Genomic DNA, 144,179 nt, shown 5'->3' on the forward strand with positions numbered 1-144,179 from the left:
ACACCATTCTCCCGCCTTCTCCCCATAACCCCTGACACTTAAGCCCCTGTCCCACTTACGTGTCCTTGGCACGCTAATTACGCGATCTCGTGGTCACGTTGAGGCACGTCGGTCACGTGAAGTTCGAGCGCGATTTCATGCGTCCGCACAGCCGTCTGGAGCGCGTGACGTCATTTGAAGAGGGACACAAAATGCAGGAATAACTCAGCGGGACCGGCAGCATTTCTGGAGAGAAAGAATGGGTGATGTTTCGTGTCGAGACTCTTCTTCAGCCTGAAAGAAGGGTCTTGACCCGAAACATCATCCATTCCTTCTCTCCAGAGATGCTGCCGGTCCCGCTGAGTTACTCCAGCATTTTGTGTCTATCCTTCAATTTTCTTGGCCCCGCTCTGGGAGTAGGAGTGGGGGCGGATCCGGACCACAACGGCCGTGAGCCCCAGGCTGAGTTCGGCGATCATTTCCCTGCTTCTGCTGCTGTTGAAGGTGAGACGTTGCGTCGCGCCAGGGTCTTGGGCCTGTCCCACATTGGCCGTCAGTTCCGCGACAGGCCGCTGGCACGCGAAGATTTTGTTCGCTACAAATATTTCGGAGCGCCGCGCAATATCGCGCACAACTACATACCCCTCCGCGCTTCTCAGTGGGACCGGCCCAGCGCGGCCACACGATGCCCGTGCGCCTCAACGCGACCACGAGGTAGCGTAATTTGCGTGCCAAGGACACGTAAGTGGGACAGGGCCTTTACAAATCAGGAATCTATTAATCGCCACCTTAGAAACATCCATTGACAGCCATTGACATGGCCTCCACAACTGTCTGTGGCAATGAAATCCTCAAATTCATCACCCTGTGATCAATGGAATTCCGCCTGATCTCCTTCTACAGTTTTGTCCTTTTATTCTGTGGCTGTGGTCTTTGGTCCTAGACTCTGTCACTAGTGGAAACATCCTCTCCACATTCACTCTACCCAGGCCTTTCACTATTCAAGGCTTTGGTGTCTTGACTAACGTTGACTTAATTCAACTGATCAGCATACCTTGGTAAATCTTTTGGCCTATTCCTATCCCATCACCCACCCAATCCTTGACCACCTCCACCACTGTCCAGTTCATTTACATAACCATGGTCTAATTGTGTTCCTGGCCTTGTCACCACCACTCTCCTCTGCACTGCCCGTCCTATCTGTGAGAATTGGTTGAATGGCCCCTTAAATAGCGCATCTGTACAGGGCACTGTAAGAAGCCAGTTCCTCGAGATAGCTCATTCTGTATTGACAAAACAAGTGGTGCTGCAAACATATCTAGACTTAATACCCAAACTGTGTCTGTTTAATGCATGTTTTTTTTTTCTGAGCTGAGTCTTCTGAGCCTATTTCAGTGCACATATCAGAGTGAAATGGAGCAAGGAACTTAAATCCTTCCGATCCCTTCTCTATCATCTCCTTAGCACCATAGGTATACCAGCATGGGAAAGTAGGACATACATCATGTAACTTCTCACCTCATTCACTTAGGATACTGCACCAACAATCTTTGAAACCAAGCTCCAAATTAATGATGTGAATAATATAGTTAGTTTCTAAGAGAAAATTTGCCTAAATAAATATCGATATCGCAGTGTGAATCACCGTAAAATAACTCATTAAATTAATGTTTGGAAACTTAAAAAAACGATGAATTTCTTTGATTAGACTGCACATATGCAGCCAGAATTACATAGTTGTCATTTTGTGACATTCAGAAAATTTAAATTGCAATTACAATTTTAATTTGTTGTATGTTGCTTGGCAAAAAAAAAGTATTTTGCTTATATTAGACATTTTAAGGATCTCATAGTTAGCGTGCTAAAAGTGATATTAAAAAGGCAAAAACAGCACTAATTGTGTTATCATGAAATCCTGGTTTTGCAGATAAGCATTATTTCTTCAGTGAATCCTAAGAGATTGCCACTGAAAATTGTAATTGGAATGAGTTTAGAATTGGAAGCACAAGATAACCATTATCATGTATTAGTTCCCCGTGATGAATTAATAACATTGGAAGCTCATTACTGCTCAACTGTCTGAACAAGTGATAAACATTTACAATAAGCAAAAAGCACAATAGCAAACAAGGTTTGTTTTTAATGTTTATTAAACTCTCCGATAACATATATTTTGTTGCTAAAGGTTTCTGCAACCAAAGTTATCACAGAGATAATAAATACAGGCAAATGACAGCCAGTATCATTACTAAACCTAAGAGATAATGGTATACAGATGCTCCTTATCATTAGGAAAGAAGGAACAACATTGGTTTGAAGTACTGCAAATGAATCAGTCATTAAATAGGATCCATATAGTGAGCAGCCAAAGATTATCAGAAACAACATTTTCAAATAAATGATATAAAGATTCTGGTACATATTTTGCAGCGATACATTTTAAAAGGCTGTAATAGATGACTTTGACTATACCAAAGCATCAGTGTCACACAACCAAAGATAAATAACATTGCCTACCTTCCTTCCCACATTTGTACTGTCAAATAATGATTTATATAACAACAATTAATTTCAGCTGAGATATCTTAAAATAGTTATTTGACACATATATTGTTTAAATCCCTACAGTCACCGCATGTAACCTATATCTAAACCTACATGAATAATACATTGAAATTGCTACAAAATATGCATATGTAGGAATGCATAATGAAATTCACCAGGGTAGAAAGAGATTTGCATGCTTATTTTTCTAACCACTTGCCAAAGATTTCACATGCTGCTGGCATGCTTAAGCAGATTAAAATCTAAGTAAATACAATAAGGTTCAATCTATTAGTTCTTAGAATGATAAAGATATATAATAATATTTTTTCATGAAAATTGCACTCTGCTGTCATCTGTTGATCATCGCAAGCAATACTCTGACAATATATCTCTATTGGGTAGTTATCACAAACTGGTGCACAGTGCCCCCTTGTGCAATCCGGTAGCAATTTAGTTTAGTTTAGTTTAGAGATACAGTGCGGAAACAGGCCCTTCAGCTCAACCGGGTCCGCGTTGACCAACGATCCCGGCACATTAACATTATCCCTACACATTATCCTACACACACACACTAGGGACAATGTTTTTTTACATTTATCTTGCCAATGTACCTACATACCTGTACGTCTTTGGAGTGTGGGAGGAAACCAAAGATCTCGGAGAAAACCCACGCAGGTCACGGGGAGAACATACAAACTCCGTACAGACAGCACCCGTAGTCAGGATTGAACCTGGGTCTCCGGCGCTGCAAACACTGTAAGGCAGCAACTCTACCATTGCCCCACCGTGCCGCCCACACAATTGAGCCCCAAAATTATTGGGTTTAGTTTTATTATTATCACGTGTATATAGACACACTGAAAAGCTTTTTTTTTGTTTGCTATCCAGTCAAATCGGATAATAATATACATAAATATAATCAAACCAAACTCAAATACAATAGTGAGAGCAAAGGGAAAAATATCAAGTACAGAATATAGTAGGGTCTGAAAGATGGGTTCTGACCCGAAACATCACCTATTCCTTTTCTCCAGAAATGCTGCCTGACCCGCTGAGTTACGCCAGCACTTTGCGTCTATCTTCATTATAAACCACCATCTGCAGTTCCTTCCTGCACAATCCCTATCACTTCTGAGGGACAAACATGCACATACAGAAATGTCAAACTTTCTGTATTATAGTTTCATAAGCTAGGGCACTATCAATATTGTATTCTTGTATTGTATTCAAATTTATTGTCATTGTCTCAATTAGAGACAACGAAATGAATTTCCCTTTACAGTCAGTATCATAAAAATAAATAAATAATAAATAATAAAACATATTAAAAATAAAATAGAATTAAAAAAATTTAAAAAAAAAAAAAAAAAAGCACAAACACAGAAAGTCCACGACACAACATAACACAATGGCACCAAGGTGAGGAAGGCACCATAGTCCAGCCAGCCTCCCCTCCGATCTTCCCAGATGTTCACCCGTGGTCGGGGCCTTCCAAGCACCCGCATTCGCCACCCCGCCACACCTCTCCCTCATTGTGGACATTGAACTTTGTCTTTGGAACTGGTGCACTGCAATGCTGAGAACTATATTCTGCACTCTCTATTTTCCACTTTCTCTGAAAGGCAAACACTGCTTTCAATCCAACTGTGCTCCAACATGAGAATGCACTCTGACACATTTTTGGGCAGCACCGTCGCATAGCTGGTGGAGCTGAGTTCATCGGGTGCTAAACCTGCACCAGGTTAGACACAGACATTTCCAACTATTCATTCAATTAATTCTATTATCTTAAATTAAATATTTTTAACTCCTATACATCCAAATCATTTCATTGTTTGCGTATTCCTAAGTGTTTTAATTCTTAACTTTTTCAGATTATTTTCATTAATATCGACAGAACCTTTTTCCCAGGAAAAGTCAAAGGCTAAGGCATAACATTAATTTAGTTTAGTTTAGTTTAGTTTTCTACTATTGTCGTGTTCTGAGGAACAGAGAAAAGCTTTTGTTGCATGCGATCCTGTGAAAAAAATAACTATACATGAATATAATCAAGCCTTCCACAGTGCACAGATAACACAACATTTAGTGCAAAGGTGAGATGGGCAAGGGTTAAAGGAGATGTGCAGGGCAAGCTTTTACGCCAAGAATGTTTTGTGCCTAGAATGCGCTGCCAGGGGTGGTGGTGGAGGCTGAAACGATAGTGGCATTTAAGAAGCTTTTAAATAGGCACATGGATTTGTTGGGAATGCAGGAGTATGGATCATGTATAGACAGGTGAGATTAGTTTAGGGTACACAAAATTGCTGGGGAAACTCAGCGGGTGCAGCAGCATCTATGGAGCGAAGGAAATAGGCGACGTTTCGGGCCGAAACCCTTCTTCAGACTAATGAGATTAGTTTATCTTGACATTATGTTTAGCACAATGTGCCTGCTCCTGTGCAATACTCTTCTCTGTTTTTTCTATGTTTAATATGGTAAACTTTTATTAATGTTGGAATCTTCTCCCATGATTTGACCTCTGTTAAAGCCGCAGCATGTTTTGCTGGCCGTGGAAGAGCCTGCTATTTATGGTGGGAAGGATGTGCCTTGGGAATGTCTTGCCTCTCAGGAGCTGGCTCTGTGAGCTTGCTCCAGAGGAGTGAGAAGCATCGAAGACTTGCCATTCAATGGAGGTTATGGCCTGTTGACCACACACCATGCACAATCTTTATGATATAACTATCAGCAGTTGGCCATGTCCAGGGGCATGTGGGCTGAGAATGCATTCGCCTATCTCAAAATATTCTACACTAAGTTGGCAAATCACAATGATTTCATGTTACATAATAAAACAGCTTGAAATATTGCTCCTGGCATTTGGTATGTTTTACACACCAGTAAATGCAGAACACTCAGCACATTGAATGTAAAAATGGCAATTGTGTTTTAACACTTGTTTGGAGAGTTAAATCAGATCTTGGCTCTCTGATTTAAAACCCCGCCTTACCTCTCTGAGCTGCTCCACCTATATGCTCCTGCCCGGTGCCTCAGGTCAGCTGATCAGCTGCTCCTTGAGGTACCAAGGTCTAAGCGGAAGCTCAGAGGGGATAGAGCCTTTTCTGTTGCTGCTCCGGCACTCTGGAACACCTTGCCGTTGCACATCAGACAGGCCCCCTCACTGTCCATCTTCAAATCCTCCCTAAAAACATATTTTTATTCTTTGGCTTTCGACACTGGCTGAGGCATTGCTCCTGTTTTTAGTGCTTTTAATGTCTTTTAATTTTTAGTGTGTTTTTTATAGTCCTTCGTTTTACGGTTTTTAATGGTTTTTAATTGTTTGTAATAGCTTTTTGTTCATGATTTCTCATGTACAGCACTTTGTGGCAACTGTAGTTGTTTAAAGTGCTTTATAAATAAAGTTATTATTATTATTATTATTAAAACACGATGAGGCATCTTGAGGAGCTGGCTTATTACAATGACCTGTACAGATTGGCTATGCTATTTCAAGGGCCATTCAACCACTTCTCACTGTGAAGTGCATTGGGTTGCATAGGAGATCAGAAGTTGCCTGGGCCCAGTGAAGGAGCTTCCCAGCTATAATGAAGGCCTTTGGTGAGGTGCCAAGCCACTTCTCTGGTGGAGGTTAACATCATGTCTGTAACACACTTGTTGCAGTACAATGACAAGCGAAAGTCAGGAAAAGCATGCATAGAAGGACACAAACTGCTGGAGTAGCTCAGGCAGCATCTCTGGAGAACATGGATAGGTGATGTTTTGGGTCAAGACCCTTCTACAAATTGAAGAAGGGTTTTCTTCAAACTGAAGAAAGGTCTCAACCCAAAACATCAGTGTGAAGAAGGGTCTTGACCAGAAACTCCATGTACTCCAGAGATGCAGCATGAATTACTGAGTACTCTAGCACTTTGTGTCCTTTTGTGTATTAACCAGTGTCTGTAGTTCTTTGTTCCTACAAAACAATGCTTAGATTGCCTGTACATTGCCAACCTGGCACAGCTATTTAGAGGCAGAACAATATTTAGCCTTCCATTGCAGCTTTTGATGTTTCTGATGGTTTGCTGCACGACTGTAGTTTTAGAAGAGAACCATGTGGTTGACAGTACACAAAAATGCTGGAGAAACTCAGCGGGTGCAGCAGCATCTATGGAGCGAAGGAAATAGGCAACGTTTCGGGCCGAAACCCTTCTTCAGGCATGTGGTTGACAGCATGTGCCAGAGGTTTTTGTCCTCAAGGATATAATTCGTGCTTGATTAGATCCGTTACAAGAAGTGAAAAGGTCTTAGCCCACAGAGTACATGCTGATCATCAGATACCGATTTATACTAATCCCATCCATATTTTATTCTCCGCACATTCTCCCCTGACACTGTGTAGGATAGAACAACAGATGCTGGTTTAAATCGAAGGTAGACACAAAATGCTGGAGTAACTCAGCGGGACAGGCAGCGTCTCTGGAGAGAAGGAATGGGTGACATTTCGGGTTGAGACCAATCTTCAGTCTGAAAAAGGGCCTTGACCCGAAACGTAACCCATTCCTTCTCTCTAGAGATGCTGCCTGTCCCCTGACACTGTACTTGGTATCTGGTCACAGATGTTCAAACACAGCTGTGATAGTTTTGGTTTATAATTGTCTACAGATTGTTTCAAATACATTAATTGACAGTTGTTTAAATATGTTTTACGTCGTATTTGACTCAATCATTCTTATGATCCTTGCAACTTCATGCAATTGTAATTTTGGGACTCCAAGCTTCTTAAACATGGTACTTAACAGTTAAATTCCAACGCTTAACACTCCTTTAGTGTTCTTCACATTCAACATGATTAGTTTTTATGCAATCTGCAAGCACCTCTCCTTCAGTGACTTGATTTTTTATCACCCTTCACTGATCATGAATGACATGCAGTCAAAACCCCAGTGGCTAAGATTGAGGTCGTTTCATCCTGACAATAACAATCTCATTGTAGAAAGCAAGCCAGATAGTGAAAAATCTATACGATGATAACTCAGAGATGGATGTTGAATTGAAAATATCTGCCTTACAGTAGCATTGAGATTCTTTATCATTGACATTTTACAATCTATCTCTCTTTATAATAAAAATTCTGATGCCTGTCATGAACTCGGTCACTCAAAATAAAAACAAGCTGCCGGAAATATTCGGCAGGTCAACCAGTGTCTGGGGAGAGAGAATTGCTTTGATGACCTTATCTTGCACCTTCCAATACAGCTACCTCTGACTTATTTTATATAATGGCCAAGGCAGTAAACAAAGTCACTGTCTACTGCTGAATTCAAAAGAGTTTCTCCTCCATCTCCTACAAGGGCAGGCACAGGTGTGGAGCGGTAGAGTTGCTGCCTTGCAGTGCCGGAGACCCGGGTTTGAACCCGACTGTACAGAGCTTGTACAGTCTCCCCGTGACCTGCGTGGGTTTTCTCCGAGATCTTCGGTTTCCTCCCACACTCCAAAGACGTACAGATATGTAGGTAAATTGGCTTGGTATAAATGTAAATTGTCCCTAGGATAGTGTTAATGTGCGGGGATCGCTGGTTGGCGTGGACCCGGTGGGCCGAAGGGCCTGTTTCCGTGCTGTATTTCTAAACTAAATGAAACTAAACCAAAAAAATCTGTCCTTGGAATTCAACCTGAATTCATTTGGGTGAGTTAAAAACAGCCAAGTCTCCAAGGGCCAGACAAACCAGAACTCTCACCAGTTTATTAAGACCATATGACCATAAGACCTAATTTTTATATGTTCATCAGAATTAGGTCATTCGGCCCATTGAGTTTGCTCTGCCATTTGATCATGGCTGATTTATTTCCCCTCCCAACCCCATTTTCCTGCCTTCAAGATCCTATCAATTTCCACTTTAACGACACCCAATGAATTCCACAGATTCACCCCCATCAGCCTAAAGAAATGTCCTCCTCATTTCCATTCAAAATGTATGTCCTTTTATTCTGAGGATGTGCCCTTTGGTTTTAGACTCTCCCATTACTGGAAACATCCTCTCCACAACCATTCTATCTACCCCTACGATTGAGTAAATGTCACAAAATAATTGAATACAAATAACCTGACATTTTATAGTGGCAGAAAACTACACAATAGAAAATACTGCAAGTATTGTACCCACATATGTTTAAGAAAGAGCTGCGGATGCTGGAAAAATCGAAGGTAGACAAAAAATGCTGGAGAAACTCAACCGGAGAGGCAGCATCTATGGAGAGAAGGAAAAGGCCACGTTTCGGACTTGATGACTCCATCTAGTACCCAAACTAGTCGACCTGAGAACTTCAAACTTTAATTTAGTCCTCTACTATTTCCATTCTCCACCCTATCCTCTGCATACAGCCACTACTTCTATCCAAATCTTATGAGCCTCTGTAACAAATTCCTTCTAAACACATTAAGTGGTTATTACCAATGTGATTTTACTAGTTTTGGAAAAAAGACCCTTTGGCCCATTTAATCCATGTCAACTATCGTTCAACCAGGGTGCAGAAGAGTTTCACCAGGATGTTGCCTGGTTTGGAGTGTATTAATGATAAGGAAAGACTGGACATCCTGGTGATTGTCTCTGGTGTCAGTGAATGAACGGCAGCCTGATAGAAATATATAAAACCTTGGGAAGCATGGAGAGGGTAAATATCTTTACAGTCAGAATCTTTTTTTCCCCAGAGTGAAAATAACAAATACTAGAAGGTATATCTTTAAGATGAGAGGGAGTGAATTTAAAGAAAATGTGTGAATCATTTGTTTTACATTAATAGTGGTGGGTACCTGACAGAGGAGATGGATGAAGCAGATATGACAGCAATATTTAAGAGGCATTTAGAAAGACACATAAACAGGCAAGGAATATAGGGGATAGACACAAAATGCTGGAGTAACTCAGTGGGACAGGCAGCATCTCTGGAGAGAAGAAATGGGTGACGATTTGGGTATGGACCATATACAGGCAGATGTGATTAGTTGGATTGGCATCATGTACAGCACAGGCACGATGGGCCAAATAGCCTGTTCCATAGCTCATGGACTGTACTAAGATCTAAATTTTTGACAGTGCAGCGTAGGTTCACGAGATTGGTCCCTGGGATGGCGGGACTGTCATATGAGGAAAGATTGAAAAGACTAGGCTTGTATTCACTGGAGTTTAGAAGGATGAGGGGTGGATCTTATAGAAACATATAAAATTTATAAAAGGACTGGACAACCTGCACCTATTTTCTATGCTTCTATGTTTCTAGTCTTTTCAATCTTTCCTCATATGACAGTCCCGCCATCCCAGGGATCAATCTCGTGAACCTACGCTGCACTGCCTCAATCACAAGGATGTCCTTCCTCAAATTCGGAGACCAAAACTGGACACAATACTCCAGATGTGGTCTCACCAGAGCCCTATACAACTGCAGAAGAATCTCTTTACTCCTATACTGAAATCCTCTTGTAATGAAGGCCAACATTCCATTAGCTTTCTTCACTGCCTGCTGTACCTGCACGCCAACTTCCAGTGACTGGTGTACAAGGACACCCAGGTCTCGCTGTACCTCCCCCTTGCCTAACCTAACCCCATTGAGATAATAATCTGCCCCCTTATTTTTGCCACCAAAGTGGATAACCTCACATTTATCTATATTATACTGCATCTGCCACGCATCTGCCCACTCACTCAACCCGTCCAGGTCAACCTGCAACCTCCTAACATCCTCTTCACAGTTCACACTGCCACCCAGCTTTGTGTCATCCGCAAGCCAAGTCAGAAGCCAAGTCACTTATAATATTTAAGAAAGTGATTGTTAGATTATTAGACAAAAAAGGGATTATGGTCTCTGATGACAGAGCAAGAATATGATGTTGAAATGGAGAATCAGGCAGGATAATATTGAATGGTTGGGAAGACCCGAAGGGCTAATACTGTACGCCTGCTCCTCTTCAATGGGTCTGGAAATGTAAAGTTGAATCTGTTGCTGCAGTTGGAAAATTAAGTCATTAATTATGGTATTTATTTAATACAAATCATGAAACTGCTGGATTATCATTAAAAATCCATCTGATCCATTATTGTGCCTCAGGAAAGGAAATCTGCTCTTCTTAATATGGGTAGTTGTAACACTTTGGTGAAGCCACGGCTGGAGTATTGTGTGCTGTTGCAGTTGCAGTTGCAACAGTATCGGACGGATGTGGAGACTGAAGGTGCTGGAATCTTGAGCAATAAATAAATAAAAGTAAGAGAGAATAAGAGAAAAAGACTTTGGGTTTCGTGTTGCCTCCTTTGTGCCTGTTTCTTACTCACTTGTTTATTGCTAATGACAATGTTACTCTGTTTAGGATTTTTTTTTTTGTGCCTTTGGAATGTAACATAGGTGACTGTGATCCTGTGCATACAGAAAAGTCAAAGTCAAAGTCAAAGTATCCTTTATTGTCATTCACACCTTTCGGTCTGAACGAAATTTTGTTGCCTTGCAGTCGTACATATAATAAAAATAACAAAAACACACAATAAACGCAAATGTAACATCCACCACAGTGAGTTCACCAGGCACCTCCTCACTGTGATAGAAGGCAAAAGTCTTAAAGTCTTTGTCTCTTCCCTCCTTGTTCTCCCTCTGTGCTGAGGCGATCCAGGCCTCCGATGTTGTGACCCCGCCGGGCGATGGTAAGTAAGTCCCGCGGCTCAACCGTGCTCCGCGAACAGGCCGGTTCAAACTCCGCGGCCCAAGGTGGTCGAAGCTGCCACTCTCCAGTCCAGCGGATGAAGCTGTTGTTGTGGGAGCTCCGGAAAAACAAGTCACCAACCTGTGACCTGCGAGCTCCCGACGTTATCGTCCAATGGGCCCGCGGCCGAGCCGCCGAAGTCGGGTCCGCCGCCGGAACGTCACAACGCCGCCACAGCTCCAAGTCGGGTCCGCCGCCTCAGACCAATGGCATGACCAGACTGAACTTTTTTTTTCTTGTTTATAATATTTTTTACAGTGTACTATGTTTACATGTTCTGTTGTGCAGCTGCAAGTAAAAATGTAATTGTTCTCTCTGGGACATATGACAATAAAACACTCTTGACTCTTGACAAATCCATGAATCGTATGTGAAACGTGAAGCTTTGACTGGATAGAACAGTCATATTTTCCATATTGAGATTGCAACATCTTGTACCCAGGGACTTTCAGACCTATGGGACTATCCCTGTGGTGGATAACAAAGTAAGCCAGATAGTTGTGAAAAAGAAAAAAAAGAACTGGAAAAAAGTGAGCCTGTATCTATGGGAAGTGAACCATTTAGTGCCAATGATTTTTCATCAGCATTGGGAATAGTGTCTGCATGTTTCCCTTCAATGCAGTTGGACAGTGTTTGAACAACATCAAAATGGCACAAAGTGCTGGAGTAACTCAGCAGGTCAGGCAGCATCTCTGGAGAGCAGGAATGGGTGATGTTTCTGGTCGAGTCTGAAGAAGGGTCTCAACCCAAAACATCACCCATTATTCTCTCCAGAGATGCTACCTGTCCTGCTGATTTACTCCAGTTAGTTGTGTCTATCTTCTGAATAACATCCTTCATAGATCAAATTGATGTTAGCAACTGGAGAAAAGTTGGTAGTTCCTGGGTAACCTTTAACCGAGATCGTAAATAAAAATCATAATTATCTCATTGAACTAACAGTGAGGTTGGTTGTGATAAATATTTACCAAAATACAAAACAGGCATTTTGATGAAAGGCCATCAATTGAAATCATGCTCAGTAAAAACTTGCTTGTGCATAAAGATTAGCTTGCATGTTTCTAATATAATTTTATATGCTTTCATTTCTATGGCATGAAACATAGCTTATGAGGCCTTCATCAATTAAAAGTAACGCTCCCCTCCGGCATTGGTCTTCCAAATTCTTATTTTAATTGAGAAACTATGACTTGCTGGAGGATTATTTATACATTATAAGCACAATTTAATCAAAACTGCATCTGACCCATTAATACATTTGTAGATGTGTTTGCTTTAATCCTTTACTCACAGGATCCACATTGGTTGAGATTTAAATGCTAATCTGCTGCTAGAATACATTTAATAGCTTTAATCTTTGGGGATTTGGATTATACCCTATTAAGAATGATGTTTAATATTGTCTGAATGGCACTTTCAAGCACCGGGGGGATGATAGAGAATATCAGTACTGCAGTGGAGCAGGGCTGATTCAAATAACACGAGCCATCACAACTATTATTGGCAAAAGGGTCACAATGATAGCGTGTACCGAAATTATAATATTGTTCTGTAGTGATATTGCAATGGGACAATTTAGTGAAAGCACAGTCCCACTATAGATTGACATTGCCCTTGCAATGAGTAATGAAAGTGCTGAAATGCGCTCAAGTCTGAAATCATGAATAGTAAGCAATCTTGATGTCTCCCGTCAAATGATGCAGGAATGATCAAGCTGAAGGACTTTTTAGGACTTTTTATAGGACTTTATTGGACTTGTACACAGTTGGAGTACTGTGTGCAGTTCTGGTCGCCCCGTTACAGCAAGAATGTGGAGGCTTTGGAGAGGGTGCAGAAGAGGTTTACTGGAATGGTCATGTTATATGAGCAGAATTAGTCCATTCGGCCCATCAAATATACTCTGCCATTCAATCATGGCTGGTCTATCTTTCTCTATCAACCCCATTCTCCTGCTCTCTCACCATAACCCCTGACACCCGTACTAATCAAGAATATATTCATCTCCGCCTTAAAAATATCAATCGACTTGACCTCCACAGTCTTCTGTGCGGCTGCCTGGATTAGAAGTTATTTCCTATAAGGAAGGGTTGGTCAAATTTGAGTTGTTTTTTTCTGGAAAGTCTGAAGTTGAGGGGAGACCTGATAGAAGTATGTAAAATTATCAGAAGCGTGGATAGGGTAGACAGTCAGAACCTTTTATCCCCAGGTGGAAATATCAAGGACTAGAAGGCATAGTTTCAGGTAAGAGGGGAACAATTGGAAGGAGATGTGCAGGGTAAGTTTTCTTTTACACAGAATGGCCTCAAAAGCGCTGGAGGGATGATACACTATAGTATCAAGGTAAATACTACAGTGGCATTTAATAGGCTTTTAGATAGGTAAGTGGATAGGGAGGAAATGGAGGGATATGGGTCACGGGCAGGCTGAGGAGATTAGTTTAACTTGGCATCATGTTGGACAGGGGCATTGTGGACCAAAGGTCTTGTTCCTTTGCTGTACATTTCTGTGTTCTATGAAAGAATATCATCACTGAATGTTGGAGTCACTGTTTCAGCTGATATCTGCTATTTGTGCACAAGGGGAAATAAAAATTAATAAACAAAATAATTTGTATAGATCCGTATGCAAGGGGCCCATAAATATAAAGTTTGAAGTTATATATTGACAAGATGAAGGATCTCTCAGTGCTATATCTTTGCACATACTTCTTGCCGCTGTGAGGACTCTCCCGACGCCGGAGCAACACAACCCGGCGAGAACGGCCAGGAACATCGGGCCTCCGTAGAGGCAACTGTGGAGGCCTCAATAGGCCTGACTATGGGAGAACTGGGGATGGGGACTGGACATTGTGCCTTCCCCCACAGTGGTAATCCATTGTGGGGGGATGTTTTTTTGTGTGTAATTGATTATTTTATTCTGTGTCCAAGATGGCTGCCGGAAGGGAGAGTTTACGCTGGCGCGCTTTAGCTGCTGCTGCTCTCTCTTCATATTGTGTTTTTGATTTTTGTCTTTGGATTGAATTCTGTCTTTAATTTGTGTATTGGTGATGTCTTTACTATTTATTTTATTCCGCTTAAATGTTTTTACTCTATTTGCTAAATTTTGTAAGGTGTCCTTGAGACTCTTGAAAGGCGCCCATAAATAAAATTTATTATTATTATTATTATTAACTACGTATTTTTGTTATTCTCTCATTTGTCAGAGTGAACATTTTGAAAATATGATTAGGGTGCGATTGCATTTGCTGTCTTTTTATATAGCAGTGATCACATGTTTTCCGGGACATCGTCCTCTGTCTGTTCCCAATTATATTAACACACTCTTAGGAAAGGTCAAGGCTTTGTGACCTAGCCATGTGCACTGCTCTACTGTTGGACAGTAATTGAACGAGGTCAGGGGCTAGCTAAATTTGCCTTTGCAATTGCACAGCCATAAATTAGATTATGACAATAGACAATGGCCAAGCAATATTGAAGAAAGCATAAAATGGCAGATAATAAAACTGTGCAAAGAATCAGAGCCGATAGCCACTCTCCACACAACGTATTATTGTAATCTATGAACCACTATTGTATAACGTTAGTACCTCCACCAATGTAAAACACTTTGGCCAACGAGAGTTGTTTTTTAAATGTGCTATAGAAATAAAAGTGACTTGACTTGACTTGACTTGCCCGCTCTGGATCGCCACACCTGCGCTTTGCTGCACTGCTGTACTGAATGCACTGGAGGCCTGCATGTGTGCACGCCTGACCTCAGGGTCTGCCTCAGCCTCATCCATAAACCCACCCAGGGGGGCTTGGTAACTGAGAGGGCTACAGAGCCAGATACATTTTTAATTTGGTCACTCTAGACATTCTATTGCACTATTACTTTCTCCCACAGCGCAGAGATGCACTATTGCACTGTCAGCCAGTGCACGCAGACGCACTGTTGCCTATATTGCACGCAGACGTACTATTACACTCAAAATACAATAAAAAGGAACTGCAGATGCTGGTTGATACTATGTCTGGTTTATACTATGGTTTATTCTAGTCTGAAGGATCCCGATCCGAACCGTCTCCTAACCATGTGCCCGCTGTTACTCCAGCACTTTGTGCATCTTTTGTACTATAGGACTGTCGCCCATAGTGCATACATGCTTTTAAACTCTCGTGCGCCCACAGCGCACAGACGTGCTATTGCACTGCCCCGTCCGTCCAACGCTTAGCACCAAAGATTCCTCTATTATCTTTGCTGAGCACTGTCACCCACAGTGCAGACGTGCTACTGCACTATCCATCTGCCCAGTACTCTGCATTGTCACCCAAAGACGTGCTATTGCCCTGTCAACCAGTGAAGACGTGCTATACTATAGCACTGTCCATCTGCCCAGCGCTTTGCACTGTTGCCCACAGATGTATAATTACGCTGCCCCATCCGCCTGTGTTTTGCACTGTCACCACAGTGCAGACCAAAGATCTTAGAGCTCTAAGATCTTTGGTGTAGACGTGCTATTGTAGTCGCCCACAATGCACAGTAGTGCTGTTGCACTATGTATCGCCAACAGTGGCAGTGCACAGACGTGCTATTGCAGTGTCATGCCCAGCGCTTTGCACTGTCACCCACAGTGTACAGATGTGCTATTGCACTGTCACCCAGTGTACAGATGTGCTATTGCACTGTCACCCAGTGTACAGATGTGCTATTGCACTGTCACCCAGTGTACAGATGTGCTATTGCACTGTCACCCAGTGTACAGATGTGCTATTGCACTGTCACCCAGTGTACAGATGTGCTATTGCACTGTCACCCAGTGTACAGATGTGCTATTGCACTGTCACCCACAGTGTACAGATGTGCTATTGCACTGTCACCCACAGTGTCCAGTGGTGCTCCGGTTGCCACGCCCCCTCCCCTCAGTGACGATGGCGCGGGGTCATGTGACCCTGACGGCTGTGGCTGTGATCATGTGACCCGGGCGGCTGTGGTCATGTGACCGGGTGCCTGTCATGGCGGCGCTGCTGCTCCTGTGCTTGTCTGTGTTGCCGCGGGCGGGGGCCGCCATCTACCGGCTGGACGACAAGCCCGGCCTGGGCCCCGAGTTTGACGGCATCGGCGGCCTGAGCGGCGGCGGGGTGAGTCAGCGGTGTCGGGGGGAAGGAGCCCAGGGCAATGTTAACCGGCGCGGCGCGACACGGCACGGGAGGAGGCTGTTCAGCCCATCGTGCCAATGCTGTTCCAGTCCAGAGCAAGCTTCTGACCCGCTGCAACCCCCTTAATACTATAACTCCCTTCCCATTCCCATGTTGACCAGTCTGTCCTGGGCCTCCTCCACTGTCGGAGTGAAGCCCAGCGCAAATTGGAGGAACAGCGCCTCATATTTCGCCCCAGCGTTACGAATATTGATTTCTCTAACTTCAAGGCACCCTTGCATCCACTCTCTCCATCCCTCACACATCCTAGTTCTCTTGACAAGTTTCTCTGTCCTGATTAATTTTACTGATCATATGCATCCTTGTCACCTTCCCCTTGGCCAACAATGATCCATTCTACATTTTCTTGATTATTGTCCTCTTTGATCTGAAGAGAGACATCTTTGTCCCCTTCGAACTGCTGTTTTCACACCTTACCCATCCACATATTTCTAGTCTCCCTCCACCCATTCCTTCTCTCCAGAGATGCTGCCTGTCCCGCTGGGTTACTCCAGCATTTTGTGTCTATCTTTGGTGTAAACAACATCTGTAGTTCCCCTTTATATCCGCACACCTGAGTATTGCCATTAAAGTCTACACTTGTTTATCTGCATTTCAGATGGAGAAACAAGGAACTACAGATGCTGGTTTGCACAAAAAAATAACACAAATTCTTTGAGTAACTCAGCAGGTCAGACAGCATCTCTGAAGTACATGGATGGGTGGCAGAGGAAGGTCTACCAGCTATTTTTCTCCAGAGATGCTGCCTGACATGCTGAGACCCCAGCTTTTTGTGTCTATCGTTTGAATAGGTGACATGATAGGTTTCAAATCACAGGCTTTTCCGCCTTGAATTAAGATATCTCCTGATACCCACATAGGTTACTCTGGAGTCCCTTACAGGCCTGAACACATCAATATCATAGATCTTCCTCCCTGAAATATATCAGTCAACCAACCAGATGCCCTTTGTGTGAATAGTTGATATCCATTGTTAGTGGTAGTTTTTAGAACATAAAATAGAACAGGAACATCCCTTTGGCCCTCAATGTGTGCTGAACCTGACGCCAAGATAAACTAGATGTAGAGAAAAAGAGCAACACAGCATGTCAGGCAGTATCTCTGGAGAACATGGATCGTTGTTGTATTGGTTTGAGACTCTTCAGTCTCTGAGAAGGGCCGAATGGCCTACTCCTGCACCTAATTTCTATGTTTCTATGAGAAGTCTGAAGAAGGGTCCAAACCTGAAAAGTCACCAATCCATTTTTCCCAGAGATATTACCTGACCTACTAATTACTCCAGCACTTTGTGTTTTTTTCCTCTACATTCAGTTCCTTGTGTCTAGATGTAGAGAATACTAGTTTTATAGAAAATGTCAAATTTATGTAAGTACCTGAATTTACATTCCCCACCTGCCATAGCAGGACTCTCAATAAGCAGCCCACATTGCCGATACTCGTGCAGTGATACACTGCACTGCTGTGATACTTGCCATTATTAATGAATAATATGGACGATAACATTCAGTGTGAGTACATCGCAAATAAAATTTTGTATTCGGAAAGTTTGAAACAAAAACATTCTGAAGGGCAGGCAGTGTCGGAGAGAGAAAGTCAACATGTCAAATCAATAACTCATATCAGCAAAAAAATAATTTCTCTACTGTCATAATTTCAAACCTGTCCAGCATAGTGGGTCTGCATTTAAGTTAGATTTCCAGTAACTACTATTTTTTTTCTCATTTCCATCTGTTTTAAACCTTCCTATTTTTCTTTTGAAATATAATTAGCCTTCAATTAATATGCCTACATTTCAGAGAAGACTGCAACAACCAGGTTCAGGAATAGTTACTTCCCCTCAGACATCAGGCTATTAAACCTGGCTCGGACAAAACTCTGATTATTACCAACCACTTTCTGTTATTTGCACTATCAGTTTATTTATTCATGTGTGTATATATTTATATCATGGTATATGGACACATTTATCTGTTTTGTAGTAAATGCCTACTATTTTCTGTGTGCTTAAGCAAAGCAAGAATTTCATTGTCCTATACAGGGACACATGACAATAAACTCACTTGAACTTGAACTTGGAACTTCAAGCATAACAACTATGTACTTTGCCATTTATGTTGAACAATAATGGTATAATTTACAGAAATTAAATGATCTCCGGAAGTGGCGGCGCTGTTAACAGCTGCGGCTCGCCTGCAGTCCGTCTGTCTTTACTTTTTTCTGTTGTTTTTTTTGTCTTGTTTTGGTTAAGTTTTAGTTTGTTGGGTTGTGTTAGAGGGGGTGAAACATGTTCTCTGTCTCTTCCTTCCGGGGGAATGCGACTTTTTCGTGTCGTATCCCCCTTCTCTGCCTCCGTCTGCGCTGAGGCCTAATGGCGGAGCTGGCGGCCTCCAACCTGCGACCGACTCCGAGGCTCCGGAGGCAGAGCCAGCCAGGACTCACCAACGAGAGGCTGGCCGTCTTCGGGGCTAAGGCAGCGGTGGCCCGACTTGCTGGTGCGGCGTTCTGGCTTTCGGCGGCGGCCTGGAGCTGATGCAGCGGGGCTCGGAGCTGAGACTGCGGGACCCGGAGCTGGGGCAGCGGCCTGGAGCTGGGGCGGCTGCCCGGAGCTGGGGCGGCTGCCCGGAGCTGGGGCGGCTGCCCGGAGCTGGGGCGGCGGCCCGGAGCGGAGACTGCGGGACCTGGAGCGGCGACTGCGGGACCCGGAGCTGGGGCGGCGGCCCGGAGCTGGGGCGGCGGCCCGGAGCTGGGGCAGCGGCCCGGAGCAGAGACTGCGGGACCTGGAGCGGAGACTGTGGGACCTGGAGTGGAGACTGCAGGACCCGGAGCTGGGGCGGCGGCCCGGAGCTGGGGCGGCGGCCCGGAGCTGGGGCGGCGGCCCGGAGCGGAGACTGTGGGACCCGGAGCTGGGGCGGCGGCCCGGAGCGGAGACTGCGGGACCCGGAGCTGGGGCGGCGGCCTGGAGCTGGGGCGGCGGCCTGGAGCGGAGACTGTGGGACCTGGAGCTGGGGCGGCGGCCCGGAGCTGATGCTGCGGCGTTCCGGCTTTCGGTGGCGGCGACATCACCACGGAGGTCCGCTGGACTGGAGAGCGGCATCTTCGGCCTGGATCGATCGCCTCAGCGCAGAGGGAGAACAAGGAGGGAAGAAACGGAGACTAAGACCTTGCCTCCATCACAGTGAGGATGTGCTTGGTGAACTCACTGTGGTGGATATTTAATTTGTGTTTATTGTATGTTTTGTTATTATTGATTCTGTGTATGACTGCAGGCAACATAATTTTGTTCAGACCGAAAGGTCTGAATGACAATAAAGTATCTATCTATCTATCTATCTATATATCTATATATCTATATATCTATCTATCTATCTATAATTGATGTTGCATTTTCATTTTAAGTAATGATTAAGAATTGTTAAATTATTTTGGTATAGGCAACTTCACGACTTCTTGTAAACTACCAAGAGCCTTATCGCAGCCAAATCTTGGACTATTTATTCAAGGTAGGATTTAAATTCAGATTGATGAATTGGTGAATATTGCGGATAAAGCAAAGTTTGCAATATTTGACAACCTGAAAAAAATGGCAATGCTGTGGGTAACATTTTATTTTTTGTGTGCAAAAGGCGGTATTTATACTATCCTGATTTAATTGAATTTAACTGTAGCTCAATGTCAAACTAAATAGTTAAGAGTCCCATGGCTTATTTCAGTAATATGGTAGATGAATTATAAATTGAGCATGTGTGAGATAATACACTTTAGGAGGGCAATTATGTAAAGGGAAAGTATACAGTTAACGGCAAGACCTTTAAGTATTGATGTATGGATAGCCCACTGAAACACAGTAGGTGGTAGAGTGGTAAAGAAAGCATATGATAAATTTCTAAGATAGACACAAAAAGCTGGAGTAACTCAGCGGGACAGGCAGCATCTCTGGAGAGAAGGAATGGGTGACGTTTCGGGTCGAGACCCTTCTTTAGACTGGTTAGGGATAAGGGAAACAAGAGATATAGATGGTGATGTGGAGAGATCATAGATCATGTGGAGAGAGATATTGAACAATAAATGTAACGATGATAAATTAAACAGGCCATTTTTAGCTGTTTATTGGGTGAAAACGTGAAGCTAGTATAACTTTGGTGTGGGAGGGATAGAGGGAATGCCGGGGTTACTTGAAGTTATAGAATGGATGCTGCCTGATTGAAAACAACATTGTAGCAAGCATTGGAATAGTTTAACGTTGAACACGGCACAGTAATATTGTTCATTGAAGTAAATTTTCATGTCGTTGCCTAAAATTGCATGATCAGTGTTTGAGCTATGGGAACACTTACATCTTACATTTAAATCTACACTGAGCTCTTATGTTAATTGTATAGGGGACAATTGATGCACAGAAGAAAACAGTTCTGTGTTAATAGAAGTAAAAAGTTTAAATGAAATTTGCTTTGATGTTTGTCTCGGTGATTTCAGCCTTTTAAATTGCTTCCAATTGTAGCTGAAAAAGCAATCAAGTTTAAAAGGCTTCCTTCCTAGTGCAGCAGATAATTATAAGAATTGATATAGTTAACATGCATTGGTTATTGTGGAAATTATTAGATTCGGTTTAGTTTTACTTCGTGAAACTTTGTAATTTTTGTTCGCGTTTTAGGAATTGTTTAGCACGATTCAATTTTCTATAAGAAAAGCAGTGATTGTGAATAGTAATGACATTTATGCATATTTTTTTAATTTAATTTTTTTTGTTTATTCATTATGTTATCTATTGAGAATTGTCTTTGCAGACCTGTTATGCTGCTGCAAGAATTTCATTGTATTGTTTCGGTACATATGACAATTAAATACGCTTGACTCTAGAATAGTTATCATTTTTGTAACACTATTTTTTTCAGTGATACCTGATGCTAACTGTATCACTGAAAAATGATACCATTTTTCAGTGATACTTCTGTTGAGTGTTTGAGTGTTGGAAAATCGAAGGTAGACAAAAATGCTGGAGAAACTCAGTGGGTGAGGCAGCATCTATGGAGCAAAGGAAATAGGCGACGTTTTGGGTCGAGACTGAAGAAGGGTCTCGACCCGAAATGTCACCTATTCCTTCGCTCCATAGATGCTGCCTCACCCGCTGAGTTTCTCCAGCATTTTTGTCTACCTTCTGTTGAGTGTTGTCAGCATTTTCTATTTTTTTTAGATTTACAAAATTTATAGAGTATTTTCATAATATAGTTCATTTAACTGTTTAAATTATTTTTTTAATTGTTTTTTTTCTCATACCTCCTCAGTAAGAGATATTTTTCAAGGCAATCCTTGTACCAATCTCATGAAAGCAACTAGAACAAGTCAGTGAGCGTGCATGTGTGTGTGTGCGTGCACGCGATGAAAGTAGAAGTCACTTGGAGATTATTTTCTTTCTTTTGGGCAACCAATTTAGCATGAAGAAGGGCCTCGACCTGAATCGTCACGCATTCCTTCCCTCCAGAGATGCTGCCTGTCCCGCTGAGTTACTCCAGCATTTTGTGTCTTATCTTCAATTTACTTCCTGTTAGATTATCAACAACTATAAAAAGAAATAGATTTGTTTTGCTGGTACAGGTGCACAACCTTTTATCCGAAAGCCTTGGGACCAGACACTGTTCGTAATTCGTAATTTGTCGGCCTTCGGAATGGAAATTTTTTTGCGCAGATTTTAATGGCTGGCTCAGTGGTAGAGTGCTCGGCACATATCCGCAAGGTCGCGAGTTTGCGCCTTGATCCCGTCAGTTCCTCGGTCGCGAGTTTGAGTCTTCAATGTAGTTTTTTCTTGCAGAATAAATGTCTGTGTGAAATGCAGTGTATTGAATGAATTCCTGAATTTGTAAATGTGACCGCAGCATTGAATCACCTCTCGCACTCATTTCACCCTAGCGGGGCTACATGCCCTTAGGCGGCCTAAGGCGACATTTTCACACTCTTATATCCGTGTGCAGCAGAGGCGACGTGCGTTTGGCGCCAAACGTGAGCTTTGGCGTGCCATGTTTAGCGCCAAATGTGAGCTTTGGTGTGCAGACGACATCCTGGAAAAAATGTCCGGTTTCTTCCAGGTAGGCGATATACCCTCCCGGGCAATATACCCTCCACTTCTCTTTTATGAAGGGGATTTAGTTCCCCTTTCTTCCAGGACCGACCGGAGGTTCCGCTGTCACCTCTGCGGGTCGCCCTCGGTGAACGTCCTGTCTCCCTGTCCCTGGGATAGTAGGGGGCGATCAAACAGCACAATACCCCCCTCCCCCTCCAACTCCAGAGGAATCCGCTCCCCGATGGGCCGCTACGGCGACAAGTGGCAGTTCGCCCACAGCCCGAGCTGCGCCCCCCCCCAAGAACAAGACGTACCTGGTGCGTCTGGGATCTCCGTGCTTGCAGTGGGCCTGGGGGTCGGTGTCCCGATGAGGGGGCGCAGCTCGGGCTGTGGGCGAACTGCCACTTGTCACCGTAGCGGCCCATCGGGGAGCGGCTTCTGGTGGTCCTGACGTCTCCGGCCAGTTTGCAGTTTTCCTCTGGAGTTGGAACGGGGCTGGGCTGCTGCTGGCTGTGGGTCTCTGGGATCTCCGTGCTTGCAGTGGGCCTGGGGGTCGGTGTCCCGTTGGTCCTGACGTCTCCGGTGACTGTCACTGACCTGCTGGCATTGCCGACGTGAAGACAGTGCAAAGCCCCCGCGCCTGTGCAATGAGCGGGGAGCTGGAGAGGGGAGGGAAGGGGTCACACACATGGCCGGGAAGCAGAGGGGTGTAGGTGGGGTGAAATTGAAGGGAGCGACAATCTGCTGCTGCCTGCCCGCTGAGTTAAAACGTTCCCACGCAAGACTCACGATACACTGTGTATCGTGAGTCTACCGTGGGAACTTTTTAACTCAGCGGGCAGGCAGCAGCATATTGTCAATTATTAACCCTCCCGCGCAATATACCCTCACCTTCTCTTTTATGAATGGGGATTTAGTTCCCCTTTCTTCGAGGACCGACCGGAGGTTCCGCTGTCACCTCTGCGGGCCGCCCTCGGTGAACGTTTTCAAGGACCTTTCTTCAAGGACCGAAAAAATGTCCGTTATTCGGAGGTTTTCGTTATTTGGATCTTCGGATAAAAGGTTGTGCACCTGTAATTGGATTAATTAATACAATTAATTATTTTAGTCTCTGTATTTGAGCAGCCTTCTTCTGCTGTGTGGTAATTCCGTTCACAACAATATCATTGTATCTTGCAGAGAAGTCTGGTTGAATGACACGCTCCAGTGTAACTACACGTGGCCCTTGTTTGGCCTGCGATTTTATTTAAATATATTGTCAGGCAACCTCATTTCTGACTTGTCAATTGTGCAGGTCATAAACAGTTCTCGAGAACGAAGGCCTGTCATAACCTGCCCTGTATCTGGGTAGAAATAAACTCAATTGTTATTCGAAAGATTGTCGATTCCAGATTAACTGGGTTTTTGGAATTCCCACTAATGAATCACACATAGTTGCTGGACAGAAGGGAGTACTGGCCCACTGAGTCCATGCCGACTACAGGAGTAATCCAAATGCTCCCACAGCCTTGCAAATTCTTTCCTTTCAGATGTTTATTCAGCTCCTTTTTGAATGCTACACTTGAATGTCCGCTGACAATGCATCCCAAATCCTAACTAATCGATGCATAAAATCGATGCCCGAGTTCTTAATCCCTCTGTCGATGGGAATAGTTTATTTTTATCTACTCTAATTATATATTTCTTATATCCTTATTTCAATAATGTCATTGGGTTCCATTGCAATTTTCCCCTCATGAAACACATCAAATGTTCTAGTCTGTCCGCATAGTTGAAATCCTTCAAGGACAATTTTCATCAATTTCTTCTGGATCCTTATGATTTCTTACCGTGACAATTTCATGCCTCCTTTGTTCTTTCCTCCCTTCTCCTCTCAGTCTCCATCTCAAAGCTTGATATGTTAGGTCAAAAGATAATTGCCCACTTTGACGACATTTTATTATGAATAATTTGTTCCCAGTTATGTCTTTTGTTTTCCAGATTTAATAAATGCTTATTTACCTGAAAGTTTAACTGCTCTTTTTGTTTGCAGGTGCTACAAAATCTCTGTAATTTCAGCATTTTCTATATAAATAGAGTATTGTTTTGCATCCGCCTTCAGCTATTCATTAAACTATAGAGTGATGAATAGAAATGCAATTCTGGCATTTAATAACCTAATCACGCTAACCTGTTAAGATTATGTGTTTTCTGTTGTCAGCCAAACTTCGGCGCATCTTTGCATATTTTGAAAGTGGAGATTGGTGGTGATGCCCAAACAACAGGTAGGAATTATTTTTGTCAAAGTCCATTTACTTGACTGTGACGTTGAGTAAGACATTATCAAGGTTGTCTCTCTGCCTGTGTTCTCCAAATTGTCTAGTGTTGCATGATAGATCTGCCAAGCAGCATTTCTGTAAAGTTTCCGCTGATCAACTGTGAAAGTTATGAGCAATGCTGGGCTAAATCCCTGCAGAAAAATCAACTCCCATTTTAATCTTACATTCAGGTAGTTGATTGATTGATTATACCTTTAATAATCCTTTACAGGAAATTACAGTGCCACGACAGCTTCAAGACAGACATAACACCACACATTTCCTCAAATAGCTTCCATACTTAACAAGTTAAAATACAAGTTAAAATACAATGAATGAAAAAAAAGTACAGTTATTTATGCGCATTATATAACCTTATAGCAGCTGGTATACAAGACTTCCTATGTCTCTCAGTTTTGCACATTGGTGCAATCAGTCTCTGACTGAAGATGCTGCTCTTGATCACCTTCAGGGCATGGAGTGGGTGAGTGGGGTTGGTCATTATTGAACCCAGTTTGTTCAGAGTTCTGGCCTCTGCCACCTGCTGGACCTTTCGTTGCTCAGCCCCGACCACTGAGCCGGCCTTCCTGATCAGCTTGTCCAGTCTGTTTTTGTCCGCTATGCGGGCGCCATCTCCCCAACAGGCCACAGCAAAAAACAGAGCACTGGCCACCACTGAATGGTAGACACTGCACAGCAGGGGTTGGCAGATGTTAAATGACCTCAGCCTCCTTAAAAAATACAGTCGACTTTGTTCCTTCCTGTACACCGCCTCCATATGACTCTTCCAGTCCAGCTCACTGTCAAGCTGCACAACAGAAAAAGCAAACTGTTTGATGTCATTCCAGTTTTTGAAATACTTATCATCCTATAAACTGACAGTGCAGAACAGGTCAAACATTTTAAATATGGAAAGAAAACAATGCATTGGGAAGAATAAAAATGCTAACCATTTGAAATAAAAAACAGAAAATGATGGGGATTTTCAACAGAAGAAGGCACAAAGAGCTGGAGTAACTCAGCAGGTCAAGTGGCATCTCTGGAGAATATGGGTAGGTGATGTTTCGTGTCAAGACACTTCTTAAGACTGATCGCTGAGTTACTCCAGCACTTCGACTAATTCCAACCAACTGATGTCTGCCGGTCTGCCAGGCAATCCAGAAGCCAGTTGAATACGGAGCCCCATCCAGACATAGGCATTCTTATTGTGTAGGAAGGAACTGCAGAGGCTGGTTTATACTGAAGATAGACACAAACTGCTGGAGTAACTCAACGGGTCAAGCAGCATCTCTGGAGAATAGGTGATGTTTCGGGTCAGAACTTTTCTTCAGAATGCTGGGTCAGTATAGTTGTTCATATTATCAATGTGATCCATGGCTGAATGCAAGAGAGATGGTGTCTCCAAAGATTTATTTTATCTGTCTGCAAATTCCAGGGGGTGTATATTGTCGGGACATCTGGGGCAAATGTGAGTGATTAACAATCTTTCAAAGCACTTCATTATGGTCGATGTTAGAACTACTGGGCAGCAATTTTTGAGACGGGTCACTTTATTTTTCTTGGCAACTGGAATGATGGAGGTTTTCTTGAAGCAAGTGGGCCCAGAAGACTGTTGAAGTGAAAGGTAAATATCAGCAAAGAATGGCCTGTTGATTGGTGCACAAATTCAGAACCCATATAGGGTATCTATCTAGGCAGTCACTTTCTGAGAGTTTAGCCCTATGAAAGCTAATCCGAGGAAGATTGACAGTATTGACAGGCACCTTTCAAATGACAAAGCACACCTCAAGTTGAGGATTGATATGAAAATATAAAAGACAACAGAACTAAAACTACAAACTTAAAAAGGACAGAACGGAATATGGAGAAATAACAATTTGTTGCTTTAGAAGTCTAAACGGGCAACAGCAGAATATTTGAATACAGCCTGGTTTAATTTGTTATTACAACACACCCACTGCCCTTCTCCTGCTGCCAAGAATGGTCTCAAGAAACATAGAAAAATAGGTGCAGGAGTAGGCCATTCAATATGATCATGGCTGATCATTAACATCAGTATCCCGTTCCTGCTTTTTCCCCATATCCCTTGATTCTTTTAGCCTTAAGAGCTAAATCTAACTCTTGCTTGAAAACATCCAGTGAACTGGCCTTCACTGCCTTCTGTGGCAGAGAACTCCACAAATTCACAACTCTCTGCAAGGCTATCAGGGATAGACACAAAATGCTGGGGTAATTCAGCGGGACAGACAGCATCTCTGGAGAGAAGGAATGGGTGACGTTTCGGGTCGAGACCCTTCTATCAGGGATGTCAAGACAGGCTACCAAAACAAGCTGGAAGCTCAGTTTAATCGGTAGATGCCAGGCGACTGATATGGTCAGAATGCCATCACATGCTTCACCTGAATGCATCCCCCTATCCCACTGGCTCTGTCTCACACATCCTGGTAACAGAATCCAGCTTGTTTTGGAAGTCTGCCTTGACATCCCTGATAACCTGACAGATTATCAGACTGACTGAAATGAGATCGGAAATGATGGAGCGATATACGTACTGGTTGCTTAAATATAAGACAGAATTAAATTAAGAGTGCAAACATGAGAGAACATAAAATAGTGATAGAAAGATCATGACTTTCCACTTAAATAAGTAAATAAATGTTATTGGTCAATAACCGTAACAAATTCTTGTCCTTTATCTGCATAGTTTTGTGCATGCACACTCTTTCTTCCACTTTCTGTCTCTCACTGATATACCCTATTTTTCAAATCAATTTTGGAAAACTTTCTCATATTGCTGGGATCTTTTCCTAAGTGTTAACTGACAGTCATCTATTTTCAATCTATCTGGTGTGTGTTGTCACCATCAGTGTGATAAGCTTTCATAACTTAAGACATCTAACATATTTTAATATATATAGTTGCATCACTTAACAAAATCTATATGAAGGATATCATATCTCTTTACAGATGGGACAGAGCCGTCACATATGCACTATGAAGATGATGAAAATTATTTCCGAGGATATGAGTGGTGGCTGATGAAAGAAGCAAAGAAAAGGAATCCTAATATTAAATTAGTTGGTATGTATAATAACAATGTTCAACTGGTTGAAATCTTTGTGGCTTAACACCAAATGACATATTTACGGAATTTAGGTAGATAAACGGTTCATCAAAAACTGACCATTGAACTGAGAATTTGGTGCTTTAATTCTAATAAGCACCCATCACTCAACATCACTCACCATCTCCCACCGGATCACCTACAAAATCCTGGTCCTCACCTACAAAGCCCTCCACCATCTGCCCTCCCCCCCCCATATCTCACTGACCTCCTCTCCCCCTACCAACCCTCACGGTCCCTCAGATCCACATCATCCGGTCTCCTCTCCATCCACGTCCAACCTCCGCAGTTTTGGGGACAGAGCCTTCTCCAGGGCAGCTCCCAGGCTCTGGAACTCCCTCCCCAACTGATCCGCAATTCCGTGTCCCTCACCATCTTCCAGTCCCGCCTCAAGACCCATCTCTTCACCTCTGCCTATCCTTAGCCCCACGTCCCCCTCCCTTTTCATCTGTGCATTAATTGCCTCGTATTGTGTTTTGAATTGAATTCTGTCTTTACTTTGTGTACTAGTCATGTCTCTACTATTTATTTCATTCCCCTTACATGTTTCTCCTCTACCTGCTAAATTTTTGTAAGGTGTCCTTGAGACTCTTGAAAGGCGCCCATAAATAAAATGTATTATTATTATTAACATTAGTTGTATGTATTTGCTTATTCTTAATGTACTTGCAGAAAGAGGCAACGTCAGTGAGACAACATTTTATATGACCATCCAATTTTTTCCATTTTCTATCTCTTTTCATAATTCCTGTCAAATCAATTCAATTTCTCCATTATTTCTTCCTGGTCCTTTCTTTATGTTCTTTAATTTACCCCCCCCCCCCCCCCCCCAATCCCACGCCCCCCTCAGTGCCTAACATTACATAACTCTGCATAACACTATATATATTAACATGAGAGAACAGTGAGGAATGTGCAGGAGTCACTGTGGTGAATGTTCATGTTAAAATGTGTTTTGAAGTGATCTGTTACTCTTAATTGTATGACTGACCTGGCAATGAAATTCCTCGTATGTTGCAAACATACTTGGCGAATAAAGTGTGATTCTGATTCTGACCATGTGGATTTCCCTCCACATCCTAAAGGTTCCAGTTTCCTTCCACATCCAAAAGGCTTGCTGGTTGATTGGCCACAGTAAAATGCACTATGATCTTTCTATCACTACCACAGCTAACACTGCCCCTCAGCTTTGTGTCATCCGCAAACTTGGAGATGTTGCATTCAATTCCCTCGCCCAAATCATTAATATATATTGTAAATAGCTGGGGTCCCAGCACTGAGCCTTGCGGTACCCCACTAGTCATTCCCTGCCATTCTGAAAAGGACCCGTTTACTCGTACTCTTTGCTTCCTGTTTGCTAGCCAGTTCTCTATCCACATCAATACTGAACCCCCAATACCGTGTGCTTTAAGTTTGTATACTAATCTCTTATGTGGGACCTTGTCGAAAGCCTTCTGAAAGTCCAGATACAACACATCTATTGGTTCTCCCTTATCCACTCTACTAGTTACATCCTCGAAAAATTCTATAAGATTCGTCAGACATGATTTACCTTTCGTAAATCCATGCTGACTTTGTCCAATGATTTCACCACTTTCCAAATGTGCTGCTATCCCATCTTTATAACTGACTCTAGCAGTTTCCCCACTACCGATGTTAGACTAACTGGTCTGTAATTCCCCGTTTTTCCCTCTCCCTCCCTTTTTAAAAAGTGAGGTTACAATAACTACCCTCCAATCCTCAGGAACTACTCCAGAATCTAAAGAGTTTTGAAAAATTATCACTAATGCATCCACTATTTCTGGGGCTACTTCCTTAAGTACTCTGGGATGCAGCCTATCCGGCCCTGGGGATTTATCTGCAGCATGACAATAGAAACATAGAAAATAGGTGCAGGAGTAGGCCATTCAGCCCTTTGAGCCTGCACCGCCATTCAATATGATCATGGCTGATCATCCAACTCAGTATCCTGTACCTGCCTTCTCTCCATACCCCCTGATCCCTTTAGCCACAAGGGCCACATCTAACTCCCTCTTAAATATAGCCAATGAACTGGCCTCAACTACCTTCTGTGGCAGAGAGTTCCAGAGATTCACCACTCTCGGTGTGAAAAATGCTTTTCTCATCTCGTTCCTAAAGGATTTCCCCATTATCCTTAAACTGTGACCCCTTGTCCTGGACTTCCCCAACATCGGGAACAATCTTCCTGCATCTAGCCTGTCCAACCGCTTAAGAATTTTGTAAGTTTCTATAAGATCCCCCCTCAATCTTCTAAATTCTAGCGAGCACAAGCCGAGTCTATCCAGTCTTTCTTCATATGAATGTCCTGACATCCCAGGAATCAGTCTGGTGAACCTTCTCTGTACTCCCTCTATGGCAAGAATGTCTTTCCTCAGATTTGGAGACCAAAGCTGTACACAATACTCCAGGTGTTGTCTCATCAATACCCTGTACAACTGCAGTAGAACCTCCCTGCTCCTATACTCAAATCCTTTTGCTATGAATGCTAACATACCATTTGCTTTCTTCACTGCCTGCTGCACCTGCATGCCTACTTTCAATGACTGGTGTACCATGACACCCAGGTCGCGTTGCATCTCCCCTTTTCCTAATCGGCCACCATTTAGATAATAGTCTACTTTCCTGATTTTGCCACCAAAGTAGATAACCTCACATTTATCCACATTATACTGCATCTGCCATGCATTTGCCCACTCACCCAGCCTATCGAAGTCACCTTGCAGCCTCCTAGCATCCTCCTCACAGCTAACACTGCCCCTCAGCTTTGTGTCATCTGCAAACTTGGAGATGTTGCATTCAATTCCCTCGTCCAAATCATTAATATATATTGTAAATAGCTGGGGTCCCAGCACTGAGCCTTGCGGTACCCCACTAGTCACTCCCTGCCATTCTGAAAAGGACCCGTTTACTCCTACTCTTTGCTTCCTGTTTGCTAGCCAGTTCTCTATCCACATCAATACTGAACCCCCAATACCGTGTGCTTTAAGTTTGTATACTGATCTCTTATGTGGGACCTTGTCGAAAGCCTTCTGAAAGTCCAGATATAACACATCCACTGGTTCTCCCTTATCCACTCTACTAGTTACATCCTCGAAAAATTCTATGGTTCGTCAGACATGATTTACCTTTCGTAAATCCATGCTGACTTTGTCCAATGATTTCACCACTTTCCAAATGTGCTGCTATCCCATCTTTATAACTGACTCTAGCAGTTTCCCCACTACCGATGTTAGACTAACTGGTCTGTAATTCCCCGTTTTCCCTCTCCCTCCCTTTTTAAAAAGTGGGGTTACAATAACTACCCTCCAATCCTCAGGAACTACTCCAGAATCTAAAGAGTTTTGAAAAATTATCACTAATGCATCCACTATTTCTGGGGCTACTTCCTTAAGTACTCTGGGATGCAGCCTATCCGGCCCTGGGGATTTATCGGTCTTTAATCCATTCAATTTACCTAACACCACTTCCCGGCTAACCTGGATTTCACTCAGTTCCTCCATCTCATTTTACCCGCGGTCCCCTGCTATTTCCGGCAGATTATTTATGTCTTCCTTAGTGAAGACGGAACCAAAGTAGTTATTCAATTGGTCTTCCATGTCCTCCTTGTTCCCCATGATCAATTCACCTGTTTCTGACTGCAAAGAACCTACATTTGTTTTAACTAATCTCTTTCTCTTCACATATCTATAAAAACCTTTGCAGTCAGTTTTTATGTTCCCTGCCACTTTTCTTTCATAATCTATTTTCTATTTTCCCTTTCCTAATTAAGCCCTTTGTCCTCCTCTGCTGGAAAACTCTTCTGAATTTCTCCCAGTCCTCTGGTAGGCTGCTTTTTCTGGCTAATTTGTACGCTTCATCTTTTGTTTTGATATCCCTGATTTCCCTTGTTATCCATTTAATATTGCCTGATTGTTATTTGTGTTTTAAGCAATTTTTTTCTTTCACTTATCAGGACTACCCTGGGCTTTCCCTGCTTGGATTAGTGGTGGAGAGAACTGGCCATACGTTTACCCAGACAGAACTGCCTTTTATATTTCTTCATGGATTCATGGCGCTAAATTGTATCATAATCTCGACATTGATTATGTTGGGGTTAGTAGAAATATTTAATAAAATAGAGCTTATCTCATGTTGTTTAGTTTGCAATAATATCACATAAATGTTAATGTGCAGATGATGTTGAATTAATTCACTGTTTCAGAGACACAATTCCAAAATGGAATCAGTGGTGAATGTAGGATAAAAACCTACCTTTTATTAGCAAGGTAAAGATTTAATTATACTATGTTGGGTATGTAGTTTCAGAAATGAGGAGAATATGGCACTGGGAAAGTAAACATCAGACTTTTTTGTAGCACTCCAGAAAAATTCATAAAATTATCAAAGAGAGCAATTATGCTAAATGACTACATAGATTTTATAATTGTATGGAGCTTTACTAAATCAATTGAAAACATAACAGAGTTTGAAGAATTTGAAGTCTGAGCATATTTTATTTAAAAGTTACTCATATTGATGAAATAACAAGGTATTTTAATGAGATAGTGCAATAAATATGGTGTATGTTACATGTGACATTGTCAAGCATAAGGTTTAGCACTACACGCTACAAATCCCAGTTGTGGAGAAGCTGGTATAGCTGTCTTGTAGGACATTTATCATTCTTTTTTATTCTGGATTTTAATTAATGTATTGTTTTTTTAATATATAATTTATGATGCTTTTATAAGTGATCTAAGATTTTATATGTATTTTATGATGTTTTTTATATGCAATGTATTTTTATGTATTGTTGTCCCTTGTCTAGACCTTGAGTCCGAAATAAAGTTTATTATTATTATGTAAAAGGCATTTGATGAAGTGTTACATACAGTTTATTCAGAAAATGAAAGGATAAGATTGAAAAGGGGCGGTCATAACCTAATACAATCTTTCAAGCAATAGAAAAAAGAGAGCAGAGGTAAATGGATGGTTTTGTCCCTGGCAATAATTATGCAGTGGGATATCCTTGGGATCAATATAAGGACAGATGCTTTCCTTGTTAATACAAATGCTGTGGAATTGGGTGCAGCAAGTACAAATGTAAAGTTTTTGTGAATAATGCAGAATTTAGGCTAGTGAATTACTTTAATGGCTTTGTGTGAAATTACATCCTTTCAGAAGAAACAGCTTGGAGATTAAATGTAATCCAAATGACACTATATTTAGTAAGGTGCAAACATTGAAGGGATTTTAGTTAACGTATTCACAAATTTCTCAACGATAATATGAAGAAAGACTGGATAGACTTGGCTTGTACTCGCTAGAATTTAGAAGATTGAGGGGGGGATCTTACAAAGAAACATAGAAAATAGGTGCAGGAGTAGGCCATTCGGCCCTTCGAGCCTGCACCGCCATTCAATACGATCATGGCTGATCATCCAACTCAGTATCCTGTACATGCCTTCTCCCCATACCCCTGATCCCTTTAGCCACACGGGTCACATCTAACTCCCTCTTAAATATAGCCAATTGAAAGGAAATACTGATGGTTTGAAATCTGGCTCACTGAGGGTAGATTATTGTCTTCCATGAACATAGAAAGGCCATGGCTTCCACACTACATTTAAACCTACCAGGTTTGCAAGAAAATTGCAAGGATATCATTGTGTCACACCGTAAAAAAAAAAGTGAATTAAAAGCATGTTGGAGTATTAATTGGAATAACAGCCAAAAGCCTGGAGAATCTGATACCACAATTCTGGTAACACTAAAATCCACACATGCCAGATTAACAGTGTTTCACTGTATATGTTAACTGCAGCTAAATTGTTTCTTTCATGAAGAATTGTACTGAAGGGAGGTACTAGAAACATGCTAAATCCCAGGAAATTTACCCTGGCATGTCAGTACAATTAAGGAGAAATACTGAAATCTAAGTTCAAAACGAACTGTTTTAGAAACCTAGAAACATAGAAAATAGATGCAGGAGGCCATTCGGCCCTTCGAGCCTGCACCGCCATTCAATATGCTCATGGCTGATCATCCAACTCAGTATCCTGTACCTGGCTTCTCTCCATACCCCCTGATCCCTTTAGCCACACGGGCCACATCTAACTCCCTCTTATATATAGCCAATGAACAGGCCTCAACTAACTTCTGTGGCAGAGAGTTCCAGAGATTCACCACTCTCTGTGTGAAAAATGTTTTTCTCATCTCGGTCCTAAAGGATTTTCCCTTTATCCTTAAACTGTGACCCCTTGCCTTGGACTTCCCCAACATCGGGAACAATCTTCCTGCATCTAGCCTGTCCAATCCCTTAAGAATTTTGTAGGTTTCTATAAGATCCCCCTCAATCTCCTAAATTCTAGCGAGTACAAGCCGAGTCTATCCAGTCTTTCTTCATATGAAAGTCCTGACATCCCAGGAATCAGTCTGGTGAACCTTCTCTGTACTCCCTCTATGGCAAGAATGTCTTTCCTCAGATTTGGAGACCAAAACTGTACACAATACTCCAGGTGTGGTCTCACCAATACCCTGTACAACTGCAGTAGAACCTCCCTTATAGAAACTTACAAAATTCTTAAGGGGTTGGACAGGCTAGATGTAGGAAGATTGTTCCCGATGTTGGGGAAGTCCAGAACAAGGGGTCACAGTTTAAGGATAAAGGGGAAATCTTTTTGGACCGAGATGAGAAAAAAAAAATTTACACAGAGAATGGTGAATCTCTGGAATTCTCTGCCACAGAATGTAGTTGCGGCCAGTTCATTGGCTATATTTAAGAGGGAGTTAGATGTGGCCCTCGTGGCTAAAGGGATCAGGGGGTATGGAGAGAAAGCAGGTACAGGATACTGAGTTGGATGATCAGCCATGATCATATTGAATGGCGGTGCAGGCTCGAAGGGCCGAATGGCCTACTCCTGCACCTATTTTCTATGTTTCTAATAAGTGGGTCAAGCTATTAATACAATAGAACACGGAACAGTAGAGAACAGGAACAGGCCATTCAGCCCACAATGTCTGTGCCAAACATGATACAAAGATAAAACTAATCTCATCTGCCTGCACGTGATCCATTTCCTTCCATTCCCTGCATACCCATGTGCCTGTCTAAAAGTCTTTTAAATGTCACTTTTGTATCTGCCTCCACCAGTACCATTGGCACCGTGTTTCAGGTGCCCTCCATTCTCTGTAAAAAAATTGCCCCACACTTTTAAACCTTGGCTTTCTCATGCTAAACTTATTCTGATATTTCTAATGTGGAAGAAAGGTCAATGGAGTTTCGTCTGGAAGGAAAATAATTGTGTTCCTAAATGTACATGGTCATAGATGCATTTTGTTTTATTTTAAATGCGAAACAATTGGTGGTGAGGTTTATGGTGTTATAAGGTAGGCACTAGTTTTTATTTAAGAATAGTATGTGCAAAATCAAATAATAATGTTCCTAATATGATTATTTTACATTTCTGTCCTAGATTTGGAATGAGAGAAGTTATAACAGAAAATATATAATGGTACGTTTCTCCTTTTTTTTCACTTATATTCTTAAGACATAGAAGACAGCCGTTCTGCCCAGTAGGCCATTTTAACACTGAGTATTCCCATCCTCCCACTTATTTCCCTGTAACCTATTCTCTCCCACATGACCTTCAACCGCACTGATTCCCTTGCATCCAGCTAAACTATCAGCATATCGTTTGGATTTGGGAGGAAACCAGACTATTGAGCTGGTGGGAAAGGGAGCTCTTACAATAATTTTTGTTGCAGACTATTTTTTGATTTTCTTTTATTAAATATTTATGTCTAATTTTTTTTCTTTTAAGCCTAATTTATGAAATGTAAATGTTTAATAAGTTTTGACTACATTTATATTTTGAGCAAGTATATGAAGTTTTCTTTAAACTTTGTTTTACATTTTATTGGTTTACCCAAAAAACTTTGTGCAAATTTATTTTAAAAATTATATATACAGGTGCACAACCTTTTATCCGAAAACCTTGGGACCAGACACTTGTCGGATTTCGGAATTTTTCGGATTTCCGAATGGAAGATTTTTAGCGTAGATTAGGTAGGTAGCGCGGGCGGCTTGAAAAGTCTGGAGCGGCTGCCTCCTCCCCGGAGACCGGGGAATCATTGCATAAATGTTAGTCAGTTAGTTTGGAGGGATTTTATGTGGTGGGTGGGGGGGTGAAGGGGGAAACTTTAATTCTTAGTCCCCTACCTGGTCGGAAAGGCGGGGAGCGGGCAATGCCTTACCGGGTCGCCGTGCAGTAAGCTCCGGAGCGCTGTGGCCGCCGACTCCCAACATCGCGGAGCTGGGGGCTGCGGGCGTCCGGCCGCGGGCGGCGCCGGTTGGAGCTCCGACCCCGGCAACTCTACCCCTGGCTGCGCGGAGCTCCAAATCCAGCGCGGCCCGCGGCCGGACGCCCGCAGCCCCAGCGCCGCGATGTTGGGATTCTGCGGCGTCGCAGCGCTGGGATACCAGCGGGGAGCGGGCAATGTCTTACCGGGTCGCCGTGCGGTAAGCTCCGGAGCACTGTGGCCGCCGACACACAACATCGCGGAGCTGGGGCTGCGGGCGTCCAGCCGCGGGCCTAGCTGGATTTGGAGCGCCGCGCAGCCAGGGGTAGAGTTGCCGGGGTCGATGCTACAACCGGCGCCGCCCGCGGCCGGACGCCCGCAACCCCAGCTGGGAGTCGGCGGCCACAGCCCTCCGGAGCTTACTGCACGGCGACCCGGTAAGGCATTGCCCGCTCCCCGCCTCTCCGACCAGGTAGGGGACTAAGAATTAAAGTTTCCCCCTTCACATAAAAGCCCTCCAAACTAACTGGCTAACATTTAAGCAATGATTTACAGATGTTTAAGTGTCTCTGAGGCAGCCGCTACAGTAGTACAGACCTGGGTTGACCGTGGGTCGTTTCGGGTCAAGTTTGGCGCCAAACGCGAGCTTTGGTGCAAAGATCCTATAGCGGAGCTATAGGATCTTTGCTTTGGTGTGCAGACGACATCCTGGAAAAAATGGCCGGTTTTCGAAGTTTTTCGGTTTCCGGAACTCCGGATAAAAGGTTGTGCACCTGTACATTTATTATTTGGCAAATTGTATTACAGTAACTTGCGCATGCCATCCAGCCCTGTGTGTATGTTAATGAGTCAAAATCCCAAGAGTAAATTTATTTATATTTATTAAAATGGTAGCATTTTGTAGGCAACATTTAAAATGATTATATAAAATTACAACAACTGGTTTTATATTTTAGCACGATACAAAGAGATGATTTCTGTGATTAAGGTTATCATTATGTCCAGAACAATCTTTGCTTCCATTTGTTTTGAGAAAGTAGAAGAGCTCTGGCTGTTTTTGCTCCTATTTCATCTGTAGCAAGTGTCACTGGCTTTTTTAATATTATTTGTGGAAATGTATATAACGTAGATTTTGCCTCGTGTGAGAAGAATTTTCAATGTTTACTACGTTTACATTTGGAAAGGTGTACCAAGAATTTCAAATCCAGTCGGTACTGAGCAGCTTACATAGTAGCATCAGCTTTGCCTCCCTGCTTTATTCTCAATAGACTTCAAATTTAGTTGCAAAGTTCAATATATTGTCACTACCACACTGATAAATGTTGAATTTGTAATAAGGATGATTTTTTATGACTGAGCAATGTTTTGGAAAATTGTGTATTTGAATAGAGTCAATAAGACAAGTGAATGTGAATGTTCATCAGTTGGTTTCTATCTTTCTCAATATTTTGTTCAATTAAACTCCCCATATTTTTTTCCTTGAACTGATTATATATTAATTTGATATAACTTGTAAATTATTGTAATTTGTTAGAAATCACAGATGAAGTAGTGCAATGCTTTCAAGAAGCATTTCAAGTGCGCTAGAAGTGCATCACCCCAGGAAGCCCAACAATATGCAAGATGGTAGCCTGCTTGCTTGGCACCTCATTTGCTGCCAGAAAGAACATCTTCCTTTAGACAATGATAACTCGTTTTAGTGCAAGCCATTTACAAATTGTACTACAGTAACTTGCACATACCACCCAACCCTGGATGCATGTTAATGAGTCAAAAACACAGAACAGCTCACAAAACTAAAACCCCTCTGTCTAGAAGGTCGAGAATAGAAAACACTGTAGCATTCCCGGCTGCACATTCTCCAAGGCACACACCATCCAGCCCTTGATGTATGTTATTACCAAGTCAAAATCCTGGAACACGCAAGCTAACAACGTGTGAGCACCTTCACCATATGAATGGCACAGATGGGAAAAGGCAGCATGGTATTTTGATGTACTATAAAGATTAAAAAGTAGTTGTCATCCTATCATGTCGACAAGACATGCTGGGTAATATTCCACTTTATAAGATGGTGGAACGGTTGGAGCTATAATGGACAAGCTGTGGCTATTTCTGCAGTACTGTTCTTCAGCACCAGAGCCAGGATAGTGTCCAGAGCTATGGTTGCCAAATAATTCTACCTAGATACAAAAAATAGTGAATTAGTTGATCCTTCTCCCCTTCTGTCTTCCAGGCTATCTCCATTCCAGCTGCCTTTCTGTCTGTTATTTGTTCTTATCGTCACTCTGCTTATTCTTTCTCACTTACTGTCTTTCTTCAGCTTTATTACATTGTACAAATCATCATGAAGTCTCTGTGATTTTTCCCGGTAGTTCACAGTGGTGAGGCCACTTTGTTTTACTTCCTTCCATTCTACAAACTTAAGTCATTTAAAGTCCCATATGTCGCTTATTTGCCATTTCCTAATTTGTCTGTACTTTCTTTTGCCCTCTAACTATGGTGATGAGCCTTTTTTAGTTTAGTTTGACGAAACAACGCGGAAACAGGCCCTACAGCCCACAGAATCTGTGCCGACCAGCGATCCCCGCACACTAACACTATCCTACACACACTGGGGACAATTTACAATTTTACTAAAGCCAATTAACCTACAGACCTGTATGTCTTTGGAGTGTGGGAGGAAACCAGAGCACCAGGAGAAAACCCACGCAAGTCAGGGGAGAACATACAAACTCTGTACCAACAGCACCCATGGGCAGGATTGAACCTGGATCTCTGACCCCCTAAGGCAACAACTATGTTAGTTTGAATTCTGTTTGCTCCCAGGTTCTGCCCTTGTAAGATGCCTCGCGTGTGTGAGTTTTCAGGGTGACTTTTAGTTCCTATTTTCATTGTTAGTCCAGTGATTTTCATTCTTATCTGTTGCAAAGGTGCTGCGTCAATCACTGGATAAAGTTGGTTTAAAGAATGTTGGTATTATTGCTGCAGATGGAAAGTGGGGGATCGCAAATGATTTAATAGTTGATCCATACCTAAGTGACGCAGTTGAAATTATAGGGTAAGTTTTTGGGGCTAAATTGCATCATAAAATGTCAGCTCTTATGATATTATCTTTCTTCATGGTCCAGGCAGAGTTTGAATTGACGTACAGGATTTTATTGAGAACTATTGTGGATTATGGGCATTTGATATCCTGTTTCACTGGCAGTAGTTTACAATCTGATTTTGGTTTGAGTTGTATTTTTCATGATATTTTATCCTCAGCGTGAATATATTTCTGCTGGACCTTTTTGTGGTCTTTCAGGAAGAATAGGCTTAAATTTGATGGGTTAAGAACAAAAAGCCAGGTTGGATCATCAAAAAAACAGATCATAAGGGAACAGCTCAATGGCTTTGCATTTTAATTACATGCCCTTCACCCAGCTCCAGAGTACGTAAATGAACGCTTATAACCATAAAGCTATATTGCATGGAAACGTGCATTTGGCCCACTTTGTCCATGCTATCCAAGCACATATTCTGGCTAGTCCCATTTGCCCGTATCACTCTAAACCCTCCCTATCCATATATCTGTCCACACGTCTTTTGAAAGTTGAAATTGTATCTTCCTCTGGCAGCTCATTCCATATATGGGCCACCCTCTGAGTGAAAAAGTTGCCAATGTGATCCCTATTGAATACCTGCCCTCTCACCTTAAGTCTATGCCCTCTAGTTTTAGAATCCTCTACTCCGGGGAAAAATGCTGTGAGCGTTCACCTTGTACATGCTCCTCATAAATCTTGCGCACCTCAATAAGGTCACGCTTCAGCCTCCTAAGCTCCAAAGAAAAATGTCTCCCAGAGATGCATTATTCGTGCAGCATTTTGATTCTTTTTGATCTATATACTATTGTAAACATAGATATCCTTCCTCACTGTCCACTATACCACCAATATTGGTGTCATTGCATATTTACTAATAATGTTAAGTGCCTTGTCAACCAACTTGTTAATGTAATAACAAACAACAGTGGACATGGCACCAACCCCTGGAGCACTCCACTGGTCTCAGACCTCCAGTCAGAAAAACAATCCTCCACGGCTACCCTTATAATGCCCCTGTCCCACTTAGGAAACATGAACGGAAACCTCTCGAGACTTTGCGCCCTACCCAAGGTTTCCGTGCGGTTCCCGGAGGTTGCAGGTGGTTGCCGGAGGTTGCAGGTAGTGGAAGCAGGTAGGGAGACTGACAAAAACCTCCGGGAACCGCACGGAAACCTTGGGTGTGGCGCAAAGTCTCCAGAGGTTTCCGTTCAGGCTTCCTAAGTGGGACAGGGGCATTACACTCCTTCCACAAAGCCAATATTTACCCTCTAAAGACAGCACCACAAAACGCAGCCTTTCCCAAAACACCCACTCCAAAGAGGCCGCTCCACTGTACATCCACTTATTATTGGCTGCTGTGCATCTCAATGAGCTAATCCAGCATTTTGTGATCAAATGGCACTCTTAAATGGAGACAAGAAACAGCAGGTGCTGGAATCTTGAGTAATTCACAATGTGCGGGAAGAACTCGGTGTGTCATCAGCATCTATGGAGAAAATGGACAGACGATGTTTCGGAATGGGACTCTTCTTCAGATCATTTTAATGTCACTATCTGTCTGAACAAGATTCCCGACTGGCAACGAGTTTGCCTGTCCATTCCTCCACTGATGCTGATTGATCTGCTGAATTCCTCCAGCACTTTGTGTTTGGCACTCTGTCAAACATTCCAGCACCTGCTCTGCTCCACCTGGAAACACGCTGCCTCAGCTGTGTTCTCACAACGCTCTTCTAAACTTTCACACTGCTGCTTTAAATCTTCCCACTACTGTTTGTTATGAATCATTAGTATGCTGTACCATTGCCAACAGACCACTCTCTAAGTTTCAAATATGAATCTCGTGCACTTGGAAACCCTGTGAAATGGAATCAAGCTACAGAATGGTTAGACACAGCAGACATGTACATTATCTGAGGTAGACAAAAGTGCTGGAGAAACTCAGTGGGTGCGGCAGCATCTATGGAGCAAAGGAAATAGGCAACGTTTCGGGCCGAAACTGTTCTTCAGACGTTTCGGCCCGATTTCCTTCGCTCCATAGATGCTGCCTCACCCGCTGAGTTTCTCCAACAATTTTGTCTACCTTCAATTTTCCAGCATCTGCAGTTCCTTCTTAAACATGTACATTATCTGCTTGTACTGATTCCAAGAGTCAAGAAGCTTTTTTTTTAGATATTAGATTGTCACGGTAATAAAGAAGTATTACAGAAAATGAAGCCAAATAAAATGTACTACTACTTTAATCTTTTGCATCTCCCACTCTCCTGAAATACCAGAGATACTTAATTGTTTAATATTAATATACTCTGCCTCAATTGTCTAATTTATCACAGAGGCATCAGAACTCTCACGTCTCTAGTTTTCAGCCTACCCACACGCAAATATAAGAAGCTACATTACAAATAAACAATATATGTAATTTGACATAAGTTAACCATATGTTGTATTTGTTCAAAAGTGGACATTTGTTCTATGAGACAATTGCTGGCTTAAATTTCTAGCCTAAATTCAAAGGGTGTTTTCATGTTTTGATTTTTATCGTGCGGGGATGCAGATGGTGAGGAAGAAAGACTAACTAAAGACAAATTAGGTTTTTTAAAAAAAAACTTTTAACTTGAACATACCACAAAAAAACAAAACAAGCAAAGAACTGAATTAAGAATAACAACTGATGGTATCTTGAACGACTGACAGTTTTCTTTTGTGGATCCCATTAGCAGATTTTAAAGTAGATTTGAGTTATTTCAATAAAGTATTTTAGTAGGATTTATCAATGGACTGTGGCCTGAAATAAAAATTCTTCAAAGGGACATATTAACATTATAAATCAAGTAATGAAACAAGACACTCGGGGATTACCGTTTTTCTGTTACTCAGTTTCTGCATCTGTGTTATAAAATCTCTCTCGCCTCCATTCCAGGTGAGACAGAGGTTCACTTGCAAATCTTCCTATCTCGTCCATTGCATTCGGTGCATCTGTTGTGACCTCCTCTAAATCGGCGAAACCAAGAGTGGACGTCGACTTTCCTCGAACACTTGAGCTCAGTTTGACAAGGACAGTTTTATAGCGCCTGGTTGCTAACCCTTTCCCACTTAACGCCCCTTCTCGTTCCTTTACAGACCTTACTCTCTTCAACCACCTTCATTGCCAGAGTAAGGCAACACGCACACTGGAAGAACAACACCTCATACGTAGCCTACAAACCAATAATAGTATGAACATTGAAGTCTCAAATTTCAGTGAAACCCCTGAATATGCCCTCTACCCCTGACACATTTCTCCCACTACTGTCAACCTGTTCCATTCCCCTCCTTCCACTCATCTCTACTTTTGCCAACTTTCTCCTCTCCAACTCTATGTCAATAAGACACTATGCCATGCCAGCTAAATTAATATTGACTGTGGATTGAACAAGGAATCTTTCTCAACCATGCAAGACTTACTTTCTACAAGGTGATTTCGCAAGATAGCAAATATTGGCTGTTTAACCGATAGAATGAGATATATTGATAATATTTTACAATGTTAACATTAGAGTGAGTTTACACATTCTTCCTGAGACTGCATGGATTTCCTCAGGGTGCGTCACCTCCTAAAGGCATGCAGGTTTGTTGGTTAATTGTTCACTGTAAATTGACCCTAGCATGCAGGTGAATGGTTGTCAGGTGAGGGGGATGGGTGGTGGCAAGAAGGGGAAGATGATAGGAATGCGGGGAAAATATAGTGATATTAGTTTAGTATTAGTGTAAAAGAATGCAAGGTATCAACCAAGGTGCCTGTTTTTTCATCCATAAGTAAGCTCATTTATTTCATACTTGAAACGAGAGTGGGACAACTTCAAATAATATGGAAAAAAATCCTAGAAAATCTCAGGCAGCCTATGTGGAGAGATTTGTGGAATTAATGTTTCAGATCGATGGCCAGTCATCAATACGAGGAACGTTTAGAAATCAAGGAGATTTTAAGTTTCAGAGAAGTGGGGGATTAAAGAGGAGAAGCTGCAGACATTTATATGACAGAATGGGTAGACTGACCGAATTACTCTCATATGTATAATGGAAAATGCAGTAGTTTGGCTGTCAAAAGTAAAAAGGAATAAAATGGAGCAGCTGCAGGCCTAGGTGCCACCTGGTGATAGTCACTTTGTCAACGGGTCAAGGGCCACTGTGGCTCTTGTGAGAAATTAACCCCATGTTGCAGGACTAGTTGCTCTGCCCTGAGAGGAATAGTCTGGTCACATTAAACTCCCTTCACCCTCAAAACAGGGTCAAGGAGACATCTCTTCTGCGACAATTGTGCTTATCCAGTGCTTTACTATAGACAGTGCCCTCCATAATGTTTGGGACAAAGACCCATCATCTATTTATTTGCCTCTGTACTCCACAATTTGAGATTTGTAATAGAAAAAATCACATGTGGTTAAAGTGCACACTGTCAGATTTTAATAAAGGGTATTTTTATACATTTTGGTTTCACATAGTCCCCACCCCATTTCAGGGCACCGTAATGTTTGGGACATAGCAATGTCATGAAATGAAAGTAGTCATGTTTAGTATTTTGTTGCATATCCTTTGCATGCAATAACTGCTTGAAGTCTGCGATTCATGGGCATCACCATTTGCTGGATGTCTTCTCCGGTGATGCTCTGCCTGGCCTGTATTGCAGCCATCTTTAGCTTATGCTTGTTTTGGGAGCTAGTCCCCTTCAGTTTTCGCTTCAGTATATAAAAGGCATGCTCAATTGGGTTCAGATTGGGTGATTGACTTGGCCACTCAAGAATTGACCATTTCTTAGCTTTAAAAAACTCCTTTGTTGCTTTAACAGTATGTGTGGGATCATTGTCTTGCTGTAGAATGAACCGCCGGCCAATGAGTTTTGAGGCATTTGTTTGAACTTGAGCAGATAGGATGTGTCTATACATTTCAGAATTCATTATGCTACTACCATCAGCAGTTGTATCATCAATCAAGGTAAGTGAACCCAGTACCTTCAGCAGCTATACATGCCCAGGCCATAACAGCCCCACCACCGTGTTTCACATATGAGGTGGCATGCTTTGGATCTTGGGCAGTTCCTTCTCTCCTCCATACTTTGCTCTTGCCATCACTCTGATATGTTCATCTTCGGCTCATCTGCCCACAAGACCTTTATCCAGAACTGTGGTTGCTCTTTTCAGTACTTCTTGGCAAACTGTAACCTGGCCATCCTATTTTTGCAGCTAACCAGTGGTTTGCATCTTGCAGTGTAGCCTCTATATCTCCGTTCATGAAGTCTTCAGCAGACAGTGGTCATTGACAAATCCACACCTGACTCCTGAATAGTGTTTCTAATGTCGCGCAGGTGTTTGGGGATTTTTCTTTATTATGGAGAGAGTTTTTCTGTCATCAGCTGTGGAGGTCTTGGCCTGCCAGTCCCTTTGCGATTAGTAAGCTCACCAGTGCTCGCTTTCTTCTTAATGATGTTCCAAACAGTTGGTAAGCCTAAGGTTTGGCTGATATCTCTAACAGTTTTAATCTTGTTTCTCAATCTCATAATGGCTTCTTTGACTTTCATTGGTACAACTTTGGTCCTCATGTTGATAAACAGCAATAAATGTTTCCAAATGTGATTGAAATGCTGGAGGAAAGACAAGGTGCTGAGAGCTCTCTTATACCTGCATTAAGGAGGCAATTAAACACATCTGAATAATTACAGACGCCTGTGTCCCAAACATTGAAATGGGGAGACTATGTATAAACACTGCTGTAATTTCTACATGGTGAAACCAAAATGTATAAAAATGTGCACTTTAACCACATGTGATTTTTTTTCTATTACATATCTCAAATTGTGGAGTACAGAGGCAAATAAATAAATGATGGCTCTTTGTCCCAAACATTATGGAAGGCTGTAGTTGAAACTTTGTTTTTTATGGCAAAAACCCTTTTCTTGTTTACCTGTGATGGGAATATCTTCCACGTTAAGAACATCTTCCATGGCCAGTGATCTTTATATAAAATGTACTTTTTACGGGATAAGACATTATTTATTTTCTTGGTTCATAATTGAGGTGCAATGCTGATTTTCTGTTTCATTTAAAATTATTCTAAGTATCTGAATGTAAATACTGAGACCAAGGACTACAATTAATAATAATTAATATCAACCCAACCCTCACCACCTCCCTTGCCTGTGAGGTGTCTCATGTCTTTGTAAAAGTGTTTGCAATCTCCTCTGCATTGAATTTTGGAATTTAAAATGTAACTAATTTCCAACTCTAACTCTGGCCTGTTAACCTTTTCATCCAAAAATAAACTCATTTATTTCATAATTAAAACGAGAATGGATTAGTGGTGGGCCAATTTAAAACAATAGGAATAAATGCTTCACAAATCTGGCAGCATTTGTAGACTTAATGTTTAAAATCGATGACCAGTTTTCGGTAAAAGGAACGTTTCGAAATAAAGGAGGTGTTAAGTGTTAGAGAAGTGAGGGGCTTAAGAGGAGAAGTTACAGAGAATTTTATGATCGAATGTGCAGACAGACAGATGGTTATCTGAATTCAGTGCCAAATCCTATGGCGCCAACATGCTTAAATAAGGATAGAATCATGTTCCTCAAGCTTACATCAAGCTTCATTACAACATTTTAAGAGACCAAAGAGAAAGGTCAGAGGGGAGGGGGAGATAGATGGAGAATTACAATGACAATGTTCTAACAAAGCCCAATGTAAGCTCAAGGAATGTTATCACAAACGCTAACCAGGTATGTTGCTACACTCAGGACTCAAAGTATAATTCAACAATTTCAGATATTAAACTTCTTAGTCTGTATCAGAAAAGTTATGTTAGCACTATTTTTCCCTCTCCATAAATGCTTCTGACTTACAATGCTTTCTGAGTGTTTCCAGCATTCTATGTTAATGAATATTTCTGTCATCTGCAGAGTTTAGTATCATGCTTTACCAGCATTGTATTTTTGTTTTGTCTCTTCTGTTCTTCCTTGCCTTTCAGTTGTACCGTACGCAAAAGAATCAGTGTAATGAAAAATCCTTCACTGCTCATTTTCAGACAGCATTATCACCATTCTTTCATTCGTTGTTTCTTGGTCACCACAACATTCATTGACATTCCCATTATATCCCAACACCTCGCCCTTCTCTGCATGTAAAAAAAAGAACGTAGAGCAGTACCACACAGGAATAGGCCTTTCAGCCCACGATGTATATGCGAACATGATGCCAAGACAAATTTTATCTACCTGCACATAATCCACATCCCTCCATTCCCTGCATTTCAATATGCCTATCCAAAAGTCTCTTAAATTCCATATCTGCCTCAACCACCAACCCTAGCAGCATGTTCCATGCGCTCCGCAACCTCTGTGTGTGTGTGTGTGTGTGTGTGTGTGTGGGGGGGGGGGGGGGGGTGTGTGTGTCTGTGTCTGTGTCTGTGTGTCTGTGTCTGTGTCTGTGTCTGTGTCTGTGCCTGTGCCTGTGCCCTTTGGTATTTGCCATTTCCTTCCGAGAGAAAAAAGGCTCTGAGTGTCCATCCTATCCATGCCTCATTATTTTATGTACTTCTATAGATGCTTAACCCCTTCTAGCTTTTCCTAGTATTGATCGAAACATGATCCTGCGGGATGTTGACATTTGCACGGAGTAAATAACGAAGATGGTTGTCACATTGAGCAGGTGCGCTGAAGAATATTTAATGGGGTTTAATACAGAGAAGTACGAGGTGTCAAACCAGGGCAGAACATAAGCAGTGAATGGCAGGGCTCTGGGGAGTGTTGTAGAGCAGAGGGATTTATGAGTGCAGTCACAAGCAGATAGAATGCTCAAGAAGGCTTTTTCGGCTCAGTGCCCTTCATCGGTCAGAGTATTAGGTATAGAGGTTCGGAGGTCATATTACAGTTGCAGGCTAGGGCTTTATTCCTTGGAGCACAGGAGGATGAGGGGTGATCTTATGGAGGTGTATAAGATCATGAGAGACATAGATAAGGTAAATGCACAGAGCCTTTTACCAAGAGTGGGGGTATTGAGAACCAGACGACATAAGCATAAGGGTAGATACAAAATGCTGGAGTAACTCTGCAGGTGAGGCAGCAACTACGGAGAGAAGGAATGGGTGACGTTTTGGGTCGAGACCCTTCTTCAGACTGATGTCAGGGGAGGGGCTGGACAAAGATAGAATGTAGTCGGAGACAGTAAGACTAGTGGGAGTACTAGGAGGGGAAAGGGGAAGGAGAGAGAAAGCAAGGGCAATCTGAAGTTAGAGAAGTCAATGTTCATACCGCTGGGGTGTAAACTACCCAAGCAAAATATGAGGTGCTGTTCCTCCAATTTGTACTGGGCCTTACTGTGACAATGGAGGAGGCCCAGGACAGAAAGGTCAGATTGGGAATGGGAGAGGGAGTTGAAGTGTTGGGCCACCGGGAGGTCATATAATTTAAGACAAACTGAGTGGAGGTGTTGAGCGAAACGATCGCCGAGCCTGCACTTGGTCTCGCCGATGTAGAGAAGTTCACATCTGGAACAGCGGATACGGTAGATGAGGTTGGAGGAGGTGCAAGCGAACCTCTGCCTCACCTGGAAAGACTGTTTAGGTCCTTGGATGGAGTCGAAAGGGGAGGTAAAGGGACAGGTGTTGCTTCACCTGCAGTTGAAAGTACCTGGGGAAGGGGTGGTTTAGGTAGGAAGGGACGAGTTGACCAGGGAGTTACGGAGGGAACGGTCTCTGCAGAAAGCAGAAAGGGGTGGAGATGGGAAGATGTGGCCAGTAGTGGGATCCCGTTGGAGGTGGCGAAAATGTTGGAGGATTATATGCTGTATACGACAGCTGATGGGGTGGGAGGTGAGGACAAGGGGAACTCTGTCCTTGTTGCGAATGGGGGAGGGGGTTAAGAGCGGAGCTGAGGGATATCGAGGAGACCCCCCTAGTGAACCTCACCCGCTGAGTTACTCCACCATTTTGTGTCAACCTTCGATTTTACCAGCATCTGCAGTCCTTTCTTACACTCTTAGATATAGGCATGAGGTGTGAGGGAAGAGATTTAATAGGAACCTGAGGGACAACTTTTTTTACACAAAGGGTATATGGAACACGCTGCTGGAGGTACACTCACAACATTGAAGAAACATTTAGACAGATACATAGATAGGATAGGTTTAGAGGGATTTAGGCCAAATGCATGCAGGTGAGACTAGTGTAGATGGGGCATGTTGGCTGGTGTAGGCACGTTGGGCCGAAGGGCCTGTTTCCACACTAAATGAAAGGGTAATAGAAGCTTGGTCTTGGAACATTTTGAAGATAGAGGTAGATTCTTGATAAACAATGGGGTGTAGGTTGCTACGGTAGACTAGGTAGAATAGGTAATTGGGATTACGGTAAACTGAACTATGCACAGAGAGGTCAAGGGACCTCATCATTCTCGTAAGTCATATATTCACATGCTTTACAACATTATCTTTCGGTTCTCAATCCATTACCTATATTCCATGGTTCAGTCCAGTTATATTCACAGTTATATACTTTGGAAATTTGCAGCTCCATTTTTAAAGTGTTTTTTTTAAATGAAAGAATGCTATGGTTGTTGCATTTTAAATTATTTCTCGTTAATTGAAATTTTTTTGTTTGCCCTAGCTCTCATCTTCCATTGATGTTGCAAAATTGTCAATTATTAAATGTGAACACACCAATTCAGCTTGGCCATTGAAAACCTTTATTTGGTGTCATCCACATGTAGAAACTTCACATGATCATATGTAATCTGTTGTTTCTGCAGTGCTCTGTCCTGCACTGTTGTATGGAAAGCACGTATGACTTGATCTGTTTGGATTTTTTCCCCACTCACATTTAATGTATAGGGAATGAATTTTGATAGAAATTGGAAGCATATAAATAAAGTTTTCATTGCAGGATGTTACACAGGGAGTGCCATACACTGAAAAAGAGTGTTTCACCATCAAGCAGCATATGATTTTATGTATGCTACATCTTTAGAAGAGTTTTCAAAATCTCACTCCAACCATGAATGATAATAATAATAATAATAATAAATTTTATTTATGGGCGCCTTTCAAGAGTCTCAAGGACACCTTACAAAAATTTAGCAGGTAGAGGAAAAACATGTAAGGGGAATGAAATAAATAGTAGAGACATGACTAGTACACAAAGTAAAGACAGAATTCAATACAAAACACAATATGAGGCAATTAATGCACATATGAAAAGGGAGGGGGACGTGGGGCTAAGGATAGGCAGAGGTGAAGAGATGGGTCTTGAGGCGGGACTGGAAGATGGTGAGGGACACGGAATTGCGGATCAGTTGGGGGAGGGAGCTCCAGAGCCTGGGAGCTGCCCTGGAGAAGGCTCTGTCCCCAAAACTGCGGAGGTTGGACTTGTGGATGGAGAGGAGACCGGCTGATGTGGATCTGAGGGACCGTGAGGGTAGGTAGGGGGAGAGGAGGTCAGTGAGATATGGGGGGGCCAGATGGTGGAGGGCTTTGTTGGTGAGGATCAGGATTTTGTAGTTGATCCGGTACAATGTCTACAGGCACCCTCCAAATACTGTCTCGGAGATGTTTTATTCATTCTTTATTTTAATTACAATACACATACATGTTTAAAATGCTAATATTTCCTATAACTTTCTGTCTTTTTCTGCCAAGCTGCTGAGATATACCATGGACAAAATGGGTCTAGAACAGGTGAAAATCATAGCCAGCGATAATCTTTGGGAACCGATATCTTGGTCTGTGCTTCATACTCAGCTGAGTGATGTGGTCGACATTATAGGGTAGGCATTTGTGCCCTCTATTCTCAGATAATATTTTAAAATATCATATTTGCAATGTTAGTGCAGTTTTTCCAGGGGTTAAAGAATTTTTTACAATCGGGTTACAAGTACCTGGATATTTCCTGGAAAGTCAGTGCGTTAGCATCTCATATTGGTGGTCGTTATCTAAACTGAGGAAAAATATTTGAGGAATTCATGTGCAGAATTACCCATGATTGATTGCAGTAACTGTGTTACGAGGCGACATCAGCAATATGTTTTTTAATCCATTGAAGTGAGTAGATTAATACCAGAGTATTCTATCGAGACACAAGGAACTGCAGATGCTGGTTTATAAAAAAACACACAAAGTACTGCAGGAACTCAGTGGGTCAGACGGCATCTCTGGCGAACATGGATTGAGTTTTGAGTCTGGACCTTTCTTCAGACCGATTGTGGTGTGGAGGGGAGAAGGATGGAAGAGAATATTCTATTCTGATGTTACTCTATCGTGTGTTTAGTGCTACCAATCGGGAACATGTTTAAAATGCGGATTAATTGGGGGGGGGAAGAAGCATAAGAGCAGGCGAGACTAAATAACATCATAGTTCTGCTACTCCCGTTCTTGACATCTTTTATTTCTTCACGTGTCCCATTATCCCCCCTTTTATTTCCAGCATCATCCATTTTGTCATATATTCTGCCTTCCACTCTCACGTTCCTTGCCTTTTGTTCTCTCCACTTCACTTTTCTGCATCTTTAAACTTGTTTTATCTCCATGTTGACTGTTCTCGAGTGCTGCTCTCCAATTTCTACCATTTTCCAGTTTTTACTATGAACCATCCATATGAAGTTATACATGGCAGTGAATAGCTGAAAAGGGAAAAGTTGGAGAATGGGATGATAGATCTTTTTGTATTCAATTTCAATGACCCAACACTGTCTTGAGTGTAAAGAAAGCTGGAAAAGAGAGGTGAAGCCTAGCAAGTGATGGGTGGATACAGGTGGGGAGGGGGTTGATTGCCAGATGGGTGGAGTAAATGGCTTCTAGTTTAGGATGGGTAAGGACAAATACTTCATTGTATAGGGTGAAGTGCATAATTTTATGTAGTTTGTGACCACCATTATTGATAAGTACAGTTCCTTCCATAATGGTTGGGACAAAGACCTATCATTTATTTATTTGCCTCCGTAATCCACAATTTGAGATTAATAATGGAAAAAATCACATGTGGTTAAAGTGCACATTGTCAGATTGTAATATAGGCCATTTTTATGCATTTTGGTTTCACCATGTAGAAATTACAGCTGTGTTGATACATAGTCCCCCCCCATTTCAGGGCACCATAATGTTTAGGACACAGCAATTTCATGTAAATGAAAGTAGTCATGTTTAGTATTTGGTTGCATATCCTATGCATGCAATAACTTCTTGAAGTCTGCGATTCATGGACATCATCAGTTGCTGGGTGTCTTATCTGGTGATGCTCTGCCAGACCTGTATTGCAGCCATCTTTAGCTTATGCTTGTTTTGGGGGCTAGTCCCCTTCAGTTTTCTCTTCAGCATATAAAAGGCCTCCTCAATTGGGTTCAGATCGGGTGATTGACTTGGCCACTCAAGAATTTACCATTTTTTAGCTTTGAATTTTTTTTTGTTACTTTAGCAGTATGTTTGGGGATCATAGAATACCCAGGCTATTCTAGACTGGGTATTGAGTAATGAGGAAGGGTTAGTTAGCAGTCTTGTTGTGCGTGGCCCCTTGAGCAAGAGTGACCATAATATGGTTGAGTTCTTCATTAGGATGGAGAGTGACATTGGGTTCTGAACTTAAAGAAAGGTAACTTTGAGGGTATTGACTGGCAATTGATTCTTAAAGGGTTGACTGTGGATTTGCAATGGAAGGCATTTAAAGGCTGCATGGATGAACTACAACAATTGTTCATCCCAGTTTGGCAAAATAATAAATCAGAGAAGGTAGTGCATCCGTGGATAACAAGGGAAATCAAGGATAGTATCAAAACAAAAGATGAAGCGTACAAATTAGCCAGAAAAACCAGCCTACCAGAGGACTGGGAGAAATTTAGAGTCCAGCAGAGGAGGACAAAGGGCTTAATTAGGAAAGGGAAAATAGATTATGAAAGAAAATTGGCAGGGAACATAAAAACTGACTGCAAAAGTTTTTATAGATATGTGACGAGAAAGAGATTAGTTAAAACAAATGCAGGTCCCTTGCAGTCAGAAACAGGTGAATTGATCATGGGGAACAAGGACATGGCAGACCAATTGAATAACTACTTTGGTTCCGTCTTCACAAAGGAAGACATAAATAATCAGCCGGAAATAGCAGGGGACCACGGGTCAAATGAGATGGAGGAACTGAGTGAAATCCAGGTTAGCCGGGAGTGTTGTTAGGTAAATTGAATGGATTAAAGACCGATAAATCCCCAGGGCCGGATAGGCTGCATCCCAGAGTACTTAAGGAAGTAGCCCCAGAAATAGTGGATGCATTAGTGATAATTTTTCAAAACTCTTTAGATTCTGGAGTAGTTCCTGAGGATTGGAGAGTAGTTAGTGTAACCCCACTTTTTAAAAAGGGAGGGAGAGGGAAAACGAGGAATTACAGACCAGTTAGTCTAACATCGGTAGTGGGGAAACTGCTAGAGTCAGTTATTAAAGATGAGATAGCAGCACATTTGGAAAGTGGTGAAATCATTGGACAAAGTCAGCATGGATTTACGAAAGGTAAATCATGTCTGACGAACCATAGAATTTTTCGAGGATGTAACTAGTAGAGTGGATAAGGGAGAACCAGTGGATGTGGTGTATCTGGACTTTCAGAAGGCTTTCGACAAGGTCCCACATAAGAGATTAGTATACAAACTTAAAGCACACGGTATTGGGGGGTTCAGTATTGATGTGGATAGAGAACTGGCTAGCAAACAGGAAGCAAAGAGTAGGAGTAAACGGGTCTTTTTCAGAATGGCAGGGAGTGACTAGTGGGGTACCGCAAGGCTCAATGCTGGGACCCCAGCTATTTACAATATATATTAATGATTTGGACGAGGGAATTGAATGCAACATCTCCAAGTTTGCGGATGACACGAAGCTGGGGGGCAGTGTTAGCTGTGAGGAGGATGCTAGGAGGCTGCAAGGTGACTTCGATAGGCTGGGTGAGTGGGCAAATGCATGGCAGATGCAGTATAATGTGGATAAATGTGAGGTTATCCACTTTGGTGGCAAAATCAGGAAAGTAGACTATTATCTAAATGGTGGCCGATTAGGAAAAGGGGAGATGCAACGAGACCTGGGTGTCATGGTACACCAGTCATTGAAAGTAGGCATGCAGGTGCAGCAGGCAGTGAAGAAAGCAAATGGTATGTTAGCATTCATAGCAAAAGGATTTGAGTATAGGAGCAGGGAGGTTCTACTGCAGTTGTACAGGGTATTGATGAGACCACACCTGGAGTATTGTGTACAGTTTTGGTCTCCTAATCTGAGGAAAGACATTCTTGCCATAGAGGGAGTGCAGAGAAGGTTCACCAGACTGATTCCTGGGATGTCATGACTTTCATATGAAGAAAGACTGGATAGACTCGGCTTGTGCTCGCTAGAATTTAGAAGATTGAGGGGGGATCTTATAGAAACTTACAAAATTCTTAAGGGGTTGGACAGGCTAGATGCAGGAAGATTGTTCCCGATGTTGGGGAAGTCCAGGACAAGGGGTCACAGTTTAAGGATAAAGGGGAAATCCTTTAGGAACGAGATGAGAAAAGCATTTTTCACACAGAGAGTGGTGAATCTCTGGAACTCTCTGCCACAGAAGGTAGTTGAGGCCAGTTCATTGGCTATATTTAAGAGGGAGTTAGATGTGGCCCTTGTGGCTAAAGGGATCAGGGGGTATGGAGAGAAGGCAGGTACAGGTTACTGAGTTGGATGATCAGCCATGATCATATTGAATGGCGGTGCAGGCTCAAAGGGCTGAATGGCCTACTCCTGCACCTATTTTCTATGTTTCTATTGTCATGCTGCAGAATGACCCACCAGCCAATGGGTTTTGAGGCATTTGTTTGAACTTGAGCAGATAAGATGTGTCTATACATTTCAGAATTCATTATGCTACTACCATCAGCAGTTGTATCATCAATGAAGATAAGTGATCCAGTACCTTTAGCAGCCATACATGCCCAGGCCATAACACCCCCACCACCGTGTTTCACAGATGAGGTGGCATGCTTTGGATCTTGGGCAGTTCCTTCTCTCCTCCATACTTTGCTCTTGCCATCACTCTGATATAAGTTAATCTTCGTCTCATCTGTCCACAAGACCTTTTTCCAGAACTGTGGTTGCTCTTTTAAAGTACTGAGAGCTCTCGTATACCTGCATTAAGGAGGCATTTAAACACACCTGAGCAATTACAAACACCTGTGAAGCCATGTGTCCCAAACATTATGGTGCCCTGAAATGAGGGGACTATGTATAAACACAGCTGCAATTTCTACATGTTGTTACTGGAAATATCTGGGCTAATGATCGAAACCAAAATGTAAATTAATAAAATCTGATAATGTGCACTTTAACCACGTGATTTTTTCTATTACAGATCTCAAATTGTGGAGTACAGAGGCAAATAAATAAATGATGGGTCTTTGTCCCAAACATTATTGAGGGCACTGTAGCTTTCAATTTCAGATTTACACTAATTTCCTCATGTGATTTGAGTATCAATCATTTTCCATGTTTTTGTATTATTGCATGTAATCACCTTTATATTTTGCAGTGTCCAGTTAAGTTTCTTGCAGATATTTTCTTTACATTTGGTACTGAATTACTTCACATTGTTGGGTGATTTTAAACTTGTAACTAACTCTAGGTTTATGTTTCTTCCCTAAATCTCTTCATCTATTTTCACAACACTCCCTCCTTCTTTTCATCCCCACATGACAAGTGTTGTTAACCAGGCCAATGTTTATTGCCTACATCTCCCTTGGCTTTAAGAGACATAAGATGATAAGAGGGAAACCTCCCTCCCTTGGAAGGTTCCTTCCAGTTAGGTTTTCATCACATTAAGTTGTTTCATGGTACGCACTTTTGCTGTTTGCTTTTGCCTTTTGTATTTAATTGGCTGAATTTGAATTCTTCAGCTGTCCTTGTCAGGTTTGATTTTGTGTCCCTAGATCATTAGCCCAGATATTTCCAGTAACAATCTCTCTTTGGCTGACAGTTTTGCATTGCTTCTGTGCATCTTTCAGAATTGTCACACTCTGATCCTTTCCTTGTACCATTATCTGACCAGACTCTTCTTCCCTCCGTTTATCTGATGCAAAAGACTCTTTTACTTGTCACTTAACTACTGTGTTTTCGAAGTTGCAGCCATCTAGCTTTTAGCTCGCAATTCAGAATGACATTTTTGTGAAATTGCTAAATCATATCCTCTCATCAACTGTGATATTCTGCTCACCATTCAAATTATAGCTCAGTTTCCCTGCCACTGCCTACATCCTCCAATTCTGTCACTGTAAAAATGCATATAAAAACAGACCTTTTTAGCCAAATTGTATTTGTTCCTATGTGGTTCACTGTCAACATCTGTTTTAAATGATTTCAGTTTATTATCTAGTTTGGAATGTTTTGCTACATGCAAGTCGGATATAAATGCAGGTTGTTTAAAAATGAGATTAATGTTATTTATTATGGATGTTTCATTGTATATCTCAGAGCCCATTATCCAGGAACCGTTTCAAGCAGCAATGCCAGGAAGACTGGCAAGAAGCTATGGTCTTCTGAAGACTACAGTACTGTTAATAATGACATAGGAGGAGGGTGTTGGGCTCGGATACTTAACCAGAATTATGTCAATGGCAACATAACTTCGTAAGTAATAAATGTAGATTTATTACCATAAATAATAAGTAAGTAATAAATGTAGTAAAATGGCGGCGCCTGCAGTCCGTTTGTCCTTTTAAAAAAAATTTGTCCCGTTCAATGTGTAGTTTGCTGTGGTTTTTGTATTGTTTTTAACTGTGTATATGTGGGGGCCGGGGGGGGGGGGGGGACTTTTAAATCTCTTCCCTGCAGGGGAGACCCAACCTTTTCCCTGTCGGGTCTCCGTTGTCGTTGAGGCCTAGCACCGTGGAGCGGATCCAGCCGGAACGACCTGGGGGCTCCAGTCGTGAGCCTGCGGACTTACCATCGTGGGGCTGGCCGGCCTCGGAGCGTGGGGAGCTGTGGTGGTGCGCGGCTGCGACCAGGCTTCGGAGCTTCGGAGGCTCCAGCTGCAGGCCTGTGGACGGTGACATCGGCAGCTCACGGGCCCCTGGTGGGAGACTGCTTTTCGGAGCTTCCGGCGGCAGCTTCTCCAGCCCGGGTTGCATGGCTGAAAACGACATCGCCCGGCGCGGCTTTAACGGCCACGGGACTTACCATCGCCAGCCGGGGGCTCCAACATTAAGACCCGGAGCAGGGCCTTACATTGCCGGCGCGGCTTTAACGGCCGCGGGACTTACCATCGCCCACCGGGGGCTTTAACATCGGGAGAGGATGGAGAGCAGGGGAGGGACAAGACTTTGCCTTCCATCACAGTGAGGAGGAGATTCACTGTGATGGACGGCTGTGTGAATTTGAGTTGGTTGTGTGTCTTGTAAAATTGTTTCTTCTTGTTGTATGGCTGCAGAAACCAAAGTTCCTAACGGATAAATAAAGTTCATTGAATTGAATTGATAGATAAAGTAAACAAGAACATCAGCAACAGAAAATTTGTACAACGTTCAAAAGCAAACTGGTTCTTAGGATGTAGACAATGATGATAGGGCTGCATTGGTTATCTAGCTCAGAATGGCATGAAGAAGTAGTCATGCACTTTATTTCTTCAATCTAAGTCTGTCTATTTGTGAATCTTTGCAGTTTTTATGGTTATGTATTCCCACAAAGCTATTATGTCGGGAGTCTTGAAATGTTATGCAAGATAGATGTGAGGATCAACATATTTAAATATATCCAGCTGGTGAGAATGTTTTTCTTAATGCCTCGTATCTAAATCATGCTGGCTTTCATTGGGCTGGGCATTGATTTCAAGAGGTGGAACATCATCTTGTTGTACAAGAGACTGTTCTGAAATATTGTAGGCATTTCTGGTTGCCATAATATAGGATGAAGGTGTTTCAGTACAAACGGTGCAGAGAAGATTCCAGGCTTGGGTTAGTTTCTTTGGAATATCAGAATTAAGAAGACACATAGAAATATAGAAAATGTTTCTATGTCCAATGCTGTCTACATGGAGTTTGTACGTTATCCAAGTGGCTGCATGTGTTTCCTCCAGTTCCTGTAGATGTCCAGGCGAAGTAACTGGCAACTGCAAATTACCGTTTAGTGCAGATAAGTGCCAAAGAAAAATCAAGGGGAACTGATGGGCATTTGGGAGAAAAGTGCAGGGGCTACGGGAAATAAGTGGGTATTGGGTTTTACGGGATTTCTGCATTGAGAACTGGGATTGACCCGAGGTTGAATTGCTTTGCGAAGTAATGTTTTGGTTCCAAATTTAGTTATTGTTATGGTGGTCATGAAGATGCTTACATAATAAGATGATCAGACCACTGAAGGTTAAAATGTTTTTGATGTTTATTGTGAAGCTAAATTACATTCCAATCCATTGTTATATTTGTGTTAGCACAATCGCATGGAATCTGTTGGCAAGTTACTACAAAGAGTTACCATTTGGCCAGGATGGGCTGATGACAGCAGATGAACCATGGAGTGGGCACTACGAAGTGCAGTCACCTATTTGGGTCACAGGTAAACATTAGTGTAAAATTCATAGAATTTCAAAAAGTCCACATTCTGGCATTACGCCTGACGGAAGGGAATTGTCATATTTCACTTTAAACATAAATGCATTTTCTGCATCATATATTTCATGTTTTTGATTTTTTAAAGAATATCAGTCTTGCTAATTTTCTGTTGCCTGCTCTTGGCGCTTTACATCACCTGGGGTCATTGGCCAGTGGATATTGGTGTATTATGTAAAAACTCTTCTGCGAAGACTCTGAGAGATGGGAAAGTTACGTTGAAAATGTTAAAACATAATTCCATAGATTTTAATTGAAATGTGTTGATTCAGTAGCTTGACTCATAAGTAACATGATGCCAACCTTTATCCAGCTCCAACATTCCTCCATCAGCACATGTAATAGTACAATCCTGCATGTGCTTGAATATTCCTAATATTGGAACCATAGGTCTAGGCAGTTGATCAAGATTAATCTTATTAACCACTGGCGATATATTATGTAATTTGGACAGTACAGTAAAGGGCCTGTCCCACTTTCACGACCTAATTCACGACCTTTTTTACTCGTGGACATTTTTCATCAGGCTAGAAAAACGCCCCGACCTACTTGATGCCAAGAGTTCCTACGACTAGCATCACGACCTACCTACGACCCACCTAGGACCTCCTATGACCATGCTGCGAGTATGAGTTATTTTGGCCCAATATTTGTATACCATTCGCATCCTTCATGTAATCCTTTCAATTTTACCCTTGCCTCCTTGTCTGTTAACCTACCTTGGCCTTTATAGCTGTTCAGCCTAACCGTTGATCATTTTCAAATCTGTTCTGGATTGAAGAAAAAAAATAGCTTTGGCTATATTTTAATTTAAAAAATTTACTATTGTGGCTACCAACATTATTCAGTTTTCCTGACGTCTCTGCTCATGAACAAAGGAGTTCACTAAATCACAGCATGTTGAAGATAGAGAGGTTACCTCATAATTTGAAGAATTGTAAATGTTTTACTATTTCTTCAAATTAATGTTTCAAGTCTGTCAAAACACAAGCAAGACAGTATAATTACAAAATCAGAAATGAAGAACATGGTGAATGAATTAAATGAATTAATTTTAGAATGATTGACTACGATTTAAAGGAAATTATGTGATTATGGATGAATAAGTTTAAATGATTTCTTACGTTCTGTTGAGATGCATTTTATGAAACGAGTTGGCACTGCCAGTTTTGTGTATCCATAATAAAGTAAAAGAATAATGTATACCTTTCAATTGTAGACATATAGCAGCAATATTTGGACTTGAGGCTTTCCTGAGTTGGATCATGTTTTTACAAATCCCCGCTTGTATTAAGTGCTGGCTAAACTCAATGTTATCTTTTCCAGCACATACTACGCAGTTCACTCAGCCAGGATGGCATTACCTGAAGAATGTTGGTCACCTGAAGAAGGGTGGCAGTTATGTAGCCCTTACGGATGGGAAGGGAAACCTCACCATTATCGTAGAGACCATGGTATCCAACTTTCATTATATTACCTGCAGTTCAGTTTTGTTTCGGTTATGTTCTTTGAATTTTTCATTACAAATCCACACATCTCCAGTGATCTTGTTTAATAATCAATCATTTGAAGGTTGTAATAATATTGGGAGCAGTGTGGGATGCTTTAATGTTGGGCCGGCTAGGACACCACTATTATCAGGAACAGATTCCTCAAAGTCAGAGCCACCATGGGAGACTTAGGCAAAGGAGGAATGGGTGAAAGGTTCTAGCTCGTCTAGTCCGCAAAGATTCCAGAAAATCACTGTTCCTTTCTTCACGTGTCTGTGGGACTGAGATTTAAAAGTAAAGGACTACTCGGATCAACTACCAGAGTTCATGCTTGCACCTTTGCTTGGATCAGTCTATGTGAAGCAAGTGGTCATGGTGGCCCAATCTGTCAGCTTCCCAATTATTCAAGGACAAATGGTATCCGCCACATCCCGCTCACCATAACATTTTCCCAGGAAAGGAAAATTAATCTCCTTCTCGGGCAATGGGACTTTCCGAGATAGATTACAGTTGGATGCCACCCTGCACCACACACTGGAGATGGTCGACCATTCCTGTCAACTGTTGCACCTTTGCAATCTTGCTGGGACATACTTCCTGGGAAGAGGAAAAATGACAACTGTCAAGAGGCCTTTTCCAAACAAGATTCAAGGTGAGCCTTATTGCCATACACATTAGTTGATGATCCCATCCCTCAGATGGAGGCTAGGATGAGACAATCTAAATCCTTCTACAGCATGAATCTGAGCACCAACCAGAGTTGCAAAGACAAGTGGATACTCAAGAGCCTGGCAACGAACGACAAAAGAAGTATAGCTATCTGTCTCTGACGTTCATTGTCATTTCTTTTTTCCAGTGCTTCACCAGCATTATTCTGGAGGTTATCATTGATCAGAAACTAACCTGGACCAATCACCTAATTGCTGTGGAAACTGCATTGTGCAGCATGGGGCTTGACACCTGACTTTCTCGTGCCTTTGCAAAGACTTCCAAGCATTTGCAAGATACTAGTTATGGTTATTGAATGAATAGAACTGCAAAGATGAAGAGGTTACAACTCTCCTCATCTTATGCACTATTATCATGTCGCCCTCCAGCCTCAGTACAAAAATCAATCCAAGTTTCTCCTGAAAACAAATACGCTCCAATCCAGGCAACCAGTTAACCTTTTTAATGTTTAAGGTGAGAGGGGGAAAAGTTTAAGGTTTAACAGAGAATGTTAGGTGTCTGGAACACTCTTCTAGGGAAAGTGGTAGAAGCAGATACGTCAGCAACCAACACCTAAGGGACATTTAGACAGACACATGGACAGTTAGGGAATAGAGGGAATGGAAATTGATCTTGTGCAGCAAATTAGATTAGTGATTGTGATTGGCATTGTGATCAGTGCAGACTTGGTGGGGCAAATGGGCCTGATCCTGTGTTGCACTGTTCTGTGTTCCTCAAAGGTGTCTTCATGTGTACAGGGTAGCCTAGAGCTCTACCACCTCGAATGACAATGGGCATATATAAATAACTTGCCAACTCTGGACACCACCCCAACTGGCATATATAGCTCCCTGTTCAAACATGCTTGTTCATTCACAAAACTGGAGCTATTGATTTAATAGTACAGTGATAGACTGTTTACCTGAACCAATGCGGCAGGCAGCAAGACAAGTTCTTTCCATCTTCAGTGACAGTTAGAAACGAGCATTGCATACTGACCTCTCAGTATTGCCCACATCCTATGACTGATTACAAATAAATAGACAATGAATCGTTCTTGTTACCATCTTTCTGTTGCTGAATTCCCTGACGACAAGGAACCAAACAATTCAAAATGCCAAGCAACTTCATGCATCAACTCTGCACCAAAACTATCCATTACTTGACTAATCACCTTCATGCCCTTGGTACCTGTCTTCTGTGCCCCTCATCTACTACTCCACACAATGGACTGTAGCCAAGGTGATGGATGGTTGTTAGCTTGCAATGGGAAATGTTGTCGATGACCATGAGGATGAAGGCAAATAGCTGTGGATCGAGATTGTCAGGTATCGGGCAACGACATCCCATTTCAGCAGTTTACCCCAGCACACAAGGGACAGTTTTGCGAACGGCAGGACAGGAGAATAAATGCCACCAATCTCTATTCTACCGACCTGCCACTGGTCCCTCTGGGAAAAGTATCAACAATCACAGTAGACTGGACGACAAATAAGTATAAATTCATAAAACATAGGAGCAGAATTAGGACATTCGGCCCATCGAGTCAACCATTCGATCATGGCTGATCTTATTTTTCCCTCCCAAACCCATTCTCCTGCCTTCTCCCCATAACCTTCAACACCCTTACTAATCACAAACCTATCAATCTCCACATTAAAAAAAATATCCAATGACTTGGCCCCCACCTGTCTGTGGCAATGAATTCCACAGATTCACCATCCTCTGGCTAAAGAAATTCCTCCTCATCTTCATTCAAAAGGTACATCCTTTTATACTGAGGCTGGATGGTCTGGTCCTAGACTTTCCCACTACTCAAATTATCCTCTCCAATTCCACCCTATCTAGTACAACTCCTTTCATACAATTGCAACAATTGTGGATGGAACCTGGGCTGTAATTTTGAAGCTCGGAGCCTCCATTGAGGCACTCAAAACACTGAATGAGTTTTGCTCATTCCGCAAAGGAATTGTGCAAAGGAAGTGGAAAGTTGGTCATCTGATGCCACAACACGGCAAGTTTACAAGTGTTGTCGTGGAGCTGTCCTCCACTTCCTTTGTAGAAAGTACGGAATCCAGGATCAGTGCAAAGTCCTGCACAAGATTGGAGATAGACTCCATCTCAGTGCTGGGCATCTTCTGCAGGCTTGCAAGCAAGGTCACACTTTGCTGTTCTGTTTTTGTTGTAGCATTCACAATGAACAAAGAAACAAAAATATCTCATATCTGCTAATAATGATGTAGCCTAGTAATGCCATTTATTTTTTAAGAAAAACAAACATTTACTTCTTAAGAAAACAATTAAATTACAAAGTTTATTAAACATGTAAAGAAGTTTGTTAGAATACTGTAACCATTTCAGCACTCCAGATAATTTTAAAGTATATGAAAGCCTGGATATAGTACTGCATGGTTGTATCTATATGGGAATATTCAACAGACTAGACTCTTACCTCTGGAATAGTTGGAATGTGTCACCAAAAAAAGATGAGACAATTTAACAATGGGGAACTTATATCAATGGGGAAGTTAGGTAAACCCAAGGGGGTCTAAAGAATAGGATAGATCAAATTGGTAAGATGAAGAGGTGGGGGGGAGGAGCCTGTAGGGAGCATAAATATGGACACAATTACATGATAATGTATCAACTAACACGATAACATGATTAGTAAGGGAGTCTGGTGTTATGGAGAGAAGGCAGGAGAATGGGGTTGAGAGGGAAAGATAGATCAACAATGATTGAATAACGGAGTAGACTTGATAGGTCAAATTGCGTAATTCTGCTACTATAACTTATGGACAGCTGAATGCTTTGTTTCAATGCTGATATTCATTTGTATAACTTTGCCATTTGCAGTAGAGTTTATTTTTTTTTAAACAATGTTTGGACTCTGATTTTAATGTAACTTTACAATGATATCTGTCCTTACACAGAATTGTGTCTTATAACAGGTTCATTTGTTCATTGAGCAATCTTTTAAAACTGTTGTTTTTAAACTTAGAGCCACGATCATTCAGTTTGTGTCCGGCCTCCACTGCCACCTTTTAAGGTTTCCAAGCAGAATGTAACCTTCCAGTTGCAAGGATCATTTGTAAGTAACAAAGATAATCACGACCTGGTATTTTGTTGATTTTTGTACATCACCTTTAAACTTTGCCCTCTCACCTTAAACCTATGCCCTTTAATAGTTGTTTGTTCATATCAATGCAAGATATTCGCCTCTTGAATCCAATCCTTGCCTTGCCTTTGGACTTCCCATGATCTGGGAAACTTTGGTGAATCTACGCCTTAATATGAAATCTATATTGCCAGATTGGTTCATCTATCCGTCCCATCTCTGTTAAAAGTGGGAGGGATGTATTCAAGTTGCTTTTAAGATTAAAATCTTATTTCAATATTCCAGCTAACCGAATGCTACTTATTCTTGAAAATTTAAAAATCCCTTTTTTCCCCCGCCAAGCCTTGCGTTTAATGTTTTTAATTCAAATTGCATCCCAATTTTCGATAGAATATTAGCTCTAAATGCTTGCTGGATATTAAGAGATCCATTTTTTTTTTTAAAGAAAATGGGAAAGGGGACTTTTTCTTCTTTATAGGTTGCAACTTGAACATGCTCACGTGGAATCTTGTATTTAGTTTAGTTTTTTGTGTCCAGAGTACAGAGGTACAGTGAAAAGCTTAGTTGTGTGCTAATAAATCAACGGAAAGACTACACATGATTACAATTGAGCCGTCCGCAGTATACAGATACATTAATTCCTTTCAATGATATAGGTGTATTTGAAAAAGTAGACTGACTTTTCTAAGCTCTGTTTCAGTGGAGAAATGACCCAAGGTAAGGTTTGGGACGTCATATGCCAGGGTAACTCCAGTGAGCCAAAGCGTAAGATAGAGGGATCTAAGAGGAATAGATCGAGTAGATGCATAGTCCTTTGCCCAGAGTGGCGGAATCGAGGACCAGAGGACATAGGTTCAAGGTGAAGGGGAAAAGATTTGGTAGGAATCCGAGTGGTCACTTTTTCACACAAAGCGTGGTGGGTGTATGGAACAAGCTGCCAGAGGAGGTAGTTAAGGCTGGGACTATCCCATCGATTAAGAAACAGTTGGACAGGTACTGCAAAAAGTTATGAACACTGCCCAATCCATCACCGGCTTCTACCTCCCCACCATCGAAAGGATTTATCGGAGCACTGCTGTATATATGTATATATAAACACTGAACTGTTTTTTTCTCTCGTTTATCATATTGTTTACAGTGTACTATGTTTACATATTCTGTTGTGCTGCAGCGTAAGAATTTCATTGTTCTATCTGGGACATATGACAATAAAACACTCTTGACTCTCGGATAGGACAAGTTTGGAGGGATATGGACCAAGCGCAGGCAAGTGGGACTAGTGTAGCTGGGACATTGTTGGCCAGTGTGGGTGAGTTGGGCCGCGGAGCCTGTTTCCACACTGTATCACTCTATGACTCTATGAGTATAACAAAAGACAATGGATTACAGGTACACAAAAATGCTGGAGAAACTCAGCGGGTGCAGCAGCATCTACGGAGCGAAGGAAATAGGCAACGTTTCGGGCCTAAACCCTTCTTCAGACTATCTGAAGAACAGTTTTGGCCCGAAACGTTGCCTATTTCCTTCGCTCCATAGATGCTGCTGCACCCGCTGAGTTTCTCCAGCATTTTTGTCTACCTTAGATTTTCCAGCATCTGCAGTTCCTTCTTAAACAATGGATCACAGAGCAAATATAACCCCTTTGGAAAGTTTTTATCCAGCTGAAGCCCGACACGATTACATTTATTTTTGAAGTTTTAAAAGAGAGAATATTGTTATTTTATATATCTACATGAATCAAGATATTGGTGATTTCCCATTTCTTGCTTTTATTTATTTTGTTCTCTATGATAGATTTGTGGGGTGGTGTTTGGATGTTATTAATATTGGGTGTAATTGTAGGTTTACATTAGCCTTCTATCCTTGAATTTCTACGTGGGGTTATTTGTCTTGGAATTTCCGTTAAATATCATTAAATGCTTGCAACTCTCTTCAGAAACAGATCGAGACTTTAAAAGTTTGGTATTCAAAATTTGACTTCTTCAAGAATTCCTCCAAGTTTTTTTCTCAACATTCTGACATCAAGGTAATTCACATGTTTACTAATCTCTTTCACTCCAGCTATGGACTAACCTCCAGGTGAAAAAATTGATCATGAAAAAGAGGGTCCCTTTTAAATTTCTCCTCTAACCTCGTCTATTCCCTCTATTTTTAGAATCCTCTACTCTGCAAAAAAGATTGTGTGTTCACTTTATCCATGCCCCTCATGATCACATACACCTCAATAAGGTCGCACCAGACTTGTATGCTCCATTGACTTTACCAGTGACTTTACAGTTGTATGATAATATTTCAACAACTGTACTCCATATTCTTCCCAATGAAGGAAAGCATGCCAAACGTAATCTTCACCACCCTGACCACCTGACTTGCCACTTTCAGGGAATCATGCACCTGTATTTCCAGATCTCTCTGTTCTACAACACTAGCCACGGCTCTACCATTTACTGTGCAAGTCCTGCCTGGTTTGACATAAAGTGCAACACCTCATATTTGCTATTCCTTTCCCAAATGATCAAGATCCTGTTGTAAACTTGCATATCCTTCCTCACCGTTCACTAGTTCACTACCACTAATCCGAGTGTCATCTGTAAATGTATTAACAATATTAACTACATTGTCATCCAAATCGTTAATGAAGATAACAATGAACCCTCACTGTGGTGGCCTTTCATTTGAATATACAACAGACTCACCAGAAATTAGAACAAGAAATATATGTGGCATATGCTGAGTTAGACTTCCAAATCACACTTTTTAAAGTGAAAAGTATAGAAAATTGAAAACATTTTTAATTTAAATTCTACAGGTAGTCAATGGAGCATTTACGATGCCTGTGGGGGTGGATGAAATATGGACCCTGACCACCATCAGCACAGGGAAACGAGGCACTGTTCCTCAGCCACCTCCCTCCAGATCATTTCCGAAGGACTACAAGGATGACTTTAATGTCAGTAAGTGACCGCCTCACAAGATTTACGACATTACATTTTGTCGTTCATGTCCAAGAGGGTATACGAAGATAAATACAATATTATATTATTTTATATTCTGGTCACTTAAGGCCAAAAGAATAATATAGTAAATTTTAAGGAAAGAAAAATAAACAATATATGATATTTTTCATGCATGAAGCTGTTGGACTTGTTCAATTGAATTTTTTTCCCCACAACTTAAGACTATTGACTCTCTCATTGTCATGATTTGCAACAAAATCAATGATACTGATTGTAATTCCTGAACTATTCAGTGATTGCTGGAATCTGAATGTGTACTTATTTTGCATTCAATTTTTTAACACTAATTATGAATGTGGTGCACCATTTTAGAACATAAAACATAGTAAAGGGCAGCACATGAACAGGCGCTTTGGTCCACAACGTCTATGCCAAACATGATGCCACGTTAAACTTAATCTCATCTGCCTGCACATGATCTATACCCCTCCGTTCCCTGCATATCCACATGCCCATCAAAAAGCCTTTTAAAAGCCACTATTTTATCAGCCTCCACCCAGCAGCAGGTTCCAGACACCCACCACCAGTTGTTAAAAAAAATATGCCCCCCACATCTCCTTTAAACTTTGTCCCCTCACCTTAAAACTATGCCCTCCAGCGTTTGACATTTCCACCATGGAGAAGAAGGTTCTAACTGTCCACCCTATCAATGCTTCACATAATTTTATATACTTTTTTTCCACAGAGAGTTGTGATCTGTGGAATTCTCTGCCACAAAAGGAAGTGGAGGCCTATTCACTGGATGTTTTCAAGAGAGAGTTAGATTTAACTCTTAAGACTAAAGGAATCAATGGATATGGGGAAAAGGCAGGAATGGGGTACTGATCTGAGATGATCAGCCATGATCATATTGAATGGCGGTGCTGACTCGAAGGGCCGAATGGCCTAGTCCTGTACCTATTTTTCTATGTTTCATCGGGTCTCTCCTCTGCCGCCGATGCTCCAGAGCAAACAAACCTAGTTTTTCCAACCTCTCCTTAAAGGTAATAAATATCCTCTGAACCAGGCAGCATCCTGATAAAAGCCGCTGCATCTTTCCTGGAATGGGTGACCAGAACTGCAACATTCCAAATGCAACCTAACCAAAGTCCTAGAACCCTAAACCCAATGGACTCCATCGTGACTTCCTGACTCTTATACTCAATATTCTGCAGACATAAAACCATTCAGTGTTTTACACTGGACATTTGTTTCATCATTCAAACCACACTGTAATTCTACAAAAAAATGGACATTTTCAGTCAGATTGCAATTTGGAAACTCCGCACAAAAACATGTCACTTTACTGTTTAAAAACACCATTTTTTTGGGGGGGAGGGGGGGAAGAAGATATTGCTCTGGAATGTTTGAGACTTGATAATAAATTATCCAAATCCCAGTTACAAGTTCTGCTGAATTTCTGGTACAAAAGAAGATTCAACCATTGAAATATGTGTTTATATATTGATCATGAAAAAAAAGTATTTTTCAGTGTAACTAGTTGTTTGATTTATTTCAAAAGTTAAAGACCTAAGTTTATGCTAGATAATGAAAATCGGCAAATGTTATTTTGCTTTCTTGCCATTTCAAATGTTTGGATTATGCTTTTACTATAGATGTGGTGTTAGCTTGAATTTGGAGAGCTGGATGCTGATGTGCTTGGAATTTTTAAAAAAAACAAACCTAATCTTTTTGAACTTGCTATGATTTAGAGACTCCACCATTCAGTGAAGCACCTAATTTTGCCGACCAGACTGGAGTGTTTGAATATTTCATAAACTACAACGATCCTGGTGACCATGTATTTACTCTGCGACAGGTCGTAACTGAGCGACCTATAACTTGGGCAAGTGATGCTGACCAAACAATTAGTGTTATTGGTGATTACAAGTGGTAAGGTTTTTGCTTATTTTAATTCATAAAATGTTCGAAACAGAACCTTCTTCGGATGAATGATCTTTTAATTGAATATATTCACAAGATTATATTGCCAGTTGATCTTTTTACTGGATTTTGATCGCTTTCCATTCTCGGGTGACTCATGGAAGCCTGGGGAAATTAATCTCCTTGTGATCACTTCCTACTATATACATTTTTACAATTCCATTAGTTACGTTAAAACGGCAGATTTAGACTTGAGATATACAGCGCAGAAACAAGCCCCTCTGTCCACCGACCAACAATCACCCCTTACACTAACCTACACACACCAGGGACAGTTTTTACAATCTATCTAAGCCAATTGACTGACAAACCTGTTTGGAGTGGAAGGTAATGGGACCACCCGGAGAAAACCCACGCCAGTCACTGGGAGAACGTACAAACTCCGTACAGACAACACCCTTAGTCAGGATCAAACCCGGGTCTCCAGTGCTGTGAAGCAGCAACTCTGCTGTTGCACCACTGTGTCACCTCATGGTTCATAAAGTTTCTTTCAATTGAGCAGTGAAAATTTGGGAACTATTCAAGTGAAACTAGATTAAATCCCCGCTACACCTCATGAGGAAGGTTGCTACTGTGACAACAGAGCACTATGTTGCACCTCTTGCACTGCCATGGATTTTTTATTCTACTTTTGTTTTGCACTAATGTTTTGTTATTCTTGCAGTCTTTGTTCTTTTATGATTTTTATGTAACATTTATGCTTTTGTACGTTTGTCTGAATCTATGTGCCCATCAGGCTGCTGTACACAAGATTTTATGAGTCCATGTCAACCAGTGATTTTGCTCAACAAACTCCCTTCATATTAGGTAGCAATGTTACAAAATTTTGAGATTTAAAAAATCAAGTCTGCAATTTATCCCATCAGATAAAGCATAAAAAGAAGTTTAATTTGACACCTAATTCACTTTCATATCTCAAGTATTTAAAAGGTTATGGCCATTTTCATACTCGGAAATTAGCATCTTGTTCCCTATAGATTTTCTATGGACATAACAAAAAAGCTGTGATCGTGGACAGTCAAAAGCCCATAACCTTCTTAAAAATTAAGAGAACTGAATGAAATTTTCAGTTATCATAGATTGAAGCATTCTGAAACAAATATAAAATAATCTTACTTGGATGACCTGAAATTAAAGCATATAATTAGTTAGTTACCCAATTGTAGCTAATTTCAAACTTCAATTACTAGATCTAAACATCTATCCATTTCTTAATAAATGATTAACATTTTTAAATAGCCTAAGTGTCCAAATAATATTCACAAATAATTCACAATAAAACATGATTTTTAAATCTCATTTACATTAATTTATAGGCCAAATGGAAGGAATTTAGTGTTCAATTGCTGTAAATTAAAGTCCATTTAAATCAGCTTTCTAGTGGGATCCTGTGAACGCGCTGGTTTAGAACGTTCACATTGCGGTAGATTTGTGCCCTCAAATGCCCAGAAAAATACTGCGGGATATAATGGGCCCAAAATTAGCTACTCGCAACATTAAACTTTGTATAAAGGGATCTTAAGAAGCCCTTTTTAATGTAAAAATAAACAGCCTACCTTCTGTTGTCTCCTGTATGAGATCCAGTCGGTTGCCGGTGGTCGCGAGTTTAGAGGTTAATTTTTTAACTACTATAATAATTAGATAAAGCCCTTAAAAGTAATAATAGCTAAAACAACGGAATCTTCCAGCGATTTTTCGGTAATAATTAACTAGGCTAAACATCCTCAATTTGAACAGCCTAGGGAAAATCGCGTTATAAACCCGCCCCACGCTAAACGGCGCCAAAGTCGCACACACCCGCAGCGACAGATTTTCAGCGACGCTTCAGGTACGTTTTGCAACATACCTATATTAGGGGCAATTCTTACTCTGTGGTGGGACATTACCAGGCAGATGGAGAAATAGGTTCAAAGAAGTGCTCAAAACTTCCCCACTGTAGGCAACATCCCCATTGTATCCTGAGGACTTCTGGCCCATAAAAGCTCAATTTACAGTGGCAACTTTTTGAGATGGCATTGAGTATCTTGTGGGCCTTGTATCAGAAACACATGGAAGCCCTTCATTAGTGATGGAAGGAACAGACCGCTGCACAAGCTACCCACTTGTCAGTGACCTCCTGCCCTATCAGTGGTACAGTGTGAGATTCCCATTTAGCAAGTAGTGGAAAAACATGTAAGCGGAATGAAATAAATAGTAGAGACATGACTAGTACACAAATTAAAGACAGAATTAGACTTAGTTCCTCCCACACTGCTGAGTGCATTGGGCAGCAAGCTTTCGCCATTCTGTTTGGTCATGTGCGACATCTTCCACCCTCGATAGGTTAGCGTCCCGGGCTTCCAAATCCTTCTGGAATGTTCGCCTCCATGTGAGTTTTGGTCGTCCTCTTTTCCTTCTTCCGTCAGGTTGCCATGTCGTTGCTATCTAAGGTGTACGTTCTGGTGACATTCTGAGCACATGTCCTGCAAATTTCATCCTGCGTACCTCTATCCTGGCTGAGAGGCTTTGTTGCAGTTTCCCGGTATATCTCCTCGTTTGTGATGTGGTCTCTGCAGCTAGTCTTCAGGATCTTCCTCAAGCAGAGTTGTTGGAATGCATCCAATTTCTTTTTCATCTTCACGTTGATTCTCCATTTCTCACTGGCATAGAGGGCTGTAGGGAGGACCATATATCTAGATAACATTATATACCTAATTAGATTTATAATCATAAAAGCCTTAGTCTACAATCTATCCAAAATATTCATCAGAATTAAACCCTTTCTTATAACTGTGTTGAGCAGCCATTTGCAGGATTCGAAATTGTTTTAATGTCCAGATGGGCTGATGTTAAAATCGTCCCATTAACGGCCCCAATGGGATTGTAATTGAATTGACTCTTTGATCCCATTCAAGAGTCACTTCAACTTATTTACAGGAAATTAATATTAGCCCAGCCCTTAATCAGGTTCCTGCCAGGCAAAATTACACTCAATGGATATTAACATAACATGGAAAAAGAGCTGCCAGAGGAGGTAGCTGAGGCACGTACTACTATAGCAACATTTAAAAGACATTTGGGCAAGTACATGGACCAGAAAGGTTTAGAGGGATATGGGCCAAACGTGGGCAGATGGGACTAGTGTAGATAGGCCATCTTGGTCGGCATGGACAAGTTGGGCCAAGGGGCCTGTTTCCATGTGTCATGACTCTAAATAGTTCTGAGTGTGGAAAAGCTATCACTTTGCTGTGTTCATCTGCTGAAATAGTGAGCCTTTTACAGTAGGATAGCTGTAAACATCAGCACAACATACAGAACATTTTATATGTGATCTCTTCTTCGGCAGTCTCTGAGGATGACTGGCCTCAATTTGGTTTTGTGGGTCTTTGATCTAAAACTTAAAATAAGTATTGAGATCTGCTTGTTGGAATTGTTGAAATAATCAATTTTAATTGAAATAAGATATACTGTGATGTATGCATGCAGTTATAAAAAGCTGTGTATTTGTCAATTGGTATTAATGTTAGATCAAACATTTAAAAGCTGATGAAATGTATTTGAGAAATAACTGGTAGTATTTTGGGCCTGTGATACAATCAAAATAGCTATACATGTCTTTACCAATGTGCTATATCTTTATCAGCAACGTCTTGATCAGTTGTGAGGCATGCTGATTTTAGTTGTCATAGCCTAAGTGTGAATTTGCTTTCCCAGGCAAGATGTGAACATAACCTGTGATGTACTCATTGAGACGGCCAACACTGGTGGTGTGTTTATTGCTGGAAGGGTTAATAAAGGCGGGGAACTTATTCGACATGCAGAAGGCTTGTACTACTGGATCTTTGCGGATGGGACGTACAAAGTTACAAATGACCTGCGTAAGTTTTATTTATTACATCCTCATACTTCATTTACAGTTGATTTATATTCCATTACATTATTTTTAGGAAATAATTTCCCTGTGCATTTACTTACTGCCATAAACAAATGAGTTGTAATTGAAGAGGGTGAAAACACATCACAAACTGATGAGACTTTGTCTAACAAGCAAAGCAGGCCATTCCAACTCTTATGGCTTACCATGAGATGGCTTTTGTTATACAGTGCAACTTGGCATCTTTATTTTAATTTATCAGCACTTTAAAAATATTTTAAAACACTGAAAATTATAGCATTGCAAAAAAGTGGAGGTGTTCGAGTTTTTTCTTGACCGTAGTGTCGGTGTGGTTACACCAAGACAAATTGGTAGTGATATTTACACGCAGGAACTTGAAGCTCTCGACCATCTCCATTTTAGCACCATTGATGAAGACTGGGGTGCGTACTCCACCACTTCCTGAACTCAATAACCAGCTACTGTTTTTAGTGATATTGATGGACAGGGTGTTGTCTTGGCACTATATAGCAAAGATCTCTATCTTCTTCCTGTACTTGTCCCACCATTGCTTGAAATCCAGCTAACTGGTGGTGTTGTTAAAGCAGAATGCGATAACGCAGCTGTGTGCGTATCGGGAGTATAGTCAGGGGCGGAATATTCATCTTTGTAGGGCACTGGTCTTGAGAATTAACATGCAGGCGGTTTGTCACCCATCTTTGTTGATTGCGTTCTATGGGTCAGAAAGCCACAGATTCAGTTGCAGCTGCCTGCTGTGTCCTAGGTCCAGGAGATTGTGGAATTAAGGTGTTAAAGGCAGAGCTATGGTCACTAAAACAGTGCCCTCCATTATGTTTAGGACAAAGACCCATCATTTATTTATTTGCCTCTGTACGCCACAATTTGATATATGTAATAGAAAAAATCATATGTGGTTAAAGTGTACGTTGTCAGATTTTATTAAAGGCCATTTTTATACATTTTGGTTTCACCATGTAGAAATGACAGCTGTGTTTATACATAGTCAAGTCAAAAAGTCAAAAGTCAAAGTATCCTTTATTGTGCCTTGCAGTCAGGGCACCATATTTTTGGGACACATGGTGTTTGTAATTGCTCAGGTGTGTTTAATTGCCTCCTTAATGCAGGTATAAGAGAGCTCTCAGCACCTAGTCTTTCCTCCAGTCTTTCTATCACCTTTGGAAACTTTTATCGTTGTTTATCAACATGAGGACCAAAGTTGTGTCAATGAAAGTCAAATAAGCCATTACGAGACTGAGAAACAAGAATAAACCTTAGGCTTATCAAAATCAACTGTTTGGAACATCATTCAGAAGAAAGAGAGCACTGGTGAGCTTACTAATTGCAAAGGGATTGGCAGGTCAAGGAAGAGCTCCACAGCTGATGACAGAAGAATTCTCTCTATAATAAAGAAAAATCCCCAAACACCTGTCCAACAGATCAGAAACACCCTTCAGGTGTGGATTTGTCTATGACCACTGTCCACAGAAGACTTTGTGAACAGAAATACAGAGGCTACACTGCAAAATGCAAACCACTGGTTATCTGCAAAAATAGGATGGCCAGGTTACTGTTTGCCAAGAAGTACTTAAAAGAGCAACCACAATTCTGGAAAAAGATATTGTGGACAGATGAGACTAAGATTAATTTATATCAGAGTGATGGCAAGAGCAAAGTATAGAGGAGAGAAGGAACTGCCCAAGATCCAAAGCATACCACCTCATCTGTGAAACACATTGTTGGTGGGGGTGTTATGGCCTGGGCATGTATGGCTGCTGAAGATACTGGCTCACTTATCTTCATTGGTGATACAACTGATGGTAGTAGCATAATGAATTCTGAAATGTATAGACACATCCTATCTGCTCAAGTTCAAACAAATGCCTCAAAACTCATTGGCCGGCGGTTCATTCTACAGCAAGACAATGATCCCACACATACTGCTAAATCAACAAAGGAGTTTTTCAAAGCTAAAAAATGGTCAATTCTTGAGTGGCCAAGTCAATCACCCGAACTGAACCCAATTGAGCATGCCTTTTATATGCTGAAGAGAAAACTGAAGGGGACTAGCCCCTAAACAAGCATAAGCTAAAGATGGCTGCAATACAGGCCTGGCAGAGCATCACCAGAGAAGACACCCAGCGATTGGTGATGTCCATGAATCGCAGACTTCAAGCAGTCATTGCATGCAAAGGATATGCGAAGGGGTCACAGTTTAAGGATAAGGGGGAAATCTTTTAGGACCGAGATGAGGAAAACTTTTTTCACACAGAGAGTGGTGAATCTCTGGAATTCTCTGCCGCAGAAGGTAGTTGAGGCCAGTTCATTGGCTATATTTAAGAGGGAGTTAGATGTGGCCCTTGTGGCTAAAGGGATCAGGGGGTATGGAGAGAAGGCAGGTACAGGATACTGAGTTGAATGATCAGCCATGATCATATTGAATGGCGGTGCAGGCTCGAAGGGCCGAATGGCCTACTCCTGCACCTATTTTCTATGTTTCTATGATATGCAACAAAATACTAAATATGACTACTTTCATTTACATGACATTGCTGTGTCCCAAACATTATGGTGCCCTGAAATGGGGGGTATAAACACTGCTGTAATTTCTACATGGTGAAACCAAAATGTATAAAAATGGCCTTTATTAAAATCTGACAATGTGCACTTGAACCACATGTTATTTTTTTTTCTAGTACAAATCTCAAATTCTGGAGTACAGAGACAAATAAATAAATGATGGAGGGCACTGTAGGTGTCTGCTGGTGTCCTTGTTACCCAGATGTTCCAGGGATCAGAGCACAGGCCGTAGAAGATGGCATCTGCTTGAATCTGTTGCAACAGTAAGCAAATGCAGTGATCAAGGCTGTATGGGAGACTAGAGTTGATGTGCCCCATGACCAGCCACTGGAAACTGGTGTTAACAAATAAAGAACATGATTAAGAGTAAGTCATTGCCTTCTTTAAGGAGAAAAGTAATTTCCACAGTTCATTTGCCTTCAATTATTTTAATGCTTCCAAAGCTAGGACCCATTCAATCAGCAAATGCTTTTCTATCCAATTCTTCTTTTGTCAACCTTGGTAATTTTCGGAAAAGAAGTCAAATTACATTTAAAGAACTATTATTACCAAAGATAGATATATAAAATGCTACTTCCTTTTCTCATTCCCTGCAGGGAATATGGGTGGGTGGGGGGGGGGCGACAACAGCTGTGCTTTTTGACATTCGATCTGAGCATAGCTAATTTGTGTCACTCAGTTGTGACATCCAGTGAGTGTAGAGGGTGATACTCCTGAGAACATATTGTGCTAGAGTAACTCAGTGGGTCAGGCAGCATCTTTGGGTCAGGACCATTCTTTGCCTATACATGTTCCCCAAAGATGCTCTCAGGCCCATTCAGCACATTGTGTTGCAAGCAGGATTCCAGCTTCTGCGGTTCTTTGTGTCTCCTGATACTTCTAAGCGCAGACTTTTTGCCACATCAGGCAAGCAATCTTACATCGGGTGTAGAAAAAGCTTCGAGCAGTATAAAAGCTTGCTTATACAACATGAGCAATGTGTTTTCACACAACCTTTCAAATTATATTAATGACCTTGTAATTTGCTGACTTGTTATTTGGGTTATTCCTGGACTTGCCCCCTTCTGGTGAACCAGTTTGCCTGCATAATTTACTTCAAAGTGCTTAAAGGTCTAGAATTAAACAGTTTAATGTAACTTGCATTATATCTTGACCCCAGAGGAAGAAATATTTCTAACCAAAGTAATCTCTTCCCACTATTTCATTTTAACTACAATAAAAACAGAAATGCTGGACATACTCAGCAGGTTAGTCCGCATCTGTGAGAAGAGAAACCGTGTCAACATTTCTATTCAAAGCCCCTTCATTAAATTTTCATTTTGACCATTACTGATGGATAATAGCAATAAACATTGAATTTCCTGTGTAACAGAATAATGTATTTTGCCCCGCCATTATTAATAGTTTGTTTGACAAAATCATGAGAGTATAATTACTTTTAAAACGTGCCATAACAACAGACTTTTAATAAGAGAAAATGGCACTTCTTCGTTTTGATATTTCTGAGTGATTTTTTTATAATATAAACTGGAAGGTTGTTATCTCAGAACAGCACAGAATTAGATTTGGTACTAAGAATTACTGGAGGAGTTAATGAGTAATTTCTACCTTGCAGCTGGTAAAACCGTGTTGGCTTCAGGCAAATCGGGTACACGTGCATGGAAATGGCACACGCTCACTCTCAGAATTCAGGTAAGTGTCACAGAGTTCAGTTCAAGTAGTTTGCCCCATTCTATGGTTGTTTGCTGGTACGCAAATTCAATTGTTCAAACTGGGAGGAAGGTATGGGGAATGTTTGTGGGACTGTCTGCTGATTAGATTATTGATGAATTATTTTAACATCTGCAAGGGGAAAAATTCCCTGCAGCATTTGCTTAGTAAACTGAAGCCTATGTGATTGGGATTCTGACCTTTGTGAAGGTGATGCAAATCAAATTTAAAATGCTCGTTTCTCTTTACTTTCTGATTTAATTTATTGTAATTTCTTCACATAAACTAAAGTAGTATGAGCTTACTAGCAGGTTAAATTAGTAAATAATATATTAAGGCTTTAACATTTTCTTTGACTCGCTTTCAGATCTGGGTAATGCTAGCAAGACCAGCACATATTGTCCATTCCTAACTGCCCTTGCAAAGGTGGTGTAGTCTCCTGCTGAGCGGCTTGTTAGATGTTTACAAAGAGCATTTAACAGTTAACTGCATGCAGTGGGTATAGTCACCTCTCAGCCAGATTGGATAGGGGTAACAAATTTCCACCCTAAAGGATATTAGAGCAGTCCCAAGGCGCCAAATTAACAAACAATTTGCTTCTCCAAAGCACCAACATTGCAACAACCCGTGCTTTTACTTGATTTCCATGATTGGTATCACCTGCATGATCTTGCCTGTTGAATTTTGTAGCATTTTCACTTGTCTGATTTATAATTTGAACTGAGGAAACAAGAAAGTGTTGGAGAGGTTAATCTTGTTTAGTTGTAGTTTACTTCCCTTGGTAGCATATCTTTAACACTCTTCTTTGGGATTATTAGCAGAAACCTTGGATCCAACTATAAATGAGTTGTTGCTACCTGTCCCATTTATTCCCTTCAGATCAAAGTCATTGTTCAGATTTAGAAGGTACACAAAAATGCTGGAGAAACTCAGCGGGTGCAGCAGCATCTATGGAGCGAAGGAAATAGGCAACGTGTCGGGCCGAAACCCTTCTTCAGACTGAGTCATTGTTCAGATGTAGCTGTTCTTTTATTCTGGCACTGTTTGGTCTGGCCAGACCATATTGCTAATGTTGCTGCAATGCTTGGATAAAAAGGTCGTTGAGCAATCTGACATTTTTCCTGGCAGGATAACATATTTTCCTAGAATGCGAAAAAATAAATATTTGAGGGATTTTGTTCTGTTTGTAAATTTGCATTGATAAGGAGTAAGAACTGGTATGAAGCCGGTTGCTATGAACTGAAGTATTTTGAAGAGGGCATTTACACTTTTATTTAAATTCCCATTTAGGGTGATTCCGCGTATGGATTATTGAATGGCTACCCACTGTGGAAAGATGTCCGTGTTACTCACCCTCAAAATGGATGGGCTGCAATTGGAACGCGTGGCTTCGAACTGGCTCAGTTTGATAATTTTCACGTACAGGCTGGTTAATCTCAAGTAAACCCAGCCCTGCAAATCTAAGCACAATGGCTTCTGCAGTTTTGAAGTGCCTTAAATGAGCACGGGTATGTTTCCCCACTTTTGTACGTTTAGGCATCGGAGGCAACTGCTTAATGAAATCTTCAGAGTGCTTAAATATTTCTCTGAGCTCCACTCTCTCCTAAAATTGTAAATCTGATGATTTCCTCACAGGTGCCAATTCTGTGGTAATTGTTACAAGACATGTTGCTTCAGCCTGATGGGACACAATTCATGACATTACCTTTCAAGCAAATGTTTGCATTTAAGTACTTAACACAACTATTTGCTCACTTCTACACTAGGTATGAATTGCAACAAAATGAAGGTATTGTGTGACTGGGAAAGGTAAAACATCTTCCTCCTCAATCTATAACTGTCGAGCTGTTTGCCGAGATCCCTACTGGATGTTAAGAAATTTCCTCCAGTTAAATATACATTGGAAATAAAGTTGTCTTCAGTTTGGGCCACTAACCCTGGAGTGAACTTGTCTCCCTGGCAACTGACTGAGGCTGAACCTGACTATCAAATACGAACCCCTCACGAGCTTTGGACCAGATATTTATGCAATTACCGAAGAATTATATCCATCTTTTGTGATATCATTTCAACTCCATTCCTGCTTAAACCCATATGCTCATTAACCAACCATAGACTTGAACTCTCCAACTTTCATCTAGCCGGCTTCCATGATCTACCTCCCATAGACAGCACTTCATCAAAAACTCAAGCATCTTAGATTGCATCATTTAGCCATCAGCCTGAACTTTCTGACCAACACCCGGCCTCATTCCTACTCCTCTCTATGATCTTCTCCCTCCAATGCCTCCTCTTTCCACCTGGTGAGAATCCCTCGTCTTTATTGTTTCACCAATGGTACATGCGCCTTCTTGCCAAAAAGCAGAATTCCCTCCCTAAATAGCTTTGCTCTGGTGGCATGGTTCCTTCTAAGGTGCTGCTTAATCCCTGCCTTTGACCAAGTTTAATTTGCATCCCTTAAGTCTCAACATGGTGAATTAATTAGATGATACCCCTGGGAAGCACTGCAAATTATTTTTATATTTAACAGGCTATTTAAATTGTGGTACTGTTGGTGTCATTGTTGTTGCTGTTACTCCACGCTGTATTGTTGCAAGTATCCAGTCTGGAATAATTTGTTGACTTGTTCATTCTCTTGTATAAAGTTTTGGTTTATTTTTAATCCAATGTTTAATATCAAGCCTTACTCTAAATGTTCAACATTGTTTTTCTAATGCAAACATAACGTCATTTTGCAAATAAAAAAGTCTTACAATTTATAAAAAGGTTCGTGTTGAGCCAATAAAAAATGATCTCGTCCAACTCTTGCTGTTTGTTTGTAGTTACAACTTTTGTGGTTATGATTCTATATCTAGATTATATATTTAATCTTTGATTATGAAATTAAGATTTGATCTAATGTTAGCAGAGAAGGGTGCATTACCAGTGATACCACTTGAGACCAATATGGTTTAGAAATAGTTAGAAACATGGAAACATAGAAAAATAGGTGCAGGAGTAGGCCATGCCCTTCCCCATGGTAAATACAAATGAAAAATATCCATTTAAGGCCTCACCCATTTCCTATGACTCCACACATGGACTACCGTATTGCACTTTAAAGAGACAAAGAAACATAGAAAATAGGTGCAGGAGTAGGCCATTCGGCCCTTCGAGCCAGCACCGTCATTCAATATCATGGCAGATCATCTAAAATCAGTACCCAGTTCCTGATTTTTCCCAATATCCCTTAATTCCATTAGCCCTAAGAGCTAAATCTAACTCTATTGAAAACATCCAGTGAATTGGCCTCTGCCTTCTGTGGCAGAGAATTCCACAGATTCACAACTCTCTGGGTGAAGATATTTTCAAAATGCATCAAGCACATTTGTTTGGACTAAATTCCATCTGTCATTGCTTCACCCATTTCACCAATGCATCAACATCACCCTCAGAATTGTTTCCATAAATTGTACTTCATCTGAAGATTATACTTGAGCATTATGTCTTTTGTTTAGATGCCTGAGAATCATTTGCCATATTTAGCATTAATGTATCATCACCATTATCTGACATGAATCTCTTGCCCTATTTCCTGTGCTAGCATTTTAACTCTTGCTTTTAAGCCATATTTAGTACTGGCTGAACATGGTCAAAGAGCAGTTCTTCTGTGACTCCTGCTGCTCTGCTGTACTTCAACCATATTCTGAGACCTTCTCTTGCTTATAGTTGAAAACCAGGGCAGGACCTTCACAGTGAATGGTGGGGCTCTGTCAAATGGTTTAGAGCAGAGGGATCTAGGAGTGCATGTACATACTTCCCTGAAAGTGGCATCAGAGCTAGATAAGGTGGTCAAGGCTGCTTTCGGCACATTGGCTCTTCTTCTTCTTGCGTATGGCGTGCACAGCCTAAAGTTGTAAGACAACTTGTTCTGTTTGATCTTCTGTTTGTGCACGCCAGGTTGATTGCATTCGTCGAAACAGGGTGGACCACATGAAGGTTGCAATCTCCCACCCCCAGATTGGCCTCCATCAGTCAGGGTATCAAGTATAGAGGTTGGGATGTTATGTTACAGTGGTACAAGACTGGTGAAGCTACATTTGAAGTATTGTTTAAGAAGGAAAAACAGATGCTGGAAAATCGAAGGTAGACAAAAATGCTGGAGAAACTCAGCGGGTGGAGCGAAGGAAATAGGCAGTTTCGGGCCGAAACCCTTCTTCAGACTATTGCCTATTTCCTTCGCTCCATAGATGTTGCCTCACCCGCTGAGTTTCTCCAGCATTTTTTAAGTCTTGTGTTCAGTTTTGGTCATCATGACATAGGAAAGATATTGTTTAGCTGGAAAGGGTGCAGAGAAGATTTGCAAGGATGTTGCCAGGACTCGAGGGCCTGTGCGAGAGGGAGAGTTTGAGCAGGCCAGGACTATTCCTAGGAGCGTAGGAGGATGAGGGTGAACTTATAGAGATGTATAAGATCATGAGGGGAATAGATAAGGTGAACACATAGCCTTTTACCCACTGTAGGGAAATCAGGAACCAGAGGACATAGGTTTAAGGTGAGAGGGGAAAGATTTAGTAAGAACCTGAGGGGCAACATTTTCACACAAAAGGTGGTGGGTATATAGAACAAAGAGCCAGAGGAGGTAGTTGAGGCAGGTGCTATAACAACATTTAAAAAACATTTGGAGAGGTCCATGGATAGGAAAGGTTTACAGGGATATGGGCCAAACGCAGGCATGTGGGACTAGTGTAGACAGGCATCTTGGTTGGCATGGAAAGTTGGGTCAAACAGTTTGTTTCCATACTCCATGGCTCTTACCCAGTCCTGGTTCTGTTTTTTGACACATTGCAATGTAATTATGCATTCTTCCCACATGATGGCACTGTTTTCCAAATAATCTAACTCCATGCCAACTACTTATCTGCCTGTCTACAATTTGTCAGCAATGTTGGTGTCAACGCCTTATACTTTGCAGATTCTGCTGTGATTCATGCTTGGTGTGGGCACCTCACCCCAATCCTGATGTTCTTTCTTATTCTCTTGTGTGTAGAGTCATACAGGGTGGAAACAGGCCCTTCGGCTCAACTTGCCCATGCCGACCAACATGCCCCATTTGGCCCAAATCCCTCTAAACCTATCCTATCTTAAACGTTGTGACAGTACCTGCATCAGCTATCTTCTCCGGCAGCTCATTCCATATACCTACCACGCTTTGTGTAAAATAAAAAAATTAGGAGGGCACATCATCCGAGGATGTACACACCATTGAGGATAAAGGGGGATACTGTGGATAGGGTGAACTGTTTTAGATATCTGGGAGTCCACATCTCTGAGGATATGACATGGACATCACACGCCGCAGCCCTCGTGAGTAGGGCACCTCAGGCAATTGAGGAAATTCTGAGTGTCTCCGAGGATCCTCCAGTGCTTCTACTCAGCGGTGGTGGAAAGCATCTTGTCCGGAAATATTACCATCTGGTTTGGGAATTGCTCTGCCCAGGACAAGAAGGCTCTGCAGAGAGTGGTGCGTTCGGCCGAACACACTATGGGAACTTCACTCGCCCCCCTGCAGGAACTATACATCGGGAGGTGCACCTCCAGAGCCAATAAAATCATGGGAGACCCCTTCCACCCCTGCAACGGACTGTTCCAGCTGCTACGGTCAGGCAAACGCCTCCGTTGCCATGCTGTGAGAACGGAGAGGTTGAGAAGGAGTTTCTTCCCAGAGGCCATTAGGACTGTAAACTCCTATCTCACCAGCGACTAACTTTTACTGTACCACTCTACTGCTTTTTTTTAAATTGCTGTCTTTTTCCCTTTTTCCTTCCGCCCACAATATTTAATATGTAAAAGAATATGTGATTCTGTTTGTAGTTTGTTTGTTTGTTTGTTTGTTTGTCTTTTTGCACAAAGTCCGCGAGCATTGCCACTTTTCATTTCACTGCACATCTCGTATGTGTATGTGACGAATAAACTTGACTTGATGAGCTTCCTATTACAGTAAATCTTACCCCTCTCCCCTTAAACCAATGTCCTCTTGATTCTCCTACTCTGGATAAAAGACTGTGTTTATTCTATCTATTCCCTTCATGATCTTATACACTGCTACAAGATCACCCCTCATCCTATGCTCTAAGGAATATAGTCTTAAATATAACCATGTTAATTCTTCATTACAAGACAATGCTGGAGTAACTCAGTGGGTCAGGCAGCATCTTTGGAGAACATGGATTGGTGACTTTTTTGGTCAATACCCTTCTTCAGGTTGATTAAAACCACATTTCAAAAGCTAAGGGTGCCCTTCCTAGTGTCCGCAGTTTCTTCACCCAGGATGTGTTCCATGGTGCACCCCTTTCACACTCCCAAGTTGATAACCCATTGCAGGGATTTCCTGGGTTACTGATGACCCAAATTACAGAAGTCCTACCTGGTGTAAAATCGCCCATATAGTCAATGTATTTTTCAAGATAGTAATAAAATGATTTCTGGCTATTAATGACTGGATATTGAAACAGGCCTTTGCCCAACCTGCCCATGGCGACCAATATACCTCAACCACACTAGTCATACCTGCCTGTATTTGGCCCAAAGATTGACACAAAAAGCTGGAGTAACTCAACGGAATCTCGAGATAAGGAATGGGTAACGTTTCGGGTCGAGCCCCTTCTTCAGACCAGTTAGGGGAAAGGGAAACGAGAGATATAGACGATGATGTAGAGAGATAAAGAACAATGAATTAAAGATATGCAAAAGAGTTACGATGATAAAGGAAACAGGCCATTGTTAGCTGTTTGTTGGGTGAAAATGGGAAGCTGCTGGTCCATATCCAATGGAGTTTTGGCCTTTATTGCTAGGGGGATTGAGTATAAAAACACGGAGGTCTTGCTGCAGCTGTACACGGTATTAGTGAGACCACATTTGGAATACTGTGTACAGTTCTGGGGTCCATACTTAAGAAAGGATGTACTAGCCCTGGAGGCAGTGCAGCGAAGGTTTACAAGATTAATTCCTGCAATGAGGGGATTGACATATGAGGAAAGGTTAAGTTAGCTGGAACTCTACTCTTTGGAGTTTAGAAGAATGAGAGGCGATCTCATTGAAACATATAAGATCGTGAGGGGCCTTGATCGGGTGGATGCACCGAGGATGTTCCCAATGATCGGGGAAACTAGAACTAGGGGACATAGTTGCAGAATAAGGGGGGGCTCTTTTAAAACTGAGATGGGGAAGAACTTCTTCACCCAGAGGGTGGTTAATTTATGGGATTCACTGCCCCAGGGAGCAGTGGAAGCAGAAACGTTAAATATATTTAAGTCTAAAATAGATGGTTTTTTAGCTGCCAAGGGGATAAGGGGCTACGGGGAGAGGGCAGGGATATGGACCTAGGTATGGTTAGTATAGTAAGACCTGAGTGATCTCCTGGACAAGTGTCGATCGCCTGGATTGGGGTCGGAGAGGAATTTCCCGGATTTTTTTCCCGAATTGGACCTGGGTTTTTATCCGTTTTTTTGCCTCCCCCAGGAGATCACGCGGTTCTTGGGGTGGAGAGGGGTGATAGCGGTATAGAGGGGAGGGTAGTGTCTTGTGTTCTGTGTCTTGTGTCTACTGTTTGTGGGTAAGTGTGTCTGTTTAGTGTTCAGCCATGAGCGAATGGCGGTGCGGGCTCGACGGACCTGGTGGTCTACTCTCGCACCTACTTTCTATGTTTCTATGTTTCTATATCCCTCTAACCCTAACACATCATGTACGTGTCCAAATGTTTCTTCCATATTGGGTGAAGGGCTGGTGAATCACAGCTTCACTTGGAGTGATTGTTTGGGCCCCTGGATGGTGGGAAGGGAAGAGATGAATGGACAGGTTGCATCTCCACTGGTTGCTGGACATGTACCCTTGGGCAGGGAAGGGAAGGAAGAGTGGAACAAAGAGTCAGGAAGTGAGTGTTCCCTGCGTTATGCAAAAATGGGATGATGGGACTTGAGATGGGATTACACTCGAGCTAGAACTTGGACTAAGTTGCCCAGAAAGCGACTATCCCTACTGCTCTACATCGGTGAGACCAAGCACAGGCTTGGCGATCGCTTCGCCCAACACCTCCGCTCAGTTCGCAATAACCAACCTGATCTCCCGGTAGCTCAGCACTTCAACTCTCCCTCCCATTCCGAATCCGACCTTTCTGTCCTGGGCCTCCTCCATGGCCAGAGTGAGGCCCACCGCAAATTGGAGGCCCACCCCATATAACAGAGCACCTCATATTTCGCTTGGGTAGTTTACACCCCAGCGGTATGAATATTGGCTTCTCCAATTTCAGGTAGTCCTTGCTTTCTCCCTCCTTCCCCTCCCCTTCCCAGCTCTCCCACAGCCTACTGTCTCTGCCTCTTCCTTTCTTTTCCCCGCCTCCCCCCCGAAGGGTCTCGACCCGAAACGTTGCCTATTTCCTTCTCTCCACAGATGCTGCCTCACCCGCTGAGTTTCTCCAGCATTTTTGTCTTCCTTCGATTTTTCCAGCATCTGCAGTTCTCTCTTAAACATCCTTACTGCTAGGATAACTGATCTTCCAAATGCAACGCTAGCCTGGTAAGTCCCTTAGTCACCTTTAATTGTCCTGCCATTTGCTCACACAGAATGAATCTCCCCATCATTCTGTGATGTTGTCAAAGATATTTTGACAAACCCCAACCACCCCTTCCCCCCACCCCATCCCTCGACCTTGCAATCCCCAATGTTGAGACCTGGCTCTGAAACAAATGCACTGCCAACTCTGAGATAGCTGAAACCAGTATTTTTGTGTACAGTGCAGCAATAACAGACGAATAAATGACACCCATCACAGGAAAATCATGTTACATTAATCCTGACACAATCTAAATCTAGAGACACGACTATGCCCTTTATTAGATTCCACCATTTGCACACTTTTGTCTTATCCACTCATGGTGCAGATGCTGGTTTATACCGAAGATAGACACAAAGGCTGGAGTAACTCAGCGGGTCAGGCAGCTTCTCTGGAGAAAACGAATAGGTTACGTTTCTGACCCTTCTTTAGACTTCAGAAGAAGGATCCCTACCTGAAACATCACCTATTCCTTTTCTCCAGCGATGGTGTCTGACCTGCTGAGTTACTCCAGCATTTTGTGTCTATCTTCCTTACCTTGGCAGCATTTGCCCCACTCTCCCCTCACCTCTCTCTACCAGTCATCTCCCCTCTACTCCATCTGCCTGAAGAAGGATCCTAACCAAAACATCATCTGTCCATTTCCCTCCACAGATGCTGCTTGACTTGAGTTCTTTCAGCAGTTTGCTTTATGAAAAACTAAACTTAATTTAAGTACATTAAAGCTATTTGTACTTCTCCTCTCTGGATGCGTCATAGATACATGATGGAACATTTTGAAATATATTGATTAAACGCCAAATAACCTTGCTCTTTTAGTTAAACATTGATGCAAGTTGACAATGTCTGTATTTCTGCCATTTTGCAAGTCGATTAACTCGTATCAATAAAATTCAAAATCATAAAACTATATTTTGCAATGATTATAAAGAGGTAAAATATACTTAAAATATATCATTCCTTTTCTCCCCCTTCCTCTTTTATGGAATATGCAACCAATTGTCCTTGGAAAGCTCATTGTTACTGAATTATTGTTAATGTATGTTGTTATAACCATATAACAATTACAGCACGGAAACAGGCCATCTCGGCCCTACAAGTCCGTGCCGAACACTTATTTTCCCCTAGTCCCATCTACCTGCACTCAGACCATAACCCTCCATTCCTTTCACATCATTGCATATTGTTAATGCAATGGAGTTTTGAGAATTTGAATCACCCAGCAATTTTCAGTACGTACAGTTTAAGACAAGGATTTAGAACACAGCATGCTGCAAATTACAAGAACATATTTTTAACAAGGCTGAAATCCCACTAAATCTACTGAAAACAATGAACTCTTGATTTAACCTGCATTAATTTTAAGAAAATGAATTTGAAAATATATTTCAAGAAGGAGATTATCATTCACAGAGACATTCTGAGATTCCAAGGCATTCTGCTTATACTTTCCTATATTTTACCTAAAGCTGGTTTAGTCTTCCTCAGGGTTTTGAAGACATATTATTTTTTTGCTGGCATTGCTGTGGATGGTGTAGATATTGAGATTTAGCATGGCTTCTTAAATTAAAATATTTAATGAATGCAAAGCAGATTAAAACATGTGGATAGCAATAGAAAGAGGCTTAAAATACTGCAGTGCTTTGAAAGAACAGTACATTGCTCAAATACTTTTAAAGTTCCTAACTCCATAGAAACCTTTCAACAATGATGCTTACTGTGGTAAATGCAAGTCCGATCATATTACCATTAAAAAAAACTTGTGGTCTTTTCATCAGGAGCTAGATGGCCATTTCCAATGATATTATCTGTAAGCTCTCTCGACCCTTGAGTCAGAAAGGTGTGGGTTCAAGTTTCACTCTTTAGCACAAGTACTGTATGTAAGTTTCTCCCCAGTGTGGCTCATGGGGATTGTGGTTCCGATAGACCTGTTGTCTTTCAGATGTGTTTTTCGAACCAATTTTCCTTTTCCCCAGCATTATTTTCAAATAGTGAGCTAATATTTTTCTCTTCATCAGCTTGGTTTGGGAACAGATCTGTCCATGACAGTAAGAAATTGCAGAGACTTGTAGATGTAGCCTGGTCCATCACACAGACTAGATTTCCCACCATTTACTCCATCCACACTTAAAGCAGCGTCGGAATAGCAGTCAACATGATCAAAGGCTTGCCCCTCCCTGGTCAACCCTTCTTCTCCCTGCTCCCATTTGGCTTGAAACAGCACATCACCAGACTCAGGAACAACTTCTTCTCCTCATCTATTAGGCTTCTGAACAGTCCTTCCATAAGCTATGGTACAGATCAATTTACCTGTACCGCATTGAAGGACATTGGACTTTGTCTATGGAACTGATGTATATAAATGCATTACATTACTGAGAACTATAGTCTGCACTCTATACTGCGCACCTAGACTGTGGAACAGCATCCCACTTCTCATCAGAACTGCCTCCTCCATCGGCTCCTTTAAGTCTAGACTTAAAACTTATTTCTATTCACAAGTGTTTCTTGAGGTCCTCTGAGGGAGTGCTGTATGTATGTATTTGTGTACATATTGTAAGATCAATGTACCAGTGTATGTAGCACATTAGTACCTGCACTGATGTAAAGCACTTTGGTCAATGAGAGTTGTTTTTAAATGTGCTATAGAAATAAAATTGACTTGACTTGACTTGGCACTCTGTATCTTCCCCTCCGCTCTATCTATTGCACTTGAGTTTGATCTGTTTAGACAGCATGCAAAACAAAGCTTTTCGCTGTACCTCGATACATGTGACAATAACAATAAACCTAAACCTATCTTACTGGGGGAATTTCAAAATAGCCACATTTCTCAGAATACTCATTCACAATGAACAGTAGAAATATTACTGAAAGTATTAATTTCTACCTGCAAAGAATGCAGACCAGCCTGTCAAAGTATCACATAGGAGATGTAGTAAAGTTTTACCAAGCATTAGAAACGTGAATTCATAAACTCTTTGGCAAGGAATCATTATTGGATATTCTTTGATTATTACTTAAACCTAACTTTACCATAGGGTGAAACTAAATTAGCCTAACAGGCAATTCATGTATTTTTAAGTCATGCTTTCACCACTCTTAGGTTCAAAAGTTCACATTTTAGTAAGATAATCATAATGACCCTGTAAAATGCCAATGCAAATAGCAAATTGATTATTTTCTCGTAAATGAAGGAAAGCTGTGCTGATAGTATTAAACAAGCTTGATTATAATTGTGGCTTTATATGAAAGAGAAGAACATACAGTAGAAATGACATCTCCTTCCAAGTATTTACATTGAAGGGTTACTTTGGCATGCAAAGATTCAACCCAGAATAAAAGCTCATTCTAATCTTCTGCCTCTAGGATATGACTTTTGTGTTGCGGGAGAGCAGTCTACACATAAGACCTTTTTCAGAGGGAACCATTGTATCTTCGAATCAATTTAAGGTAAGATAGTAAATTAGCGTGGTAGAAATAGTAATATAACTGGGAAAATTATTGTAAACCTTTTAGTACCAATATGTAACGGCTTCATTTAATAACATAATCATGCAATTCTTTCAAAAGTATGAAGAATTTTTATTTCTATTCTGCCTGTCTTGCTTCCATCCATCCATCTTTAAATCCATAACCACCATTGTGCCATCTAACTGCTTATGAGGCATTAATTCAGAATGAGTAAGAACCTTTGCAACTTAGCCGGCCACCCACCCACCAAAGCCGCATGCCTGCCTAATGTTGCCCACTGCCTGTCCCACTGCCTGCCTAATGTTGCCCACTGCCTGCCTAACGTTGCCCACTGCCTGTCTCCCACTGCCTGTCTCCCACTGCCTTCGAAACTCTCACTTGCACTATCACCACCCCTGAGCCTTGACTAAGCCGACAAAGTCCTTGTTGACTTTTCAAGCTGTGTACTTTTGTAAACACGACTATTTGCATTTCAGTTCTTCCCCTTTGACAGTAAAATGTACAAACCTCTGTAGATCCCAAAGCATAAGCATTCAAAGCCTTATAAAAGGGCTTCTTCTTCTTTTGTGTGGCTTGCACAGACTAAAGTTGTTGGGCAACTTGTTCTATTTGATCTTCTGTTTGTGCACGTCGAGTTGATTGCATTAGTCGAAACAGGGCGGACCACGTGAAGGTTGCAATCTTTCACCCCATAAAAGGGCGAATTTTGTTTTTCCATGTCTCCACAATTTCCCAAGCCCATTGGCCTTTTCTTTCAACCAAGCCCTGGCTCTTACATGCACCATCATACATCACCTTGCCTTTGTGTACATTCCTCCAGCTACCTCAGCACTGCAACTCCTTCCCTGACACCTCAATCATTTTTCTCCTCAGAACCCTCTTTTCCAACCCTATCTTTGGTTTCCTCCCATATTGTTTTTATCCATTTGTTTCTGAAGGACTTTGTGATTTTTGTTTGTCTATTAGGCATTCAATGTGCAAGTTGTTAACTAGATTGTGTAGAGGAAGAGGTTTGGTAATTATAGTAGTTACATAAGATTGGACAGTGGGGAATGAATGTCCCTTCTTCAAAATGAACTTCACATTTTTTCCGGGCGGACTCCTCACCCAATCCAGAGGATTGCCAGAGCCCAGTGCACCATCGTCATCAAGCTACCATGGAATCAGAGCCAACTTGGAGCTGACCAGCGTTGATGTGGCCTTGCATGGTTGAGGCTGACCTCAATCTGAGGCTCAGTTAAGTGTGGCACCAGGTTCAGGATTGAGCTGAGCTGATCCAACTATCCTAAATTGCGCAGTTATTCCAACCATAGAAAACTTATTTTCACATTGGGAAAGGATTTGGTATGGGAATATGTAATATGATAACTAATCTTCTTATGTGCTTAGTAATCCAATAGCTATCACACACTCACCACATGCGCATGAGAGAGATATGGTGGAGGGGTGGTGGTACTGCTTGTTTTGGGTTAATATTTGATTGTATTTGTGGACTTTGCAATGGTATGTGGAGTAAGCATTTTGTCCAGTAGGTAAAAATTGTGAGCAAATTAAACAAGTTTGCTCATTCGAGATAGCAATTGGTAAAGTTGGCAACTAAAATAGCTTATTTTTCAATGTGTTCAATTTGCATTCTATCATCTAAATTAGTGATTTGCAAGTAAAATAACTTATCTTCGTGTCATCATTTTCTATTAGAATTTAACGACAAACTATTGTAAGCTCTACATGAACCGACGGTGTTATTTATACTCGTGCATCTGAGCAAACAGCTCGCTAAAAGAAATAGTAACATTTTGATGAATGCATTTTTAGTGTTCTGTGTCATCTAGACATAAATAGTCCAAATGAACTCAATAAGTAAAATAAATTTGACTGGGTCAATCTGCAATTCCACTCCAGTGCAAGAACCATGTCTTCATAGCGAGACGATCTTGGTATTATTATTTGGCATGGCAATTGAAAGAGTGAAGCACCATACTTACTGGAACCACATGGTCCTTTAATGAATGATCCAGCCAGATACGTTCCTTGGAATGGCCTCCACTCTTATACAAAGTCCAATCAAATTGCTAGACCATTGGCTTCTGTCCAAACCGGGTTGGAAATTGGACAGATCAAATTTATTTAACCCTTTTCTCCAGGTTCCTGGATGAAGAAAATCTTGAAATAAGTAACTTCTAGCTTGTATAGCATTGCACAGCAGAAATGGATATATACTTCCCGCGCGCGAGTCCTTGGAAGCTTGAACGAGAGGTCAAAATCGACAAGACGAAAGCTTTTGACACAATATAATTTATACTAGCACTCATTGTTCTTCCATACTTGGAGAGGATAATTTTTCTGATTGTTTTAAGAACTTGTTTTAAGTTGGAAAGAGTGCAGAGAAGATTGATGAGGATGGTGCCAGGACTTGAGGGCCTGACCCATAGGGAGAGGTTGGTCAGGGCAGGATTCTATTTGTTAGAGTGCAGGAGGATGAATGGTGATCACAGAGTCCATTATGCAGAGTAAGAGAATCAAGAAGCAGAGGACATAGGCTTAAGGTGTGTGGGGAAGGATTTAATAGGAACCTGAGGGACAACCTTTTCACACAGAGGGTGGTTGGTGTATGTAATGAGCTGCCAGAGGGGGTCGTTGAAGCAGATACTATAACAACATTTAAAAGACACTTGGACAGGTACATGGGTAAGAAGGTTTTAGGGGATATGGGCAGGTGGGACCAGTATAGATGGGCCATCTTGGTCAGCATGGGCAAGTTGGGCTGTATGACTCGATGAGTCTATGACTCAAACCCACCCTGGGAAAACTGTGGAGTTTTAATCACAGGAACAGGCCCTTCAGCCCACCATGTCCATGCCAGCCATCAAGTACCTATCCTAATTCCATTTACCAACACTGGCTCTGTAATCTTCTGTACCTCGGTGATACGTATTCAATGGAACACTGAAGAAGGGTTTCAACCCGAAACATCTACCTGTTCCTTCTATCGAGAAATGCTACCTGTTACTCCAGCATTTTATGTTTATCTTCAATTGAATACTTGTTGAATCTTGTGGGAGAATCTGTCTCCACTATTCCCTCGGGCAATATGCTCCAGATTCCAACCACTCTCTGGGTAAGAAAGTTCTTCAAGATCCCTCTAAGCTTCTCACCACTTATCCTAAACTAGTGCCCTCTAGTTTTAAACACCTCCACCAAGGAAAATAAAATCTTCTGCTATCTATCCTATCTTTGCCCGCGTAAGTGGTTCATAAGGTAACACTTTATCCCACAACCCTTGACTGAGGTGAATTTTCTGATTATCCCTAAAAGATAAATTCTCATTGCCGACTGTGGTTAAACTATAATCATAATACTTTTTCTTACACGTAGCACAAGACTGAATCCATGAACAAATGTAGTCAGGTGCATGTTGATGTACTTCTTTGCACAAACCTATTATTGAAAATCAATTGTAGAGGGATTTACAAACCACTGCTACCCAGAGTCCAGCGACCTGAATCTAGTACCTACCACCTGATGTGCCAGCTCACGACTAGGGGCTTCCAGATCTCACAATCCTGTCCCCGTCGCCACTTGCTGATCGATATAGGAATTAATCCAGGGTGTTAGGGCGGATTCCCTATATGGAGGACGCCTGTTCATGACTTTGTTTAACGTAAGGAGACTGGAGCACAGACAACCATCACACGGTCCTTGACAGAATTGGGTCAGGATCCAGTAGCATGGAATCCAAAATGGCCGGAGACCCTTTTCTGCTGCAGCCTTCATCCGCCTTCCCAGCCGTTGTGACGCTCCACTAAAGTCAGCCGTCGTCCTCCGCCTGTTCCACCGTTGAGGTCTTGGTTGGATTGCTCTTTGTCAGAGACCTCCCCCTCGACCTAACTGCCATGGGTGGCCCTACCAGGAGCATAGCTCCAGACGGCATCGCTCTCAGGATCTCAGGACCACACAAGCTTCTCCACCACGACAAGGTGACAATCCATGGAGCAGTGTTGTAATCTAAGCAGTTCAGGTATCATTCCAGAGTAAATTCCTCGATTTAACATTGAAAGGTAATTTGTGTGAAATACTCAGAGACTTGATAAGACATCATATTTAAATCAATCAATTTTCACCAGAAGCTGATGTTTTTCTAGATAAGTCAATGGGTATTTTTAAGGCAGAGATAGATTCTTGATTAGTACGGGTGTCAGGGGTTATGGTAGCAATGTTACAAAATTTTGAGATTTAAAAAATCAAGTCTGTAATTTATCCCATCAGATAAAGCATAAAAATAAGTTTAATTTGACACCTAATTCACTTTCATATCTCAAGTATTTAAAAAGTTATGGCCATTTTCATACTCGGAAATTAGCATCTTGTTCCCTATTGATTTTCTATGGACATAACAAAAAAGCTGTGATCGTGTGCAGTCAAAAGCCCATAACCTTCTTAAAAATTAAGAGAACTGAATGAAATTTTCAGTTATCATAGATTGAACCATTCTGAAACAAATATAAAATAATCTTACTTGGATGACCTGAAATTAAAGCATATAATTAGTTAGTTACCCAAGTGTAGCTAATTTCAAACTTCAATTACTAGATCTAAACATCTATCCATTTCTTAATAAATGATTAACATTTTTAAATAGCCTAAGTGTCCAAATAATATTCATAAATAATTCACAATAAAACATGATTTTTAAATCTCATTTACATTAATTTATAGGCCAAATGGAAGGAATTTAGTGTTCAATTGCTGTAAATTAAAGTCAATTTTAAATCAGCTTTCTAGTGGGATCCTGTGAACGCGCTGGTTTAGAACGTTCACATTGCGCTAGATTTGTGCCCTCAAATGCCCAGAAAAATACTGCGGGATATAATGGGCCCAAAATGAGCTACTCGCAATATTAAGCTTTGTGTAAAGGGATCTTAAGAAGCCCTTTTTAATGTAAAAATAAGCAGCATACCTTCTATTATTTGCTCTATGCAACCCTGACAGCTGCCGGTGGTCGCGGGTTTAGAGATTGATTTTTAAACTACTATAACTATTATACGAGGCCTTTAAAACTAATAATAGCTTTTGCGACGGGGTCTTCCAGCGATTTTTCGTTAATAATTAACTAGGCTGAACATCTTCGATTTGAACAGCCTAGAGAAAATCGCGTTTTAAACCCGCCCCCCTCTAAACGGCGCCAAAATCGCGCACACCCGCAGCGACAGATTTTCAGCGACGCTTCAGGTAGGCTTTGCAACATACCTAGTTATGGGGAGAAGGCAGGAGAATGGGGTTAGGAGGGAGAGGTAGAATGGCCTAATTCTGCTCCTATCTACATGAACTTTTATAAGTTCAATTTTCTAAGTGAAAGATTGGAAGTATTACAAAGTCTCCTAAATGTTTAACACAGTAATTAGCAGTAGGTTTATACCAGTGTTCATGTCTATTTGATCTTCTCCCACCCTTCATTTGACACTGCCAATATACCTCATATTCTTCCTCTCCCCATGCATTTTCAGTGTTGTCATTTGCAATAATTTAGTGGGATACAAAGTATTTAAAATTATGTTACAGAGTAGATTACTGATGATCCTAAACTTGTGATTATTGGGTTACAACAAGGACAATGCATTCTGATCAGTTACTAGTTGCTGAAATGTAACTGAGTTTTGGTGATAGTGTACAGCTATCGCCTGGGGTTGACTTGCTGGGCATCAATATTTTTCCTATTTTTCTGACTGCAGTGCTCACCCATACACAGAATTGTTAGTGTACCCAGCAACCTTCCTGCTACTTTCTTCCCTCTGGTTTCACAATCCACAAGTCTTCTAACCTGTCTCACACCTTCGCGGGAGTTTCGATCGTCCCAACACGGAAGGTTCGACCGTCCCGACGCGGGGGCTTCGACCGTCCCGACGCGGGGGCTTCGGCCGACGGCTGCGGGAGCTTCGATCGTCCCGACGCATGGTTCGACTGCTCTGACCGTGGGAGAATAAAGAGGAAGAAGTTGGACTTTTTTTGCCTTCCATCACAGTGAGGAATGTGGGGAATCCGCTGTGGTGGATGTTTATGTTAATGTTGATGTAGTTGTGTGTCTTGTTGCTTTTTTTCCCATATAGCTGTATGGTAATTCACAGATCACTGTACCTTAATTGGTACATGTGACAATAAAATACCTTTGAAACCTTTGAAACCTTCTGTTCTTATCTCTGGCCATTGTCCAACCATCTGCTTATCAGAAAATCCACTTGCCTACGTCAACTTTTTACCTACCACGGCCTCCCTTTTTCCTGCTGTTTCTCCCCTCCTACAATCCGTCTGAAGAAGGGTCTCGATCTGAAACGTCGCCTATCCATGTTCTCCAGAGATGCTGCCTGACCTGCTGAGTTTCTCCAGCACTGTGTCCTTTAGGAATGACACAAACTTACTTTCTTATTACATGTTGACTCCCAAAAGGGCAATCCTTTACTCCCCTTTGTGTTTCCTGGTACCATTGCAATGTATTCCCACACACATGTCATCCACTCCCCTTTGATTATTTTTGCCACTTAACAACACTTAGCAGTAACTTACAGTGGCCATTGAACCAACCAGGATGTGGGAGAAGCCAGAGCACCCGGAGAAACCCATTTTGTCACAAGCAGGACGTCCAAAATCCAGCCAGGCAGTACCCAGGGTCAGGATTGAATTGGGGTCTCAGGAGCTGGGAGGAAACAGTACTGCTGGTTGTACTACTGAACTATTTCCAGTTTGTTAATGAATCTGGAATGGTGGAGCCATGCTTCTGAAGGTCAAGGTCAAGTGGAAAAGAAGAGTCTTAGGACGATTTGTGTGGTCCATGATGTTCCATCTAAGGGCTCAATGCACCAAAGGCTCAGGCAGGTAGAGAAACTGAATAACAAACGGACCTTGCTTTTGAGAGTTTGAACCTTGGGTGAGTGACTAGCGAGTGGAGCAGGCAGCTAGTGCAGAGGCAGAAACTCTCACACTCACCCCCATCTCACTACCTTCTTGATTAGTACGGGTGTCAGAGGTTATGGGGAGAAGGCAGGAGAAAGGAGTTAGGAGGGGGAAATAGATCGGCCATGACTGAATGGCAGAATAGACATTATGGGCCGAATGGCTCAATTCTGCTCCTATCTCATGATCTTATTAACCCAAAATAAGATCTGGCTTTTTCTCCTCAATTGATGAGCAGCCAAGTCATTGGCTCCTTCATTACTGATCTGCTTGCCCATTGGACTCTCTCACTACCAATCTTCCAACTCATTGGACTCCCTCATTACCAATCCGTCAACTCACCCAGCTGCCATGACTACAGATCGGTCAGGACTCCCCTCCCTGACTGCTATCTCGGTTACCCTACTATTAATTCATATCATCAACCCATACACCACCCCTACCACACTCAATCCCACCTTCATGTTACAGGCCAACCTCTCCCACATTCCTCCCCTCATCCTAACCACCGCCACCTACACTTCTCTCACCTCTCCCTCCTCCCCTTAACCTGCTGATCCAATACTAGATCTTACTGACTGTTCACTCCACATGTGAGCCAAGGGAAGAGTATCTCTGTGCACTGAGGCCCCATTCTTTGGCAGGGCTTTGCTTGCTTTCAATCCATGGGCTCCGCAAACAATATTTATTGACCTGTCCCTCTGCGCTCAGTAACCTTCCTTTACTGGAACTATATAATTGTCAACGCTGGACTCTGAACTAAATACTTTTCAGATTATAATTATGTTTGCAGCTCAATTTCTTTTTACATTTTAAGCTGGCTTGACATATTAGCCATGTAAGAACTTGAGCTTGTGCTCATTCCTTTTAAACAACTTATCCTCTTATTTAAAGTAGACACAAAATGCTGGAGTAACTCATCGGATCAGACTGCATCTCTGGAGAGAAGGAATGGGTGACGTTTCGGGTTCAGACCTTTCTTCGGACTTACCCGCTTATTTGTCTGAAGACAATATATCCTCTTATAGAGTCTCAAGAAGGGCCCCAACCCGAAATGTCACCTATCCATGTTCTACAGAAATGCTGCTTGACTCACTAAGTTACACCAGCATCTGCAATTTCAAGTTTCAATATGCTCTTATTTGTCAATTTGCAGAGGTTCAGGAGCCGTTGGTGAGGGAGGAGCGACGTCCGAGTGGTGAGTGTAAAAATCCAGCGCGGGGCTTGTTTCAACAGAGGCCTAGGAGCCGTTACAGAGGGAGGAGCGACGTCCATGCGGTGAGTGTAAAAACCCAGCGCGGGGCTTGTTTCAACAGAGGCCCAGGAGCCGTTACAGAGGAAGGAGGAGCCAAAATCTGCAACGTTCCATTCGCAGATCACACTTCAAATTAAGTGGGCTTGAGAAAGCCGCTGATTGGTCAAACGGACTAGAGGAAGCAGCTGATTGGCTTGTATCTCGGGTAAGGCTTTGTATTATATCCAGGACAAGGGGGGGAGAATGAGGGCCAGGGCAGTTTACTGTTCTGGATGTCAGATGTGGGAGGTCATGGAGTCTGAGTGCCCTCCAGACGTCCACATCTGCGCCAGGTGCGTCGAGATGGGGCTCCTAAGGGACCGTATTAGGAACCTGGAGCAGCAGCTCGATGACCTCTGTCTGGTCAGGGAGAGCGAGGAGGTCATAGAGAGGAGTTATAGGGAGGTGGTCACTCCAAGACCACGGGAGACAGAAAACTGGGTCACAGTTAGGAAGGGCAACGGGCAGAGGCAGGGACTAGTGAGTACCCCGGTGGCTGTACACCTTGAAAATAAGTACTCATGTTTGAGTAAGGGTGGGGGAGACAGCCTACCTGGGGGCAGCGACAGCGGCCGGGCCTCCGGCACAAAGACCGGTCCTGTTGCTCAGAAGGGTAAGGAAAAGGGGACTCTATAGTCAGGGGGTCGGATAGGCAATTCTGTGGAGGCAGACAGGAGACCCGGATGGTAGTTTCCCTCCCTGGTGCCAGGGTCAGGGATGTGTCTGAACGTGTCCAAGAAATCCTGAAATGGGAGGGAGAGGAGCCTGAGGTTGTGGTACATATAGGTACCAACGACATAGGTAGAAAAAGAGAAGGGGTCCTGAAAGGAGAATTTAGGGAGTTAGGAAGAGAGTTAAGGAGAAGGACAGCAAAGGTAACAATCTCAGGATTACTGCCTGTGCCACGCGACAGTGAGAGTAGGAATGGAGCGAGGTGGAGGATAAATGAGTGGATGAGGGACTGGTGCAGTGGGTATGGATTCAAGTTTCTGGATCATTGGGACATCTTTTGGGGAAGGTGTGACCTGTACAGCAAGGACGGGTTGCACTTGAACACGAGGGGGACCAATATCCTGACGGGGATATTTGCAAAGGCTACGGGGAGACTTTAAACTAGAACGGTTGGGGGGAGGGACACAAATAGGGGAAGCTAGCAGTAGTGTGGGGGGCAAGAGGTGGAGGTGTTGCATTGCTTGTCAGGGAAGATATTACAGCAATGCTTTGGCAGGATAGATTAGAGGGCTCGTCTAGGGAGGCTATTTGGGTAGAACTGAGAAATGGGAAAGGGGTCGCAACACTTATAGGGGTGTATTATAAAATACTCCGGGGGCGCTGTTCTGGCAGCAGCCATGTCAGCAGTGCGTCAGTTTTTTCAACTTTTTTTTATTTTTTATTATGTTTTAAAGTATGTATTTTGTGTTTCTCGGTGTGTTTTGTGTGGGGGGTGGTGTGGGGGGGTGAGGGGGAAACCGCTTCGGTCGCCTCCTCCATGGAGAGGCGACTTTTTCCAGGTCGTCTCCCCCGTGGCCTAACATCAAGGATCGGCGCGGCATTTCCCAGAGACGTGCCCGGGGCTTCAGCGGCGGGCGCAGCGTGGACTCTCGTTGTGGAGCGGGTGAACTGACTTTGGACTCTGGTCCTGTCCACGGGGGGGGAAATGGAGGAGGACTGGCCAAATGTTTGTGCCTTCCACCACAATGATGAATGCTGTGGTGGATGTTTGTGTTACAGTTTGTGTGTTCTTTATTATTGTATCGCTGCTGACAACCCAATCCTTGCCGGGTCACTGCTCGTGCGGTCGACCGGTCGGTGCAGAGAGTAGCTTTGAATGTTTGTCTCTTCGTTGATTGTGTCCCTTTCTTTTTTTTTTTAAAGCTACTGTAATGCGCCCTTTAAATTGCCCCTCGGGGATGAATAAAGTGCTTGATTGATTGATTGATTGATTGATTGATTGATTATAGACTGTCAAATGGGGAGCGAGAATTGGAAGAGCAAATATGTAAGGAGATCGCAGATATTAGTAGTAAGCACAAGGTAGTGATTGTGGGAGATTTCAATTTTCCACACACAGACTGGGAAACACATTCTGTAAATGGGCTGGATGGTTTGGAGTTTGTAAAATGTGTGCAGGATAGTTTTTTGCAGCAATACATAGAAGTACCTACTAGAGAAGGGGCGGTGCTGGGCCTCCTGTTAGGAAATAAGGCAGGTCAGGTGGCAGAGGTATGCGTTGGGGAACAGTTCGGGTCCAGTGATCACAATACCATTAGTTTCAATATAATTATGGAGAGGGTCAGAACTGGACCTAGGGTTGAGATTTTTGATTGGAGAAAGGCTAACTTTGAGGAGATGCGAAAGGATTTAAAAGGAGTGAATTGGGACAGTTTGTTTTATGGGAAAGATGTGGAAGAGAAATGGAGGACATTTAAAGGTGACATTTTAAGAGTACAGAATCTTTATGTCCCTGTTCGGTTGAAAAGAAATAGTAAAAATTGGAAAGAGCCATGGTTTTCAAGGGAAATTGGACACTTGGTTTGGAAAAAGAGAGAGATCTACAATAATTATAGGCAGCGGAGTAAATGAGGTGCTTGAGGAGTATTAAGAATGTAAAAAGAATCTTAATAAAGAAATTAGAAAAGCTAAAAGAAGATATGAGGTTGCTTTGGCAAGTAAGGTGAAAGTAAATCCAAAGGGTTTCTACTTACTTACTTACTTTATTAATTTATTGAACATGTTAAAAAATACAAACGCAAATAAACTTGTAAGCAATAAAAAAAAGAAAATAAAACACAAAGGAAAACAAACAAATAAGTAACTCAAATAATACAAATAATATCGTTCATGTTCAAAAGGGGTAAGAAGAAGTTCGAAAACTTTTCTGGTCCCACCCCCTCTTATTTTCTATACATTTCCATGGAAAAACAAAATAATGGGAACAAATGGACCCAAAATCTGTTGAACAGTCCACAAACAAGAAATAACCAAACAGAAATGAAAATCACTGGTCCAGCTCATAACCATTCAATCTTTTGTTTCTGAAGAGTGTTTTTAGTTTGAATAGAGTTTTACATTTTTTCAGCTCATCATGGCAGTTATTCCAGAGACTAACACCCTTTGCTGTAACACAATGGAGTTTTGCATTAGTTCTTATTGCCAGTTTTTCGAATATATAGGTTCCTCTCAGGTTGTGTTTGCTTTCTCTCCATTGGAACAACCCCTGGATATTACAAGGCAATTGCTGATTAGCTACTTTGAACATAATTTGGATAGTTTTATAATCTGTCAGATCTTGAAATTTTAATGTTTTTAGTCTGATAAATAATGGTTTTGTTGATTGTCTGTAGGTGGTTTTATGTATAATTCGTATTGCTCTTTTTTGGAGGATGAAGGTTGGATGTGTATTTGTTTTGTATGTGTCCCCCCATACCTCCACACAGTAGATCATGTATGTATGTGTTCCCCCATACCTCCACACAGTGGATCATGTATGGGAGTATGAGGGAACAGTACAACATATACAGGGAGGCTTGATTTAGTAGGTCTCTGGCTTTATTCAGTATTGCAATTGATTTGGATATTTTGGCTTTAATATATATATACATTCATGCCTTTGTAAAGACAAGATTGGTTAGAGATGTTTAGCGTGGCTTTGTGCCTGGGAGATCGTGCCTTACACATTTGATCGAGTTTTTCATAGTAACCAAGTAGGTGAATAAGGCCAAAACAATATATATATATAGTCTATCCAGCCTAATATATATATATGTAATATATACTAGACTAAGTGGGACCCGTTGGGTCCCATGTTCACACGGGAGGGCTGTTCCCCCCAACGCAATATTTCACGTCTCCACCAATTCCAATATTGGTGGCCAGTGGGGGGGGGGGGGGGGGGGAGGGAGCGCTAGTATGGGTGTAGTGAGCCAAAGGGACTGGTTTCCAGAGGGCTAGTATAGACATTGTGGGCCAAATGGATTCTTGGGCTGGCAGCTCAGTCACTCAGGCCTGGTGGGCTGGCAGCTCAGTCACTCAGGTCTGGTGAGCTGGCAGCTCAGAAACTGCCTGAAATTCTGCCCAAAACAGGTGAGAGACTCTGTGAGAGAGAAGGGGGAGAGGGTGGAGAATCAATTTTAGTCATTTTTCATCTTTTTCTGCAGATCACAGCAATGAAGGAGGAAAGTCTATCCTGGCCTGGATCTCACAGGGAGTCAATGAAGGGATGGAGAAAAATACTGGGGTGGGGTTTAATACGTGCAGGGGGAATTCTTACTGATGGGCCAAAGGGACTCCTCCTGTGCTAGTACAGGCCTGATGGGCCGAAAGTATTCTTTAAAAAAAAAATCTGAGTGAAATCTCAATGAAAGGCACTTTTTCTGGACTTCTCCTGGCCTGGCTCGGGCCTTTTGGGCCAAAATGCTCTTGCTGGGCTAAAATGGGCATTTTTAGGCAAAAAGGGACTGATATCTCGGCTAATAGGGGCCGTGGGCCGAAATTAGTGGTTTCAGGCAGGCCAAACAACTCATTTCATTTCCATTTCATTTCATTTCCATTGCCATTTCAGTTTCAAGTACCGGGCAGGTCAAACAACTCTTTTCATTTTCATTTCATTTCCATTGCCATTTCAGTTTCAAGCACAGGGCAGGCCAAACAACTCATTTTCATTAAGGGCTAACAAATCATTTATTGCAAGTACATTGCAGACTCACAGTTCAGTTGACTCACAGCTTAGAATCACAGTTGTGGACTCTCCCTCACAATCTTCCAGAGTGACTGACTCACGTCCAGGCATCCGGGGTTTTATAGTCCTGCCCCCCCCCGGAAGGGGCGTTACCTTCATCGTGGTAATTGACTGGCGAGAGGACCAATCAGCTGATCTCAAGATTTTTTAAACATTCATAACTTTTTTTTTCATTGATCGGAAAAATCCTCGGGGCTGCTGCAGCGGAGGAGGACTTGTGAGTAAGATGGCCAAAAATCAAAAGGGTAGCATTTTTTCTAAAATCAATATACAGCACAGACAGGAAGTGGTCAATATGAGACTGCTAGTTATATACAGTGCATTCATAAAGTATTCGGACCCCTTCACTTTTTCCACATTTTGTTACGTCACAGCCTTATTCTAAAATGGATTAAATTCATTTTTGTTTATCATCCATGTACACACAATACCCCATAATGAAAAAGAAAAAACAGGCGTTTGTAAATTAGTTATAAATAAATAACTGAAATGTTACATTTACATAAGTATTCCGACCCTTCACTCAGTACTTTGTTGAGGCACCTTTGGCAGCGATTGCAGCTTCAAGTCTTCTTGGGTATGATGCTACAAGCTTGGCACACCATTATTTGGGTAATTTCTCCCATTCTTCTCTGCAGATCCTCTCAAGCTCTGTCAGGTTGGATGGGGAGCGTCGATGCACAGCTATTTTCAGGTCCCTCCAGAGATGTTCTATCGGGTTCAAGTCCGGGCTCTGGCTGGGCCACTCAAGGGCATTCACAGACTTGTCATGAAGCCACTCCTGCGTTGTCGTGGCTGTGTGCTCAGGGGCATTGTTCTGTTGGAAGGAGAACCTCTGCCCCAGTCTGAGGTCCTGAATGCTCAGGAGCAGGTTTTCATCAAGGATCTCTCTGTACTTTGCTCCGTTCATCTTTCCCTCAATCGTGACTAGTCTCCCAGTTCCTGCCGCTGAAAAACATCCCCACAGCATGATGCTGCCACCACCATGCTTCACCGTAGGTATAGTATTGGCTAGGTGATGAGCGGTGCCCGGTTTCCTCCAGACATGACGCTTGGCATTCAGGCCAAAGTGTTCAATCTTGGTTTCATCTGACCAGAGAATCTTGTTAAGGAGCCTTTTGGCAAACTCCAAGCGATCTGTCATGTGCCTTTTACTGAGGAGTGGCTTCCATCTGGCCACTCTACCATAAAGGCCTGATTGGTGGAGTGTTGCAGATATAGTTGTCCTTCTGGAATTTTCTCCCATTTCCACAGAGGAACTCTGGAGCTCTGTCAGAGTGACCATCGGATTCTTGGTCACCTCCCTGACCACGGCCCTTTTCTCTCGATTGATCAGTTTGGCCGGGTGGCCAGCTCTAAGAATAGACGGGGTGGTTTCAAATTTCTTCCATTTAAGAATGACGGAGGCCACTGTGCTCGTCGGGGCCTGCAATGCTGCCGAAATTGTTTTATACCCTTCCCCAGATCTGTGTCTCGACACAATCCTGTCCTGGAGGTCTACGGACAATTCCTTCGTCTTCACCGCTTGGTTTTTGTTCTGACATGCACTGTCAACTGCAGGACCTTATATAGACAGGTGTGTGCCTTTCCAAATCATGTCCAATCAATTTAATTTACCACTTGTGGACTCCAATCCACTTGTAGAAACATCTCAAGGATAAACAATGGAAACAGGATGCACCGAAGCTCAATTCTGAGTGTCATAGCAAAGGGTCTAAATACTTATGTAAATGTGATATTTCAGTTATTTATTTTTAATTACTTTGCAAATATTTCTAAACACCTGTTTTTACTTTTATATTATGAGGTATTGTGTGTAGATTGATGATAAAACAAATGAATTTAATCCACTTTAGAATAAGGCTGTAACGTAACAAAATGTGGAAAAAGTGAAGGGGTCTGAATACTTTCTGAATGCACTGTAGATGTACATAGTTTCTTGAAAGTGGTGACACAGGCATATTGGTGTTGAAGAGGCTTTGTGGCCTTCAGTAGTAATGGTATTGAGTATAGAAGTTGGGAAAAGATATTGGTGCACTTAAGAGTATTGTGTTCAAGTTTAGTCACGTTGCTATAAGAATGTATATTAGAAGTCTTAGATGTCTAAAAATTTACATTTCCATGAGGATTCCTCAAACATTTTTAGATGCGCTATCAAAGGTATTTTGTTCTTGATGCAAATCATCCTGGCATCGCAACAGCTGGGCTCATTGTGGGCTGAAACATAGAAACATAGACAATAGGTGCAGGAGTAGGCCATTCGGCCCTTCGAGCCTGCACCGCCATTCAATATGATCATGGCTGATCATCCAACTCAGTATCCTGTACCTGCCTTCTCTCCATACCCTCTGATCCCTTTAGCCACAAGGGCCACATCTAACTCCCTCTTAAATATAGCCAATGAACTGGCCTCAACTACCTTCTGCGGGAGAGAATTCCAGAGATTCACCACTCTCTGTGTGAAAAAAGTTTTCATCTCGGTCCTAAAAGATTTCCCCTTTATCCTTAAACTGTGACCCCTTGTTCTGGACTTCCCCAACATCGGGAACAATCTTCCTGCATCTAGCCTGTCCAACCCCTTAAGAATTTTGTAAGTTTCTATAAGATCCCCCCTCAATCTTCTAAATTCTAGCGAGTACAAACCAAGTCTATCCAGTCTTTCTTCATATGAAAGTCCTGACATCCCAGGAATCAGTCTGGTGAACCTTCTCTGTACTCCCTCTATGGCAAGAATGTCTTTCCTCAGATTAGGAGACCAAAACTGTACGCAATACTCCAGGTGTGGTCTCACCAAGACCCTGTACAACTGCAGTAGAACCTCCCTGCTCCTATATTCAAATCCTTTTGCTATGAATGCTAACATACCATTCGCCTTATTCACTGCCTGCTGCACCTGCATGCCTAATGACTGGTGTACCATGACACCCAGGTCTCGTTGCATCTCCCCCTTTTCTAATCGGCCACCATTCAGATAATAATCTACTTTCCTGTTTTTGCCACCAAAGTGGATAACCTCACATTTATCCACATTATACTGCATCTGCCATGCATTTGCCCACTCACGCAGCCTATCCAAGTCACCTTGCAGCCTCCTAGCATCCTCCTCACAGCTAACACTGCCCCCCAGCTTCGTGTCATCCGCAAACTTGGAGATGTTGCATTCAATTCCCTCGTCCAAATCATTAATATATATCGTAAATAGCTGGGGTCCCAGAGCTGAGCCTTGCGGTGCCCCACTAGTCACTGCCTGCCATTGTGAAAAGGACCTGTTTACTCCTACTCTTTGCTTCCTGTCTGCCAGCCAGTTCTCTATCCACATCAATACTGAACCCCCAATACCGTGTGCTTTAAGTTTGTATACTAATCTCTTATGTGGGACCTTGTCGAAAGCCTTCTGAAAGTCCAGATATAACACATCCACTGGTTCTCCCTTATCCACTCTACTATTTACATCCTCGAAAAATTCTATAAGATTCGTCAGACATGATTTACCCTTCATAAATCCATGCTGACTTTGTCCAATGATTTCACCACTTTCCAAATGTGCTGCTATCCCATCTTTAATAACTGATTCTAGCAGTTTCCCCACTACCGACGTTAGACTAACTGGTCTGTAATTCCCCGTTTTCTCTCTCCCTCCCTTTTTAAAAAGTGGTGTTACATTAGCTACCCTCCAATCCTCAGGAACTACTCCAGAATCTAAAGAGTTTTGAAAAATTATCACTAATGCATCCACTATTTCTGGGGCTACTTCCTTAAGTACTCTGGGATGCAGCCTATCTGGCCCTGGGGATTTATCGGCCTTTAATCCATTCAATTTACCTAACACCACTTCCCGGCTAACCTGGATTTCACTCAGTTCCTCCATCTCATTTGGCCCCCGGTCCCCTGCTATTTCCGGCAGATTATGAAGGGCCCATTGCTATGCCGTAGTTTTGATGTTCTATGACCATGTGTCCCTGCAGGGCATGGGGAACACAGGCCAGTCCATCACTTCCTTCCATCCAGTCTACCTTCATGGTGCCTTGCATTGAAATGGGTGGAAGTATCATCAAGGATGTCTGTCATCCTGGACATTCTCTTTTCTCTGTTCTGCCTTCTGGGGGAAGATGCAAGAACTTGAAAACCCTGAAAAAAACAACTTATTCCGCATGGCTCTCAGACTCCAGAACCAATCTCCTCTTTCCCATTCCCTTCCTGGAGTTGCTGCCATGCACTCTTACTCTTAACTCCACTTCTCTCATTTATTTCACTTTTGAACTTTTGTTTTGCACTACGTCAGATTGTACTGCAATCAATGCATCATTCTGCTGCTTTGTATTTGTCATTGTATTTATTCTTGCACATTGTTTTTATTACTAACTCTTGGAGGTTTGTACGGGCTAGGAATCTCATTGCACCCCAGTGTTTATGTCAATAAACTAATCTGAATCTGAATGTAAATATGGATCTGGCAGAATGCACAGGGTGGCACAACTGGTAGCGGTGTTGCCTCACTGCGCCTGAGACCCGCGTTTGATCCGGACACCAGGTGCCATCTGTTTGGAGTTTACATGGTCTCCCTGTTCTGGGTTATAGAGTCATAGAGTGATACAGTGTGGAAACAGGCCCTTCAGCCCAACTTGCCCACATTGGCCAACATGTCCCAGATACACTAGTCCCACCTGCCCGGATATGGTCATATCTCTCCAAACCTGTCCTATCAATCTACCTCTCCAACTGTTTCTTAAATGTTGGGATAGTTCCAGCCTTAACTACCTTCTCTGGCAGCTTGTTCCATTCATCCACCACCCTTTGTGTGAAAAAGTTACCCCTCAGATTCCTATTAAATCTTTTCCCCTTCACCTTAAACCAATCTCCTCTGGTCCTCAATGGGTGCACCAGTTTCCTCCGACATCCTAAAGACCTGCAGGTTTATAGGTTGATAGGCCTCTATAAAAATCTCTGTGTGCAGGGAGTGGATTTGAAAGTAGATAACATAGAACCAGCATGAACGGATGATGGATGGTTGGCATGGACTCGATGGACTGAAGGGCCATTTTCCATGCTGTATTTTCCAATCAATCAATCAACCAATCAATCAATCCACAGTGCTGTCTATATATCTCGTTCCCCGTTCCCCTGACTCTCAGTCTGAAGAAGGGTCTCGGCCCGAAACGTCACCTATTCCTTTTGTCCAGAGATGCTGCCTGACCCGTTGTGTTACTCCAGCTTTTTGTGCTCGTCTTCGGTTTAAACCAGCATCTGCAGTTCCTTCCTGCACAATCCATAGTTCCTACTCTTTGACAGAGTTAAAGGACACATACGGTTACATTTAAACAGGGCATATTGGAAACACTCAGCAGGTCAGGCAGCATCTGTGGTTGGTGCTGAATCCTACATCTCTCTTTGCCTTGTTGCATCATGAAAATCAGGTTCTCTGTGTCTCCCGATGGGCTAATTCCCCACAGGAAGGGACTCTTCTGTCGCTGGGAGGAGACTTTTGAGGAGGACTCTGGTAATAATACTCCTTGTGAATAATATTCCTAGCAGTAAGATCTCTTTGTAGTCACCACAGTTGGGTGTGTCTATTATCCTAAAGATGGGTACGTCAGTGTCTTGACAATTTTTAATATCGACCTGACAAGAAAAGACCAAAAGTAAAAATGTTTGTGGAAGTTTAGCTATGTGTTTTCCATTTTGCTGGTATATTTTAGTGGAAGCTTACTTTGTATATATTATGTGCAAATGCATATATGTGTGTGTGCGCGCGCGTATACACGTATGTGGGTGTGCTGTCTGAGAGGAATTATCCTCAATTTTTTTCACGGAAATTAATTTTGCAATTGGTTTATTTTTCTGTCACAATAGCTGTTAATTATTCTGTGCGATATCCAGATGAGTCATTTGTGTAAAATTAATTGCAATTATAACGCTGAATATTTATAACAGAAGTAAATTTCTGCAGGATTATGGGAATTAACAAATTAAATCGTGACATTATCTGGTAATTAATTGAATTTTGGTCAGAACAACTACACAGTTTTTCGGACATCAGAAATGGGCATTAAAACAGGATTGTTTTCTCTTTTGAAAAAAAAAATAACCAAAAAGAATATTCCAAAGTACATCTGTCATATTTTGAAGCTTATTGAGGTTGCTTGAACCACACTTGCAATGCAAACATCATTGCAAGTAATGTTTACCATCGGAGTGAAGGTCACTCTCTGATTAATGCATAACTGGCCTGTTTACATTCGCTGCTGTATAAGTTGGCGTTGTACAGCCCATGTAGAAGGGAGAGGAAAACCACAGTGGCAACAGTCTGATTTAGAGACAAGTAAGAAGTTCCTTCCTAAATGGACTTGTTTTAGAAATTAAGTTGGCAATCTCCTTGAACCGGTGATTGACTGGATGTAACAAACTAACACTGTTCAGAGCCTGAGCGTTACTTGAGTCAAGAGAGCTCAGACTTTGAACAATCTTGAAGCATCGCATTACAAGTTTGTCCTTTGTTTTTTACAGGTTAAAGATGGGCAAATTGACTCCTGTCGCTTTGTTACTGGCCGCTGTGCTCTTCATTGGAATAGCCAGTGTTGATGGAAAAATTTCAACCCTGAAGACTGCAAGTCCAAAATCTCCCACTAGCCCAAAAAGTAGGAACAATCTGCAGAGACAGCTGTCCGTGCTCAGACTTTCAGCTGCAAACATAGACTTTGCCTTACGCCTTTACAGACAGATTGCCGCTCAGCCAAGTTCCATTTCCAAGAATATTTTCTTCTCACCAATAAGTGTCTCTGCTGCTCTGAGTATGTTGACTCTGGGCGCAAGGGTTAACACGCGAGATCAAATTCTGCAGGTCCTTGGGTACGGTAATATGACACAAAATGATGGAGCAGATGTGCATGAAGCATTCAAATACCTCTTGCAAGACCTAACCGCTGAGAATGGCGAACTGCAGTTGAAGCTGGGAAACTCTCTCCACATCCAGCAGGGACTAACTCTTCAAAAGAAATTCCACGATGGCACAACACAATTCTACAATGCAGAGGTGATGAACATTGATTTCAGAAAAATTGACAAAGCAAAAAAGATTATCAACGCTTACGTGAGAAAACGAACAAAGGGCAAAATTCTGGAATTAATTAAAACTCTGGATCCAGGCACCACAATGGTACTTCTCAATTATGTCATGTTCAAAGGTAGGACGTTTTTTTAGAAATGATACACACTTGTTCACCATAGAATCAAGGGACGTCATGTGAATGGGAAAGAATAAGGTCTTAGCACAATGTTTGAAGAAGTTTTAAACTAAAAGTCAATGATGACCTCTTTCAGATGTATATTGTTATAGTAACATCATCATGGAATCAGACAGCACAATAACAGACCCTTACAGCCCACCTCATCCATGCCAACCACGATGCCTATCTACGCTGAAGCCATCTGCCCGGGTTAAGCCCGTATGCCTAATGCATTTCCTATTTAAGTACTTGTGCAAATTCCTTTTAAATGTTATAGTAGTATCTACCTCCACTACCGCTACCTTCAAGCACATACACACTGCTTTTTGTTTCCTCGTTTTAATTTTTCCTAATTTGAGCATCTCTGGTAGGGCCAACATTTAAAGCCCAACTCCAATCTCATGAGTTCATAGGTGATAGGAGCAGAATTGGGCCATTTGGCCCGTCAAGTCTACTCCACCATTCAGTCATGGCTGACCTATCTTTCCCTCTGAACCCCATTCTCCTGCCTTCTCCCCATAACCCCTGACTAATCAAATTCCCCTTGAATGAATTAGTCCTTGTCACAGCCCACCTCATGGAGAGAGTCTGAAGTCACATACAGGTCAGTTCAGGTAAGGGTGACAGATTTATTCCCCTGAAAGATATCAGTGAACCAGTTATCATTATGTAGATTAGTTGATGATCTCTCTGTACATTGTGGACGGCTTGATTGTAATCATGTATAGTCTTTTCGCTGACCTAATAGCATGCAGCAAATAGTTTTTCACTGTACCTGGGTAGACGTGACACTAAGCTAAACCAAACTAAACAAATTGTAGATGATTAGCTGAATTTAAATTCCACAGCTTCCATGGTGGGATTTGACCCCAGCTCTCTAGATTGTTAGTCAAGGATTACTGGTCCAATCTTTCAGCACCACCACCATGTTGTTGAAGATATCACTGTAGTTAAGTTCAGGATGCAACATTAATGGACTCTCTTCACATAGAAACATAGAAAATAGATGCAGGAGTAGGCCATTCGGCCCTTCGAGCCTGCACCGCCATTCAATATGATCATGGCTGATCATCCAACTCAGTATCCCATCCCTGCCTTCTCTCCATACCCCCTGATCCCTTTAGCCACACGGGCCACGTCTAACTCCCTCTTAAACATAGCCAATGAACTGGCCTCAACTATCTTCTGTGGCAGAGAATTCCAGAGATTCACCACTCTCTGTGTAAAAAAATGATTTTCTCATCTCGCTCCTAAAAGACTTCCCTCTTATCCTTAAACTGTGACCCCTAGTTCTGGACTTCCCCAACATCGGGAATAATCTTCCTGCATCTAGCCTGTCCAACCCCTTAAGAATTTTGTAAGTTTCTATAAGATCCCTCCTAAGTTTCTATAAGATTCACCAATTAGAGAGGGGGGGGCTCCCTGTAGGCAAATGACAACAAAACACATTCACCATTAATATCATTTAGAATCATTGAAAAATATAGAGCACAGAAATAGGCTTTTCATCCACTACATTCATATCGATCGTTTTGGCCAACAATGCTAGATCAGAGCCTCCTTAGCCTTCGTATTTCAGTGCCTGTTAAAATGTCTTTAAAAATCATTATTGGATCTGATACTGCCACATCCTTTAGCAGCGAGTTCCAGATATCAACCAGCAACTATGTAGACTCTCACCTCAACTCCCCATTAAAGCTCCTTGGCACTTCAAACATGGTTTTTTTTGTTTTTGATGCACCCCAACCATGAGAAAAAGATTCTGGTTATCTACCCGATCTAACCCACTTAGAATCTTATACATCTCTATCAGATCATCCTCAACCTCCATCACACCAGGGAATCACACCTAGCCTGTCCAATTTATCCCATAACTAAAGTCCTCCAATCCAAGCAACATCCTGGTGGATCTCTTCTGCGCTCTCTCCTGGACAATCAGATGAAAGAGGAGACAGATATAAAAGCAGATTAGAGAGAAAAAGAGCGAAGTTTCAGGATGTTAACTTTACAAGAAAGAGATATATCTGTTTTTAAAAGAAAATTAGTCTTGGCCTCGCCATTTGGTCAAGTCTTGGAATAATAATTCGGGGAAGAAAGGAAAATGCCTTCGGGGAAATATGAAGGATCTGTGTTTCATAGGTTGCTGTTATATTGAGAAAAGAGTCAACGCAGGAATTTAAATTCAATCACTTTTGGAAAGACATTTTGAACAAGTGGTTATTCAGCATATGTACATGCACACACACGCACACACACACACATGCACACACCTCTATGTCGGGGAAGATAAAATCCTATTTGCATTGTGTTCCTTCAAACAGTTATCTATATTTTTACTGTAATTGTAAAATTTGCTATTTTGTAGATTCACTTGATAAACCAGATTAGTATAGTTGACACCAGATAGGTGACATGTATAGGATGGGCCGAAAGGCCCGTTTTTGACATATGTCTCAATGATTCCATGCAACCAACCTTTAACCTTTGACGTCTGCTTATTTAAAGCCAATTTGCAGGAAATATTTAAGCACAAACGAGGACATAGAACAATTAAGATATCCATGACATCATTAATTGTAACCCATGACTTCAATAGTTTTTTTTTCTTTTTCTAATTTATTCTTGCATTGAAGGCAGTGAAGAAGGCGAATGGTATGTTAGCATCCATAGCAAAAGGATTTGAGTATAGGAGCAGGGAGGTTCTACTGCAGTTGTACAGGGTCTTGGTGAGACCACACCTGGAGTATTGTGTACAGTTTTGGTCTCCAAATCTGAGGAAAGACATTCTTGCCATAGAGGGAGTACAGAGAAGGTTCACCAGACTGATTCCTGGGATGTCAGGACTTTCATATGAAGAAAGACTGGATAGACTCGGTTTGTACTCGCTAGAATTTAGAAGATTGAGGGGGGATCTTATAGAAACTTACAAAATTCTTAAGGGGTTGTACAGGCTGGATGCAGGAAGATTGTTCCCGATGTTGGGGAAGTCCAGAACAAGGGGTCACAGTTTAAGGATAAAGGGGAAATCCTTTAGGACCGAGATGAGGAAAACATTTTTCACACAGAGAGTGGTGAATCTCTCGTATTCTCTCCCGCAGAAGGTAGTTGAGGCCAGTTCATTGGCTATATTTAAGAGGGAGTTAGATGTGGCCCTTGTGGCTAAAGGGATCAGGGGGTATGGAGAGAAGGCAGGTACAGGATACTGAGTTGGATGATCAGCCATGATCATATTGAATGGCGGTGCAGGCTCGAAGGGCCGAATGGCCTACTCCTGCACCTATTGTCTATGTTTCTATGTTTCTATGTGGTCAACACTGGTTATGCTGGCATTTGTTCTCCATCCCTGACATGAGAAGGTAGTTTACAGTCAACATTGGTTGGTCTGACATCACGTATTTTGTATGGCCACATGTGAAGAACATCAATGAATCAGGTGAGTTTTAACAATAATCTTGCAATCTCATATTTACCTCCACAGGGATTGACTTTTTCTTATTTCTAGATAGTGCTGGAATGTAACATCCCCAGCTACCATGCTGAGATTCCAATTTATGACTTGATCAATGAACTAGAGCTTTTGTTGTTTCTCTAGCAACTTTAAGAGTACTGGGTATCTGGTATTACATGTATTATTTATTATATAAAATATTGATTTTGATGGATACAGACGTCTGAAACCAAAAGGCATAGGTTTAGGGGAGGGTTGTAGTTAAGGAGAATTTGAGGAGGATTTTTACAATCTGGCAATCTGCAATCTGGAACAAACTTCCTGAGGCGAGGATACAAGCAGGTACACTCACAACATTTAAGATGACCACTTGAATTATCAATACATAGAAGCTTACAGATCTAGTGTTGGTAAATGGAATTAGTACAGAAGAGAACCCAGAGACCTGGGTTCGATCCCAACTATGGGTGCTGTCTGTACAGAGTTTGTACGTTCTCCCCAAGACCGCGTGGGTTTTCTCCGAGATCTTCGGTTTCCTTGCACACTCCAAAGACATACAGGTTTGTAGGTTAATTTGTTTGGTGTATGTGTAAATTGTCCCTAGTGTGTGTAGAATAGTGTTAATGTGCGGGGATCATTGGTTGGCGCAGACTCGGTGGGCCGAAGGGCCTGTTTCTGCGCTGTATCTCTCAAAACTTGATAGTTGGCATGGACATTGTGGGCCGAAGATTCTTTTTTGTTTGTTATATGATTCTCTGAGTCAGGTTCACTCAGGGCGCTTACAACCTGTCCAGGCCAACATTTATATCGCACGGTCAAATCCTTCCTTGCCTTTTCTCACTGATACCTATCAATGTAACTGGAGTCTGAAGAAGGGTTTCGGCCCGAAACGTCGCCTATTTCCTTCGCTCCATAGATGCTGCTGCACCTGCTGAGTTTCCCCAGCAATTTTGTGTACCTCCTATCAATGTAACCTTCCTTTTCCTTCTAATTCTCATGCATCTTCCTTCTAAATACATTCATGATATTAATTCCAATTACTTGCTATGTGGCAAGTTCCACATTCCTACTGCTCTTTGGGTAACACAATTTCTTGGGAATTTTCTGAGGATTTGTTGTGATTATCATATTGATGGAATAATTAAAACTAATGATAAATATGAGATCTATTGCCCACTGTTGGCCACTTCCTCCTCTAGCTCTCCCTAGCTCTGTAGAACATGTTAATACCATGCCTGAGGTCGCTCTCACTTCATTTGAGCACTAGTTAAATTGATTCAATCATTGCAATTAAAAAATAAGGTGGTTGTGCAGTGATTAAATTAGTGGACTAGTAATCCAGAGGTCTGGACTCTGGTTGTGCTCTTTTGCATATTGGAAATATTCTAGCTGCCTCCAAACTATTAAAACCTTTCTTCATTTTAAAGATTTAGAATCATAGTCATGGGGTCATACAATATAGAAACAGACCCTTCGGCCCAACTTGTCAATGCCGCCCAAAATGCCCCATCTACTCTAATCCCACTTGCCAACATTTGGCTCATATCGCTCTAAACCCTTTCCTATCCATATACATGTCTAAAATTATTTTAATTGTTGTTATAGTACGTGCCCCAACTACCTCCCCTGGCCATTCATTTCATATACCCCCCCACTCTCTGTGTGAAAAAGTTGCCCCTTAGGTTTCCATTAAATCTTTTCTCTCTCACCTTAACCTTGTGATTTATGGTTCTTGATACTCTTACTCTGGGGAAAAGTCTATGTGCCTTCACCTTATTTATTCCCATCCTAATCCTAAACACCTTTATAAGATCACCCCTTCAGCCCTTTGTGCTCCAAGGCATTAGGTCCTAATCTGCTCAATGTCACTAAATAACGCGGGACCTCAAGTTCTGAATTTGAGGCACCGTTTACTGGGTACTTCAATCTGATAATGGGTCAGAAATGGGCTAAATTATCCCAATCAACATTTCAGGCATTTCCTCTCAGCAATTTCAATTGCATCTAAGCGGGAATTCCACAGCTGAAACGATGTTCATTGTGTCTGAAGAAGGGTTTCGGCCCGAAACGTTGCCTATTTCCTTCGCTCCATAGATGCTGCTGCACCCGCTGAGTTTCCCCAGCAATTTTGTCTACCTTCATTGCGTCATTTATGGCTCCTTTTGTTTCATTTGTTTTCTTTTGTAGGTCAGATTATTTTGGGAGTCAAACTAAAAAATTAATAAGGAACTGTTGGAAAATAATGGGAAGCTGCATTTCACGAATATCCAAGACAATTTATCTATGTTTTCTCCGGAGCATCGGAAGCTGATGGGAGACCTGATAGAAGTTTATAAAATTATGAGAGGCGTAGATGGGGTAGATAGTCAGAACCTTTTTCTCAGGGTGGAAATGTCAAAGACAGGTGGGTATAGGTTTAAGGTGAGAGCGGCAAACTTTAAAGGAGATGTGTGGCACAAGTGTTTGACGCAGAGGGTGGTGGGTGCCTGGAACATGCTACCAGGGGCTGTGATGAAGTCAGATTTAATAGTGGCATTTACAGTAAGTGGCTTTCCATAGACCCAAGGATATGCAAGGAATGGAAGGATATGGAACACGTGCAGGCAGATGAGATTAGTGTGACTGGGCTTTGCGTTCAGCAAGGATATTATGGGTAGAGAAGCCTATTTCTATGCTGTACTGTTCTATGTTCCATGTAGTCACCTAAGCTGGGCATTTCATGATGGTGGCAGAAAAAGTTGCTCTAGTAGTTTGCCATGTTTTGTCAAGAGCCGTGAGCTACAATGGCCAGTACCTACAGTTGTAACACTCAGGCACTATTCAACAGCAGAATTAATTCTAATCCATGCAGAAGGAAGATGGCAATCTTGCAGAGCGGTTAGTTGTAGACATTAGTTGTGCAGGAGTTAGAATTTTTAATTCTGTGAATTATATCGAAACTGGTCGCTTACTGAGAAGAGGAGAATATTTCAAAGCTACCCAATGTACCTGTGCATTTGAACAAAACTATTGTCTTTAATTTAGCCCGAAGGCCTTTCATTTATTATGGCCCTGATCAGGTTTACATATCCTTTACATCAAGGGCCTCCTTTGCACATTGCTGCAGGGACATGGAATACTCAGCAAGGTATAGGAATATCACAGACATGGTTTATAAAACTGTCTGATCTACACACATGCTTTCTCAGTAATTCCAACAGAATATTAACTAGAGTGAGACTCCATGAAAACATTCCCAGCAATGGTTGTTGGTACCAAATGGGCAGTACTACATCTTGTAAATTATTTTTTTAAATATGATCAGAATAAATGGAACAATAAGAAATACACATCCTATTGATTTGATAGATCATACACTTTAAGAGAGAACTAGTAAGGTGGGAATTAAATAATTCATCGCAATAGAAATCATATCGACATACCAGGAAGCGTAGCCACATTAATTTTTTATCTCGATAGCTCAGCCTTACTGCTCCCATCTGAAAGAGTTAAGAGAAAGCACTTGTCTTCTTACATCAAGAAAGAAAAAAAAAACCCTCATTGGCCAATGTGATTGGAAATGCACCATTGACCAGTAATATTTGGTGACGCCTAAGCAAGAGAATCCATCCATCCTCATGCAACGCCATGTAAGGAGTCTGAGGGAACAAATATATAAAACAAAGTGTGGTGGAACCTCAATCCTAGTTGCTTGCCCAAAGCAAAGAATATATAATGGCAGAAACAATGAACTGCAGATGCTGGTTTACAAAAAAGACTCGTGGTGCTGGAGCAACTCAACGGGTCAGGCAGCGCCTCTGGAGAACTTGGACAGGTGACGTGTGTGTGAAGGAACTGCAAATGCTAGTTTAAACCAAACATAGACACAAAATGCTGGAGTAACGGGCAGCATCTCTGGAGAGAAGGAATGGGTGACGTTTTGGATCGAGACTAAGGTCTGAAGAAGAGTCTCGACCCGAAACGTCACCCATTCCTTCTCTCCAGAGATGCTGCCTGTCCCGTTGAGTTACTCCCAGCATTTTGTGTCTATCTGTGGATAGGTGGCATATCAAGTTGGCAGCTACTTACCGTATTTAACTTTGGAAATTTAGAAATCCAAGTAAGAAAGTAAGTTTATTGGCCAAGTATTCACATACAAGGAATTTGCCTTGGTGCTCCACCCACAAGTAACAACATGACATACAGTGACAGTTACGAATGACTCAGAAAACACTTAAACATTAATAATAATAAAACATTAATGATAAAACACCATTGATCAAGCATGTGAACCAACAAAATACCAGACCAAAGGGAGGCTACAGATTTTTGGCTGTTGAGTAGAGCAACTACTCGTGGATAAAAACTGTTTTTATGTCTGGCTGTGGCAGCTTTGACAATCCGGAGTCGCCTTCCAGAGGGAAGTGATTCAAAGAGTTTGTGGCCAGGGTGAGAGGGGTCAGAGATGATCTTGCCCGCTCGCTTCCTGGTGCAACTGCTTTTATGGATTCTTCACTAACATAAGCATCCAAGCATCCATGCCTTAGAGTCTACTTAGAATCATAGTCATAGAGTCATGGAAACAGGCCCTTCAGCCCACCTTGTCCATCTGACCAAGTTGGCCTACAGAAAGAGACCTATTTGCCTGCATCTTGTTGTAGGCTGAAGGGCCTGGTCCTGTGCTGTACTGATCTTTGTTCCATGTTCAATGTCGATAAAATAAACAGTTCAAGGAACTATTTCCTCTAGCGGAGGTCAGTAATGGGGGTATTAAATTTAACTTGAAGTTAATTGGCAGAAAGTTCAGAGGAGAACTGAGAGAAAATGATCGCACTGAAGTGGTAAACATTTCATTGCCCAAATGATAGCTTGGGGCAGACATTTCTTCCATGTTTAAATGGTCTGTAGATGAGCACAATCTTCAGCCATAAACTTCAGGGCTTTGAAGCAGGGGCTGCAAATTGGAGTTAACATGACTTTCAATTTTGGGTGGCAGGAATAAGATTGGCCAAATAGTGGCCTTCTGTGCTGTAAATGTCCATGATATCCATGACCTGGCTGCAAGTGCACAATGCATTTCCCGTGTACAACCAAGAACACATCTCCACCTGTGAATATTAATGGTTTGCACTGCAGGAGAGGGATAAAGATGGGTGAGAGCAAGATGAGATTTGATAACAGCCTTAAATGAACTGTGGCAAAAGTCCTTGTTTTAGTTTAGTTTAGAGATACAGCGCGGAAACAGGCAATAGACAATAGGTGCAGGAGTAGGCCATTCAGCCCTTCGAGCCATATCCCTTGACTCTGCTTTCTTTAACAGCTCTATCTAACTCTCTCTTGAAAGCATCCAGAGAACCGGCTTCCACCGCCCTCTGAGGCAGTGAATTCCACAGACTCACAATCGTCTGTGTGAAATAGTATTTCCTCATCAATGGTTTACCCCTTATTCTTAAACTGTGGCCCCTGGTTCTGGACTCCCCCAACATCGGGAACATGTTTCCTGCCTCTCGCGTGTCCAAACCCTTAATAATCTTATGTGTTTCAATAAGAATCCCTCTCATCCTTCTAAATTCCAGAGTGTACAAGCCCAGCCGCTCCATTCTATCAACATATGACAGTACTGCCATCCTGGGAATTAACCTTGTGAACCTATGCTGCACTCCTTCAATAGCAAGAATGTCCTTCCTCAAATTTGGAGACCAAAACAGCGCACAATACTCCAGGTGTGGTCTCACTAGGGCTCTGTACAACTGCAGAAGGATCTATTTGCTCCTATACTTAACTTATGTTATGAAGGCCATGTCCAAACTCCGTACAGACAAGCACCCCTAGTCAGGTTCAAACCCAGGTTTCTGGCGCTGTAATGGGCCTGTCCCACTTACGCGACCTTGGCTCGCAAATTACGCGACCTCGTGGTCGCTTGAGGCGTACGGGCACCGTATGGCCATGCGGGGTCGGTCCCACTTAGAAGTGCGGAGTTGTGCGGGGCTGGTCCCGACATCGCGCGGGGCTCCGAAATTCTTGCAGTGGCCGAAATCTTTGCGCGCCAACGGCCTGTCGGCACACAGGCACATTGCGGTGATACGCAGCGTCTTGACGTCATACGCAGCGTTTTGACGGCGTACGCAGCGTCTTGATGGCATATGCCTAGCGTGTGGCATTGCATGATGACTCCACTGCCCGGTGTGGCGTTGCATGATGATGTCACCGCCCGACGCCGTGCAACGCCCAAATTCGGTCGGCCCGCCCCCTGCCCAGCTGATTGGTAAGCATGACCATGTGGAGAGGATGTTTCCACTAGTGGGAGAGTCTAGGACCAGAGGGCATAGCCTCAGGTTAAAGGGATGTACTTTTAGAAGGAATTTAGAAGAAACACTTTTCCTCACAGAGAGTGGTGAGTCAGTGGCATTCCTGCATCATAGGGTGGTGGAGGCAGGTTCTCTCGATGCTTTCAAGAGAGAGCTAGATAGGGCTCTTAAAGATAGCGGAGTCAGGGGATATGGGGAGGACAGGAATGGGGTACTGATTGGGGATGATCAGCCATGATCACATTGAATGGCGGTGCTGGCTCGAAGTGCCAAATGGCCTACTCCTGCACCTATTGTCTATTGTCTATTGTCTATGACGTAAATGACGTCACGCGCGAACTTCGCATGAACTCCGCTTCCGGTTGGTTGTGCCAAACGCACGCAATCGCATGCAAGTGGGACAGGCCCTTAAGGCAGTCGCTCCACTGCTATGCCACCCATGTCTTTCACAGTAGTGCGTAACCAGCTCCCCGTGGTATTTCATGATCTGTCTTTGTGTTTGTAGGTAAATGGGTGAAACCTTTCGATCCCCTGAACACATACGAAGCTGACTTTCACGTCGATGATACAACAACAGTTAAAGTTCAAATGATGAAAGGCAAAGGAAGATATGCAATGAATTACGATGAAAAACTGTCCAGTTCCGTAATTCTGGTTCCTTACAAAGGAAATGTTTCCTTGGTACTAATACTACCAGATCCGGGGAAACTGCCTGGGGTTGAACAGAATCTGACCATTACCAATTTTCAAAACTTGCTACTTTCCTTAAGGACTGGGTGAGTTGTTGCCACAATGAAAATAATAAATATGCAGAGATGAGCTTGTGGGGAGACCTGATAGAAGTATATCAAATTATGAGAAGTATAGATAGAGTATAGATAGAGTCAGAACCTTTTTCTCAGGATGGAAAAAAAATCAAATACTAGAAGGCGAGAGGTGAGAGGGACAAAGTTTAAAAGAGATTTGTGGGGCAACTATTTTACAATGAGGGTGATGAGTACCTGGAACATGCTGTGGTTGAGATACCATTTAAGACACTTTGGTAATCAACAAATGGAGGGAAATGGATTATGTGCAGATAAGTCCGTGATGGTTTTGGCATCATGTTCAGCACAGACATTGTGGGCCGAAGGGCCTGTTCTTGTGCTGAACTGTTCTATGTTTTATGATACGTTAGAGTTGGTTACAAAAAGGGAGAGAATTATTGCTTTGGGTCAGATTTTCTTCAGTAATTTGGTAATCCCTTAAGCAACTTGCCCGTGAAAGGGGGAATGGCAAAAAGAGTTGGGGTTTGTGACTCAGATTTTGCAATCAGCTGCTAATTGATGGTAATTACCATTGATCTTAAAGAAACCAACACACAAAGGCACAAGAAGCCTTGTGGCATGGATTGCAATTTTCCTGATGTTATATTAATTCTACAGATCATATGGTGAAACTTCAGGCTCGCATGAAAAGTGAGGCCTTCAAGCTAAATGCGCAGTCAATCAGGAAGTTAAAAATGCTCTAATTTGTAAATTAATTTTTTAACCGTGTTTTAGAGAATGCATTGAAGTTTGAGGCATTCACTTGCTTAAAGTAGAAGCCAAATAACATAACCAAACATTAATAATGTAAATAATAGCATTTTAAATTATTTTAGAAAACACAGAATTTTGAAATAATTCTTCTCAGGAAATTTGAGTCCAAATATAAAATTAGTTGTTCAAGAATGGTGTGGTTTTTCCATCAGTGCTTTATTGAAGGTAATTAATAACTAATTTTTAACAGGGCATTCCTCCGGGCATTCCTGGTTTCCTCCCACATCCCAAAGATGTTCGTTTTCAGGTTAATTGTCATATTGCCCCTAATGTGTAGGAAGTGGATGAGAAAATGGGATAACAGAGAACTAGTATGAATGGGTGGGTGATCGATGGTCGGAGTGGACTGAGTGGGCAAACAGCCTGTTTCTATGCTGTGTCTCAAAACCAAACTAAAGTTTGCAGATTTAGCACCAAGATATCACTGATTGCAATTTCTCAATCCCAAATGTATGTTCAAACAGGCAGATAGCAAACATTGCTCTCAGTTTCATGTGTTACTGTCAATGTATAAGATTTGCACATTCAGTATTGCAATCGTGACGTCCAAACCTGTATTTGGCAAGTGAAAAACTATCTATACTTTAAGTAAATATTTAGCATCCTGCAATTTTAGATTAAATGCTTTTGAACTGGAAAGTTTCAAGATCAATGGATCTTGAACCGACTGAGATGAATTAAGTTATGTCAGAGATCCACCTCGAATATACACCAGAAATGAGGGCCCTTGCCCTAATAAAACAAGTCTGCAAGAATGATATCACATGCATTGAAACTCAAGAAGATGTGAACTTTCTTGGACTGTGTGTTTATTCATGAAGTAAGTTGGTCTTAATAAGCTGTACAGCATAGTGCCATCTCCTGCAAGGATGTTCAGTGTGTGAATTCAAACACCGTGGTAGACATAGCAGTGAGGCAAGTCAGTTAATTACATGGAAACATGACACAACAACGTTTGGTGAGTACAGATGCTCCATTAAAAGCAAGAATCATGAGGTTACTCTTCAAGTCATAATGTTCTTCCAACACTTCAAAAATAACACCTCACTGTCTACCTCACTTTCAGCTACGTTAAACGGCGTGAAGCTGTTGCTATTTCCTCAGTCATATTAATTTAATGAGGCAGGAAATGTTAGAGCTTACAAGGACAACTTTATTGATGCAAAATCGTTAATTTTAGTTCATTTTAGAGATACAGCGTGGAAACAGGCCCTTCGGCCCACCGGTCCATGCTGACCATGATACCCAGACGAAGCATATGGTTCCACCTCCATTTTATTCACAAAAATCTTTTCTTTTTGAGGAAATCAACTTTTTGAAGTGCTGTCAGCGTATTCATAGACACATAGAATAGTTCAGCACAGGTATGGGCCCCTCAGCCCACAATTTCCATGCTGAATATGATGCAAGGTTAAACTAATCCCCTTTGCCTGCATGTGATCGATATCCCACCATTCTCTGCATATACATATGCCTATCAAAAAGCCTCTTAAATGCCACCATCATATCTACCCCCACCACCTACCCTGGTAAACGGTTCCAGGCACTCATCACTCTCTGTGTGAAAAAATTGCCCCCGCACATGTCCTTTAAATTTCGTCCCTCACCTTAAACTATGCCCTCTAGTCTTTGATATCTTCGACTCCCTGGGATGAAGCTTCTGACTGTCCACTCTTCCCATGCCTCTCGCAATTTTATATACTTCTATCAGGTCCAACACTCCAGAGAAAACAATCCAAGTTTGTCCAAGCTCTCCTTGTACCTAATACCATCTAATCCTGGCAGCATTCTGGTAAACCTCTTCTGCACACTTCTCAAAACCTCCAGATCCTTCCTGTAATGGGGAAACCAGAATTCCACATTATACTCCAAATGCAGCCTAACCTATAAAGCTGCAGATGTCGTCCTGACTCTCGTATTCTGTGCCCCAACTGTGCAGGCAAGCATACCATATGCCTTCTTCACCACTCTACAATAATAATAATAATAATAATATCTTTTATTGTCATTGCACATAAGCGCAACAAGATTTGGTATGCAGCTTCCATCCGATGTCATAACTTAAATAACTAATAACATTTAGATTTAGATACCCTACTATACCTACTTGTGTTGCCACTTTCAGGGGACAATGGACTTGGACCCCAAGATCCTTCTGCACATCAAATCTATTAAGGGTCTTGCCATTAACTGTATACCTTCCCATTACATTTAACTTCCCCAACACCTCATGCTTGCTCTGATTAAACTCTGTCTACTATTTCTCCATCCATTTCTGTAGCTGATCTATATCCCACTGTATACTTTGTAGTCTTCCTCACTGATCACAACTCTACTATTGTTGGTGTTATCTGCAGACTTGCCTACCAACCTATCTACATTTGTGTCCAAGTCATTTATATATATCACCAGCAATGGGGGTCCCAGCCAGCACAGATCACTGCAGACCCCCACTGGTTACAGGCCTCCAGCCAGAATAACTCCCTTCCACCGCAACCCACTGCCTTCATAAGTTCATAAATTCATGGAGCAGAATAAGGCCATTCGGCCCATCAAGTCTATTCTGCCATTCAATCATGGCTTCCATATATAACCCAGTTCTGAATCCATTTATTTTGATTATTGGTCACAAAATACAGACATTTCAATGTTTTAAGCTTTTGCAGTCTTGATTATATCTCTGAACCAGAAAGTTATTAATTTAAGCTTCTGCGGGGCTACAGGCATCTCCTTCCGGGTGGGAATGGGGCATTTCCTCATGCGTTCTCTCCCCACGTTTTCCCTTCCCCCACTCCTCGACACAATAGTCAGAGGCTGGGTTGAGCTCAACGGAGCTGGGAGCACAGAACATGCCTGCTCACTCACTGAGTCAGTGAGGTTGGCTGGCAATTGCTCTAACCATGCCCGTTCACTCTTCCTCTCAGCTGTTTCTGTCATCCTCTCCCACACACTGTCTCTGTTCATTTCTGACTGAGGAACACTTCTCAGGAGCGGAGCCCTCTCATAACCTGGGGATTGCCTGTAAATAACCCCTTGCTAGTTGTTGCCACTCAGTGAGCCTTCCTGGAAAATAAGCACATTCACAATGAGAGTGGATGTCACGTAATCCCATGTCACGCTCCCTGTCCTGAAACAACTCCTCGGAGACTGTTTGCTTTCTAGGGAATTACCAAAAACATCCTCAAACTGTGTTCTACCCTGTGCATTGGGAAAACTGGGAATGTATTTCTATTAAACGTAGGGATCACCAAAAGAAAAACTCAAGAGAGAATTAATATCTTTCTGACACTGTTGGACAACAGGTTTGTGGATCTACGCTTTCCAAAGTTGATGTTAAAGTCCTCCTACCAACTCAAACACTTACTGATGACAATGGGCATCGTCGATCTGTTCACTAAGAATGCGAATCTCTCCAAGATAACCAGATCTGCGCCAGTAAAGATGTCAAAGGTAAAACATTTTCATTTTCAACAGAAAGACGTAGCAATTTTCTTTTTCTACTTTGACATAAGTTCGTAAAACATGTTTTAGTTGAAGATAGACGCAAAATGCTGGAGTAACTCAGTGGGACAGGGAGCATCTCTAGAGAGAAGGAATGGGTGACATTTCGGGTCGAGACCCTTCTTCAGTCTGAAGGATCCAGACCCTACTTCAGTCCGAAGAAGGGTTTCGACCCGAAACGTCACCCATTCCTTCTCTCCAGAGATGCCGCCCGACCCGCTGAGTTGCTCCAGCATTTTGTATTTATCTTCGGTGTAAACTGCGGTTCCTTCCTATACATGCTTTACTTGAAATCCTCAGAAGAAATAATTCTATCTTGCCTTTTTTAATAATCTTTCTTTCTGGAGTTATTTCATGCAATATTTTACTTTGCAGGAGCCAAAGGTAATTTACGAGCAATTGCTGTAGGGAGCTGATGTAAAAGTGGCATAACATAAAACCAGTGTGAACACGTAATCAATGGTTGACATTGACTCAGAGGGCCATCGGGCCTGTTTCCATGCCGACTATTATCCACAGTGGTAGCCCCTTGCCTTAACACATGATACCCTGGTGCATGGTATAACTAGTAAATAAATACCACCCTCCAAAATGTCTTGATCTTTGTTAGCTCACTAAAATACCAGCTGGTTTAGCAAAGCATTAAAATGCCATGAATATTTCTGACATTCAGATCCATCAACAATTCTGAATATCTCTAAACTCCAAACTAAACTGTGGCTGCTGAGGGCAGCTAATGGGCAGGCTGAGACCACCTGCAGTGTTGCAGGCTGTGGCCCTGGAAACCTTGAACAAGGGAGATCCAATGTCAGAGAACAACGAGTTATAATTGGGATGAGCCAGAGCACACGTTGATAATGTTCTGAGAATCATGTTGCAATAAAAATAGAGATCAGATAGATTTACAATGACTGCAGCTGACACCAACAACTGAACAAGGAAGAGTACGGGTGTCAGCGGTTATGGGTAGAAGGCAGGAGAATGGGGTTAGGAGGGAGAGATAGATCTGCCAAGATTGAACGGTGGAGTACACTTGATGGGCCGAATGGCCTAATTCGGCTCCTGTCACTTATGACCTTATAAAGCGGCTTCTGGCCCATACATAGAGCACGCCCCCCACAAATGCATCATGGTATATAGAAACCTAACTCACTCAAAACCTTACAATTCCCTGGGAGAAAATACAGGCCAATTTTGTCTTAGGGGCGTGAGAGTGAAAGGTGGCAGTGGGATCTGGGTCCAGCTTCAGGAGATCCACCCAGCATTGATAATTCTGAGCACCACCATCCTTCTCATTGAGTTATGAAGGAACACTACCAGAATTATGTTTTGTTTATTTTATTTTATTTTAGTCTAGTTTCGTTTAGTTAGTTTGCATTCATTTAGTTTATTATTGTCACATGTACCAAGGTACAGTGAAGAGCTTTTTTTTTTGTGTGCTATCAATTCAGCGAAAAGACTATACATGATTACAATCAAGCTGTCCACAGTGTACAGATACAGGATAAATGTATAATGTTTAGTGTAAGACAAAGTCAGTAAAGTCCGATTAAAAAGTTTTAATATCTCCAATGAGTAATGCCCCTGTCCCACTTAAGAAACCTGATCGGAAACCTCTGGAGACCTTGCGCCCCACCCAAGGTTTCCGTGCGGTTCTCGGAGGTTTTTGTCAGTCTCCCTTATGGTCGAAAGCGGTTTCCGCTTCTTCTATGTTCCGCCGATTATTTCAAAAAATTTAAAACCGGCCGCGACTAAAAATTGCCATGCTAGTTGCAGGTGGTTGCCGGAGGTTGCAGGTGGTTGCCGGAGGTTGCAGGTGGTTGCCGGAGGTTGCAGGTGGTTGCCGGAGGTTGCAGGTGGTTGCCGGAGGTTGCAGGTGGTTGCCGGAGGTTGCAGGTAGTGGAAGGTAAGACCTTTTTTTCACTCAGTTTTATTCCACCAGGGAGGTCTTCCACTACCTTCCACTACCTGCAACCTCCGGCAACCACCTTCAACTAGCATCGCAACCGGCTTTGAATAAAAAATTACCGATTTTTAAAACGGCAACCTATTTTTAGTCGCGGCCGGTTTTGAATTTTTTGAAATAATCGCCTGAACATAGAAGAAGCGGAAACCACTTTCGACCGTTAGGGAGACTGGCAAAAACCTCCGGGAACCTCATGGAAAACTTGGGTGGGGCACAAAGTCTCCAGAGGTTTCCGTTCAGGTTTCCTAAGTGGGACAGGGGCATAAGACTGCATTCTAGCTGGTGAGAGGATGATTCAGTTGCCTGATAATAGCTGGGACGAAACTGTCCCTGAATCTGGAGGTGTGCAATTTCAAACTTCTGTAGTACTTGCCTGATGGGAGAGGGGAGAATAGGGAATGATCGAGATGAGACTGGTCCTTAATCCTGCTGGCGACCTTGTAAAGGCAGCGTGAAGTATAGATGGAGTCAATGTAAGGGAGATCAGTTTACGTATGGACTGGGTTGCGCCCACAATTCTGTGCAATATCTTGCGGTCTTGGATGAAGCTGTTCCCAAACCATGCTGAGATACATCCTGATAAAATGCTTGCTACGGAGCCTCTGTAAAAATTAGTGTGGGCTGTTGGGGACTTGGCAAACCTCCTAAGCCTTCTAAGGAAGTAGAGGCTTCTTGTACTTCGATGTGGCTGGTCCAAGACAGATTGCTGGTGATATCTATTCCTAAGAACAAATCTTTCGACCATCTCTACTTCAGCATAGGTATGTGTGCCGCTTCGCTTCCTGAAGTCTTCCTCACTGAAAATCTATCGTACTATAGGGGAGCATGGAACCAAGTGGAGCTATTTCAAAGAACCACTAAGGCACAATGAATAACCTTCACTGAATGAGTCAATGCTTTGACCAGTAGTGTGGGGGAAAAACTGCAGATGCTGGTTTGAAGAAGGGTCTCGACCCAGAACATCACCCATTCCTTCTCTCCAGAGATGCTGCCTCTCCTGCTGAGTTACTCCAGCATTTTGTGTCTATCTTTGCTTTGACCATTTACTGCAGTCTGGTTTTAACAAGGCACAAGTGATTTGTTGGGAAAGTTGAGGGATATAAGCTTGTGTATATAAGAGACAAAGTGTTCTGATTTGATTTCATTGCCAGCCTGCTGATTACACAGTCTCAACAAAGTTGATTATTGTTGCATCTTAAGCATATTATAATGTTGCTAATCTGTACAGAAATATTTAACATTAAGGTTTTTCAATGCCAAGATGAGATGCGTGTAAACAAAGTAGCCACATGGTTCTTAAAAACGTTGTGGTTGCTTGGAAATACTGAGACTGGTAAGGAGTCCACGGTTTTAAGATTCTTGGAAGGATGCCATGGAATTTCCTCAATGCTACTCTGTTCCTTTCCCATAGCTTTGCAATTCAGCTGAAACCCTGAGAATGTCGGTTTTATCAATGTAGCAGAACATGAAAAATTCCAAACTTATTCATTCTTACATTGCTTCAAGAGATTTTAAATATTTCGATCATTTCACTTTATTTAAAAATATGAGCTCTTACCTTAACCCTTATACTTGTTCGCCTCTCTTGAACTCAATGAAGGGTCGATCCCTAACTCAGCACCTATGGATTCGAAAGCTATTGACAGCATTTTTCTGCAAAATCCAGCCCATTAAAAATGGTGAGCCAAGGGCCAAGGATTATCTGTTGGCAACTTGGAAAGAAGAATTAATGCTTCAGTGCATTTGTTAAGGGGCTTTGATGAGGCCCACTGCGGCGACCTCATCCGCTAGTTAAGAAGAGTGTCTTCGACCTTTATGCTTGAGGGCACTCGCCTGGAAAACCTCGAGCTGGATCGGCCATCCGCGTTGAAACCGCGAGGTGGATCGACCGACCACACACACACACACACACACACACACACACACACACACACACACACACACACACACACACACACACACACACACACACACACACACACACACACACACACACACACACACACACACACTCATCGCAAAGGTGGGGGCCAGGGAAAGTGGGGGAGCGCTGTCTGAAATTCACACCCGCGATGAAGAGGAAGGTAAAAGACGGCTGCACAGTGTATTGTAAGTCCTTTAGAGAGCGTGGGGGGGGGGGGGTGGGGGGAAGAGAGGGGGAGAGAGGGGAAGAGAAGCAGGGTAGAAGGGGATGAGAAAGAGTGGAGACATTTTTAAGAAGTATAATAAAGTTTAGCGGGCATTTAACCTACCGGTCGGTTTTCCTTGGTCCAGAAAACTTCAATGAGCCAATCAAAATGCCCGGCCAGCGAAGGAGATTGCCTACGGCTGCCCTCGACTGCCTGTAACTAATAGCGACCCCACTCCACTGCACTACGAGTTCAAAAGAACCATGCCGACCAAATTTTACTCGGGGAAAAACTTTCAACATGCTGAAAAATTTCCGCATACTAGCTGAGGCCACGAGTATGCGGGTACTTCCCACGAGCATGAAGGAGAGTTCCCGTGACCTCCTAGGACCTCGTGTCGACCATGCTGCGAATTTGAGTCGAGGGCAAACTCTTCTAAACGCGCAGATTAGGTCGCCGCAGTGGGACAGCCCCTTTCATTTACTTCTTCTTCAGGGCCATCCAATTCTATGGGAACTATGTGTTGGAAGGAACTACAGGTGCTGATTTAAAAATCATGGGTCGTGACCCGAAACATCACCTATTCTTTTTCTCCATAGATGCTGCCTGACCCGCTGGGTTACTCCAGCTTTTTGTGTCTATCTATGGGATCTATGTCAGGAAATAAAAGCCCAGTACAAGGAGCAGAAGAAATGCACCACCTCCTGTAGTTTAGTTTAGTTTATTGTCACCTGGACCAAGTTGCAGTGAAAAGTTTTTCTATTACATGCTATCCAGCCTGTGGAAAGATTATACATGTGCAAGGGGCACTTGTAAGGAGTATATCCATGGGTTCTCAAGAGGCTGATGAGGCCAATGTAGTAATAACAGATATAATCATCATAGAGTGATACATGTGCAAACAAGCCCTTCGGCCCAACTTGCCCACACCGGCCAACATGTCCCAGCTACACTAGTCCCACCTGCCAGCATTTGGTCCATATCCCTCCAAACCTGTCCTAACTGTGTATCTGTCTAACTGCTTCTTAAATGTTGGGATAGTCTCTGCCTCAACTACCTCCTCTGGCAGCTTGTTCCACACACCCACCACTCTTTGTGTGAATCAGGGAGGGAGGTGCTTGATGGTGATGGTAGATAAGAAGTTTTGGAAGTGTTGCACTTCTTCTGGTCCTTGCATTATGCTTTTATCTGTTTCCACTGGATCTCAAGCTTCCTTGGGCCACCCCAAATGCTCCTTCTATATTTTGTACCTTCATAGAGCAGGACTTGGGGGAAATGGTCCACTTTTTTTCCCCAGGAGGCTTTGAGAACATTCTTGAGCTGTCTCATTTGCTTCTTATCAATTCTTGTCACAATGGATCTCAGAATAGTGTCTGTTTCAGTAATCCATTGTTGGCCATGCAAACATTGTGGCCAGACTCTATGGGAGATGACTGACTGGGTACTGGGGATGCTGCCTGACCTGCTGAGTATTTCCAGCATGCAGTTTGAACCCAAAACATCGAGTACACCTCTGCCCCCTTATAGATGCTGACTGACTAGCTGAGTTCTTCCAGCCTTTGGTTAGTTACTCCAGTATTTCCTCTTTGCTTTTTTGAATTTGGATATAACTGGGTTAGAAGCGCTCGCACTAGAGCATGGAAATACCTCTTTTAAAATAAACCTGTTCACCAGTTAAAAGGTATGTTACTTCTGTTAATCATATTTGTTGCTCTCTCTGTTCATGTAGATGGTGCATGAGGCTGTGCTGGACATTGATGAGAGAGGAACAGAAGCTTCAGCAGTTACAACTGGTGTTTTAATGCCAATGTCAAGGGCTCCACAGTTTAAGTTTGACCGGCCCTTCTTACTATTAATTGCTGACCACAACACTAAGAGCGTCCTGTTTGCAGGGAGGGTGATAAACCCCACTGTTTAATACAAGCAGACTCGGTGTATCCTCCAAAATTGCAATTCAGTAAACCCTCGCAATAACGGACCTCCATATAACAGATTTCTGTTACAGCGGGCAGTGGCTTCCATTACACAGTCCGCCCACATCCACCAGTTACTCAATGAGCTGGCACCACGTGGCGCCCATCCAGTCACAGGAGTGGAGAGAGCGAGCAGCGGGAATGCCTGAGTACCGGGTTCGTCCCTGGTGCACCACGTGTGGAGTCGGGGGCCCTGTGGCTCCCCAGCCTATCTATGCCGTTTGTTTAAACACCCTCCCCTCTTCACTCATGTGTGTCTCATCTCTCCCGGCCTTGGGTTAAAATTCCCCGCCCCCCCCCTCACTCATTTATAGGGCGATAACGGACACCATCCTCCCCTGCCCCCGTGGTCTGTTGTTGCGTGGGTTTACTGTATATATAAATTATAAACAATGATATTATTTCTGCTAATGTTTAAAAAAGCTCTGAGATTAACCAAATATACCACTCTCCACTAATAACCACTTGTTTTATCATGAAACAGACATTGTAATCCTCGAGGTGTTGTCTCCATCTTCTCCCTTCCCGACATCCAGCTGGCTCTCTCTATCTTAGCTTTCCTCAGCTGTTTCCACCTATCACCCCACCTGCCTCTGGCTGGCTCCATCAGCTCATCACCCTTCACCTCTCCCCTTTCCACCTATCGCATATTAGCTGCTGTATCACGGCTCCTGTTGGCCATCTTCCCTCTCCGCCCTCGGTCCAGATGCAGCTTCTGAACCTTAAACCTTCCTCCCACCACTGATGCTGCTTAACCAGTTGAGTTCGTCCAGCCGTTTGTTTTCAACTCAGTATAAAGTGGTTTAAGTAATTTACATTAAAGTCGATAATGAACACAAACGCTTGATGTGTCATCTCTGATTTTTTTGTTGATAACGTTCATTTTCTCGTTGAGTTCGAAGCATCAGAAAAAGGTAATTGTGAATTCTAACAAGGCCTCGACCCTAGAGATGACTCCAAAGATGCTGTCTGACCCGCTGAGTACTCCAGCTTTTTGCCTCTATCTACATCAGTACATCGGGCACACACACAGGGAGAGATGCATTGGAGACTCTGTCGGTAGAATCTCCCGGAGAATCTCTGAACTCAGAGTACATTGTGTTTTGTTCTCTTTGAGCGCAAAGATAATTGCAGGTGATTAAATGTAATTTAAATTAAATAAATTAAATTAAATGGCATAGTTTAGTTCAATATTTTGAGTGTTGACAATGATTCCATAGATTTACCCATTCACAATGGGGGAACATTTTGATCAGCAGGAGCCGCTCGGAATATTCAAATACCTTTGTGTAGGAAGGAACTGCGGATGCTGGTTAAATATACTGAAGATGGACACAAAATGATGGAATAATTCAGCGGGTCAGGCAGAATCTCTGGCGAAAAGGAATAGGTGACATAGAAATACCTTAGTTGGGAATCTAGACAGGCAAACAGCCATCTTTCACGTGGGATGGCTCTCTTTTTTGTCCCGTTTTAATGTAGTTTTTATTATTTTTTTGATGGGGTGTGTGTGTGTGGGGGGGGGCGGGGGGTGGGGGGGGGAAACTTTTAAAATCTTTCCCCTGCACGGAGAACCCGACCTTTTCCCTGTCGGGTCTCCATTGTCGTTGGGGCTGCAACGTGGAGCGGCCTCCGGCAGGAACGTCCTGGGGCTCCAGTCGCGGAGCTGCAGAGCTACTCACCATCACGGAGCTGGCCGAGTCCGGAGCGGGAGGAGCTGTGGTGGCGCGCTGCTGTGACCCGATCCCTGGGGATTCGGAGGCTCCAACCGCAGGTCTGGCAGACAGTGACTCCGGGAGCCCGCGGGTCCCTGCTGGGAGACCGCTTTTCGGGGCTTCCGCAACGGCGACTTCTCCCGCCCGAGTCGCGGGGTCGAGGAGTACCTGGAGCGGGGCCTGACATCACCGCCCGGCGCGGCTTCAACTGCTGCGGGACTTTGCTAGCGCCCGCCGGGGGCTCCAACAACAAGACCCGGAGCGTGGCCTTGCATCGCCCGGCGTGGCTTTAATGGCCGCGGGACAATTGCCATCGCCTGCCGGGAGCTTTGACTCTGACATCGGGAGGGGAATGGGGAGTGCAGGGGAGAGATAAGTTTTTTTGCCTTCCATCACAGCGAGGAGGAGATGCGCTGTGATGGATGTCTGTGTAAATTGTGTTGTGTCTTGGGTCTTTTTTTCTTGTGTGTATGACTGCAGAAACAACATTTCATTTGAGCCTCTATGAGGTTCAAGTGACAAATAAATTGTATTGTGTATTGTGTGGATAAAAATAACAACTCAAATATTGATTGAGAGAAATAAAGGGCCTGTCCCACGAGCATGCGACTCCATGCGGCAAGCGCGACCTAACATGGTCGCTTGAGCGCCACTTCGTTCGCCGGAGCCGTATGGAGTTGTGCGGAGCTGGTCCCGACATCGCGCAGGGCTCCGGAAAACTGACCGTGTTCAAAAGTTCCGCGCGGCAACGGCCTGCCGACCCGCAACCGCCTCGACGCCGTACGCACCGCCTCGACGGGCGTGCGCAGCTTCTCGACGCCAGATGCAGCGTCTTGACGCCGTACGTCATGCGCGAACTTCCCGCGGACTTCGCGCGAACTTCCCACGTCACTCACTCGACCTCCGCGTGGCCCCCGCTTCCGGTTTGGTCGCGCTTGCCGCATGCAGGTCGCCTGCTCGTGAGACCGGCCCTTAATATGCCCACGATACAGTTTTAATGTCACAAAATAATTTATTTAGCCGAAGATCTCTGATACCTGATTTGATGGAAGCCAATTAACATAGCTCTGCTGTATGTATAAACAGTAGAAACATGGGGCCCAGTCCTAAATGTCACCCATCCATGTTCCCCCGAGATGCCACCTGACCCATTCTGTTACCCCAACACTTACATCCTCTGTTGCATGTCTGTTTGGTTCCATACATTCAAAAACCGTTTGATGGTCGTGTCAGTTTCCAACCTGTATAATTGAAGTGGCCTCCCACTTCATCCAGTAGCCTTCCTTCCTCACAAATGTTGATATTTATGCCTTTGCTGCCCTTTCAAAACTGATTACTGCTTGTAGGGAGGGGCTGCTTCTAAAATAGGCACAAAATGCTGGCGAACTCAGTGGGACAGGCAGCATCTCTGGATAGAAGAAATGGGTGATGTTTCGGGTCGAGGCTGAAGAAGGATCTCTACCCGAAATGTCACCTATTCCTTCTATCCAGAGATGCTGCTGGTCCCGCTGAGTCATTCCAGCATTTAGTGTCTATCTTCGGTGTAAACCGGCATCTGCTGTTCCTTCCTACTTACTTCTGAAATCGTTTGAAGGCGAGTTGTCATTTGTATTCAGGAATGCTACCCCATAACTCATGGCTGTACCCGCATCATCCCTAATGATTCCTAATACCCCTCACATTTTATGCATCTCCCAAGAGAGTAAAGAGGTAATTATGAATTCCAACAAGGCAACATCCTTCCATGTTGGTAGACACAAAAAGCTGGAGTAACCCAGCGGATCAGGGGAACGGGAATGGAGTACTGAGTTCGGATGATCAGCCATGATCATATTGAATGGCGGTGTTGGCTCGAAGGGCTGAATGGCCTACGCCTGCACCTATTTTCTATGTTTCTAAAGTGGTTTGGTGTCGGATAAATTAGCTTCATGGCCCCGTGCGCTCAAGTCTCAATGTGCCTGGATTTGGATTTAGCAGATTTCTAGGGACAAAAGATCAGGTTATTCCAGCAAACCATCCCAAGAGCTTGGTCCCAAATGGACCATGTGCTACTATGACTAATCTTTTCCCCTCCAATTCTCTCATCACCTGCTATCCACAGCTATTTGAGAGGAAAAGCACACTTGGATAGTAATGTCCCATCCTAGCATATGATAGGCAGTCTGAAGAAGGGTCTCAACCTGAAACATCACATATCTTTCTCCAGACATGCTGCCTGATCCAGCATTTTGTATCTATCCAAGATGTTATAGGCCAAGCTTGATCTGACTCATCAGGGGGTCTTATTCAAATTAATTGACAGGGACTACCATGGACAATTGGACCAGACCAGACCTCTTTGCTACAATACAGAGACAACAGGCCTAACTGTGTAGGAAGGAACTGCAGATGCTGGTTTACACCAAAAGTAGATATAAAATGCAGGAGTTACTCAGCGGGACAGGTATTATCTCTGGATAGAAGGAATGGGTGCCATTTTGGGTTGAGACCCTTCTTCAGACTGAGAGTCAAGGGAGAGGGAACTAAGAGATATGAAAGGGTATTCAGATCTTCCACATCTCATTTCCCTTTGGTAAAGTAAAACTCCTGGTGAAGTCACTCAGTGGGACAGGCAGCATCTCTGGATAGAAGGAATGGGTGACATCTCGGGTCGAGACTCTTCATCAGACTGAGAGTCAGGGATGATGGAAGAGAGAGATGTGGCAGATATGGATACCCTTTCCATGGATAGTGTTAGTGTACGGGGTGATCGCCGGTCGGTGTGGATTCAGTGGCCCGTAGGGCATTATTGGGGATGCTACTGAATATTTCTCTCCATTCGAGGAACAATTGTTTGCTTCTTCTCTCCGCCTTCTCCACAACCAGTTTCAAAACCTTGCTGCCACCAATGCAGGTGTTTTATACAGTGTTAGATACATAGAAAATAGAAAATAGGTGCAGGAGTAGGCCATTCGGCCCTTCGAGCCTGCACCGCCATTCAATATGATCATGGCTGATCATCCAACTCAGTATCCTGTACCTGCCTTCTCTCCATACCCCCTGATCCCTTTAGCCACAAGGGCCACATCCAACTCCCTCTTAAATATAGCCAATGAACTGGCCTCAACTAACTTCTGTAACAAAGAGTTCCAGAGATTTACCACTCTCTGTGTGAAAAGAGTGGAGTAGGGGAATTCTTCCATGCCTTAGTCAGTTATTTATTCCTTCATTATTATTACCAACACCAATTAAATGGTCTTTATCACAATACATTTTGTTGGGCTTGCTGAGCATATATTGGATGTTGTGCTTTTTACATTACAATAGTTTTGAAATCCTGCAAGATGTTAAATAAATCAAAGTATTTCTCCGTTTCTGGCTATGGCTGTTTTTAACCAGCATTGCCCATGTCCAAGCAGCAAAAGACACTGTTACTATGGTCAGAATTTAGAACTGAAACAAAGGAGACATCAATTTAATCTCACAGTTATCTCAAGGTTAAATAGCTTCATATTTACACAGTGATAAGTTATTAACTATTTTCTGACTCAACAGAAACATTCAGCCAGGTAGACTTGTTTGATTAAGTCACAGTAAAGCTTTGTGTCGCCATTATTGTTTTAAACTTTTCTCAAATAACTCTTACCAATTTCTATAGAATAGAATCTATACCATGGAATTGTATCAGGATGTAGTTTTAGGAGCGGCACATGGCGCAGTGATCGAGTCGCTGCCTTACAGCGCCAGGGACCCGGGTTTGAACCTGACTACAGATACTGTCTGTAAGGAGTTTGTACCTTCTCCCCGTGACCCGTGTGGGTTTTCTCTGAGATCTTCGGTTTCCTCCCACACTCCAGAGATGTACAGCTTTGTTGGTCTGAAGAAGGGTTTCGGCCCGAAACGTTGCCTATTTCCTTCGCTCCACAGATGCTGCTGCACCAGCTGAGTTTATCCAGCATTTTTGTGTACCTACAGCTTTGTAGATTAATTGGCTTAGTATAAATGTAAATTGTCCCTAGTGTGTATAGGATAGTATTAATATGCAGGGATCACTGGTCGTCGGGGACTCGGTGGGCCGAAGGGCCAGTTTCCGCACTGTATCTCTAAACTAAAAAAATCTAAGAAGACTGTTATGCCCAAGACCACATTAAAAATCACAGAAAGGTGTGGACGTAGCCCAGTCCATCACGCAAACTAGCCTCCTCCCGCAGTGAATCCATCTACACTTCACGCTGCCTGGAGAAAGCATCCAACAGAATCAAAGATCACTCATACTCTGGTCATCTTCTTTTCCCATTTTCCCATCCTCTTATCAGGCAGCGGATGCAATGTACCACCAGATTCAAGGACAGATTTTTCCTCAGTATCATCAGACTCTTGAAAGGACCTCTTATAAGACAAGATGGACCCAAATGCTGGAGTAGTTCCACGGGAGCATCTCTGGATAGAAGGAATGGATAGCGTTTAAGGTCAATACAATACAATCAATTTTATTTGTCACATTGCACATAAAGTGCAAGTGAAATGAATTTGTCAGCAGCGGTACAATGATAAAGAACACACAATACACAATAAACTTTTAACACAAACATCCACCACAGCATTCATCTCTGGTGGAAGGCACAAAATGTGGCCAGTCCTCCTCCATTTCCCCCGTGGTCAGGACCAGAGTCCAGAGCCAGTCCAGGATCAGCTCTTCCCCACCGGAGACCGCGGCTTCAGGCTGGTGTAGGCCGCAGGCCGGCGGTCGAAGATTTAAAGTCCCCGCCGCAGCCAGAAGCACCGCAGACTGCAGGGCCGGCGGTCGAAGCTCCCCTCCAGGGGTGATGGTAAGTCCACGCCGGGTCGGCGGTAGAAGTTGGCCGCGGGCCGGCGATGGAAGCTTCTTCTTCTCCCGGGTCCCCCACGAGGGATCCCGGGCTGCGGACGCCGCGCCAGCTGAAACTCTGTATGGAGGAGGCGACCAAAACAGTTTCCCCCTCACCCCCCCCCCCCAAACCACCCCCCACACAAGACACACAAAGAACAAACTTAAAAACATACTAAAAAAACAAAAAAAGTTGAAAAAAACGGACACGCTGCTGACCCTTCGAGACCCTTCTTCAGACTGAAAAGCCAAGGATGTACTCCCGATCCCCCAGTCTACCTCACTACAGCTCTTGCACTCTTTCTTGCAGCTGCACATCCTCTGTACTATATACTGCATGGTTTGACTGTAAACATGGATGATTTACCCGGATTGCCCGCTAAAAAAATGGTTTCACGGAATCTCAGTACACGTGCCAATAAACCAACATCAAGCCCAGACCATTGATGTATCTAAAACATCTACCCAGTTCCTCTCACATGTGACCTTCTTTTCAACCTCAACCTCTGAACCCATCCCCCTATTATTAACTTATTTCCCCCCCTCAGCCACCTACCACATCTGGCCATCATCCCCTGTGTCCCATCACCCTTTCCCCTACTGTTCCCATCTACCCACCATCCATATAACCATATAACCATATAACCATATAACAATTACAGCACGGAAACAGGCCATCTCGACCCCTCTAGTCCGTGCCGAACACATAATCTCCCCTAGTCCCATATACCTGCGCTCAGACCATAACCCTCCATTCCTTTCCCATCCATATAACTATCCAATTTATTTTTAAATGATAAAAACGAACCTGCCTCCACCACCTTCACTGGAAGCTCATTCCACACAGCTACCACTCTCTGAGTAAAGAAGTTCCCCCTCATGTTACCCCTAAACTTCAGTCCCTTAATTCTCAAGTCATGTCCCCTTGTTTGAATCTTCCCTACTCTCAGTGGGAAAAGCTTATCCACGTCAACTCTGTCTATCCCTCTCATCATTTTAAAGACCTCTATCAAGTCCCCCCTTAACCTTCTGCGCTCCAAAGAATAAAGCCCTAACTTGTTCAACCTTTCTCTTTAACTTAGTTGCTGAAACCCAGGCAACATTCTAGTAAATCTCCTCTGTACTCTCTCTATTTTGTTGACATCCTTCCTATAATTAGGCGACCAAAATTGTACACCATACTCCAGAATTGGCCTCACCAATGCCTTGTACAATTTTAACATTACATCCCAACTTCTATACTCAATGCTCTGATTTATAAAGGCCAGCACACCAAAAGCTTTCTTTACCACCCTATCTACATGAGATTCCACTTTCATGGAACTGTGCACAGTTATTCCCAGATCCCTCTGTTCACCTACATTCTTCAATTCCCTACCATTTACCATGTACGTCCTATTTTGATTTGTCCTGCCAAGATGTAGCACCTCACACTTATCAGCATTAAACTCCATCTGCCATCTTTCAGCCCACTCTTCCAACTGGCATAAATCTCTCTGTAGACTTTGAAACTCTACTTCATTACCCGCAACCCCACCTATCTTAGTATCATCTGCATACTTACTAATCCAATTTACCACACCATCGTCCAGATCATTGATGTACATGACAAACAACAGTGGACCCAACACAGATCCCTGTGGCACCCCACTCGTCACTGGCCTCCAACCTGACAAACAACCATCCACCATTACTCTCTGGCATCTCCCATTCAGCCACTGTTGAATCCATCTTGCTACTCCACCATTAATACCCAACCATTGAACCTTCTTAACCAACCTTCCATGAGGAACCTTGTCAAAGGCCTTACTGAAGTCCATATACACAACATCCACTGCTTTACCCTCATCAATTTCCCGAGTAACATCTTCAAAAAATTCAAGAAGATTAGTTAAACATGACCTTCCAGGCACAAATCCATGTTGACTGTTCCTAATCAGACCCTGTTTATCCAGATGCTTATATATATTATCTCTAAGTATTCTTTCCATTAATTTGCCCACCACTGACGTCAAACTAACAGGTCTATAATTGCTAGGTTTACTCTTACCAACGGCTCCCCGGGCCTCTGTAGAAGCAAACCCCGCGCTGTATTTATACTTACAGCTGCAGGTAAGTCCTCCTCTCACCAACGGCTCCCCAGTCCGTCCCTTACTTGATTCCACTGGGAATTGACAAGCCCATAATTGTCTCTTCTTAAGAGTCAAGAGAGTCATACTGTCATGTGTCCCAGATAGGACAATGAAATTCTTACTTGCTGCCGCACAACAGAATATGTAAACATAATACAGAACAGGAGATAAAAGTTCAGTGTGTCTACAGACCATAGACCATATATATACACAATAAATAAACAGATATATTGCAACAATAATAATAGATTGCTTTTGTTCAGAGCTTATTTGATGTCATGTTTAATGGCCTGATGGCTGTGGGGAAGATGCTGTTCCTGAACCTGGATGCACCAGATTTCAGGCTCCTGTACCTTCTTTCCGATGGCAACGGTGAAATGAGTGTGTGACTAAGTGAGGTGGGTCTTTGATGATGTTGGCAGCATTTTTGAGGCAACAACTGCGATAAATCCCTTCGATGGTGGGGAGGTCAAAGCCAGTGATGGACTGGGCAGTGGTCACAACTTTCTGTAGTCTTTTCCGCTCCAGGGCACTCAAGTTGCCGTACCAAGCCACGATGCAACCGGTCAGCATGCTCTCTACTGTGCACCTGTAGAAGTTTGAGACAGTCCTCCTTGACAAACCGACTCTCCGTAATCTTCTCAGGAAGTAGAGGCGCTGATGTACTTTCTTTATAATTGCATCAGTGTGCTGGGACCAGGAAAGATCTTCGGAAATATGTACGCTCAGGAATTTGAAGCTCTTGACCCTTTCCACCATCATCCCGTTGATATAAATGGGACTGTGGGTCCCTATCCTAACCCTTCCAAAGTCCACAATCAGTTCCCTGGTTTTGCTGTTGTTGAGAGCCAGGTTGTTGTGCTGGCACCATTTGGTCAGTCGGTCGATTTCTGCATTCTATACTCTGACTCATCACCATCTGTGAATCATCTCACAACAGTGGTGTCATCGGTGAACTTGATGATGGAGTTCACACTGTGTCCGGCTATGCAGTCATAAGTATTGAGTATAGTGAGTATAGAGTATCACCTGTCACGATCTCCATCCTTCCCTTCCCCACCTGACTTTATCTTTCGTTCAACCCCTCTTTGCCTGGATCTCAGTTCTTGCATACGCCCCCCCCCCCCCCCCCCCCCCCACCCACCTCACCCCTCCCCCCCACCTCACCCCTCCCCCTCACCTCTTTATACAACTATCATCCCTCTACTTTATCAGTCCAGGTGAAGGGTCTCGACCCAACATGTCAACAGACCATCTCAACTCCACGGATGCTGTCCGATCCACTGCTTCCCTGAAAGCTGTTAGTTTTATTTTGCATTATGTAAGTGAATATTTCAGTAATATGTCTTTACCTGCAGTAATTTCCCTGAATAAGCATTGCATACTGAAAACATCTAGCACAGAAACTGAGAAAGCTGCTGAAATTTCACATTTTAACTAAAATGTTTTATATTGGGTTAGCAATCCAAAGGCCACATCAAAGACCACAGGGCATCATAGAGGCACAGTGGTAGAATCGTTGCCTTACAGCATGTGTGACCCAGTGTTCGACCCTGACTGCTAGGGCTGCCTCAGGTACGGAGTTTGCACATTCTCCCTCTGACTGCATGGGTTTCTCCACACATTCCAAAGACATGCTGGATTGTAGGCAGGTTACTTTGGCATCTCTAAATTGTAGCAATTGGGTACGATGGAACTAGTGCACAGGTAATCGCTGGTCAGCATGGATGTGGTGGGTCAAAGGGCCTGATTCCACGCTGTATCTCTCAACTAAACTAAACCTTTCAGATCCCTTATAGCGAACAATTACTTTTTTCTAGTTATTCCCACTTACTGCATATTTGAATGATTTCTCTAACTTCAAGTAATCCTGACCAAAGATCCAATACAGGGCTCGAAATTAGCTGTTGCCCGGGTGCCAATGGCCACCCAAAGTGCCGCCGGGCAACCTAAATGCCGAGTCATTTTGCCCGGCTTGGCACTGCAGATACTGGTTTATACCGAAGATAGACACAAAAACTGGAGTAACTCTGCGGGTTAGGCAGCATCTCTGAAGAAAAGGAACGTGACGTTTTGTATCGGCGGCGGCAACAGCTGTAGTACGGGGCAAAGGTACTAGGTGCGGGGTGACGGAGGGTCGGAGCGAATGACGGGCCCCGCACTGCAGCAGCGGCAGCAGCTCCACCTCCTCCCGCACCCCACCCGCCCTGATAGCGGCCGCTGCTAACCACTCTGCCAACGGCGATAACCGCTTTCAAAACAAACCCTCCCGCACACCGAGGCCAGAGGAGGGAGGAAGGGGGAGGCCCCCTACTGCCGTCTGAAGCACCTGCACCGCTCGGCCCCGCACCTTCCTGTTGGCTGGCGGAGGAGGAGAGGTGGTGGCGAGGAGATCCCAACCGCCTCCCACTTTGGCGGTGGACAGGAACGGCCAAGGCAGCGGGGCGATGATGCCGGTGTTGTCTGAGGAGCGCTGACCTGCCTTCCTCCACCACCTCCCCCCCCCCCCCCCCCCTTTTCTCTCTCTGGATGCTATTCCTTTGTCTTTTCCTTTATCACCTATTCATTTTCTCCAGAGATGCTGTCTGGCCCATTGAGTTGCTTCAACATTTCATGTTTATCTTTAGTTTATAGTTTATTACTACATTATTCAAGAATAAATGAAAAAGATTTGCAGTTATTGACTGTTGTATTTTCATCTTCGCAGAGAAGACGCTACTGAGCCTGTAGCCACTAAAGATCAAATCAAACAATTGATAAATTATTATCTGCTTTTATAAACAAAACTACTCAGCAAGTCAAAAGAAAACCAATGATTAATCTCATCTTTAAACATTTAAATCTTGTTAAATTTTAAGTATCAACACTTAAATACATAATCACTGCAAATACTTTACTTATTTTAATAATTATGTTTTTTTATAATAGAATAAAGCAAACCACATTAGCTCACATGTTTGACCACCAGATTCTTAAATAAATTATTAGCAATCAAAACTAAACAAATGGGAAGGCCTGGGTCTGAGAAGATAGGAAAGGGTCGAAAGGGCCTGTCCCACGAGCATGCGACGGCATGCGGCAAGCGCGACCTAAAGGGCCTGTCCACGCGCATGCGACGGCATGCGGCAAGCGCAACCTAAAGAGCCTGTCCCACGAGCATGCGACGGCATGCGGCAAGCGCGACCTAAAGGGCCTGTCCCACGAGCATGCGACGGCATGCGGCAAGCGCAACCTAAAGAGCCTGTCCCACGAGCATGCGACGGCATGCGGCAAGCGCGACCTAAAGGGCCTGTCCCACGAGCATGCGACGGCATGCGGCAAGCGCGACCAAACCAGAAGCGGGGGCCGCGCGGAAGTCGAGTGAGTGACATGAAGTTCGAGCGAAGTCCGCGGGACGTTTGCGCGTGACGTACGGCGTCGAGGCGGTGCGTACTGCGTCGAGGCGGTTGCGGGCCGGAAGGCCGTTGCCGCGCAGAATTTTTGAACACGGTCAGTTTTTTCGGAGCCCCTCGCGATATCGGGACCAGCTCCGCACAACTCCATACGGCTCCGGCGATCGAAGTGGGACCGGCCCCGTGAGCCGTACGGCTCAAACGACCACGTTAGGTCGCGCTTGCCGCATGGAGTCGCATGCTCGTGGGACAGGCCCTTTAAGAAGGGACCCAACCCTAATCACCACACATCCGGTCTGAACAAGGGCCCGGACTCAAAACGTCAACTAGAGTCTAAAGAAGGGTTGTGATCCAAGTTTTCCAGAGGCTGCCTGACCTGTTAATTCACTCCAGCACTTTGAGTCATTGCTAATTTGCCTGCCTTCACTTATTTCTCCCCAATTAACATTTTAGATTGGGGAATCTGATCTCTAATACAATTCTCTTCCAGCTCTGCAATCCCTCAATATTTTAAGATGAATATCATTCATTGCTTCCAACTTTCAGTTTCCTGTTCCTGCTCTATTTTGAGGGAACAATCTGTGACCTTGACTGAAGGTCAGCTCGCAATCAACTTGATATTGTCAAATAACCAAACCAATGGTTGACACGACAATGCTTTTCCTCAACAGATGTTCTGCATTTGGATCAGTAAGACACTACATATTCATATATATCCTCGAATAGATTGGGCATTCTGCTTCAATTTGTAATCAAAATAATCTTTATTCAGAATAAAAATACATCTTTATTCAGAATAAAAAATACATACAAAACAAGAAGACCCAAAAAGCTGGAGTAACTCAGCAGGACAGGCAGCATCTCTGGAGAGAAGATATGGATGACGTTTCAGGTCGAGTCTGAAGAAGGGTCTTGACCTGAAATGTCACCCATTCCTTCTCTCCAGAGATGCTGCCTGTCCTGCTGAGTTACTCCAGCATCTTGTGTCTATCTTCTTGTTTTGTATGTGTTTTTAATTCTGAATAAACTTTAAACCAGCATCTGCAGTTCCTTTCGACACATACAAAACAAGTGCTGTGCAAACATTCTTCTGCCATTCCCGGAGGCTGTACATTGAATTGAATTAAATTGAATACATTTTATTAGCCAAATATGTACACATACAAGGAATTTACCTTGGTGCTTTGCTCGCCAGTAACAACACAATATACAGTTGACAATTAAAAATAAAACATTATAATTTAAACATGTGAAGAATGAAATAAAATACCAGGACAAAAGGAGGCTACAGACTTTTGGTTATTGAGTAGAGCTACTGCTCGTGGAAAAAAAGTTGTTTCTATGTCTGGCTGTGGCGGCTTTGACAGTCCGGAGTCGCCTTCCAGAGAGAAGTGATTCAAAGAGTTTGTGGCCAGGGTGAGAGGGGTCAGAGATAATCTTGCCCGCTCGCCTCCTGGCCCTTGCAGTGTACAGTTCATCAATGGAGGGAAGGTTGCAGCCAATAATCTTCTCAGCTGATCGGACGATGCGCTGCAGCCTCCGGATGTCGTGCTTGGTGGCTGAGCCAAACCAGACCATGATGGAGAAGGTGAGGACAGACTCTACGATGGCCGTGTAGAATTGGACCATCATTGCCTGTGGCAGATTGAGTTTTCTCAGCTGCCGCAGGAAGTACATCCTCTGTTGGGCCTTTTTGACTGTGGAGTCGATGGTGGTCTCCCATTTAACATTCATTAGTGTCGTTTCATAGTGTTCCCAGAAATATCATTATACCCGGCACCCTTGCCACTCATGTGACCCCCTGGGGTGATATCCCTTCCCTTGTTTGAGGGGTGTGTCCAGCACACCCCACAATGTCTAGCAGCGGAAGAAACCTAGACTGTGGTCCTCTCCCACAGAGCCTTGCGTTGGCTTAAACGGAGGTCCTCATTATTATTGCCTATCTCTGAATCAAACAGATCACTAAAAATAGAGTGATGATTAGTTCCAGAGGGCAGCAGGAGGCCGGGACACTCCCGGCATGCAGGCCCGACTCTCTGGCGGGACCAGGAACTTGCCCGAACGCTCGTCCATCCGAAGGCTCCGGGTCAGTGGGACCTTGCCTGAAATGCATGCGGTTGGTGGGATTTTGCCCGAAGGCTCGGCAGTCGATGGGATTGGGAACCTGCCTGAAGGCTCGTTGGACAGCGTAACCGTGAGGGAGCTGGAGAGAGCTGGCATGAGGAGCAAGGACCAGTAGGAGGGTGAAGAGGGCAATGCCTCAGCGACTTCAGTTAGGTTGCAGGAGGTGACCCTGGGTCTCAACGAAGGCCGGACGAGGAGAGGAGAGGGACATCGGCTCGCGGGAACTGCTCCAGTAAAATGAGCGTACAGGTCAACCGGAGTTTGGACTTTGCAAAATGGCACCAATAATGGCAGCGCCCACATGTGTAATAAATGCAAAAATAATTTCACTGTGCAGTTGTTTATGTGACAAAGAAAACCCTATTGACTATTGACCTTGATGGGCAGCGATGGGTTGGGCAGAAGGGCCTGTTTCCATGCAATATCATTCCAAGGCTATGACAAATGTAGCAATAACTGTAGGGCGTTGAGCCAAACATTGTTTTTTAAGTTAAAAAA

General features: G+C 42.7%; 2 protein-coding genes across 3 annotated transcripts; both read left to right on the top strand.

The window, feature by feature from the left end:
• Window positions 1–16,188: 16,188 nt before the first annotated feature.
• Window positions 16,189–79,126, top strand: galc (galactosylceramidase). 2 transcript variants are annotated; one of them, XM_033027705.1, is made up of 17 exons: window positions 16,189–16,368; window positions 19,878–19,946; window positions 24,702–24,765; window positions 27,766–27,879; window positions 31,896–32,035; window positions 35,398–35,436; window positions 39,157–39,284; window positions 55,782–55,937; window positions 57,730–57,854; window positions 59,234–59,361; window positions 63,107–63,196; window positions 65,160–65,249; window positions 66,033–66,177; window positions 67,932–68,112; window positions 71,857–72,020; window positions 76,230–76,306; window positions 77,615–79,126. In XM_033027705.1, exons 1-17 carry the CDS (start codon window positions 16,243–16,245, stop codon window positions 77,756–77,758), a joined length of 1,980 nt encoding a protein of 659 aa, XP_032883596.1. In that variant the 5' UTR covers window positions 16,189–16,242; the 3' UTR covers window positions 77,759–79,126. The 2 variants fall into 2 exon arrangements, with proteins under 2 accessions (XP_032883596.1, XP_032883595.1); XM_033027704.1 differs by lacking the exon at window positions 39,157–39,284 and adding an exon at window positions 49,959–50,086 and having other exon boundaries at window positions 16,216–16,368.
• Window positions 79,127–107,579: 28,453 nt separating this feature from the next.
• Window positions 107,580–130,313, top strand: LOC116977252 (alpha-1-antiproteinase-like). The gene is made up of 5 exons (XM_033027706.1): window positions 107,580–107,684; window positions 107,870–108,546; window positions 118,829–119,099; window positions 123,206–123,353; window positions 129,229–130,313. The coding sequence occupies exons 2-5, from the start codon at window positions 107,877–107,879 to the stop codon at window positions 129,415–129,417; spliced, it is 1,278 nt and encodes a 425-aa protein (XP_032883597.1). The 5' UTR covers window positions 107,580–107,684; window positions 107,870–107,876; the 3' UTR covers window positions 129,418–130,313.
• Window positions 130,314–144,179: the final 13,866 nt, after the last annotated feature.

This window comes from Amblyraja radiata, chromosome 9 (genome assembly GCF_010909765.2).
Source record: "Amblyraja radiata isolate CabotCenter1 chromosome 9, sAmbRad1.1.pri, whole genome shotgun sequence".
NCBI lineage: Eukaryota > Metazoa > Chordata > Chondrichthyes > Rajiformes > Rajidae > Amblyraja > Amblyraja radiata.

Coding starts and splice junctions, on each gene's coding strand:
- galc (XM_033027705.1), top strand. CDS start 16,243: ATGGCGGCGCTGCTGCTCCTGTGCTTGTCTGTGTTGCCGCGGGCGGGG. Junction 16,369..19,877: donor GCGGCCTGAGCGGCGGCGGG/GTGAGTCAGCGG, acceptor ATTTTGGTATAG/GCAACTTCACGACTTCTTGT. Junction 19,947..24,701: donor TCTTGGACTATTTATTCAAG/GTAGGATTTAAA, acceptor TTCTGTTGTCAG/CCAAACTTCGGCGCATCTTT.
- LOC116977252 (XM_033027706.1), top strand. CDS start 107,877: ATGGGCAAATTGACTCCTGTCGCTTTGTTACTGGCCGCTGTGCTCTTC. Junction 119,100..123,205: donor CTACTTTCCTTAAGGACTGG/GTGAGTTGTTGC, acceptor GTTGGACAACAG/GTTTGTGGATCTACGCTTTC. Junction 123,354..129,228: donor CGCCAGTAAAGATGTCAAAG/GTAAAACATTTT, acceptor CTGTTCATGTAG/ATGGTGCATGAGGCTGTGCT.